General features: G+C 41.1%; 3 protein-coding genes across 9 annotated transcripts; 2 read left to right on the top strand and 1 right to left on the bottom strand.

Moving 5' to 3' along the window:
- Positions 1–24,567: 24,567 nt before the first annotated feature.
- CUNH2orf72 (chromosome unknown C2orf72 homolog) lies at positions 24,568–32,480 on the top strand. 2 transcript variants are annotated; one of them, XM_073877402.1, is made up of 3 exons: positions 24,568–25,193; positions 26,239–26,349; positions 29,636–32,480. In XM_073877402.1, the coding sequence occupies exons 1-3, from the start codon at positions 24,602–24,604 to the stop codon at positions 29,773–29,775; spliced, it is 843 nt and encodes a 280-aa protein (XP_073733503.1). In that variant the 5' UTR covers positions 24,568–24,601; the 3' UTR covers positions 29,776–32,480. The 2 variants fall into 2 exon arrangements, with proteins under 2 accessions (XP_073733503.1, XP_025742544.1); XM_025886759.2 differs by having other exon boundaries at positions 26,236–26,349.
- Positions 32,481–40,154: 7,674 nt separating this feature from the next.
- Positions 40,155–129,239, top strand: PSMD1 (proteasome 26S subunit, non-ATPase 1). Of its 2 annotated transcripts, XM_025889791.2 has the most exons (25): positions 40,158–40,328; positions 44,930–44,973; positions 45,600–45,673; positions 45,851–46,020; positions 49,449–49,654; positions 51,981–52,124; positions 54,118–54,344; positions 59,020–59,080; positions 59,993–60,121; positions 61,238–61,326; positions 62,004–62,082; positions 62,573–62,746; positions 64,560–64,671; positions 65,207–65,403; positions 66,489–66,584; positions 67,687–67,751; positions 105,559–105,673; positions 108,129–108,245; positions 114,869–114,971; positions 118,682–118,851; positions 120,579–120,671; positions 122,471–122,557; positions 123,093–123,239; positions 126,980–127,135; positions 129,024–129,239. In XM_025889791.2, the coding sequence occupies exons 1-24, from the start codon at positions 40,313–40,315 to the stop codon at positions 127,124–127,126; spliced, it is 2,862 nt and encodes a 953-aa protein (XP_025745576.1). In that variant the 5' UTR covers positions 40,158–40,312; the 3' UTR covers positions 127,127–127,135; positions 129,024–129,239. The 2 variants fall into 2 exon arrangements, with proteins under 2 accessions (XP_073733492.1, XP_025745576.1); XM_073877391.1 differs by lacking the exons at positions 126,980–127,135; positions 129,024–129,239 and adding an exon at positions 126,542–126,923 and having other exon boundaries at positions 40,155–40,328.
- On the bottom strand, positions 73,532–91,679 carry HTR2B (5-hydroxytryptamine receptor 2B). Of its 5 annotated transcripts, XM_073877373.1 has the most exons (5): positions 91,238–91,285; positions 89,481–89,544; positions 83,963–84,097; positions 79,598–79,798; positions 73,532–75,312 (listed from the first exon to the last, which is right to left on the bottom strand). In XM_073877373.1, exons 3-5 carry the CDS (start codon positions 84,036–84,038, stop codon positions 74,420–74,422), a joined length of 1,170 nt encoding a protein of 389 aa, XP_073733474.1. In that variant the 5' UTR covers positions 84,039–84,097; positions 89,481–89,544; positions 91,238–91,285; the 3' UTR covers positions 73,532–74,419. The 5 variants fall into 5 exon arrangements, with proteins under 5 accessions (XP_073733474.1, XP_073733482.1, XP_073733471.1 ...); XM_073877381.1 differs by lacking the exon at positions 83,963–84,097 and having other exon boundaries at positions 89,485–89,544; positions 91,234–91,679; XM_073877370.1 differs by lacking the exon at positions 83,963–84,097 and having other exon boundaries at positions 89,485–89,544; positions 91,238–91,679.
- Positions 129,240–142,093: the final 12,854 nt, after the last annotated feature.

Genomic DNA, 142,093 nt, shown 5'->3' with positions numbered 1-142,093 from the left:
GGAAACAGACCATCTAACCCAGAGTGATTCTGGCAGAGGTGGGAAAGCTGGATGTTTATATACCCACCCTGTTGGTCCTCAGTTAAGGGCTGCCTGAAGGGAGGTGGTTAATTCCACCTCCCCACCCCCACCCACCCCCCTTCCGGGACTTCTGTCCACTCCAGAGATGACGCTCCCGGGCCAAGAAATGTAGATAGCTATGATTGGGAGTCCAGAATGCACTGAAGCCCTCCGTCATGGCCAGGGGATCCGGTTCATGGGGGCGGTTAATGGGGAGGAGGACAGTTCTGAACTCAAGCGAGTGCACAGAGCCATGCCCAAGGGATCTGCTGCCCTTCTAAGAGCTGTTCAGGCTGGGAGCCATCAGGACAGCCCTTGGAGAGGCAGGGAGCTGGCCTGCCTACAATGGCGTAGGTGGAATAGCGCAAGGTGGGCTAGGCCAGTTCCCAGGAAGCCCGCAGCCCACTCACCACCTCCCAATCCCAGGATTTCCTTTCCTCAGCAGGCACTGGTAGGTGGGGAGAGGGTACCCCAAGCTGAAAAACACACCTCTCCTGGGAAGCAGCCTCCCCAGGAAGAATGCAGACTTCTGGGATGGGGGAGGGTCATGTTGCCGTCCTTTCCTGCGGGTCAGGACGAGAGGGGCCAGAGACAGGGTGGAGAGGCCTGGGGCCCATGGCTTCTGCCTCTGCTCAGCCTGGCTACTCCGACTGAAGATACTTAACTCCTTTCCCTGGCCTCATCATTGGTCCCTTTTCGTAAATGTCAGACAACCTAACCCAAACTGGCCTGAACAAAATGGGGTTGTATTGACTCCTATAAAAGTTGAGAGAGAATTCCAGCTCAGATGCGGCTTGTTCCAGGGGGCTCAGGTCAGGCCCCCAAACCCGTTTCTATCGGCTTTTGCAGGGACTCAGAGGTCTTGAGGCACCTCCATCCTCAGGCAGGCTCTTCCCACAAGGGGGCCAAATGACCACAGCAGCAACAACAACCCCCGCCCCGGTCTCTGAAGGTCAAATCTGGCAGAGAAGGTGGTCTGCTTCCCAGCAGCAAAGGGCTCTGATCAACCTCTCACTGGGTCCTGTGTCCCTCCTGGAACCCATGTTCTACCCAGGGGAACGCTGGCTAGGCTAGAGCCACCTTTGGAATTGAGGGTCAACTACACGGACAGTCTGAGGACTGGGAGCAGAGAAGAGGCCAAACGGTGCTTTTGATAACCCTGTTACCGAACGAAATAGGAAGAGATGCAAAGCAGCTAAAAACCACAGATATGCACTCCAGGTGGGTTTGGGCTTGCAACAAGAGCCCTGGTGCTGCCCTCTACTCCTGCCCCTTTCCCCCCCACCCCCCTCCCCCATTTCACCAGAATGAATGATTGAGTAGCTAGGAGCCAAGAATTCACAGTTGCCTTGATCCACAGACCCGTGGTGTTTAGATTCCCGAGGGCAGTGGTGACCTGGGCAGTCTGACCCTCCCACCCCTGGGACCTGGGACCGGTAGTCACAGTGACTGGGAGATACTATGGGCTGTCAGTGATGAAAGCTGAGAATGCAAAGCACCGGACAGTCCCACACAACAGTTATCCCACCCAAAATGCCAACAGCATTCCCATTGGCCATCACTGCCACTGGGGCTCATCTGCAGATGCTCTCCTACACTGCCCTTGCATTGGGCCTCATAGTACTTGTCATGGACCGTCGGCATCACTCTTGAAGAGTGGAAGCCATGTGTGACAAATGGTCGCATGCCAAGCATCTCCCGTTACTCTTCATCCTACCGCTCTGTTGGCATGTCCATCTCTTTGCTCTGTGGTTAGGTCCTGGAGGCAGATACTAGGTGTTTTTCCTCTCTTGAATCCCTCCTGGTACATCAGAGTAGAGTGAATGAATAAGGCTGCCCTGACCCGGACCACTTTTTGATAAGCTGAGATTTAGGTTAGACCACTGTATTCAGAGTGGTCTATAAATGTGATCACTGGATTGAAATATTTCCATTACTACCGATGTCAAGCAATAGCCCCAAAGGGTGCTTTGGAGAGGGAAGCTTAGAGCCAGAAAGAAGTGTGACCAAGTATATTTCTGAACACAGCATAATAACTAAGGCTACCGTGGCTGTGAGTTTGGGGTCAGCCTGGCTGAGACTAGGCCTGTGGGTCTAGCATCTTCCACAGGCCAGATTCAGACCTGGGCTCTGAATGTCTCTAGACCACAGACTGGCTGTTCATGAGAAAGTCAGGTCTGTCCCACTGGAGCCGTCCTTCCAAGGGTGCGAAGAGGGCACAAGAGGCAAAAGCAGAGCCAACTCCAGGATGCCCTATCCTCCTGCAGTTGCCCATCTGCCCACCCAGCTCATTGGTGCCTGGTGCTAGGACCAGTTGAAAGGCCCTGAGCTTCTTCAGATACTACTCTGGTCTTCATCCTTCCCACCCTACTCCCTCCAGAGAACCACTACTCTCCCACTGGCCATGAAGCCTGGTAGGTTACAGGTAGAATGAGTAACCAGGATCCAAGGACCTAAACTGGCAAATCCAATCATAAAACTAAGGTGGAACACCTAAGGGCTGCCTCTTCCGTCTCCTCTGAGGTCCCAGGCTCAGTGCCATGTTTGGCAGGGCACTAAATCAGGCCTGTAGCTACTGCAAGTTTTGGCTTCACTGGGAGACTCTGGAAGACCTTCTCTCCCCAGGCACCTGCTCCCCAGTGTATGCAGGGACAGCATATACCTTAATAATAGGCAGATACTATACATATATCACATAGCCAGTCATGGAGACTCGGAGCAGGAATTTGAACTGGCAAAGTGCCCTTGGGAACAATTCATGATACATTCCTGGCCAAAGCCAGGAACCAAGCCGTGAGCTGGCAAAAAGACTAGGGCTCGGAAATCTTGAGGCACCTCCTTGCTAGGAGCGTAGACTCGCTGCCTGCCAAGGAGGGAAGTATCCAAAGAAGAGGGCCGGTTGGTCTCAGCAGCAGGGCCGAAGCAAGGGATCCAGGCCCAGACTCTTCTAGGAGGCTGAGAGCTAACAAGTTCTGTTCAAGTCTGGGGTGACTGATCCCCGTTAAGAAGTTCATAAAATAGGGGCGCCTGGGTGGCTCAGTTGTTAAGCGGCTGCCTTCGGCTCAGGTCATGGTCCTGGGGTCCTGGGATCGAGCCCTGCATCGGGCTCCCTGCTCAGCAGGGAGCCTGCTTCCCCTCTCCCTCTGCTGCTCCCCCTGCTTGTGCTCTCTCTGTGTCTGTCTGTCTGTCTCTCTCTGTCAAATAAATAAATAAAAATCTTAAAAAAAAAAGAAGTTCCTAAAATAGATGAATGGGAAAGTCCGTTTGTCTTCCATTAGTCTTAGGAGGAAGGGTCTGGGTGGGCCAACTCCATGAAGATGCTGAACCCCTAGAATTTTATTCTCCTTTACACTTTTCTCCTCCTCCCCCTTCCACTTTTTCTGCCTTTCTCTTGGCTGCCCACCTCCAGTGGTCAGGGGGGAACTGCTGGTACCACGTTCTGGGAAATCTGATTATACCTGAGACACTGCTGTTTGGACTGCAGTCTGCCGTGGAATGGCCCTGGGATTGAGTCTCATCTGCTGGTGCTGTATTCTGCAGGTGGGGTAGGAGGTGCTTTTCATGAGCTGATAAGGCATCTTCAAGGAGGCCCTGTGCGTGGAAGAATAACCACAGACAGAGTTGCTCAAAAAGCCCAGCAGGTCCCTGGGTGAGCCCCTGGAGTTGGATAGAGCTGACTAGAAGAACTGGGACAGAGGATCATTTGGGGTCTACTTTGCACTTTTGGTGATTTGTGTTTCATACATATTTGGGGATGTTGCTTTCTCTGTAGGAAGCAAAAGGAAAGTCCTTTTGTTCTGGTGGGATTAGGAATTGATTGGCCCATCTCCCTTCATCTTACTCACTTAGCAAAACCAGGTACCTGGTTCAATCCAGTCCTCTGTCTCCTGTGCACATCCAACGGAACTTGGGTAACCACAACTATGCTGCTGGCATTACTCTAAATTCATGATGTAGTGCTGGTGGGGATTGAATCACCTCATATTTCCCTGATACTCTTCTGTCATCTAACCACACCACCAAGTCTCCCCGCCTACCAGCCCTTCTCTAGTCAATATCTGTGCCCCTTTCACCCAAGACAACCACTGGTTTGACTTCCGTCACCATAGACAGATAGATGTGTAGTTTCGCCTGCTCTGGAAACTCATGTAAGTGGAATCAACCAGCATGCACTCTTGTATCTGGCTTCTTTTGTTCAATAATTTTTTCTAAGATTTTATTTATTTGAGAGAGAGAGAGAGAGAGAGAGAGAGAGAGAGGGAGAGCATGAGTGGGGGGAAGGGCAGAGGGAGAGGGAAAGTAGACCTCTCGCTGAGCAGGGAGCCCGGACAAGGGGCTCGATCCCAGGACCCCGAGATCATGACCTGAGCTGAAGGCAGATGCTTAACCGACCGAGCCACCCAGGCGCCCCTCAACAATGTTTTGAACCTGATTTATTCTCTCATATATATCAATAATTCATTCCTTTTTCTTTCTGAGTATTTCCATGTGTGACCATACCACCATGTGTTTATCTCCTTGCCTATTAATAGACATTCAGGTTGTTGCCCATTTGGAATTTTAAAATAAAGTTGCTATGAATATGTTTGTATGATTCTTTTGGTGGACTAAAGTTTTCATTTCTCTTTGGGAAGTACCTAGGAATGCATTTCTGGGTCCGAAGGTTGGCATGTGTTTAACCTGACGAGAAACTGCCACACTTCCAAACTGGCTCCACCATCTGACCCTCCTGTGCGAGAATGTGAGGATTCTGGGTGCACCATACAATCTGACCATTTAAAGAAGCAAATCAAAGCATGTTATTCCTCTGCAAAACACTCTCGAATGACCTAATGACAGGATATTTAATTATAATAAGGAATTATTATAAATTTTTAGGTGTGAAAATGACTTTATGTTCAGCTTAAGAGAAGTCCTCATCAGAGATACACACAGAGATACTAATGGATGAAATGATGTGATGTCAAAGAGATGGGCAACGGGGAACAGGTGACAGAAGGTGGCCACGAGTGGGTCATTGTGGAACCTGTGTGATTGGGGCACGCTGAGGGCATCACACTCTTCTCTCTACTTTTGTGATGAAAGATGACCAGAGCCAGGCAGAAGTTAAAGCAGGGAAGGCATATTTTATTCTGGAAATATTGCAATGGGGGGAAGAGGGACCTCAGCATAGAACTGAGCTCCATTCTGAATCCAAGGACAAGTGGAGATTTATAGTCAAAGAGCAGGGTGGGGTCGGTGGACGGGAAGTTACTAAGAGGTAAGAGGGAACATAGGGGAAAGGGGAAATTCTGGCTGAACCGACTGGATAAGATTCTTGCTGAAGGCAGGCCAGGGTGAAAGATGTTGAGAGGGATGGATGAGGAATTTGATCAGATATCAAGGGTGGTCAGATACCAAAGGTAGAGGATTCTGTAAACTGACCCTGCAGGATTCCCACTAAAACCGGACTGAGCAGGCCAAGGACTGGGCCAGAGAAGCCTGGCTCTAATTAGGTCAAGACAAGAGTCTTTGCCAGTGTATTCTTGACATTTTATTTTTTGTAAGATTTTATTTATTTATTTGAGAGAGAGAGAGAGAGAGCAGAGAGAGAGAGAGAGAGAGAGAGAGACAGAACATGAGTGGGGGGAGGGGCAGAGGGAGAGGGACAAGCAGACTCCCCACTGAGCAGGGATCCCGACTCAGGTCTCCATCCCAGGACCCCGAGATCATGACCTGAGCTGAAGGCAGACGTTTCACCAGCTGAGCCACCCAGGCGCCCCTATTTTTGACATTTTAATTTTTTAATTTATTCTTTAAATTTTAAGTGTTTTAAAAATCCTCCAGTGGCTGGGGGTCTTACAAGACCCCTCCTCTTTGATTGCATCTCCTGCTGGGCCCCACCTACTGCGCTCCAGCTGTGGAGGCCTCCCTGCTATTTCTCGCCAGTGCCAGGCACCCTCCACACTAGGCCTTTGTGCTGGCTGGTGCACACTCTTCCCCATAGCCCATGGCTGTCTTGAGCTGAAGGAATTTGAAAAACAGCAGGTATGGGAAGGACTCCGTGACCTTCCCCTGAAGCAGGTCATAGACCCTCAGGTGAGAGGTGGTCTCTCTATACCTATGGGAAATGAGCATCCTTATCTCCAAGACACAGATGTCCAATCACATTTTCCTACAACTGTTCATTCTTCCTCAAACTTAGCATTGAAAGGCTCAGGTTTAACTGCCTCTTCAAGTCTATATTTCCTGATAAAGGCTCCCATGTCACATAAAACTTATATTAAATAAGTCTCATGCTTTTCTGTCATTAATCTGTTTTTTGTTACAGAGGCCCCAGTCAAGAACTTAGAAGGATAGAAGGAAAGATATTTTTTCACCTCTACATTTGCCTTCAAGTCTTTGCTTTAACGTCATTTTCCCAATGAGGTCCGCCCTGACCACCTGCTTAGAACTACAAACCCCCATTTACTTCTACTCCCACAGCCCTCGGTACTCTCTAAAATGCTGTAAAATTTACTTATTGCTTATGGTGATTATTGATTGCCTGTCTCCTTCCTCCAGCCTGTAAGAGCTACCAGCCAGGGATCTCTTTATTTTGTTGTTCACAAATATATTGCCAGCTCCTATAACAATGGCTGGCATATAGAAAGAGTCAGTAATATTTTGTTTGAATTGAAAGACAGGGAGAGACAGAAACAGAGAGGGAGAGAGGGAAGGGATGCGGAGGAAGAAGAAAGAGTGGAGTATAGGGTAACATTTTTTTGGGGGAAGGGGGCTGCATCTAGAAGCACTTTTGTTCGACTAGTTTGTTGAACATTTTAAGACCTTGTTTGGTTAATATCAGAAATAAAAGCAAGAGCAATTTCTTGGTCTAGTGTATAGGCTGGTCTTAGGATAAGCTCACCTGAAATGATGCCTCATGCATGTCAGTCACTTCAAAGGGCTTCAAAGTTACACATCTGGACCCTCTCAGCTCTTTGACCCCAAGCACTCTAAGGCCCCGCCGTTAAGAATTGGGCCAGCAACCTCACACTGTCCGGGGGTCCCTCTGGTGCTCTGCTGGTCTGTGTCCTTCCAAGAGGACACACCCAACAGGCTGACCACAGGCCACAGGGGAAGGACCCCTGCGGGGAGGAGGGTTGGCAAACACCCCTTCTTTGTCACTGTCACCTCTAGGGGGAGCTTCCCGGAGTCAGCCAAGGACCCAGGATGGGCTCCTATACTGGGGCAGGAAGGCTTTGGCTAACTATTGGGGGGTGGGGCTTTAAAGTTACCTTCCTTCCCTAGACTTTCTTTCTCAGCTTCTTTAAGAGAGTGAAGACAAACCCCTTTCTCTCTCAGCTTCGTCACAGAATGAAGATGAACAAGGGGTGGGGTGGAAGGGATCATTAGTGAACCACACAGTGAGGCCCTCTGATGGCCACAGCAGCCACTTGTCCCAAATGAAGGGAGAAGGAATGGAAAAGGAGCCCATCTGAGTTTGGGGCTGAATTCTACATAAGCAACCAAGCAGCCAGGCTCTGCCCCAACACCCCCTCCCCCACCCCCTGGGCTACCCTCCCCCTCCTCACCAGGCCATATCCTTGTGGCAAGGGGAAGCTGCAGAGCAAGAAACAGTGGCCCTTGGAATTGGGAATCGGGTCGCAAGTTTACCTCCTGCAAACCAGCTCCCTGGAAACCTGCAGGGAAGAGATGACTCAACACACGCATCCCAGAATCCTCACTGGCTCTTGGCCAAGGCGCCTTCCCCCACCCCCTCAGCCGCAGCTGCTGGGGGGAATGCAATGTGCCTCCTTTCTCTTATTCCTCCTGTACTGTTTCACATGGAGCAGCAAACACAGAAAGACCTTATTCACAGGCTCCATCGCTTGGCCCTCTATTGAAAGCTTTCTGAAAATGCAAATTCCTCCGAAGTGGATTCTTTTCAAACTCTTTTAAAGTTGCATATTTCCACTGAGAGCAGTTAGGCAGACCAAGGCTTCCCTGGGCTGGAGGCTCCTTAAAAATAATATTTATGGTTAAAGGAGGAATGTCTGAAACAGCCAGAAAGCAGAACTTCCAGCTGTGAAGTCAGGCTAGACAACAAAAGGCGGTTTCTGTGGGCCTCCCCTCATTGGGGGTGCACAGGTGCGAAGCCCCCTACTTTTGCTGTCTGTGCCCCTCACCCACCCCAAGGCAGGCCTTGCCTCCTTCATTCAGCACTGCCTTGTGCCAGTGCCCATGTTAGTCCTGGGTGACTGGGGCCCAACAACAAGACAGACTTTTTGCCCACCAGAAGCTGAAATCCAGTGAGCTAGACGAGCCTCTAAGGGAGCAAACTTTCCCCTCTCCTGGGGCCCTGAGCCTGCCTGCTCCTTTCACTCCTAGAACCCAGAGGTTCTGGGCTCAGCCCCTCCCCAGAGGAGCAGATCCCTGGTCGGATGACTGCTGTGTCAGTAAGATTGGATATTTTAAGTCTTGTATTTGTAGATGAGGCCCCTTCTCCAGTGCTTCGGGCTCAATCTCCTGCCAGGTCTCGTGGGGTGCCCCTCCCTCCCACAGAGGCTGTCCCTGGAGGAGGGGGTGCCCTCGCCTTCCTCAGGCATCAGACAGGATTCAAGCAGAGGTAACTGAGGAACACAGGATTCCCTCTCTCCCCCTCCCCCACTACTTCTCCTACCCCCCTACCAAGAGATCTCTTGGTTAAAATGGACATTTTGTTCCCTGATTATATAGGATTTCATACCATATATGTGTGAACCCTTCTTTTCATTTCTCATGGAAATCTTTCCAATAGCTCATTTTCAGCAGCTGCATGATGTCCCAACACATGACTGTTTCATAATTGATCAAATGAGGCTCTGAAGTGTGGCAGGTTATGCCACCCCAAAACATGCCACTTTGGCCTAAGGATTACTTTGAGCTAAAGGCACTTAAAGAAGAGCAGCTCCAGGAAGGGCATTCTGATCTCCCCTTTTCTCTCTGAAAGCAGATTAAAAACTCACATGTGACAGATTCCCGCCCTCTCCACCGGAGGGAAAGTAACTTTCTTATCATCAAGGACAAGAAGTTGAGACCTAGAGAATTCTATACACACAGCCCCCGTCTAGATACTTCTTATCTTCCTTTAGCCTCCCCACGAAGTTTAATAATTTTCCAACAGTTGTTTCTCTTTGTTCAACCTGATGGAAAAATAAGTCCTTTCCACCATTTCTCTGGGTCTCCACTTCCTTTTAAGAGTCCCCATGTCATATAAAATTTGTATAAATTTGTATGCCTTTCACAGGCTAACCTGCCCTATGTGTCTAATTCTCAGTCTCAGACCAAAAAAACCTTAAGAAGGTAGAGAAGAAATGTTGCCTCGCCTACAGTAGCCATGCCTAATGGCCGCCATCCGAACAGAGTGCCCACCAGCCCGTCCCATTCCCAGCATTCCAAGCGAGAGTCCTATGATTCACTCTAATTGGACCACCTTGGGTCACAAGACCACTGGTGATGTGGCCCAGAGGAGTGCGCCGATTGGCTTAGGCCACCCAGGTACGGGCTACGGGGTGGATCGAGGTTAACTTCCCCTGAGTAGGCTTACCCCAGAAAAGCAGATTATCTGAATGAAAATTAGGTTATTTTAATTAAGGAAGCCGGGAATGCTGGGAAGGCGATGGATGCGTGTTGGTTCTCAATTGGTTTTTCCTTTTTTTAACAGTTCACCTGCTGAAGGATATTCACTTTTATACACAGTATTACAACGAACATCGCTAAAGATAACCCACTTTTTGCATAAGATTCCTTCTCAATGCCATTCTCATCTGATTACCAGACCCCTCCCCCGCATACCCTCTTCAGACTTGCCCTATCCCTCTCTCTCTCTCTGAGTCTGTGGCCCCAAAATCAAACTTCATTATTATGATTTCCATAGCCTGAGTAATGAATACAGAAATGAGTCAGGGTGGCCTTCTAGGGTTGGGACATGTGATGTCCAATTCTCACTCCACAGCAGCCAGTTAAGGCGGGAAAGTACTCCCCTCGGGACAGAAATCCAGGAAAGATACCCTCATGGGCCCACCTGCCATGTCTTTTTGACTAATTCATTCCTCTTCCTTTAAGCCAGGCACATCCTGCCACAGGTTGACCTGGCATCAAATAAAGTATCTGTAGCCCCTTTCTTCTCTCCCACCAATGGGAAAATAGTGGAAGTCGATAGAAATCTGACTGTAATGAATGCGGTACTGTGCTACCGGATCAAGGCACTCATTCCCTTAGATGCCAGAAGTGTTGGCCCCTGAGTGCTCACAGCTGTGCCCGTCTCTGGGAATTGCCCTTGGCTAAAAAAAAGATATTGCTTCACCCAAGATCATGCCGCCTCCCAAGAAGCAAGATGAACCTAATGAGAGGTCTGCAGAGGCAGAAAAATGTTCCTCCCTTCCCTTCTAGTTTCTTTGGCTGGTCTAATAATTAAATTGGCATAAGGTAGATTAACAGGAGAAAACAAATTTAATTACATAGATATGGGAATCCCATTAAAATGTGAGACTCAAAGGCAATCAGGCAATTGAGGCTTCGTGAGGGAAGGCGAGGGATGGGAGCCTGGGGCTTCAAAGGGGAGAAAGGAAATTCACAGGAAGATGAGAAGAGTAGATGTTTAGTAATCAAATGTCCTGCCATGCAGATGTCTTTCCCATAAAAAGAAGTTATCGCTGATAATAGCTCTCTCTCTGGGCTGGGCCCCCTGTGTCAATTATTTTAGGCTGTTAAGGGAGAGGTTAAAAAAAAAAAAAAGCTTTTCCTAAATCTGCTGGGACTTGATTGCCTTCAGCTCAAAATAATCCACAACCCAAAGGGGCATGTTTGGGGTGGCATATTCTGCTCACCTTCAGGTCCATGTGGGGCTAAAAAGGCCTGGACTCATGTCTCATTTTGAGACAACTCTGAAAGGCCATCCCAGCTGCAGAGCTCCCTACTTGTCCCTGTTGTCTACCACCACACAACAAACAGCCCCAAAATTTAGTGGCATAAAACAATGATTTGTTATTTCCCATGTTTTTCTGGGTTGATGGGGCTCAACGAGGTGGTTGGTGGTGTAGCCGAGGTCACTCATACAGCTGCCTCGAGCTGGCAGCCTGGGGGAAGCCGGAACACCCATGTTCGTCTCTCATCCTGCAGGGTCCTCTCCCCGTTAAGTAGCCTACCATGGGCTTCTTAACACATAGCGGCAGAACTCCAAGGAGTGTTCCAAGAGGACAAGCCCCACTGTGCAGGCCCTGAACAAGTCTCTACTTGCATCACTCTTGCTAATGTCGCATTAGCCAAGCCTGAGTCAATATGGAACTATATGAGGATGGGAATGCCAGAAGGTTTGGTTGACTGGGGGCCACCAATGTCACAATCGACCCCAGTCTGCCCTCCAACTCCTAATGATTCATAGCCACTTGTGAAATAGAGTCACCCTTCAAAACAAAACAGAAACGTCCAAAGTAATTTTCCATACCAGCACCACACTCAGGCCTGAGGTCGAGGATCTTGCCATGAAACTGAGGTCCAGGTGGGGATGATACTTTGGTGGTGTGGTTCCTCAAGTGTATGTAGCTCCTCACATTTGGTTTCTTAGGTGCAGAGGCCTATGAACTACAAAGACCAGTTATCTCCCCAACACACACCTGACAACTATTAATGAGACAGAGGAAAATATAATAGATACTCTCTCATTCAAAAGTTGAGGGGAAGGGGAGACACATAATAATGATGAGCCTATAGCTATAACAAAAAATCTTTCCACCTACACATTTAGTTGCATTTTACAAACTTTGGTGTTTTATTTTCGCTTTAATTCAAGTAAAATTATTTCCTAATTTCACATGTGATGTTTTCAGATGTTACATAGGGTTGTGTTGTTTAATTCCCATATAGTTGAGAACTTTCTAGATATTGTATTGTTATTGATTATTAATTTAAATACCTCTGTGATTGATGACTAATTTAATACCTCAGATAATGTACTCTGCACGTTTTCAATCCTTTGAAATTTATCGAGACTTGTTTTATGGCCCAGCATATGGTCTATCTTGGTGAATGTTTGCTTTTTAGCCAAGCTTCTTGGTGTTGTTTCTAGCTGGGTTGTTTGTTTGTTTTTTTTTCTAGAAACTGAAACATGCATCTTTAACTTATCTATGGTGTTGAATTTAAGCCTGCCTGCCACCCCCACATGTCACTTCCTCGCTGTGGACTGCTTGTCTTTCACCCACACCGTTTCTGTGGTCCTGGAATCTGTTTATTCGGGCATTCATCTATCAGGTACACACTTAATGAGCACCAGGCTAGGGAGGGAGAGGGTGCCAGGTCTCAAACAAGGCATGCATAGAAAGGGAGTTGGCTCCTTCCACCACCCTAGAAATCACAAGGCAATGCAATCATTAAGGCCAACATGAGATGATGCTGTCACCGTAGAAAGGCGGGCGGTCCTTATAAGGATGAAGCCAGATACTTTCTTCAGTCATCTCCCAAGCAGTTCTGGTCAGCTAGATCTGAGCAAGTCAAGTTTCATGTACAACAGTTACAGCCTTTTGTCACTGAGTCATTGAGCTAGAAAAGCCAGAAGATTACCAGTGCTGTGGGGACAATTTTCCACATTGGTGCATCTGAGGATGACTTAAGAGCATCTTGAAAGCATCAGTGCACAGGTTCAGTGTAAGGTTGTGGACGGAAGTACTTTTTATAATTGCATAAAAGTTTGCAACATGGGGCGCCTGGGTGGGTTCAGTTGGTTAAGCATCTGCCTTCAGCTCAGGTCATGATCCCAGGGTTTGAGCCACATGTCGAGCTCCCTGCTCAGCGAGGAGCCTGCTTCTCCTTCTCCTCCCCACTCGTGCTCTCTCTCTCTGTCTCTGTCACTATCTCTGTCTCTCTCTCTCTCTCTCTCTCAAATAAATAAATAAATAAAATCTTTAAAAGAAAAAAGTTTGCAACATGAGGGCACTAATTAAAATAAAGTATGGTTAATCACATACATAATACTATTTGGCCTTTTGAAATGATGATGTTAGTCTATAGATGTTGACATGGAGAGATAATCCAAAATATATGGTCCAGTGAGAGAAACAGGTATCAGGACACTATGCACTGTGTGATACCATTTGCACAAATGTGTTATGGGCTGTGAGATGAAGAGTAGGAAGCACAGAGTAGGGGCTGTGTATAGTTTTGAAAATGCTATGTTCCAGAGCATAACACAGTGATTTATACGTAGTAGGCTCTCAATAAATACTTGTTGAATATGACAAACACTTTGTTTAAAATTTGGAAAGCTAATCCCCTACTTGCTAATAGTAAGAAACTGGACAATATTTTTTTCTTTTTTATTGTCCTTATTTTCTGCTTTTTTTTTCTACAAGAAACATGCTGCGTAGAGGATTATAACCGCGACCTCAGAATTATCCCAGGATGAATCCATAAATTCTTCTATACGCACTATTTTTTTCTTTTATCTGTATTTACTTTTTTAGAGGAGGGAGGGGCAGAGGGAGAGAGACTGTCAAGGAGGATCCACCCTGAGCCTAACATGGGACTCAGTCTCACAGCCCTGAGCTCATGACCTGAGCTGAAACCAAGAGTCAGACACTTAACGGACTGAGCCACCCAAGTGCCCCTCAAAAACACTGTTTTTAGGTTTCTGTTGTATATGTTGGTGGCTGAGGAAGATCGCCCTTCCTTGACTACAGACCGGTCTTCTCAAGTTTGCCTCTAACACAAACCAGTGACTTTTGGATGTTGATTTATCCAAGATACATAGCAAAGAGAGGGAAAAAAAAGTGTAAAAACTCAAAATGCTTGGAATTCTTGTTAGAGAATTATAAAACTGAAGGAGGCCATGAGTTTCCAAATCCCATTCCACTACCTGGAGAATAAAGATAAGTCCATAACAATTGTGTCAGGTATTAAGTAAACATCAAGTGGAAGAAAAGGAGTTTCAAAAGAACGCAAATGCGTGATCACAGGAGTGGTGACAAATAATTATTCTCAAAGACCAAAATGAAAACTGCAAACCCAGTAAAATCCCTGATCTCCCCAGGTTAGAGAATAACACAGAGTTCAGTACAAGGGTCCAAGTGAAAATAAAACATTTTAAATATTTCATGTGTATCTTTGTTTTTATCTTTCCCTGACTAAAAAATAAAGAAAAAGCATTTAAGCTTGCTTACAAAATAGACCAATAAAATACTTTTTTAAAAAGTCACAGAAAATGGGCGCCTGGGTGGCTCAGTAGGTTAAGCATCTGCCTTTAGCTCAGGTCATGATCTGGGGGTCCTGGGATGGAGCCTCACCTGCAAAGGGTTTCCTGCTTCTCTCTCTCTCCCTCCACCCCCCAACCCCATTCATGCACACGTAGGCATGCACAAGCACCCGTGTGTGCACACGCACTCTCTCTCTCTCAAATAAATAAATAAATCTTTTTTTTTTAAGTCACAGGAAACATTAGGAAGATGGGAAAGTTAGGTTATTAGAAATAATGTGAAGCCAGAGATAAGATTAATACACAAAATGCTTACCATGAAAATCCTCTACACTTACTAGATATGGGCCACAATTTGACTCTGAGCTTCCTACCAGTCCATACAAAGAAAGAAACAAGGCCAGCCATACATACAACGTTCATTAGATATAAACAAATCAGGTGCTTAATTCCAAGACCAGAAAGGAATGTCTTCCATATGCTTTCATACAAAGAAGGGCCTATGTAATATAGTGAGAAAGGCCCTAAAAACATCCTTAATTGTAAATAAAACAATGAATGCCATGGGGTTGGTGTCAACAGTCGCCCTTTTTTAAGTCGCTGGCATGACTCCATGTGGGTTCAAACAAAATAATCCTAGGCACCTAAGGGCAGAGGGCATGTGATCATCTGAGATGTAGTATTTAATCCCAAAGTAAATGCTAACAAGGGCTAGAGTCCTCATGCATGACTGAATGTGTAACTGCCATTCAGACAAGTCTTCCTAAATGTTGTTTAATTCAACCAAATGTTTGCTAAGTATCAAACAAGAGTGAGTTTGAGGTTGTGGCTCTGATCTGACAAGGACTCAATATTCTATGTTGCCGGTTAAGTGCGGACCTCAATGTTTAAACAGGTAGCTGAGCTGGGGGCAGGGTTAACAACCCCTTCTGAAAGTCAAGGAGTCTGAACAGAAGTCTCCAGATGTCCCCCCACAGAGGGGGGCCAGGCAGGACCAGGCAGGGCCACTTCGGTTTCACAGTCATACACAAATGACTGACACCTCGAATTCTTAGGCTAGTATTCCTAACCTTTTCAGGTCCAAGAACCATTTTTAATCCACCCTTCCCCTGGAACATGTATAATAATTATAACTTTGGAACTGGCTGATTGAAGAATATATAAAATAACAGACTCCTTCTTAAAAATTATGCATGTAATAAATTGTAGAAAAAATTGTAACTATGTGTGGTAACTGATGTTAAATAGAATTATTAGGATTATTTTGAAATATAAACAAATATTGAATCATTATATTGTATACCTGAAACTAATGTTACATGTCAACTGTACCTCAATAAAGAAGAAAGAAAGAAAGAAAGAAAGAAAGAAAGAAAGAAAGAAAGAAAGAAAGAAAGAAAGGAAGGAAGACCTAACTATATAGATAAGCAATAAGTAAAGATAAAAATCACCAATATTTTGGCTGCCCAGCCTCTATTTCTCTATGGAAGCCAAAGGTGAATCAAATAGTCTCTCATTCAGCTTCTTTATAACTAGTACATCATCATGTAACCTAAACTTAGCCAATCAGGTGCTCCTGCCAAGGACTTTGAATTGTGAAGGAGTGATGCAAAGGCCCTGTGGTCAATCAGATAATATTCACAGAGGCTACAGCAGAGTTAAGAGTTTAACAGCATAATCCTGAGGGGCCAGCAGCAATAATGCCAGGGCCAGCTTCCCAGGCAGTCTGTTAATTGGGAGAACACTGCCATCAAAATGGTCTCTGTGGTTTCAGCAGAAGGCCCCAGAGTGGCAGAGTGGCTTCTGTGACGTATCAGTTCACAGCCCCTTGAACTGAATGGAGACTGGGCCCCCTTGGGAAAACAAAACAAAACAAAAATCGATGTGATAACATCAAAAATGTATTCTGCCTGTCTTACTCATGCTTTCCCTGCAGGGGATTTGGTCACATATCAGAGAAACTGTGCCCTGGGGAAAGGAATGAATCAGAACTTTCAGGGTATTTGGGATACCGCTCAAACCAACAGTAATCCTAGGGGGACCAGAACACCACCAGGCTGAGTGATAAATGGAGCTGTGGCTGGAGTCCTGGTCATAGTAGGACTGTTGGAATCCTGAACCCATTACTTCTCCAGTGCCTCAGTGTGGGGTCGGAATAGATATCCTAAACCTCAGGCAGAATCCACACATTGATTCTATTACCCAAAAGTAAGGGCTATCATGATGGGAAGAGCAAAGGAGAAGACCCTGGAACCCCCCTCCCCAACAAACAGCAAATCTGAAGGAAAATCAAAGCCCAGAGGGTGCATCGCTATTAGTATCTCTGCAAATGAGTTGAAGGGGTGTGTGTGTGTGTGTGTGTGTGTGTATGTGTGTGTGTGTGTGTGTGTGTGTTGGGGCGATGATTCCTCTTACAGTCCTACATAACTCTCCCATCCGACTAGTGCAGAAGAAGCGTAGGGAGGGAGTGGACACAGCAAGTCTCCTCCATTTTGCTTCTAGACTTTGGGCTGGATGGGCCTTGTCCATCTCACTGCCCTATGGGACATCATGCTGGCTCACTGCATTGATGATATTGTGCTTAGACTTAGTGAGGTGCCTTAGATGCTCTCACAGAACATGGGTTCACTGAGTTTCCCCCAAATATTATCAACAATTCATAGAAAGATACTGATTGTCCTGGCTTTTCCCTCACAATGACAAGATGGCTGCCACAGGTCCAAATATCAAATTCACACAAGAGTGTCCCAAACAAGAACGAAGATGATGGGCTAAAGAGGACTATTCACTTTCCCTATTCAGGAAAGAAAATCTTTCCCAGAAGTCTCTCCAGAGGACATCCCCTTGTGTTGGATTGGCTAGAATTGAGTCACATACTCACCCCAAGACCAATCACTGACAAAGAGGAACAGGAATGTCTTAGGTGGCTTCATCTATTAGTGATTCAACCCCTGGCCCTTCGTAACAAAATCAGGGCTCAGTGAGCATGGAGTGGCAGTGAGTAGGGAACCAGCCAGGTCTGTCACAGCCAATACCCTTGTCCTGTCACTGTCTAGCTGATAAACCAATCTAAACTAAATTGTCAGTGAAGCCGCAGAAATCATCCTTGTAAGAGAATGATGGCATAACATCTCGATCTGTGCTGCCCAATATGATAGCCACTAACTACCCATGGCCATTTAAATTTAACTTAAAATTAATTAAAATTAAATAAAAATTTAAAAACAGTGTCTCGGTCACACTAGCCACATTTTCAAGTGCTCAATCACCATCTATGGCTCATGGCTACCGTACTGGACAGCACAGACATAAAATATTTTCATCATCATAAAAAGTTCTATTGGCAAGCACTGCTTTTGCTGCCAGTGATAAGGGATAAGGGGCGTCTTCTAGAGCTCTGAGGTAAGGGTTTCACTGTCCCCCATCCCCAGTGTCATGCCACTCTCAAGTCATTGGCAATACCCCCTTGCCTTTGCCCAGCACAGCCTGAGAATGGGGAGCTGAGCAGTCTCAAAGCCAGTAATCACAGAAGCTTCCTGACCCGTGGAGCCACATCTAACATACAGATCTGGCAATGAAACCCGAGTTTTGGGGCACTCACCAGGATCCTCACTGAATCCTCCATTCATCTCTCTGGGCCAGAGAGGTGCTGGCCAGGAGCTGATCTGAACAAATAATCTTATCAGAAGCTTAATATTTAATGGTTGCCTTGTCCTACGCCAGGCCCCCTGTAAAGAGCGATCATGAAGTCACCCACTGTAAACATCCCCAAAACACACATTCTTTCTAGATCTCATCAGCTGGGGACGAAGGGGCGGCAGCAGTTGTGCAGAATGAGATACACAGGTACCCAGGCAGGGAGTCCATGGTGAGCGCTGACCCTCAGGCCCACCCCATGGACGCAGCTGATGTTCTACTGGACTGTCTATATAGGGGTGTGCGTGCTGAGCCCTGGCTGAGGAAGGGGGATGCCTCCTATGATAACCCCCCTCTGATCCACTTAAACCTCTGGAGGCCTGACAATTAAGGGGCCAGCTTGAGCGAGGTTGGTACATTCGCATCCTTGGGGAGATAAAGGCCCCATTCAGCTCTTAGAGACCCCAGCCACTTCCTGGCCATTCTGGGCCAGTGCCATCCTCCTGCAAGGCTGGATCTTGGGAGACTCATGCTCAAACTCTAACTCGACCTGGCCAGGGTGGGGTGTAAGGGAGGACCAAGTTGAGTGGCTTCGAGATCACCCTGTGCCACTGCAGCCCAGGTCAGCTGCTGCTCCCCTCCCTGCTGTTTCAGAGGCTCTGACACCAGTGGATCCTCGCAAAGTCACCTTGAGGCCAAGGCCAGGGCAGCAGGTGCATGCTGAAGCTGCATTTGCCCAACGTTGCACCCAGCGGAAGCTGCAGATGTGCTGGCAATGCTCAGGCGAGCTTGTCACCTGCTCCCGGATGCCAGGCAGAGCTGGCTGGCGTCCCCGCTTTTGCATGGATGCTCTTTCAGCCCTTACTCCCAGGTCTCCCACGTGCACCCCTCATTGCGGGGGGTTGGATGCTCAAGCACAGGCTGAGTGCGCGTTTCTGCAGATGGAGGATTGCCTTCCTGCCTCCCAACTCCCTTAGTCTGTGCAGGTGTACCTGGGGTGGGGAGGGGGCTGCCCACCTCTGCTCCTGACACCACTGATCCATCCTGGGCCCAGCAAGAGTGCAGTAGGGATTAGAGCTAGGGCCTTTCTCCCAGCCATCTTAACAGACCTTCATTAGGCCTTCATTTACCTAAATTTCAGGTAAAACTGAGCTGTTTGACCCTCCTATGAACACCAGCTATCACAGACATCTGCATTCCCAGTACCCCGACAGGAACCATCGGCTGGGTAGGTGATGAAGGGGAGCAGAAGACATCACCCCAAAATGTGTCACTTTGGCATGTGGAGTATTTGAGCTGAAGGCAATCAAGGCCCAAAAGACTCAGGAAAAGCTTTTTACTTCTCCTTTAACTGCCCAGAAGAATTTAGATAGGGGGCCTGGCCCAGAAAAAGAGCTATTACCAGAGCTTAATTTTTTCTTTTTCTTTTTTTTTTTTTTTTAATCAGAGAGACTTACCTGCGTGGCAGGGCCAACACCCGATTACCAAACATCTGCTCTTCTCGTCTTCCTGTGAATTGTCCTCCTTCCCTTTGGAGCCCCAGGCCCCTGTCCTGTTCTTTGGCTCAGGACGGCATGTGAGCCTCGATTGCCCCACTGCCTTTGAGTCTTATGTCCTTGGAGGTGGGGGGAAGGGCAGTATGGATGTCATTAAATTTATTTTGTTCCTGTTAATCTGTCTTATGTTAATTTAATTATTAGACCAGCCATAGAATCTAGAAGGGAAGAAAGGATAATGTTTCACCCTTGGGGCGCCTGGGTGGCTCAGTCTGTTAAGCGTCTGCCTTCGGCTCAGGTCATGATCCCAGGGTCCCATGTCAGGCTCCTTGCTCAGCGGGGAGCCTGCTTCTCCCTCTCCCTATGCCTGCCCTGCCAATCCCCCTGCTTATGCGCTCTCGCGCTCTCTCTCTCTCTCTCTCTCTCTCTCTCTGTCAAATAAATAAATAAGATCTTAAAAAAAAAAAAAAAGAAAAGAAAATGTTCCACCCTGACAACAAAGAAATGAAGTCCGGTCACAGCGGTGCCCTTGGGGTCATCCTGCAGCCAGGACACAGCACAGGAGACAGGAGCTGCCCACAGGGCCCTGTCAGACCCAGTCTGGAAACCTCCCGCCCCAGCCTCCCTCCTCTCTAGGTTCTGGGGACTCCCCCCAGCTTCCTTCCCCTTCATGGTTTCCTCACATTTAAGATCTTTCCCTGCATATAGGGATTCCCCCAGAGCCCACACACTCTCCCCAGGTCCCACCTTCCTCAAAGCTCAAAAACAATTGTTTAGGGGAGAAGGATGAGGACGGAAAGAAGTGGAAGAAGGGGGACAGCAAAGGGAAAAAGGTGAAGGGAGAAGGGGAGGGGAGGGGAGGGGAGGGGAGGGGGGAGGGGGGAGGGGAAAGAGGGAGGAAGGAAGGGTAGCGTGAAAGACCAGGAGAAAAGAGAACAAAGGATGTTCCCCAAACCAGACCAAGATCACTCCTTCTTTTCCAAATCAGTATGTTTCTGTCACTCTTCCCACCAAGTTCTGCTTGAGGGACCACAGAGAAGCAAATTGTTTCAGAAATCCCAGTTTCACTTTACATCTTCATCGAAAACCAGAGAAATCAGAAAAAGCCTATTTGTTTTATGATGATATTTTCAAGGGCGTGGACACAGAGGAGGAAAAAATCATCTTGTCCTCCTGTCTCTCTCTCTCTCTCTCTTTTTTTTTTTTAAGGTCTTTGTAGTTTCCTGTTAATTTAATACCTGACCGTTTGCCATGTAAATAACACAGGTAAAGATAAACTGCACCAGCCCTGGACTCCGACCTTTGTTTAACACCCACCCCCTTTCTGACTCATCCTCCGTCCCATCACTGGAAGGTTTGGAATTGTTACCTGGAAATTTAAAGCCAGAGAATAAATAGCTTGGGGCAGAGCGTGTTGGTTTTCTTTTATTTGTTTTTATTATTATTTTATTTTAATCACAGAGAGAGAGAGAGAGAGAGAGCACAAGCAGGGGCAGCTGCAGGCAGAGGGAGAAGCAGGCTCTCTGCAGAGCAAGGAGCCCGACTCGGGACTCGATCCCCGGACGTTAGGATCATGACCTGAGCCAAAGGCAGACCAACTGAGCCATCCCGTGTGTTGGTTTTAGACAAGCCTTGCGAGACAGTCCAAAACTCAGAGCAGTTCTCTGGCCAGCTGCTGTGTCTTCCCCTCTGCCTCAAAGAGGTGACCTGGATGGGGTCAGTTCCCTTTCCATTCACTCGGGAGGACTCCTCCTGGCTCTGTCACCTCTGCAGCCTATATGTACCCAGGCTGTGCTCTGCTGACTCCGCACTGCACCCTTTTGTGAACAACAGTGATTTAAACAAGCGACTGAATCCCTCTTACTCTTGTTGGGCACACCTGTATTTAGTTCTTTTCTTGCTGGAGTGTTTCCTCTAACGGTGTTCTCAAAGAGGGGCTCTATGTGAGACACCTTCTGATCCTTTAAACACCTGATAATTTTTAAAAAATAAAATAAAATAAATAAATACCTGATAATTTAGCCAGAAATCAAAATCTTGGTTCAAAATTCTTTCTCTGCACTACTTTAAAAATAGTATTCAACTATCGTCTTAAATCCAGTGTTGCTGTTAAGAAATCTGAAGGCAGGGCGCCTGGGTGGCTCAGTCGGTTAAGCGACTGCCTTCGGCTCAGGTCATGATCCTGGAGTCCCGGAATCGAGTCCCGCATCGGGCTCCCTGCTCAGCAGGGAGTCTGCTTCTCCCTCTGACCCTCCCCCCTCTCATGTGCTCTCTCTCTCTCTCTCATTCTCGCTCTCTCAAATAAATAAATAAAATCTTTTAAAAATAAATAAATAAAAAATAAATAAAAAGAATCCTCTTAGATGTTCATTAAATACAATAACTTCTTAAAAAAAAAAAAGAAATCTGAAGGCAATCTGATTTTTGTTCCTTCCTCAGCCCTCTGCTACCCAGGTGCCTGGAATACAGATGTGACAGCTGGCGCTTTCACTGCCAGCTTGGATTATGAAGATGAGATGGGGGAATAGTGGTCTGGATTGAAACCTGAGCCCTCAAAGAACTGGTAATACAAAGTTACTCTATCAGCCATGAACCGTCCACCTCCACACTTCTACAAAAGGGAAAAATAAACTTTCGTTGTGTTTGGAGTCTGTGTTATTACTAGCTGTTATTTGGAGTCTGTGTTATTAGTATCTGAAATGAATCTTAATTCAGGTATTACAAATCTGCTGTCTTAAACTTTCCAGATTTCTCATTACTTTTCTGAGTGATTGATGGTCTCCTGGATATCAGCTACCTTGGCTACCTTAAAAGAGGCTCAAGCCTAAATTCTACCTTGTTTCCTCCTGGGGAGCTCAAAGAAGGGGGGTGTGAGGACGGGGTAATTGCCTCTGGCATTACAATGTAAATTTGGTTACCCCCCAGGTGCCTCTGACCCCCCAAAACTTACCAGACACCTTTCTCAGGGAACTTCTGGGCACTCTCCCCGGCCACTACTCTTTTCATGAGCTAGGTCATGTGGTTGGAATGCCCTGACCCAGGCAGAGGCGAAGAAGGGCCAGGACTGCTAGGAGTTGCCAGGTCTGGTCGTTGTTCTATGCTTCTAACCCCAGCGTGATATTACCATTCCTGGCTAGCGCAACTATTTTCTGCCTCAGAGCACCATGGCAGTGACGGCCATAAGGCTGGGGCTGGGGGGCGGGGGCTGGGGCTGGGCAATGATCTATCCAAGCCAATGTAGGCAGAGAAAAGTACACATTCCTTACAAGACATTCACTCAACCTATCCCCTTCTCTAGCACCCAGCCCTCAGGTGCAGGGACTACTCTTTTCTTCCCACACTCCATGAGCCAACCCCCTGCTGCCTCCAAGGAGGTAGGATTGGGGGGTAAGGGGCAGGTTCTCATGGTTTTTACATTCCTTTCTTAATCCTCATCAACGTCCCTCTTGCTTCTGTGGCATCTTCAGGATTGTACCCACAGAGAGTTGTCAGCATCTCCAACACGTGACCATTTTGTCAGCCATGCATCACTTTTCTCATAGTACTGATTACCAACTGAAGCAGTTATTTATGTGTTTCTTTCTCTCTCTCTCTCTCTCTCTCTCTCTCTCTCTCTCTCTCTCCCAGCGCTCCCTAGAACAGCCCCTCCATGAAGGCAGGAATTTGGCCTGTTCCCAGCTGTCTCCTCAGCACTGGGCACGGTACATGGCAGAGATGTTCAATAAATACAAGATGAGAGCTGGTGTTAGAACCCAACTCTGATTCTGGCTCAGGGCTTCTTGCTCCAAATCTGGGGCTTTTACCACCCAAGCCCCTGGATCTCTGCCCTGAGCAAAGATGGTACACAGAGGGAAGAGGTTTATATTAACTAGACTCAAAACAAAGATACAGGGTCCTTACTCCAAACATTGGCTAAAACAACTGCTGGATAATTAGTCTTAAAGCAGAGCTGCCTCTACATCTTCCAATCCCCACTGCTTGCACCCAGTGGGTGCTCAAAAAAGGTGTGTTTTATTGAATGGACATACAAATTCTCCAAGAGGAGACATTTCAGCATAATTATAGGGGACAGGGAATAGGGTAACTGAAGAGCGGATTAGGGGTTACATGGAGAAGGAGACAGCTGAGCATGAACATGCTCTGGACCCAAAGGGATCTTTGGTCTATACAGTGTACAACAGAGTGGAAGTAACGAGCTTTGACCAGCTCGGTCCAATGCTGCAGGCATGAACCGCATGCAGTTATTTATGTTTAGTTAACATGAAATCACATGTAAAATTCAGCTCCTCAGTTGCACTAGCCAGATTTCAAGTAATAATAGTCACATGTGGCTTGTGGCTACCGCATTGGACAGTATAGATAATATAAAACATTGTCGTCATCAAAGAATGTTCCATTGGAGGAAGCTGACCTAGACCCTTAGAATTAAAGGAAATGCATCTCTGCTTCTAACCTGGCCTACTGACATCCTCTTGTCACCCCTACACCACCACTCACCACCCGCACCCCAGATCCGAGCACCAGCAGTGCCCACATCCGCCTTCCTAAGTTTTCTGCTCTACAGGGAGTAATGCTGTCTTCTTGGTTTTCACCCCCCAGTGCCCAGGGTAATAAGTATTTGCGGAAATAATGAGCCCTCGATTAGCCTTTGTTAAATGCTGGAAGCCCAAAAGGTGAATTAAGTGACAGAAGTAAGAGAAGAAATCCCTGCTTCCCCTTTTTTCTCACTTTCCTACCCCCTTCTCTGCATTTCCTTTTCTGGTGCCTCCCACCAACACTCCAAAGCAGCACAGTTAGAGGCAGCCCCCCCCCAAGAAGTTCCGGTCCCCGAACTACACGGACTCCCCAGAAGTATCTGCTCCGGGTCTCAAACCGACCTAACTTGTTCACATGATAAGTTTCTGTCTTCCTTCACCTTTGGCTGCCCTGCACCTAGTAGGTGCTCAACAAGTGTTTGTTGAATGGATGACGGAACCGGCGCATGGACGGATGGATAGATGGATGGACGAACAGATGGACGGCCGGTGTCCCCGCGTCTGCCACAGGTACTGCGGGAGGAGCCACCCTCAGGGCGCTGGCGGGGAAAGCCCCAGGCCCCCGCCCAGCTGAGCCCGGCCCGCGGGCCGGGAGTCGGGCGGGGCTTGGCCCTCGGGGGCGTGTCCTCCGGGCCCCAGCGCCAGCGCCGCAGGGCCGGGGCGGCCGCAGAGGACGCGCGGCGACGAGCATGGAGCGCGAGCTGGAGGAACTGGCGGCGCGGCCCGCGCGCCCGGCACAGCCGCCCTTCCAGGCGCTGGTGGAGGCGGCGGGCGGCCGCGGGCAGGTGCTCCTGGTGGGCGAGCTGTGGGAGCGCGAGCAGAGCCGCGCGCTGCTGCGGGACTTCGCCCGGGCCGTGTTCCCTCCCGAGCAAGCCGCGGGCAAGCCGGGCGGCGCGGGGGCCGGGGCGCCGGGGGCGCAGAGGGCGCCCGGGACGGCGGGGGCGCGCGCCATCCGCTCGCCGCTCGTCTTCGTGCTGTGCCGCGCGTCCTCGCTGACCGCCCGCGAGCCGCGGCGCCGCTTGCGGGAGATGCTGCGGGACGTGCGCGGCCGCCGGCGGGCCGGGGCGGCGCTGGTCGGGGTGCTGGTGGCCGACGCCGGGCCCGAGGACGCGGCGGCGACGGGGTTGCGGCTCCTGGAGGCGCTGCTGCGCGCAGTGTTCGGCCGCCAGGCGGGGGGCCCGGTGCAGGCGGCCGCCTACTGTCCCGGCCACCCGGCCTCCAGCCTGGCCGTCCAGGCGGCCGCCTGCAGGGCGCTCCAAGCCGCCGGGCCCGCGCGACCAGGTGAGACTACGAGGCCCGGGAGGGCACGGGCGGTGGGCCGCTGGGGTGGGCCGGAGGGCCCCAAGGTGGAACTCTTTAGGTCAGCTTCACTCCTTGTGCACCACGGTAAACTGAGGCCCAGAGAGGGGAGGTGCCTAGCACTAGGCCTTCCCAGCTAGCGTGGAGCGGGCCCTGGGCACGGGGTCCAGTCTGTTCCGGAAGGATCCAGAGAGCATAAGAGACGCAGGGGCTTGGGAAAGCCGAGCCGGCCGACCAGCTCAAGGCAGGCAAGTTGGTGGAGAGAAGGTTGGACTCGGCTGGGAGCTAGGAGGGAGGGAGAGGAGGTGAGAAAGCCTCAGGAGGCCCAAGTTTCAAGGTGGAAAGGGGAACAGAACTGGGACCAGGGGTTTGGCGGTGCCAGGAGCTTCTAGGACCCTGTGCAGCTAGGGATGCGCCACGGAGTCGTAGGAATAGATGCCAAGACTCCGAGTGTGGGGAAAGGGTGTGGGGACTGAAGGCCCAGAATTTTCTAATCCTTCTTGGCTACCCACTCTGGTTGTGCACCCACTGCTGCGTTTCTCTACACGTTCTCCTGAAGCGTAGGAAGGGGAGTGAGGGTCTTTTCCCAGCCTGGGTGACTACTGCCATCAGCACCTGGTACGGAAGGTTTCACAAGAGCTTTTCAGGGTCTCAGGATTAAAATACTGGCACTGCGTACAGCTGGATCCCGCAGAGCTGAGGGATGCAGGATTGTTCTTTGCACACTCCCAGATCCCTTCCTGCCCCAGCCTTCCCAGCACCTCCTGTCCTCCAAGCCCTCCAGCCTTCCCTTCTTGCTACAGAGTTGGGGCTCGATCCCAGGACCCTGAAACCGTGACCTGAGCCGAAGGCAGACACTTAACCAGCTGAGCCACCCAGGCGCCGCCAGAATCTTTGTTTTTTTTAATCAAACGGTTGAACTAGGGCAGTTGATAATTGAGGCTCCTGGTTTGCTGAACAGAAAATCTCTCAGTCCTGTCAAACATGCTCACCTGCGGCATCTGGGACTTTGTGTTCTTTCTAGCAGCAGGACCCTGGGAGAGACCGGGCCTCCCAGCACTGCTGGCGTGCTTTTCCTGGGGTCCCTGGAGCCGGGGGAAGGATCCAGATGCCACCTCCCCCAGTGACCCAGCTCAGGGTGAGTGTGCTGCCTTCCTGGCCTTCTGAGGGCCAGGTGCTTGGGATTATGGGGTTGGTCCTGTGCACACAGGGACCTAAGGGATAGAGTTGACCAATATCCATAGAGCATTTGCCATGTGCAGAGCATGGAGGTGAGTGATGTGAGGTGCTCCTGCCACCGGGCAACAGGCACACGGGCCCCCCAGTAGGGCCCTAGCCCCATGAGCCTCTCACTAATGAATGCAGTTGGTGGGGGCAGGGCTGGAAGGCAGGTGTCCGCCATATGCATGGTGGGGTGCTTGGAGCCAGATGCATTCCATCTTCCCCCGAGGATCCAGAGAGCATCAGGAACACGTGACATTGGAGCTAAGGGTTAGAGATTGTCCTAGGCAGAAATGGGAAGCCTTGGAGAGGAAGCAGTATGAACGAAGGCTTGAGGGCATGATGTCATGCTCGGAAAAGGAGCCCCTGTCAGGAGTGCCGGTGGGGGGCAGAGAGTACAGGAGACTGGGAGGGCTGAGGCTAAGGAGGAGAGCTGGGACCAAATTGGGACCCTAGACCCAAGTCTCTCAGAAATAGTGAGCTGTGGACCATTTCTGAGCAGGGGTGTCCAGATTAGGGGCGTTCTGGAGAGGTGACAACACTGTGGAGCAGGGAGACACTAGAGGCAGAGCCAGTTAGGAGGGGACTGTCTGGTCCCAGGAGGGACAATGGGCAGCCTGGACCCAACACTGACAGTTTGGGAATGAAGAGGAAGGAACTGAGCCAGAAGCCTTTTCTAGGGTAGGATCCTCAGGCCGCTAAAGGGAGAAGGGGGGGGAGACACAGTTCTTCGAAGTCCACAGGAGCAGCTGTTGAGGCTGTTGTGAGAGAGCTAGAAAGTGCTGGGGGAATAAGTTGTAACCAGCTAAATGTATGTGTCCCACAGCCCCAACGTGCACCGAACAGCACTGCTCTGTTACAGAAAAAAACAATGGGCAGTGTTTTAAAACACACTTTTCTTGTGTCCCTTATGTTTGAAAAAATCATTAGGCGAGGTGTCAGCCTTCCCTCGGCATGTAAGAAGTTACCACAAACTCAATGGCTTAAAACAACACGCATTAATTCTTCACGATTTCTGTGGGTCAGGAGTCCAGGCAGGGCCTCACTAAGCCGCATCAGAGGGTCAGCCGGGCTGCATTCCTTTCTGGAACCTAAGTCCTTCACGCTCACGTGGTTGGTTGTGGGCAGAATTCACTTCTCTGCTGCCTTCTTGGTGGCCGTCAGCTGGGGCTGTTCTCAGCTCTGACAGCCATCCCTCTACACGTCTCTCCAACAGCAGCTGCTTCTTCAAGTAGCAGGAGACTTTTCTGGTCTCCGATTATGTCACTCAATCACAGAAGGAATTCACACTGTTGTCCTCTATGGTGCCCTGATCAAGGGAGCGACCATCCCATCCTATTCACAGATTCTACCTGCACTGAAAGGAGGTGATTATATAGGATGAGTACACTGAGGGGTGGAAATCTTAAAGGTCGTCTTAGAATTCTGCCTATCACGGGTGAAAACTCAAAATATTTGAGAAAGGAAAACAAGTATGACAATCATTTGCTTACTCCCATCCCTCAAAAGTAATTATCATCTGTATTTTGGCATAGACCATTCTGTGCATCTGTCTGTCTACCTAGCTATATATCTCCTTGTGCTATTTAAATTGTAATAAATACGCTTCTATATAATACATGAATCATCTGCCAAATACATCAGGTATTTAAAGCATTCCATTGTAAAAATGTTAACTTCGGTCTCTCCAACATCATTTTGGATATTTCTGGAAACCAAAGGGAAAAAATAAGCAAAGGAATCATAAACAATTTTACATAAATCTTGGATAACTCCCCTCTCTGTAGCATATAACAATTTTTTTAAAGTTTTATTTATTTAATCTCTGCGCCCCACGTGGGGCTCAAACTCACGACCCCGAGATCAAGAGTTGCATGCTCAGGACGCCTGGGTGGCTCAGTCGGTTAAGCATCTGCCTTCGCCTCAGGTCACAATCCCAGGGTCCTGCGATCAAATCCAGCATCGATCAAGTCCAGCATTGAGGTTCTTGCTCAGCAGGGAGCCTGCCTCTCCCTCTGCCCACCACTTCCCCTGCTTCTGCCCCCACCCCGACAAATAAATAAAATCTTAAAAAAAAAAAAGGTGGAATGCTTTTTGGACTGAGCCAGCCAGGCATCCCTGTAGCATATAACAAATTATTTAATCTCAAGTAGAAATGAATGTATTAAAATTGCGTTCATGGACTATGCATTTGCATTTATACATAATAAATATGTGATTATACAGACACATTTATACGTACTGTTTTGGAATCTGCTTCCTTCACAATAACATTGTGAGTATGCAACATTCCATGGCAGTAATTACATATCAATAACCTCTTTTCTCTTCCAGGGGAATGGTAAGTAATTGTAGATTCACATGCAGTTGTAAGAAATCGTACAGAGAGATCCTGTGTACGCTTGGCCCAGTTTCTCCCACTGGTAGCATCTTGCAAAACTATAGGATAATATCACACCTGGAATATTGACATTGAAACAATCCACAGATCTTACTAAGATTCCCCCAGTTTCACTTGTATTTGTGTGTGTGTCTGTGTGTTTGTGTGTGTTTAGTTCTATGGAATTTTATGCATCTTTTTTTTAAGATTTTATTTATTTATTTCAGCAAGAGACTGCATGAGCAGGAGCTAGGAGCAGAGGGAGGGGAAGAAGCAGACTCCCTGCTCAGCAGGGATTATGCATCATTTTTAATGCCTGAATCGCATCATGTGGGTGAGCCATAGTTAACTCAACCAGTCTCTTCTGTGGACATCAAATAGCTTAGGATGCTTTCAGCTGCAGGTAGAGAAACCATGACTCAAGCTGACATAGATAACAGCAAGAGCATTCAGTATCTCACCTAAAAGATAGTCTGCAGGTAGAGTCAGCTTTAGAGCTGATTGATTCCGGGGCCCAGTGACCCCATTGAGGACCCAGGTTCATTCCTTCTCTCCGCTGGGCCACCCTCCGTGTCATTTCATCCTTGGGCTGGTAGCAAGATGGCAGTTCTGCTAATTATTCCTAATTATTTCCTTAGGATAAAATCCTAGAAGTGGAATTGCTGGGTGAAAGGGTATATACATTTTTAAGGTTCTCGATATGTATTTTACTGTGGTTTTTAGGTAGATATTTAGTGGGGCCAACTTCCTCCCCTTTCATTCCTAGCTTACTTACTCTTAAACTTGACCTTCTGGTTGGGTGATTCCTTCTCTTGTGTTCCAGATCACCTCCAGGACCCTGAGGAGAAGCTGGTACTGACAGCCATATGTCCCAACGGAGACTGTGAGGACCCCGGGAAGGGGCCAAGAGCCTGTGATGGACTGGTCCATACTCCTGCTGATCCCGCTGGAGATTCAAGATGAAGGCTGGACCGCTGGGCTACCCACGCTCTAACCTGCACACTGGGGACTGGCTCCTTCTCACTGAGCCCCCTTGCCTCCATGTTGACCTTGGAATGGTGGTAGCTTCAAAGGCCCCACCTGTAAGGGGACTGCTGCAGTGAACCAGCTAGGAAAATGTATTTTCCTGGAACCTGCCCCCCACCTCACATTTGCTCACTCTCTGATCACAGTGAGGTTATCTGGTCTTTCTGTACTTCCGTTTTTCTATGCTTTGGGACAGATGGCTGTCTTCTTTGAGGCTCTGTGGTGCTGTGGCAGCCCATGGTGTGTTTGCATGAGCATCTGTCATTTCAAGTGCATCTGGAAAGGACTCTGGACCAGAAGTCATCAGATCGGGGAGGGGGGGTGGCCTTGGACATGTCATTGAACTTTTAGGGGCTTCTGTGTCTCAAACACAAGCCCCGGGGCTCTCAACCAAGAGCCAGGCTGCCGTTCCAGGCGGAATTGGAAACCTGTGTGGGTGAGTGTGAGAGTGTGTTGTGGGGGGGGCGGGGTACTGTGACTATGAGGTGCCTCTGGCATTTAGTGGGTTTCTCACAACATACGGGACAATCTCCAACAGCAAAGACTTGTTCCACCCAAATTGCCCATCATGGCTCCTTCGAGAAACTAGATAAGCCAATCCCTTCTCCCTGTGAAATTCTAGGAAGTGTGTGCGCCCCACCCCCACCCCCAGCAGAGAGGGTTAGGCTTCCTGAGACCTTGGCTCCCAGAGCAAGCCAGCAAAAAGACTATAGTGCTGCCCTGGGGGCCTATTGGGTCAGAGCCAAGACAGCCACCTGCTTTGCGTGTCCCCTTTCTTCATGTTGACATTGACTTTCTATGCCAAATCCTTTGAGAATAAGGATGCTGGGAAGTGCCCATGGCACCAAACAAGAAAGGTAGGAGTATGGATTACAAGGACATGGGACTTTCTCTCGCTCTCAGGCCTTTGTCCAAGGTCAAAGCAGAACCAGCCCAGAGGTGCCAAGTTCCTGAATCCTTTTTCCTCTGTTTATGAGTCAGACAGTGTTGATGATGTTCCCTTAAAAGCCAGGAGAGCCATCTGTTCACTCGTAGAAGGAACTCTGCATTAACTCCCTTGCCTTCCTCGCCTGCCCCTGGAGAAGTGAAGTCTTTGGAATGGTAAGAGCAACTCCTGATTTTCCCTGGTAGGAAGCACTATCTAAGGGAAGTAGCTAAATTCATTCATTCGTGCACGATTTGCTCGGCAGACGTGCAGTTGGGCTCCTGTCTGCCCAGGGTTCTACAAGGTGCTGCATACCTTCCAGTAGTTACTTCGGCTTTCATCTCTGGTACCAAAATGTGGAATTGGAAATCTGTGGCTGAGGGGCTGTGTGATATCAAGGAGGGTCCCTCCTGGCTCTATGCCTCAATTTATTCTTCATAATAAGCAGCTTAATTCTGTCCCTTCTCTGCCTCATGGGGATAGTGTGAGGGCAGGCAGGGTGACATTGTATTTGGGGTTGGGTAGCAGCAGGTGTCATTTTAATAATGCAAAGCTGTCTCGCCAATAGGTAGACCCAGCTGACCTCCTACATGAGAGTGAATTCAATGAATTACCATTGATTTTGTTTTAAAGTGGGGAGACTGGTATTTTTGAAGCTGCTATATTTTTCTACTTCTCTTAATTTCTTTGTAATAATTCGGTCGGAGTTGTATTATTTGGTGGTGGGGGGAGCTTTTATTAAGGTAGGAAATTCTCTAAGGCAGAAGTTACAAGGCACAGCCTCTACTGTGTTTAAAAACCTTTTGTATTTGTTGCCAATATTTGAAACTTGAGAGATTGCACATAAAAAAGCTAGCTGGGTGGAGGATGGGGCATGCCATCATGTCCAGTTTGCTGCAACCCCCTCCCCTGATTGGAGCCCCCTTCCCACCCATCTAATCCACCTCTCTACTTTACTTCACTCATACATGCCACCTGCCTGGTCCCAGTGGACATTCGAGTTTGCAAGCCTGTGGGGTAAAGAGTGGATTACATATAACTTTTTCATTATTTTCAGTATCTCTGGTGACTAGCTGAAGAGAGAAGGTCTTTTCCTGAGATTTGTGTTCTGCTTCCCAACCGGGAAACAGGACTGAGACCCTTTGGGGCCCGGTTGGCTTTCTTGACACATGGCTATGTGTGATCTTTTTAGGAATAATCTAGTTGGTATTTTCTAGCAGACACAAGAGTTAGGTGCCGGAAGTGATGACCTTGGTGGTAGATCTCGTCCCCAGGGACTCCTATAAGGCATGAAGATTGCGGTGGGCCTGTCTGCGAATAGAGGCCCTGGATTAGGTCAGTGATACCAGGAGCCATTGGTGAGGGCCTCCAGTCAAGTCACAGTCTGGGCTGGTGGGTATTAATCCTTCTAATACGGCAGTAGTTGTGCTGCTTCTGACTTGACTCAATAATTCCTTATATCTAATAAAACCGAACAGTACCTCATTGCTGTCTATCGAAACCAGAATGGATCTTTCCCTTTATTCTCAAAGCGTTCCTCACAGGGGCCCTTGGGAGCAGGGCGTCTGGGCAAAAGGTAGGAACCTCTGGAATAGTTTGGCCTGAAAGCCTTCCAGCCCTTGGGTAACATCTCCACAGCCCTATCAGCTGGGATTGGAAAACATGTAGCTGGAAAATAAATGTTTGAAAAGAGATTTTTTCAAAGATAGCATTTGGCTCGGTCTTCAACAGGATGTGTGCGGTCGTGTGCAGATATGAGCGTGTTTAACAAGACAAAATGGCCTTGCCTAAGTCAGCCCTTTCTAATACTTGTATCTTGGTTTCTCTCCTCTCAAAGTATTTGTCTCCAAGACTTACCATGCAAGAGGAGTCCTTCAGTCATCAAACCAGAACAGGGCAAACCTGCAAAGGGACCAAGGGCCAAGGCCCCCAAACCAATGTGCTCTCAATAAGCCCCTCTTATCCCCAGCAGAGAATCCAGGACCCAAGCTCATGGGAAAAGTCGATGACAGCCGTGTTAACCTGATAGCAGACTAAACTTCAAAGGGTAGCAGCAGCACGCTGCGGGGCTGGTTCCCCGTGGTCATGAGACTTGCACTTTGTCCTGTTTGGATGGCAAACGTAACCAGTGCAGTGGAGAGAGCCATTTGTTTTGTACCCATGGACTGCACAACCCCCTTCTGACCTGGTCTTGTGTGTTAGTGGATCGAGGATTGAGACAGACCATGGCTTGTGTAATCTTAGAGTTAGGAAACAAGGTACAAGGCAGGGTGGATGACCAGGATCCTGCATGAATTCTCCAGATGCTTTTGGCCCCCTGAGCCAGAGTCCTCAGGTTGCATTATATTTAGGGCTGCCTAACTGGGAGCAGAATCAGAGGCTACCTACTGGATCATGCCGTGGTACACAGAGATTCCAAAGGGACCAGGGTGTAGAATCGCTCAGGTCCAAAGTTGGCCTGGGGAATGGGGCCACTGTGGGTCCAGGGCTTTGGCAAGGGCGAGAGCCCTGTCTGGCTTCCTCCCTGAGCTCCCTGACCAGGACTCCTGCTGCAAGGGCAGGAATTTTTGCCTTTCACCTGACTGGTGAAATTCAGAGACCCTCAGGTAGGAGTTCAGATGTTAAGTCTCAATTCAGGCTTGTTGCTGTCCTGTTCTGCACTTATTTGGAGCAGTTAGGCACTTAGTCCTTGTGACCAAGCCCTCATTCTGAGTCCTGGTTATGAACACTGGGTCTCTTGTCTTTCTGCCCTGCATTTCTTCTTTTCCTCGCTGGTTAATGAGGACTTCTCAGCTCATTGCCCCAACTCTTGACTACCCTAACCACCTGCCATCCCAGGGATATTGCCCATTCCAGAACCCCTAGCTGCCAGGGCAGCCACTCTGAGCCCCTTGCTCCCTGGCAGGAGGGGGTCTCAGCTTTAGCCTCCGCCCCTCAGTCTGGGCTGGTCAGGCCTGTGCCAGCACCAGAGAGCAGGGCCAGGCCTGGATGGGAGGTCAGAGGGAAGAAGACCTCTGGGTAGGTCTACACCAGCCCCGCCCACCTAAGAGAACTCTAACACCAGGCACATATGTAGGTTTAGATTTTCTAGTAGCCACATTAGGAAAAAAATAAAACAGATGGAATTAATTTTAATAATATATTTTATTTAGCCCAGTGTGTCCAAAATAGTATTATTTCCACTTAAATATAAAACGTTTGTAATGAGACAGTTTGCATCTTTGAAATCCTGTGAGACTTTTACACTAACAGCCTGATTTAGACACTAAATTTTTATCCAAAATATTTGATCTGTATTTAGCTTTCATGAAATTCATAGTTGAAAAAGGAGATTCACATCTGAAATTGTTCCAGATGTACTTAAAAGTTTCCCAGTAACTAAATTGGGCGTCAGTCTTTAAATTTTAATGAAATAAAACTGAATTTAAAAATCAGTTCCAGGATTTGCAATAGCCGCATTTCCAGTGCTCAGTAGCACCTGTTGCCAGGGGCTACGCGATGTGAAAGCAAGAGTCTAGAATACTGGAAACGTGCAGGAGACCTGTCTTGGGGGTTTGGTGTGGCTCTTCCCGCCCCACCCCCACCCCCGATTCCCAGCCAGGGACCGGCAGTGGCTTCCAGCATCAGCTTGTCTGTTGCCCAGGATGGGAGCTGTCCTCCTGGACACTGTCCCTAGGGGGAAGACAGTCCAGCATCTCAGATGGCTTTGCGGGTCTTTTTGTGCCTCAGTCCACCCAGGGCGATTCTGGCCCCATCCAGGCGTTTCCCTCCCACCAAGCACCCGCCCACCGGAGGCCTGTGTCACCCGCTGCGCTTAAGGTTCTGCTCCCATGCACGAATATTTTGATAGCATGTGGCATGCGTGGTGTACGTGAAGCATCCACTAGCCTCGGGGCCAGGCCCTGTGCCATAAGATCTGAGGTTTATTGAGTGCTGTTCTATGCCAAACCCTGACTAGAGCACCTCCCCTCACTAAAGGCCCTGCCAGGCAGGTGGGCGGCTCCCCTCCGCGCCTGGGGTTGGGTGACCACACGGCCACAGCGCCGCCAAGTGGCAAAGCAGGGATTTGCTCCCGTGTTTCCTGGCTCCGGCGATGCCTGCACTTAACTCAGAACGCTGCAGCTCAAAAAGCAGTCAAGCCCGACTCTTGGCAGGAGCGAGCCCTCCTAAGACCCAAGATTCAAATGCCGGGAGGCTGGGCATGGCGGGGTGGGGTGGGGTGGAGGGCGGGATGTGGGTGGTCGCAGGGCGCTTTCGCAGTTCTCCGCCTTCCGGTGAGCATTGTGGCCACTAGAGGGCGCCGCGCGGGCCAGGGAGATGCTCCGGGCAGAGCTTAGCCCTGAGCCCTATTAAATGTGGGCACCCAGGCAAGGAAAGCGCCGGTTCTGGTTTCCTCCCTTCACTCCGACAGACGCCCGGCCCGGCCAATACCTGTGTGAGCCCGCAGATGACCTTGTTTGGGCTTTGAGATTTTTTTGTGTCACTCCTAAATTTGGAGACAGATAGGTGTTTATGAACAGAGCCCTCGGTGGGAAGTCTTTCTGTGATTTTGGTATGTCCTCAAGCTTCTTTGAAGATAAATACATCTCATTATATAAAATCTTGGAGAGGGCTAAGGCTTCAGAGACGTAGGTGTGAGTTCCAGCATTGTGCCAATAACTGGCTGGCCCTGCATTCATCCATTCATCCAACAAACATTTATTGAGCACCTACTGTGTGCCTAACACTGTGCTAGTTACTATAGGGGACGCTGAGATGAATATGTGGCTCGCGCCCTTGAGAAGTTCCTAGTCCAGCTGGGACCTGGGCAAGGAGACAGGACAATAGCTGTGTGGGGTAAGGGCTGTAAGGGGATGCACAGTGGGGTGGTCAAGAAAGGCCTACCTGGAGGAGCTGCTTGGTAGCTAGGGGGAGAGGGAAGAGCAAGTACCAAGGTCAGAGACAAGGTACATGCTGCAAGGCCACTCTGGGAGCCGCGGCAGTTCCAGATGGCTGGAACGCGGCCTGCCAGGACAGAGGGCTGGGACATAAAGATTGAGGGTAAGCAGGGTTGGGCAAAAGTCTTGGAGGAGACAGTCATTGTCTTCCTTGTTTTTGATTGTGCTTCTGGCGGGCTGTGAGGGACGGACTGGAGAATCCTGAGATGGTGAGCAGGAAGTCAAAGCTGTTGGAAGCTGTTGCAGCCAGGAAGGAAGAGGGGGAGCTGAGACTGCCAGGGAATGGGAGCTGGGCTGCTGGGGGAGACATTAGGTCGACCAGAGCTGTCCAGACCAGGTGAGCGGGAGGGAACAGTCAAGCGCGCCCCCCCCCACCCGGGGCCCTGCTTCACTAGCAGTGGGTGCCCTTCACCACACCCAGATCAAGGCAGAAGACATGCATGGAGCTTTGAGGTTGTTGAGTTAAGGAGTATCAAGCAGAGATGTATGGTACCTGTGTGAGTCTGGGGCTCCAGAGAGAGGGCGGGGCTACAGGATACATTTTAGGAGCCACCATTTTGTCCATAATAATGGAAGCATTGATCTCTCACAGGGAGAATGGGGAGCGAGACAAAGGCTTTGGACAGAAACTCAGAGGAACGAAGCATAAGAATAGAGCTCAGAATGAGGGAGGCAGTGGTCAGAGTTGAGTTTTGAAAAGATCGCTATGACTAAAGAGTACACGATTAAATGAAGAGGAAGAAGCCTCAGACCTGGAACAGCCATCCAGGTGGAAGAGCAGAATCCACAAGAAGAGAGGGGCCCCCCCATAGCGTTCCCACGGGGCTTTGTGGAAGTTAAAAGCACAGTATCCAAACCAGAGACATGATCGTCCTCCCATAGAGAATGTCTTCTCTTTGAAGAGCAGACATGACAACTGGACTTCTCTTGTTTTAAAACATTTTGAATTAAGTGCCAAAGCTTATTTATTTATTTTAGAGAGAGATTGAGAGTGCGTGAAGCAGGGGGAGGGGCAGGGAGAGAGGAAGAGAGAGAATCTTTTTTTTTTGAAGATTTTATTTATTTATTTGAGAGAGAGAGGGAGCATGAGAGGGGGGAGGGTCAGAGGGAGAAGCAGACTCCACTGAGCAGGGAGCCCGATGCAGGACTCGATCCCGGGACTCCAGGATCATGAACTGAGCCGAAGGCAGTCACTTAACCAACTGAGCCACCCAGGCGCCCCAAAGAGAGAGAATCTTAAGCAGGCTCTACGCCCAGTGCAAAGCCTGCCACAGGACTCGGTCCCCTAACATTCATTTTTATATACATACTTTGTGTTGGTTTTAGGTGTACAACACAGTGACTTGGTGTATATATATATATATATTGGAAAATGATTACCACAATAAGTTTAGTTAACATCCATCACTGACTGAATCACTACAATTTTTTTTCTTGTGATCAGAACTTTTAAGACTTGGGGCACCTGGGTGGCTCAGTTGGTTAAGCAGCAGACTTTTTTTTTTAAAAGATTTTATTTATTTGACAGAGAGAGCGAGAGAGGGAATGCAAGCAGGGGGAGTGGGAGAGGGAGAAGCAGGCTTCCTGCGGAGCATGGAGCCCTATGTGGGGCTCGATCCCAGGACCCTGGGATCATGACCTGAGTCTAAGGCAGACGCTTAACGACTGAGCCACCCAGGCGCCCCTAAGCAGCAGACTCTTGATTTGAGCTCAGGTCATGATCTTGGGATCATGGGATTGAGCCCCAAGGAGGGTCAGCTCTGCGCTCAGTGGGGAGTCTGCTTGAGATTCTCTCTCCCTCTCCCTCTGCCCCTCCCCCCACCCTTTCATGTGCTCATGCGCTCTCTCTCTCTAAAATAAATTTTAAAATCTTTTAAAAAAAGATCTTTTAAGGGGCGCCTGGGTGGCTCAGTCGTTAAGCGTCTGCCTTCGGCTCAGGTCATGATCCCAGGGTCCTGGGATCGAGCCCCGCTGCTTCTCCCTCTCCCACTCCCCCCTGCTTGTGTTCCTGCTCTCCCTATCTCTCTGTCAAATAAATAAATAAAAAAGAATAAAAAAAGAACTTTTAAGACTTTCTCTCTTAGCAACTTTCATATATAAAAACGATATTAACTGTAGTCACCTTGCAGTACATTACATCCCCAGGACTTTTTTTTTTTTAATTGGAGTATAGTTAACACCCAATTATACATTAGCTTCAGATGAACAGACCTATTTATCTTATAACTGGAAGTTTATACCTTTTGACCACCTTTACCCTTTTCACCCAAGTTACCATCATTTAAAATTCAGAAGATTCCACATGAAATTCTGATTTCTGACTTTTCTTGGAAAAAATCATAAGCTTTCACAACAGTAATCCTGCTACTTATTTATTTATTTTTTTAGAGCCAGCTGGTGGGGGGAGGGGCAAAGGGAGAGGGAGAATCTCAAGCAACCTGACACAGGGCTCTATCTCACAATCCTGACGTCATGACCTGAGCCAAAATCAAGAGTCAGATGCTTAACTGACTGAGCCACCCAGGCACCCCGGTCGTCCTACAGTTTTGCCCAGCAACACGGCAAGAGAAGAAGTAGCCACTGCTCTCTTTCAGTGGGGCCCTCATTCTTCATTTTGGCACTGTCACCACCATCCCCTCCTGCCTCCCTGACACTTAGTCGCCACTCACTATCCTGCTGATCTAGTGTTTCCTTACACTCTGCCTGCTCCACTCATTTCCATCACCTGTTATCACGTGCGAATTCTCTAGAAGTTTCAGGCATACAGGCCTCTTCATATGAGGGATTGGCCAAAGTGTCCCTATGAAATGATACTCCCACGTATCTGTTTATTTTTTTGTGCACATCTCCCAGGGCAGTGCCTTTCAGTCTGAGCTATAGGTTCTTCAGTAGTGTTTAATAATTATATTTGATATATTTTAACAACCGTAGCTTTAGAATATAATTTAAAAAATTCACACATTCACTCCAATGTGTTATCAACCAAATTTTAATTCAACCACAAAATATTGCTTGCGCCAGTAGGTTGCATTGTTTTGATAAGGCCTCAGAAATAATCTTTATTTATCTTTTCAGAAATAATCTTTAGTAATTGCTATCCAACCGATGAATAGCTTGATGGTGCAAGGCTAGTGGCTTAAAAACACCACCATCTGTCTCTAATCTTCCTCAAGTCTTGTCTATGGCCATACCAGCCTGAAGGCAGCCCATCTCGTCTGGTCTCTGAAGCTAATCTTCATCAAGACTTTCTCAGTATTGTCTATTGAAGTAAACAGGCTATTGAAGCTGGTGTACCACTGCAAATGGCCATCACAACTGCCATTTCAAATTAGACATATCAAAAACCAAGAGGGGATGCCTGGGTGGCTCAGTCGGGTGGGCATCTGCCTTCAGCTCAGGTCACAATTCTGGGGTCGTGGGATCAAGCCCTATATAGGGCTCCCCACTGAGTGGGGAGCCTGTTTCTCCCTCTCCCTCTGTCCTTCCCTCCCACTCGTGCTCACTCTCTCTAGTGTTGTCTCTCTCTCTCAGATAAATACATAAAATCTCTAGGAGAAAAAAAAAAAAGGAAAACCAAGAACCTGTTGCTGTGGGGGGGAAGGAGAACTAGACCAGTGGAAGGCAAGAATTGGAAGCTCTTTTTTCCTATGAAACACTTTCACTGTCTATCATTTTTAAAAAAGATTTTATTTGTTTGTTGTTTGTTTGTTTGTTTGAGAGAGAGAAAGGGAGAACACAAGCCAGGGAGAGAAGCAGAGGGAGAGGGAGAAGCCAACTCCCCGCTGAGCAGGGAGTGGTGGGGCTGATCGCTGGACGCTGGGATCATGACCTGAGCCGCAGATGCATAACCGATTGAGCCACCCAGGCGCCCCTCACTGTATATCTTTTTGCACTTCTTTTAAACAACATACAGCATTAATTATTACAAATGTAAAACAAAAATTCTCATTGTTCAATTTTATTATAAACCAGTGATTACTTAGGGATTCCTTATGACAATAAAACATTTCTGTGAGGATTTCTTCTGAGATGGGTTCTGCTTTTTTAAAAACTTTGAAACTTACTTTTCTAAGAAAACGCTCTTTGCCTTACCCCTACCCCCGAAGGTTTGGCTGGCGGGCGCGCGGGGAATGGTACAGAGAGACCGCCGAAGCAGCAGGTGGCGCTGCGAGCACCACGAGCACCTGCCCGCAACACCCTTTCTCTGAGCAATGGCGGGTGATAATGGGGGCCTCCCTCTGGGGGTGGCTATTCTGAAGCCTGATCGCAGGTGCCCAGTAGGGTCCGCATCCCAGCGGGAACGCTGAACCTCGAGGAGGGTCAGAGAAAACATGGGCCGTGCACCCTTCCGCGGGGGCCAGGGTGCCGGTGGCGGCGCAGAAAGCCGCAGGCCGTGGGGCGAATTCGCGCCGAGCGGCAGGCGGGGCGGCGGGCAGCCCCGGGGCGGGCGGGGTCCTGGAAGAGGAGCGAGCCGGCGGCCTGAGGAGGCTACTGACTGAGCACCGCACCGGGGGAGCGAGGAGGCGCGGCGGAGCGGACGGGCCCGGAGGTGACAGATACACGGCGCGGCCGGGACGGCGAGCGAGCGGGCGGGCGCGTGCGGGACGCAGCCATGATCACTTCAGCTGGTGAGTGCGATCGCTGCCGGCGCCTAAAGGGAGGAGCCGCCACGCCGGCTTTTAGCTGAGTCAGGGCCGGTGACTGGGCACCTCCCGGCGGAGCGCCGGCCTGCGCGGCCCCTCGCTGCCCACGGCCCACCCCCGGCCCGGGGACTGGCAGTGTGGTCCGGCCTCTCTGAGGGCCCGGCGAAGACCTCGGGCTCGGGGGAATCGCGCCGGGTCGACCGCCTGGGCATCCCTCGCAGTCACACCCCCGTGCCCGGACCCGAGGGGCTTCTTGGGGCTTCCTCAGTCTGTGCCTCCAGAAGTTGGCCCTGTGGGACCGTCTGACCCCAGCGCTTCCTCGCAGGTGGTTAGGAGGGGATGGAGCCCCTGTGCGGTCGGCCGGTAAGGCAGCCTAACTACTGCAGAAGTGCTCTGGACCTGGCCCCAGCTCCATTCCCCTTGGAGTCAAATCTGAAATTACATTAGAGGCGGGTTGTTTCCGGGGCTCTTCCAAGAGTATTCAGTGCAAGCGCCCAGAGAACGTTTGTGTTCGGTGAAGACAGCCCCCGGAGACTGCACTACACTGATGATCTGTCTGTGGTTTGGAGGCTGGGTGCTCCGTACATACTCTGCCTTGAAGAGTATGCGGTGTGCGGAGCGGGTTTCATACACGTACCCACTGCGTATGTGGATTCGGGGAATGACATTTGAAACGGGCTAAGCGGTAAAGATCCAGTGGAGATTTTTTAAGCCCCCCCCAATCCCCCGCTGCAGATTGATTTGCATATAGCTGTCCACAGCCTTGGTGTTTTTTGCTTGCCCGCGCACACACCCTTTTCTCGTCCTGTTTTATCTACGTTTGTCCCACAAGTATTTTGTTGTAAACAGACTGGTGCTCACACTAACTTGTAAGGAGCTCAGACCCATACATTTGTGAGGATTGCTGCGAGGAAGTGAGGGAGACCGTAGAGACATAAACGCTGTTTTCAAAGACTTCAAGAGCTGTCACCTGTACCTGGAATTAGACTTTTGTCCCCAAGGGATACAAATGAGATGAATTTTAGCTCAAATAGGAAAGAGTTTTTCCAGTCACAGCTCTCTAAAGGTAAAATAAGCATGAAGTTTCTTGCCAGGTGTAAATGTAGGCCTCATTCCGTTTCACATCCCTTCATTGCCTCAGCTTATTAGCCCAGACCACCTTTATCTTTTGCCTGGGTTTCTGTAACAGCCTTAAGGTTTTGTTTTTTCCAGTGTTATCTTCATACAGTCCGTTTTTCTTGTAGTCGGAGTAATTTTTTTCAAACTTTAATGCCTTTTTTGTTGTTGTTGTTGTTGTTGTTGTTGTTGTTGTTGCTTAAAATCTCTTGGGATTTCCATTGTGTTTGGAATAAAATCCAGACTTTTAACCGAAGACTTACATGATTGGATTTGTCTTATACTACTCTCTTCCTCACTCATTACATCCTATTCATACTGGCCTTCTTTTTGTTCCTTGAATATGTCAGTTTCTCTCCTAACCTCAGGACCCTTGCACATTTTGTTCTCTCTTTCTAGACTCTTTTTCCTCAAGTTTTCCCTTAGCTTCTCAATCTTTAGTCCCAGTTCCAATGTTAGTCTTTCCTGATCATTCTTTTAAAATAATGCTGCCTGCCTCTCTTGCCCTTAGCTGTCCCCTCCCTTCATCACAGTCCTGTGATTACTTTGTTTACTTACCTGATTACTGTCTTTCTGGTACAATTTTGGGTGGCCGACTTGTTGTTTTCATAATTCTTAGAGCACTGTCAAGCAGATAGCAGTTCAGAAGTATATTTAGAACGAGGGAATCAACTAATGAAATAATTTAATCCCTAGAGTATTTTAAGGAGAGGCTGAAAAAGCACTTAGTGGGAATATAATAGAATTTAAACCTATTGAGAGTGGCAAAAGTAATGATTTTTGAGGTCCTATTCTGAGACTCTGTGGTGATTTAGTATATTTGTGGTGAGTGTGTATTTGCTACATTTACTGGATTACTTTCCAGCCTTTGCTCAGAAACTTTTGTCACCTTGTTTCCTGTCCTGTGGCTCACAGTGGCTTAGGATCTGTCCCAGGTGCTAAACAGGCTAGCTTCACAGTTTTGGTGTGGATTCATCAGTTAATTCATTCATTTATTCTTTAGTCACTTGCTAGGCATTAAGAACACAGTGGTGAATAAGAGGTGAACACGTACGAACACGTACTGTTAAGTTTTTCAAAAGACTTGTCAGCAAAAGGGAGTGGAGAGAGAGAGATAGGTGGTTGCAGGAGAGAGATGTGAGATTGAGTGGGGTTTTGTGTTTTTGTGTTGTTTTTTTTTTAACGTAATATAGGCAAATGAAGGGAAATTATGCTAAAAAGCTTTAAAGTTGTAACCCCCCTACTCCTCTTTCTTCTTCCTCATCCCTGGAGACAGCCATTTTCAATTTTTAAGCTGTTTCTTCTGGCACATACTTCTGTATTTATAAATAACATCCAAATATTACTATAAACTGATTGAACAAGTTTAGATAATGTCCACTTCCTTTTTTTTATGACAGAAGAGATTTTTCTAGCATCCTAGACTTTTCACATTCCTTATATACTTCCCTCTCCCCCCATCCGAAGGAAAGTTCTGTTTTGTTTTTAAGATGGGAAATAATTGTGTATGGAGTGTAGAGTATTTGATTTAGTTGTGTTCCATGAACAAAGGCTGCATTTCTAAGCCAGGACAACCAGGTAACAAATTAGTCATAAGTGGTAACAAATTAGTCATAAGTAATAACCAAACAGGGGAGTGTAAAAAATTCATCACCTCTTTTGGTAAAAGTAGTTCAGATACACCATTGATTGATGATAGGCAATAGGTAGCATTTTTAGTTAATGTTGATGAAGTGTTCTGCTGTTTATGATCTGTTCCACATTTAAAGCATTCTTGTCTATCAGCTATTCCCTGTTACTAGTTTACCAACCCCCCATTACATTTTTTCATCTGTCTTCTCTGCATTCTGTCAGTTTAGCCTCTCTGTTCTGGACTTGTCATACCAAACTAGAGTACCAAGAAGTTCTTTCTGTCTGCTTTTATGCTTTTAGAATAGTAGTATCTCCTAGCCAACACCATGGTGTAGTTTAGTTGGCTAAATGTTGTATCCTTTCCTGTATGGCTCTTTCTAAAGACTGCTGGAGCTACTTGGCAAACCTACACTTACCAATTAAAAATGGCTACATCTCCCAAGTAAAGTTGTCTTGACACTTTTGAATCAATTCACAGTTTCTTGTTTCTTGTTTCTTTTTTTTAAAAGATTTTATTTATTTATTTGACACAGAGAGAGAGCTCAAGCAGGGGAAGCAGTAGGCAGAGGGAGAGGGAGAAGCAGGCTCCTGCCAAGCAAGGAGCCCAGTGCGGGACTTGATCCCAGGACGGTGGGATCATCACCTGAGCTGAAGGCTGACGCTTAACAGACTGAGCCATGCAGGCGCCCCTCAACTGACAGTGTGAATTCAGTGTTCCAGAATGACTTTTAAGATCTATATGGAAAACATATATATATATATATATATATATATATATATATATATATATATATATGAGACAGTTTAGTTTTCTTTTTTTGTTTGTTTTGTTTCTTTGTGGTCTAAGGACAGTGATTTCCCATATATTTTTTCTAAAAATCCCTTTGGTATATGACTATATTTCAAGGTGTATTCTTTTGGAGAGGATAGTTTCCTTCACTTTCCAGTGTGTGCTAACGCCTCACGGTCATGTGGGAAACACTGTGCTTGGGTTGGTGGAAGTCAGAACAAGTAAGATCGCTCTCATTTAACATACCTTTTAGGTTACTTGTGATATAAAGGAGGTGCCTTAATATAGGCATCTTTTTTTTTTTTTTAAAGATTTTATTTATTTGACAGAGAGAGACACAGCGAGAGAGGGAACACAAGCAGGGGGAGTGGGAGAGGGAGAAGCAGGCTTCCCACGGAGCAGGGAGCCCGATGCGGGGCTCGATCTCAGGACGCCGGGATCATGACCTGAGCTGAAGGCAGACGCTCAACGACTGAGCCACCCAGGCGCCCCTTAATATAGGCATCTTGAAATAATTGATATATTTTACTCTATTGAGTTGATGACTACACCTTTTTTTGTAAGTAATTTTATAACTCTTGGCTTATTTTGTGTGAATAAATTTTTTCTAAAATTGGGAAAATTTTGATCAGTAAACTAGGCCAAAGATTCTCAAACTGTAGTATCAGTATCACAAGGAAAACTTGTGGCCCCATAACTGGACCCCATCCCCACAGTTTCTAATTCAGTAGCTCTACTATGGGGCCAAAAATTTGCATTTTTAACAAGTTCCCAAGTAATGCTAATTCTAAGGGTTCAAGGACTGCACTTTGAAAACCAGTGAATTTGGCAAATGTGATTTTGTGGTGGCATGAGGGTTTGATAACACAACTCTTAAACTTTGAAATATAAACATTTACAATTTTAAAGAATAATCATTCTTCTAGTAAAGTCACTCCTCAAAAAAAATACTTATTTTTTCCAATTGTGATATATTTTGACTAAGCAGTATCTTCTCTCTTAGCAGAAGATTATGGTTCATAATCATGATATACCTTTTGTCTTATAGCTGGAATTATTTCTCTTCTGGATGAGGAAGAACCACAGCTTAAGGTATGAGTTGAAGAAAAATTAACTGGGGTTAATATGCGTGCTGTGAAACTCTGAATTTAGTCACATTTGTGTATTTTCCGTCATTTAAAATAGCCATCTTACCCAGTCTGTACCCATTCAAATATAGCCCCCCCCCCGAAACCGTTTTGGCAATAGCAGGTGGTTTTCCCTACAGCTTAACAAAGCTAAGGTAAATAATTCTCAGTATGGCACCAGAACACTCCCCGCCCACCCTTGTCTCTTTATCAAAGGAAAGCACAAAAAATTGTTTCTTCTGTGTCACATATTTTTAAATTATTTGTATTTGACTAAAATTTGGAACATACCTAAAGTGGCTCTACATACCTGAATTCATTTATATCCGGTAATTAATTGTGTATATACAGAGAAGATGCTCATTATGAGAAGGAGTGAACTATGGTTAGTCTGATGTTTTATGATTAAAAACAGAAAGGAAATCTGTAAACCCAAGAGAAAACATGTCAGTAAATTTTTGTATTTGTCGCAGATTAAAAATTTTAGTAAATATGATTGAGAATTTGGCCATTGATTTGTCAGAAACTTTTTTTTTTTTGTAAAATTTGTAATGGTAAGTCAAAATCAAATTTTATTTTTATCTTCTACAGGAATTTGCACTACACAAGTTGAATGCAGTTGTCAATGACTTCTGGGCAGAAATTTCTGAGTCTGTAGATAAAATGTAAGAAATTATTTTATTTCTATAAATTGTATTAAAGTAGATCAACTAATTCTCTGTGGATGTGGGTCATGTGGCTTTTAATTCAAATAGGAATTTGCTGCTACTAAACATATATAGATTTGGGATTTTTAAGGAAAACCAGTTTGAGCTAGGCTTATACTTCCTAATTTCTTTTAGAGAAGTTTTGTATGAAGATGAAGGTTTCCGGAGTCGGCAGTTTGCGGCCTTAGTGGCATCTAAAGTATTTTATCACCTTGGGGCTTTTGAGGAATCTCTGAATTATGCACTTGGAGCTGGTGACCTCTTCAATGTCAATGACAACTCTGAATACGTGGAGACTATTATAGGTAAGTATTTTCCATCGGTAAAGCTTTATCTTGGCATCTTTCTTGCTGTAGTGCATATGACATTTTTTTTTCTGAATTACTTCTTGCTGTTGCCAAATTTAATTTTAATTGGAAGTTCACAATCCTATAATCGTATGCAAGCTGAGTTTTTAGATCTGCCTTCCAGTTTTGGGATTTATTATTTTTTGACATAATGAACAGTAACATTAGTAACAGTAACAGTGAAGACACTCACCTCACAAAACATTTTATGAATGAATCTAAAAAATTATTCAGAAACAGCCTAATCAACACAAAGGTAGTTATCTTAGGTTATGGTTATTGTTACTCCGATAAGCGTTCTGTTCTATGAAAAAATTAATTATTATGAGTAACGAACTAAATGACAGTAATTTATCGATTTGTTTCTAATACCAGAAACCATTATTGACTATCTCCATTTTGCTAGGCACTGTGTTACTCATTCTTGATGGCGTGGTTTATTCCACAGCTGCTCCATGAGGAAGGTGCTATCCCTGTTTTATGAATGAAAAAACCTCGGGTTTTGAGATGATAGAGACACATGACTATTAAATAGGGTCAGAATTTAAAACTCAGGCTTACTTCAAAATCCATATTGTTTCTACTGGCAACTGTCAATTTTTTATTTATTTTTAAAGTGGGGGATAGCATACTGGCGAAACTTTGGGCTCTCCATCTTGTAAATTAAACTATAACTATGTAAGGTTTTGTTCAAAGATTTGTAGCTTTAAAAAATGTTTGAAAACTCCTCATCTAGTAGATGAAAGAATGGACACAAACCCTCAGACAAGTCTGCAGGAATGTAGTTACAGAGAGCACAAGGGTGTATTCTGTTATAAGGAATTATTTTCCATCTGGTAAAGCTTTTAAGAATGAATCTAAGAAATTATACAGAAACAGCCTAATCAACACAAAGGTAGTTATCTTAGGTTATGGTTATTGTTATTCCGATGAGCATTCTGTTCTCAGTGGTGTGCAATATAGATATTTTTTTAAATTGCTGATTAAGAAGAGGTCTGCATTATTCACCTGAACCCTTAAAAGGAGAACTTTGGTATTCTCTTTCAGAAATTGGGAAGTGCTGCACAAGGTGGTCCAAAGGGATACTTTCAAATATCTCTGATATTCCAACTAGAATTCTGCATTCATGGTTTTAAAGTTTTTGCCATGGAGGTGTGAAAATGGTGCAAGTAACTTACTGCTGTTGGGGGCTCATTGAATTGGAGTTTTCATCTATACATCCTATGGAAAGAACAAGTGGTTTTAAAGAATAGGCCATAACATTTGAAACATGGAACACTTTCTCTATATTGAGTTAGAAATGGGGAGTTAAATACACTTAACCTCTTTTCTCTTATTTCAGGGATTTTTTTTGACAAATACTGATAATTTTTTCAACAATGATGTGCAAGTGCTTGCATTGCTACTATTTTCCAAATCATGTTTTAAACAGAACTGTTGGTCTATAAGGGGCTATGAGATGGTAGATATCTCTCTAAATGCTATGTACCATCTTAGCTTGTAGAAGGCAATTGTTGATAAATAGACCAATTCCGTTTGCTTTTCTTTGTGTGGCAGTGGGGTTCACCCTTCTAGTTTTGTAGGGACTTTTAGGATGGATTGTTTTGGGGGCGCCTGGCTGGTGCAGTCGGTTGAGTGTCCAACTCTTGGTTTTGGCTCAGGTCTTGATCTCAGGGTTGCGGGATCAAGCTGAAGCGCAGAGCCTGCTTGAGAATCTTTCTCCCTCTCCCCCTCCTCCCCCTTCACCTGTGCACGCACTTGCGCACACGCTCTCTCCCAAATAAATAAATAAAATCTTTAAAAAAGAACGGATTGTTTTGAACATCAGTGAAATTTGTGAGGGGATACACAAAATAGAATTTGAGAAGGGCTTCCTAGGATATTAATATTATACATCCAGAAAATTCAAGACTGGTAAATTTTTTCTCTGTTCTAAAAAGACTTCAGCTGGGAATGAGACTAGATTCTGGGACATAGTTATGATATAAACCTGGTAAGTGAAAGCATGAACCTCATTTGAAACCTGGAAGCAAATTTTTTCCCCTTTGGTTACAATTTAAGGAAAATTCCCCAATTGTTACAATTCTGAGGTTCCTTTCTGATAGGGTAGGTGTAATGTTTCCTCACTTAACTACATTTGGTTTAAAAAGCTCATATTAGGGCCTGGTAAAGATTTTCTGCAACCAGAATTGTTTAAGGTCTGCTTTGTGACTGCCACTTTATCCTTATTAACTATATGTAAACTTGCGTAGTTCTTGTGTGAATTTGATATATTCCAATTTATAAAAGGACTGTTTCCCCCAAAATACAGATCCATTTAACTTGAGCCATCCATTGGGCCAGTAATTCTTTATGCTAATTCAAATCATTTGTTTCCCAGGGCTGTAGTTTGCAACTAATTAATCTTGTTCATGTACCCTTTCTTCTCTTTGAGAGGGAGAGTGACAAGTCAGTGAGTTATAGAGAGTATAACTATTTTATGTCATTCACTTGGGTAGCTATTTATCTTCCTTATGAAGGTGGAAGAAGGCTTAGGGAAACTCCCTTTATTGGTTATTTCTGATAAGTTTAAAGTGTGATTGTAAAGTAGTGTGAGTTATAAACAAGCTTAAATATTTCTCAGCAAGTATACTACTGGCCCCCTTAGTATGTTGCCCTGTCCGCCCCATTCAACCAAATCATTGTGTAATGTGAAAGCCAAATCCTGCATGTATATACCACTGCGAGAATTTTAAGGCGGCAGTGGCAGTGGGAGTAGGGAGCTGGGACTGGGGATTGCTTAGATTTCACCCACCTTACTTTGCAACAGCATTTTAGCAGATTTGCTACAGTTGCTGGAAAGGTTTTTGGAAATCTTCTTTAGAATTGCCTTTAGAACCTGTGGCACATTTCAGGCTATTCATCAGTATTTTATGAGGATGATTTAGACATGGCCTCTACTGTCAATGAGCTAATAGTTTCACTAATTTGAAGAAGTCTAATAATTTATTGCTATGTGATAATTTTTACAATAGGTCTTTTTAAATATCCTCAGTAATGGCAAGTATTTGTTTTTGAAAGTGAAACAGTAGCTATTTGTAGCCAACTCTGTCTAATAAGCAATATAGTTGAGTAATATAATTTTGGTCAAAATATAATACAAAGATAGAAAAGTTTTGAATACCGTCAGCCTCATTGGAATTAGTATGTAAGCCCTCCAGTATAACTGTTATGAAGGGAATAGTATTAATTTGAATGTATAACTTCTGGAATTTAAAAGTTTTGAAATTTGCTTCTTACTCTATAGTTATTCCATAAATTTTTTTGATTAAAAAATGTAGGCATTTGTCTTTTCTAGTAGTTTAGCCCTATTTATAAGGTGATTCGTTATTTTATTTTTCTCACAGCAAAATGCATTGATCACTACACCAAACAATGTGTGGAAAATGCAGATTTGCCGGAAGGAGAAAAAAAACCAATTGACCAGAGATTGGAAGGCATTGTAAATAAAATGTTCCAGCGATGTCTAGACGATCACAAGTATAAGCAGGCTATTGGTATTTCTTTGGAGACCCGAAGACTGGATATTTTTGAGAAGACTATACTGGAGTCGGTAGGTAGATGATGTGATTTTAGAGGTGGTTATTGATGCGGAATTGTCAAGGCAGGTCATTAAAACTAAAAACTCTGAGTACTGAAGAGAAAACCTGATTTAGAAATGATAAGGTGCTCTTTTGCCAGATGTTTTATTTTCCTGTTTATATATGAACCTTGGCTGTGTTTTGTGGTCATCAAATACCTGCTTTTATCTTACCACATTCATTCCTTTGAAGTCTTGCATGGGGAAGTTGTTTTAATTATCCTGCCCTTTTTAAGAAGCCTATACTGATAAACTATCTTAATGCATTTAGTATGGCTAAAACTACAGACTAAATTCTTGTTTTTGCGGTGTTTTGCAATAATTATGACAGTTGTAGTAAGCCGGTGTAAGAAAGTGGTCAGGAAGGTGCATGACTGAGTTAAATGGACATTTGACCTTCACGCCCACTTTGCCTGCCTCACCACCTGTCTCCATGAGCTGGCTGTCTGTACTGCAGCCTTGCCTCAGTTCCTAGATGTACCGTGCTCCATTCCCCTTACCAGAAGTATTGCCTCTGCCAAAAATACTCTTTCCTGGGGCACCTGGGTGGCTCAGTCATTAAGCGTCTGCCTTCAGCTCAGGTCATGATCCCGGGGTCCTGGGATCGAGCCCCTAGTTGGGCTTCCTGCTCCATGGGAAGCCTGCTTCTCCCTCTCCCAATCCCCCTGCTTGTGTTCCTGCTCTCGCTATCTCTATGTCAAATAAATAAATAAAATCTTTTAAAAAAAATGCTCTTTCCTTTCTTTACCTGCTTTATTCCTGTTCAAGATTGAGAGTTCAGCTCATCACTTGTTTACAGATACATCGATTTCCAGCCCCATACCCTCCTCTACCCCTACTGCAAAGACTAGGTCCAAATCTTCCGTTACTCTCTCAGAGCCTTATATTTTTTCATAAGGTTTACCACTATAGTAATTAATTGTGTTATTTGGTAGTTAACATCTGTGTTTAGCAGCAGTGATAAGATTTAAATGAATAAATGAATGAGAGACCTAATGTGATAGAATTGAACCTAGTTTTACTTGGTTTCATTTCTGGGCTATTGTAGCCTCTCCTTGTCTTCATGAGAATAGAATTAAAATACTTGCTTTCGGGGCGCCTGGGTGGCTCAGTCGTTAAGCGTCTGCCTTCGGCTCAGGTCATGATCCCAGTGTCCTGGGATCAAGCCCTGCATCAGGCTCCCTGCTCGGTGGGAAGCCTTCTTCTCCCTCTCCCACTCCCCCTGCTTGTGTTCCCTCTCTCGCTGTGTCTCCTTTTGTCAAATAAATAAATAAAATATTAAAAATAAATAAATAAAATACTTGTTTTCATTCACTCAACAAATATTTTTTGAGTGGCTACTCTATGTCAGACATTGTTCTAGGCATTGGAGATGTCGTGGCAAATGACACCAACAAAGCTTCTTCCCAGGTAGAACAATCGCTGGAGGAATAGGCAGTTGAGCAAATAAAAATATAAAGTAAATGGGTGACAAATGTTCAAAAAAAGAACAAAGCAGAGTAAGAAATGCATCTTAGTTTTCATCCCAGAGCATGTGGATATAACTTAAGTTTTATGAAACAGTACCTACTTTTGCTACTTCTGATGTAACTGATATTTTAAAATTATATTTCATCAGAAATGCTGGTCCCATAAAGTTGATTTCACTAATAGGTCACAACTTGTTTTTTGAGAAATACTCCCGTAGCTCTTCAATATGCTTATTTATGTTGAAGGACTTTTATAGGTTGGTATCTCAGATATTGAATACACTTTGGAGAACTGCAAGATATACATAGTCTGGAGTCAAAATTTCCTCAGGAAGAACACCAGCTAGATGTGACAGCGCGCAAAGCTTGAGTCACTCAGAGCTGGAGAAATAGTTCTATCATACTGTGTTCCTGGCTATCAAGTATAGGCAGGACTAGCAAGATTGGAGACAGAAGGATGAAGGACTGCAGTAGTCAGTTTTCAGTTTTATGAAGAACATAGCCATTTGGTATATGGACATTTGCATATATCTTTTTTTAATAATTAACAGCACCATTCTTTTATGGTATTCTGTGTTCACATAGGATTCAGGATGATCATTGAATATTATTTTCAACCCATTTTTTCATGAAAACAGGGAAATAGGTAATTTTCTTTAAGATTTTTATCTAAAATGTTGATTTTTAAGTTCTGTTGTTGAAGTTGCAGATAAATCTTTGGCTGCTTAAAATACCTAAAGAACATAGATTAAAATAATTTGATTTCTAAATAAACGCAGTGCTTCGGTAACCGGATAGGTAATGATGTATCTTGAAATTATCTCTTTCAGAATGATGTCCCAGGAATGCTAGCTTATAGCCTCAAGCTCTGCATGTCTTTAATGCAGAATAAACAGTTTCGGAATAAGGTGCTAAGGGTTCTAGTTAAAATCTACATGAATTTGGAGAAACCCGATTTCATCAATGTTTGTCAGGTACTTATATTACATTGTTATCTTAACGTTACATCACACTACTTTATGCTGCACTGCTGGGCCACGCATTATATTACATTACATTATTGTTACTCTAATGGTTTCATACATGTATCTCAGTTGATCTTCACAACAGCCTGTGTCGATTAAGGTATACGCTTACCTTCTTTTTTACTGGTAAGAAACAATCTTATAAACCTAAAAAACTTTTGTTATAATGCATCCTGTGTATTCTTTCTACATTTTGAAAGTATTCCAAACATTTAAAGAAATTTTGGAAACTAGGTTAAAAAAAAAAAATAAAAGGTAGAAGAAGAGATAAAAAACAGTACATATGTTGTGTCGTTCTAAAAAGAATTTCAGGTGTAAAAATGATCTTTGGTTTTATTACCCAAACAGAACCAAAACATTTGGGTATATTTTATCTCTTTTCATGTGTGAATTTGCTTGCACATTTTAAAAAAATTAAGATGGTCCAGAAAACGCAAAGTGTATCTTTCCCTTTCCCCAGGTCTTTTCTCAAAGATAATGCATAGGTGTTCTTTTTCATTTATTAGCAGGTCTTTTTAATGGCTACATTGTATTTCATTGACTGGAAGTGTATAAGTTTGCTTTTTAACAATTATCATACTGTATAAATTTTTGTATTCTGCTTAGAGCATAGCATTGTATCTCAGGTTTTACTTTTTTCACTGTAATGCGTTCTCATGTATTTTCATCTTCTACACATTTTTAAAATTAAAATTTAGAGTAATGCATCCTTTTTTTAAATGCTTTTTGAAGCAAGTTTGGAACATAGAAAAGGCTGGAAGAAAAATCATTTATATCCCCCAAAGTCAACATTTTAGTTTATTTCTTTTCACTTTTCTCTGTATAGCTTTTTGGAGTTTTGTTTGCTTCTAAATAGTTTTTAATAGGTTTTTTTTTAATTGTTGTGTTTTAAAACTTATATGAAAAACAGTAGTCCTCTGCTCACCTGTGTATTTCAGTTTTATTCCTCAGAGGCAATTTTATTTCTTTTTAGCTGTTTTATTTCTTGTCCCTTCAAAACTTTTTAAAACTTTTACATTTTAAAATATATATTTTATTGAACAGGTAATAGTACATTCTTGTGATTCAAAATTTAAAAAGAACCAAAGGGTATACAGTGAAAAAATTCTTTCCACTCCTTTCCTTTGACTCCTAAGTTCCTTTCTCTGGAGGCAAACAGTATCAGTTATATACGTCCTTCCAATTTTAGCATTTTTCCATGTTCTAAGTCTTCACAAACTCTTGTTCCAACTCTTTCTTAATTGTACGGTAGTCATTTAGTAGATGTACTTTGCCTTACTTAACAATTCCCCTGTTATTGGTCATTTATTTTGTTTTCATTATTTTCTATTCTTAATGTGTAATAATTTTGATTAATGTGTTCATTTTGAAATTAGCTATTTGCTACTTCAAGGAAACAAAATTTAAATTGAATTCTTAAAAAATAAAAATCCTAAATTTATTGGATAGTTTTGTTAAAACATGACAGATCGTAAGAGTGATAAGAGAAATACGTCAAAATGGTCATTTTAGTGCCTTTTATCCTGGCCCAGCATGATACAATGTGTGTTAAATGAATGAATGACTCCTACAATTTATGGTTAAGCAGAAAATTCAAATTAAGGAGGACTTGATAATAAAATACAGATAAGATTTGAAGAAGCCAAGAGTCACTCACCTACCGTTATTGAGTACTAGTAATTGCCAGGCACAATCAAATGCCATTTTCAGGAAAACTTTGTCTAGTGCCAGGATCAGAAATGGAGTGCTAGAACTGGAATTAAAATTTTAAATTAATTTTTTTTTAAAAGAAAGAAATGGAGTGCTAGAACAGTTCATCTGCCCCAGTTTGCCTGTGCTTATATTTTAAGATTTCCTACCTATATTATTAACTGTTTATCGCTAAGTATTTTATAGACACAGTTTTCAATTATTATGTAATTGTTCTTTATCTGCATTTCAGTGCTTAATTTTCTTAGATGATCCTCAGGCTGTGAGTGATATCTTAGAAAAACTGGTAAAGGAAGACAACCTCCTGATGGCTTATCAGATTTGTTTTGATTTGTATGAAAGTGCTAGCCAGCAGTTTTTGTCATCTGTAATCCAGAATCTTCGAACTGTTGGCACCCCTATTGCTTCTGTGCCTGGATCCACCAATACGGGTACTGTTCCAGGATCAGAGAAAGACAGGTATAAGTATCTTTTTCTGCATCAGAACTAATTGAACAATCTTTATTTCATTTTGCAAATAGGTGGAATATTCTCATGGATCACATAGTCTAAGAATTAATTTCATAATTAGCTTTCTCAGTTGTAAAGTCTTAACTAAGGCTATTGCTCTGCTGTTTTGCACTTTGCTGGGCACATTAAAGAATACCAAAGACAGGGACCTTTCTAGAAAGAAATGGAAGTGATTGATAGGGAGGGCCAATTGCATATATGCTGTCTAACCAAGTAAATTAAAATTTTCAGATGGGTGGGGCACCTTGGTGGCTTATTTGGTTAAGCATCTGATTCCTGAACTCAGCTTAGGTCTTGATCTCAGGGTCATGAGTTCAAGCCCCACACTGGGCTCCACACCCAGCGTGGAGCCTCCTTTAAAAAAAAAAAATCTCAGATGGGTTAGGGGGGCTAGATTTTAGATATTTGGAAAGTAAAAAACATTTCTAGCTTTTTGTACTTTTATTAAAACTAAATATATATTTATTTTAGGCTAATACAGTATTAGTTTTTATTTTCCTGGTTTTTCTTAACATATTTAGGCCACTTATTAAAAATATTTAAATGTGTCTTTGTTATGGGGCACCTGGGTGACTCAGTTAAGTGTCCAACTCTTCACTTCAGTTCAGGTCATGATCTCAGAGTCGTGAGATTGAGCCCCTTGTTGGGTTCCATGCTGGGTGTGGAGCCTGCTTAAGATTCTCTCTCTCTCAAAAAAAAAAAAAAAAGTGTTATGCCACCTTTTTCCTTTTAAAGTTGTTTACACAGCAGTGAGAGTTATTTTTCTGAAACCTAAATGTCACCACCCTCTCAGCCTCCAGCACTTTACAAACACATTTCATATAAAATTCTAAGTCTCGAGCATAGCCTGCAAGGTCATACATGATCTGTCCCCTCCATACCCCTCAACTCATCTCTTGCTACTGTCTTCTTTACTTACTGCTTTCAGATTTCACCGACCTTCTAACTTGTCCTAAAAACACCAGAAATAGTCGTGCCTCAGTAAGGTTTTCTTGAATTTTAGTTTTTGTTTTCTTCCCTTTATTTTTCTTTTTGGGGGCCTGTTGTTATATGTAAGTTAGATTTTCTTTGCCCGTCTTCTGTTCTTCTGTATTTCTCACTTTTAATCCTTTTCAGCTCTTCAGTTCTTTCTTTTAATGGAATAATAACGAAAATATTATAAAATGCACATATCGTGATGATACAGTTCAATGAGTTCTGACCAAATAAACACCCATATAACCATCACCTCTGTTATTATCCCAGCAACTTCCTCTCTGCCCTTCGAGGTCAACCCCTTGCCCCTGAGGCAACCACTGGTTTGATTTCTATCAACAGAGATTAGTTTTGCCAGTTCCTGAACTTCATAAAAATGTATCATATAGGGTGTCTGGGTGGCTTAGTTGGTTAAGCGACTGCCTTTGGCTCAGGTCATGATCCTGGAGTCCCAGGATCGAGTCCTGCATCGGGCTCCCTGCTCAGCAGGGAGTCTGCCTCTCCCTCTGACCTCCTTCCCTCTCACGCTCTCTCTCTCTACCATTCTCTCTCTCTCTCTAATAAATAAATTAAAAATCTTTAAAAAAATGTATCATATAGTGTGTATTCTTTTGCTTCTGCTTCTTTTGCTCAACATGTTTGTGATGTATATCGGTTTTTTTGGGTGAATCAGTAACTTACTCCTTTTCATTATTGAGCAGCATTTCATTGTATGAATATACTAGTTTGTTTATTCATTCTTATATTGATGGACATTTGGGTTGTTTCAGAACAGGACTATTAGGAACATTCCTGTACAAGTCTTTTTGTGAACAGATGTTTTCATTTCTCTTGGGTAAATACATAGGATTAGAATAGCTAGGTCACAGAGTATATATGTTTAATTTGGTAGGAATCTGCCAGACTATTTTCCAGTGGTTTACCCTCCCAGCAGAAACGTGTTAGCATTCCATTTGTTTGTTTGCCAACATTAGATGTTATCAGTTTCTTTAATATTACTCATTCTAGTGGTAAAATGTTTTGTTACAATTTTTTTTAAAGATTTATTTGAGAGAGAGAGTATAAGCCAGAGGGAGAAGCGGGCTCCCTGCGAGAAAGAGCACAAGCCAGAGGAAGAAGCAGACTCCCTGCTGAGCGGGGAGCCCTATGTAGGGCTCCATCCAAGAACCCTGAGGTCATGACCTGAACTGAAGAGTTGGACACTTAACTGACTGAGCCACCCAGGCACCCCATAACAAAGACATATTTAAATATTTTTAATAAGTGGTATAAATATGTAAGAAAAAAACAGGAAAATAAAAACTAATACTGTATTAGCCTAAAATAAATGTATATTTAGTTTTAATAGAAGTACAAAAAACTGGAAATGTTTTAAGGCAGACGCTTAACCGACTGAGCCACCCAGGCGCCCATGTTATAAATTTAATAAAGGAATTTGTCAGATATATTGTTAATATTTTCTCCCAGTCTTTGGCTTATCTTTTCATTTTATTGGTGGTATTTTTTGATGAATGAAAGTTTTTATTTTTGATAATCCAGTTTTCCATTATGTATTCCAATCTAAGAAATTCTTTGCCAACCTCATGGTTGTAAAGATATTCTGCCACACTTTTTTCTAGAAGCTATATAGTTTTAGGTTTTATGTTTAGGTATGTGGTATAGCTCAGCTTAACCCTTTGTATGTGGTGTGAAGTAGGAGTAGAGTTTATTTAAATACATGCATGTTTAGTAGTTCCATTACCATTTGTTTAAAAGACTGTCCTTTCCCTATTGAATTGCCTTGGGGCCTTTGACAAGTGATATGTTGATAGATTTCTCTGTTCTTTTCTATTTAACTATTTGTCTTTCCTTATACCAGAACCACAATATCTTTATTACTGAAGTTTATAGTCTTGAAATTAAGTCAATGGAAGACCTAAAGTTTTGACCTCCCTCCTCTCCTCCTCTCCCTCTCACTGCCAAGATTGTTTTGGGTCTCTTGCGTTTCTGTAAATCTGGGAGGATTCTGATTGGGATTGTGTTGAATCTCTTCAGTTTGGAACAAGTTGAAACCCTTAACAATATTGGTTTTATAATCCATAAGCATAGTATTGTTCTTCATTTATTTAGATTTTCTTTAATTTTTCTCAGCAGTATTTTATAGATCAGAGATTTTGTACATTTTTTTCTTAAATTCATTCCTAGGTGTATTTTTTGATGTAAGTGCTATGTTAAATTTCAATTTCTAATTGTTGCTAATATGTAGAAATACAATTGATTTTTTTTATATTAATGTTGAATCCCACAACCTTGCTTAAATCACTTATTAGGTCTAGTAAGTTTTTTTTTATAGATCCTTCTATAGAATTTTCTACATAGGAATCACATCATCTGAATAGAAACAATTTTACTTCTTCCTTTATAACTTTCATGCCTTTTCCCCCCTTTGTTTTTCTGCATTGGCTAGGATTTCCAGTGTTATTCAGTAGACCTTAGAGTGAACACCCTTCATTCCTGATCTTGGGGAATAATTTGGTTTATTTCTTAATTTAAAATTTTTCTTTCTTGTCCTTTATTCATGTTGTGTTTATTTGCCCCTCTGAGTTAATCTTCTGAAATTATTATTTTTCTTCATTTCTAATTTTTCCTTAGTTTGATTATTTCATTTCTGAGTTTCCTAATTCTGATATGTTTTATTCTTTTATATCTTATGTCATTTTCTTAATGTTTTTTACCTCTTTTGAAATAATCTTGCTTTTTTTTTTTTTTTTTTTTTTAGAGCGAGAACATCAGCAGGGTAGTGGGGGTGGGGAGGGGCAGAGGGAGAGGGAAAGAGAGAATCCTAAGCAGGCTCCACACTCAGCACAGAGCCTGACATGGGGCTTGATCTCACAACCCTGAGGTCATGACCTGAGCCAAAAATCAAGAGTTGGACGCTTAACTGACTAAGCCACTCAGGCGCCCCATAATTTTCTTTTCTATTATCGTATGGAATTTTACTTTGATCCTTGTCTTTGCTTATGTTTACTGAAATTAGTTTTCCTAAATTTTTGCAAGGAAGCTTATTTAGGATAGTTTTTCTGATTTCACTGCTCTCTATATCTTCCTCTTCTGTTGTGTTAATAGAGTTTGAAACAAAATGGTGGCTTATGATCTGAGACCTCCTAACTTGGTTTACTTTCTCACTTTTATTTGGGCTTTCTTTTTGCTTTGTTTCTACCATATTAATTTGGATTCTGTGCCAGCATTTTCTCCTCAGTGAAGTGCTTTGACGAGAAGGGAGTGTTGGTTTTAAGAGCTGTTGGGGCCCCAACTGCTTCACTTCAAACTGGTGTAGCTGGTGACGGTGTATCTCTACCTGACTGTGTTTTGGGAGTTTGGGGGATGCTTTCTCAACTGGTTTTGTTGTATTTGTTGTCCATGCTAACCTGGTTAGTTGCTTTGTGTGGTTTTATGAATTTATTTGGAAGAAATTAAATCATGGGCTGCCTCCATCTTAATAGAATCTTGTGTGTTTCTTAAGGGAAATACTTAAGTAATTAAGTATTTTTTCCTTGCAAAACATTTAATTTGAACATGATTCAGGCCTTCATTTTGATAACAAGTCACCCATACATACTATTCAGAAAAGATTTATCAGATTAGTAACTGTTGGTTCTCTTCATTTCAGTGAGTCAATGGAAACAGAAGAAAAGACAGGTAGTGTGCTTGTAGGAAAGACGCCAGAAGTGGTAAGTGTGTTTTTTGAAGTTGAGGTTATCATTAAACATATATTCCCACAGTATATTGTAAGTTAATTTATAGTGTTATATATTTGCCTTTATAGAGGTTTAATATTAGGTTTAATACCAGAGTCATTTTATAAAAATAGATCTTCTGTAAAAAAGTAAAATTTTAAGGACTGACCCTAGAAAGCATTTAACTTAGAAGAAATCAAATCTTTAGATGCTTATAAAAGATTGAACTCTTATCTAGAATAACTGAATTACTTGTCACAGGGTGAGAAGAAAGTATGGCCTCTAACAAATAAAATGGCAACTTATCGTGGGGGGGGCACTTTAGTTTGTTGTTTTTAATATTCATGGTGAGTGGAAGAATGGGGTAAGTATTAGAACAGTACTCTGTTGCATATAAATGTTTCCTCCTGCAAGACTTTTGATACTCAGGTCTGTAAACTTCAACTGTTCTTTACTTGGATGGCTTGTTAGTTCATGAGATCATATATATGTGTTGATTAAATGTGCTTTTGATTTTCTAGTTTGGAGTAGGGAGTTTCTCACCTTAACTATGATTGGTTCTGTATAAAAGAGTTTTCCTTGCATATCATCAGTAATCAGTTATTTTACATTTTGGGTTTTTTTTTTTAATATTAAAATGTTTTACATTGGAAGCTTGTTCAGAATGAATTGCATTCTTCCATCAAACTGGTATCATTATCTCAATGGTAGCTATTAAAGAAATAAATCATTCTTTCTCTCAAATAAATGATACATGAGTTTTCTAGATCCTACTATTAAAATACAAGTTTTGCTTTGTGTATGGACTGTGAATTTCACTGGTCTAGGGCTGTTAAAATACAGTTGGCTTAGTGGATTTCAGTAATATATGAATTTTCATTCTTGTTTGTTTATTTATTTTGGCAGAGTCCAGAGCCCAAGGACCAGACTTTGAAAATGATTAAAATTTTAAGTGGTGAAATGGCTATTGAGTTACATCTACAGTTTTTAATACGAAACAATAACACAGATCTCATGATTCTAAAAAACACAAAGGTAGGAAATTCATTTATAAGGGAGGCTTTCTTTTTGTATTTATTTCTTTGTTGAATATTAATATAAATACTTATTTCTTATTGAATACTTTGTTGCATTTTATTTTGATCAAGAAAATAACTTTTTAAAAAAATAACAAAGGACGAACTTGTTGAGAAGAAAGGGAATTAATATTGATTGAGCTCCTGTTTTTGTGTTCACCTTCATTGGGAAGTTTAGTGGTGTTTTGTTTTATTTTCATTTTTTTAGTTACCTTTTTATTTATATATATATCTATGTGTGTGTGTAGCACTTGGACAAATGACATGATCAGAACATTAATATAGTTTATATGTCTTTTTTCCCCATTGAACTGCAAATTCCTTGAGTGCAGAGGTTCTTATGTTGATATTGTATAACCTTTGCTGAGATATCAATCCTAACAATTACTAGTATTAATGTTAATCTCTAACCAAGTAATATATTTATCTGGTTCAAAAAATGTTTTAATATGAAAAGATTTATAGTATGAAAAATCTTCATTTTCCTGCCTCAACTACCCAGTACCCTTTGATGGTCATTTATTCTTTTATAGCTATGTATTATTTCATTAGTACATCGCTGATTGACTGAAACATGTAATCGTACTTCTCAAACTTCTAATAATTACAAATGGCAGATGGACACAGAATTACACAATGTGTATTTATAACAATTATTTGAAGCTAATCTTTATAATACAGTTTCATTAAAATTAAAATCACTTTGGTGACTGTCAGAGGTGCAGAGCGAGAAGAGGCAGGACTGCTCTTCAGGTTACTCTAATACCTTGGAGGCCGTAGACGAGATACTGAAGAGAAATGGCAAATTAAACTATTCAGAAATAGAAAATCTACTACCTGAACTTCTGCCTAAAATCTGCTGATCTCAAGACCACAGATAAGACTCTGACTTGATTGTTTTTATAAACTACCTATTTAATCTTTATAAAGAAATATCCAAGATCCATGGTTTAAATATCATCAGTTCAGTTTATTAATACTTTCTTTACAAACCAGGGCCTCTGATTGTATGTCTGCATGCAGCCTTGCATATGCATAAATACTTTGTCATGATAAAAATTATTTGTTTTTGTAGGATGCAGTACGGAATTCTGTATGTCATACAGCAACCGTTATAGCAAACTCTTTTATGCATTGTGGGACTACCAGTGACCAGTTTCTTAGGTAAATATACTTGAAGGTTTCCACTTTGGTTTAAAATCATCTTTAATAGGGACTCTGTTGACATTGTTACATGGATGTGGAGAGTTTCCTTTGCCTGCCTGTCCTGAATTTTAAATTTTGTTTTCGTTATTTTATACATTTTTTTTCCAAAGATGCATTTACTTATTATTTTAGAGAGAGCGCGCGTGCATGCGGGCACAAGTGGGGGGAGGGACAAAGTGGGGAGAGAGGGAATCCCAGACAGACTCTCTGCTGAGCACAGAGCCCAACTCGGGGCTCAGTCCCACAACCCTGAGGTCATGACCTGAGCTGAAATCAAGAGTCAGACACTCAACTGACTGAGCCACCTAGGTGCCCCTATACATTTTTTATTGCATATGTCTGCTTGTTTTAAGGTAAAATTAATTCCTTTTATTAGTTGACTTGAATATATGCTTTTGCATGAAACACATTAATATAATTCTGCTTTTGTTCATAATGAATTGACATGCATTTTTTTAAAGTCTTCAGAAGACTAAGAACTTCAGAGGTAAACTAGAATCAGCAGTAACTTGAGCTCCATAAAGTAAAATGATTTGCAATAGTTCAAGGTAAAATTTTAATGCTTTGACTTTAGTGTTATAAAAAGCTTTATGGAATTCATTTCAATAGTATTGCTGAATTTTCTTTTCTTACAGAGATAACTTGGAATGGTTGGCTAGGGCCACTAACTGGGCAAAATTTACAGCTACAGCCAGTCTGGGTGTAATCCATAAGGTAATATATACTGGTCAGTATGAACAGAAGCAATTTTTTTTGGAGTTAAAAGAATAAGAGTTTATGAAATTCCTTCACAGGGACATTTTGGTAAATCAGATCAGTCCTCTTATAGGAAAGAATAAAGTAAATAAGAAATTAAAATACCTATGTGTTTGGTTTTAATAAAAGGTGGAAATTCTTTTCCTGTGAAGACTAAGACATTTCTCAAAGGATGAATTGAAATAAGTTATTTGCATAGTCTAAGATGAATTTGGAGAAATGTTGTAAAACGAGGGAAAAAATTGAAGCATTTGTTTCTAACAAGGATGTGATTGGATCTTTTAAAATTCTCCTCTCATTTGAGTTACAAAGTTGTCTAGGGGAGAGAAGAGATCCACTTCCTCCTCTTTTAGAAAGTGAATTTTCTGGAGAGAAGACAGTAGTCATAGAAAATATATATTTTTTCTCTCACTTTCTCTTACACCTCTGTTGTGGTTCAAATTTATAGGGTCATGAGAAGGAAGCGTTACAGTTAATGGCAACATATCTTCCCAAGGACACCTCTCCTGGATCAGCCTATCAGGAAGGTGGAGGTCTCTATGCCCTAGGTCTCATTCATGCCAATCATGGTGGAGATATAATTGACTATCTACTTAACCAGCTTAAGAATGCCAGCAATGATGTAAGTATTTGAATGAAAAACTAATTTCTGTTACTTAAGAGTCCAGGAAAACACTATGTTTGCTAAATTATTTTAGTGAATAGAAATTTTGTAGGATTTTGAAACTCCAAAAATAGAACTATTTTTAAAGAATTATTTTTTAAGATAATTTTCTTTCCTTCTCTATAAACTAAAATTGTGCTGGGCGCCTGGGTGGCTCAGTTGGTTAGGCGACTGCCTCCGGCTCAGGTCATGATCCTGGAGTCCCGGGATCGAGTCCCACATCGGCTCCCTGCTCAGCGGGGAGTCTGCTTCTCCCTCTGACCCTGTTCCCTCTCGTGCTCTCTGTCTCTCATTCTCTCTCTCTCAAATAAATAAAATCTTTAAAAAAAAAAAAAATTGTGCTTCTCAGTCCTTTAAACCTTGTATGTGACAAGCAAAATAAAGTACCATATATTTGTAAAATATGTATTGTATTTCCACACTTAGGAGTCTTGGAATGTTATAACTATAAGTGATCTTAGTGATCATTTAGTCTAATTTTGTTATTTTATAGGAAACTAAGTCCCAAAGAAATGCATAACTCTAAGGAACCAGAATTCTTGGTTATTTGCTATTTTATAATTTTTAAATGTAATTCTTTTGGAAAAACTTATTAAGCAGATTGCTTTTACTTTACGGAACCTTGAAATAGGATTTTAGACTTTAGCTTTTATGTTAGACTCTTTTTTAGAAGGCTATTAGGAGAGTGGCTAAGTAAGCCAGACATTGTCCTTCTATTTCAGTGAAAAGACTGAGGCCAGTAGGATCATCTGTCTTAGCTAATGAGCTCCTCATCCACAGATACTATGTACATTTATTTATATCTTTGGCTCATTTCCTCTGGTCTCAGGTAAAAATTTTCTTACCGGACAAAGGTCTTTGGTTGCCAGCGATAGAAACTTCCACTGATTGACTTAACACAAGGAGTTTATCGGAAGTAGCTTATATAATGAAAGGAAAAGAGGATAAACGAATTCTCGTAAAAGTTAAGAGCCAGGGCAGTTCTAGGGATCTAGATAACAGGAACTAATGGTATTGTCTGTCTAGGCCCTGCTGTCAGGATGAATGAACTTGAAATGCTTTTGGGTCATTTCACTGTAAAAAGATTATAATTTCAGAGAAAGAGCATCCAAGTGGTCTGTTTTGGGTCACAGTCCACTTTGGGTAGGGGAAGGTGGGTGCTTATTAAATGGCAGTCTCACCAAGATTAGCCAATGGGAGAGGAGTATTTTCCAAGCAAGATTGGGGTGCTGTCACCTATAAAAGGAGACTGCACTCAAAAATGACACATGACTACTAAAGTGCCCCTCTTTTGAAATAAAGACCAACTTTTGCCCTTGACCCCATTTTTTCCCCCACTTCTTTATAACCGTGTTCTATTAGATACCCTTTTCTCCTCTCTTCAGGCTCCTTCCCCTCAGCCTATAAGCATATTCAGGTCTCACCTATCCTAAAAAAAATCTTTCTTTGACCCTTGTTTCTCCCTCTTGGTTACCGTATTCCTCCACTTCTCATGTAAACTTACTGAAAGAGAGCTGTACCCTCTCCCTCCATTTTCTTATCTTTCATTCACTTCTCAACTTGCTATTATTTTGCATCAGCAAGCACCATTCTTTTGAAATTGAAATTGCTGAGGTTACCACTGACTCTCTGGTTCTCAAATACTTTGATCATTCTCACTAGGTCAACTGCTCTACATATTTAATATCACAATATATTTTTAAATCAGAATAAAAACTTGGATTTTTAAGTACAGTGTTCCAAATCAGCAGAGCCCATGCTTTTTCCCTAGATTGTTCGACATGGTGGCAGTCTTGGCCTTGGTTTGGCTGCCATGGGGACTGCGCGCCAAGATGTGTATGATTTGCTAAAAACAAACCTTTATCAGGATGATGCTGTGACAGGTAAGAGATTCTTTCCAGAGACAACAATCTTTAGGATTAACTAATGTAACTAATATTTATTTTCTATTTATATTTTATAGCCTCTTAAAAATCTAATAGATTACTTGTAGAAGGGAGTGGATTTTGCCCTATTTGTCAAATTCATAGAAATAGGGTTTGTGATATATAGGTTTTAAAAAATGATATATCCTGTATATCTGTCTGTATAACAGTTTTGCAAATAGAAATTTATTAGTCACCTGTTTGAATCTCAGAGCTATCTATACTGCTTGGTGATAGCATAGAATAATGTAATGTCATTATGTCTCCTTTGAAATCATTGTAGGATTCGATGATGCATTCTGTCAAGATTTAAAAGGAAAATAGCTATAAATATATGGATGTGCTTTTTATCAGATGGTTTGAAAAAAATGCTACCAGAAGCTAATTGTTGTTTTGATAGTTGATGATAATAAGTACCACTTCCGATAAGACATGTGTTATTGATTTTCACACATAATTATTATTTTTTAATGTTTTCCTTTTTACTCACTAGGTGAAGCAGCTGGCCTGGCCCTAGGTTTGGTTATGTTGGGCTCTAAAAATGCCCAGGCTATTGAGGACATGGTCGGCTATGCACAGGAAACTCAACATGAGAAGATTCTGCGTGGTCTTGCAGTTGGCATAGCATTAGTAATGTATGGGAGGATGGAGGAGGCTGATGCTCTCATTGAATCTCTGTGCCGTGATAAGGTGAGATGATACATTATTTATCCTTTTCTCCCTGCACTTCATCACACCCCGTTTATCGCCAGCATTTAGAGAAACACTTTCATTAGAAATTATCTCTGTTCCCATCAGAACACCTAGCTACACTTGTTGATGAAACTCCTTGCAAGAGCTATAAAGCTTAGCAGAATGTAGGAAAGGAGAGCACTGATTAGAACAGGTGAACAGGACTAATTTGAGAATTTTAACCATCTGAGTCACCCAGGCGCCCGAGAATTTTAAATTAAGACTTCAGATCAATAATTTTCAGATAAGCAGATCCAGAAAAGTTCTTTAGAAATTGATTTCTTTTGGAAATTAATATTTTTGGAATCACTTCATAATCATTTAATGAGATAAAAAGTTTACCTCATTGTTTTTTCTTGATTTCTTTTGGAAATAATATATTTGGAATCACTTCATAATCATTTAATAAGATAAAAAGCTTACCTCATTGTTTTTTCATCAAAAACCAGTGCCAGTCTCTCTGCTTATTTATCTGGGTGAATTTTTTTCATTGCCTTTTGTTTTGTTTTATTTTATTTTGACCGTGGTATTTTGTGTGGTGGGTAGTCAGTGGTAGCTAATGCTGTCCTCTGTAGTATGATAAAAAGAACCACTGTTAATAGTTAAGTGATAAAACTGCTCATTATTTTGCTCAGCTCTCAGAAGCCATATCTGTTCCACTCAGTGCTCAAGAATTAAGTAAGCGAGTTACAATGTAGAATTAGAAGCGAGCTTCTTTGTTATTTGTTTAACAAATGGAAGCTGAGTATCAGAGAGTAGTTAGTGTTGGTATTGGACTTGAGTTGATACTTCCTAGTCAGTGTACGGCAATGCAGGCACGTTGCATAGAGCATTGGGAATTAAAAGGAGTTAATTCCTCCTGTATTAGAGTCTGTATTTCCACATTCGTTTAGAAAATTACCAACCACAAAATCATTCTCCTTAAGTGTCTAATTTCTTACCTAAAACCAACTTTCCTGGTGGTTGTAGCTGTGCCAGTTAGACTGTAAGAAGTCACTGTTTGAAATGATAACTTGTCGACTGATGTAGATTATTCTTCTTAGGACCCAATTCTTCGACGGTCTGGAATGTACACTGTAGCCATGGCTTATTGTGGCTCGGGTAACAACAAAGCTATTCGACGCCTGCTACACGTTGCTGTAAGTACTCTTCCTTATGTCATTATGTCTCCTTTGAAATCATTGTAGGATTCGATGATGCATTCTGTCAAGATTTAAAAGGAAAGGGTAGAGGTGGAAAGAAAAGTTTGCAGATGGACACCAAATGTCTAGGCTGCGCAGCACCTACACTGCACGACCACCATGAGTGATCTCAGGTTCAGATTCTCACTCACTGGACACAATCAGCTATAACCTAAGTACCAGGAATAGAACAGGATAATAGTATGTCAGTACAAATAGAGGTCCTTAAAATCATTCAAGGGCAACTTTTGAAAACCAACTCCAAAGGGCACCCTCATTTGTAAGGGACAAGACCACGTGAGTATGTGCAGTTACCCCGGGATAGAGAAATCTAGTGAACAATAAAAACCACTTCTTTTTACAGCCTGTGAACTTAGCTTCCAGGTACCCCTAGGGAACATGCTCTATTACAAGAGATACCTTGCACCCGAAAGGCAGTGCCCATGTTTTCCAATAGGCTTTTCCCATTCCTAGTCTTCCCAATCCAGACAGAGTTTATGAACAATAATGTTGCCTGGTAACACAATGGACGTTGCACATATGTCTTAACTTAGTAGGTTTCTAACATCTTGGTTCCAGGAGAAGGTAAACCTCAGGTCATCTTCCCATGCAGAAAAGGTTTAGAACCATTATTATCTTCTTCCCAGAGATACTCACATCGCATAGTATTTATTACTAATTTATCTTTTATCAGTGCAGCCTGTGGTATGTTGTAAATTGTAAATGTTTGTATTTTGCTTGAATTTAGAACATACTTTTTTGAAAACAACATTGAAGGAATGGTTAGATTTTCAGTGTAGCTCACAAAAGCCATAGTGCAACTGAAATAAACTTTAGAAGTAGCCCTGATTCTTAAACTTCACCAAGCTTAAAAGGCTTCTAAGACCTGAAATAGAGTATTTCAGATGAGTTTTTCCAAATTGAGGGATGATATTCTAATTAAAGAGTGATATATTAATGAGGTCTGATTTATATTTGAATGATGTGAGCCTCTCATATCAGTTAATTCTAGTAATAGAATTCATGGTATAATGTAATCATCCTTTAAAATTTTTCCTAGGTAAGTGATGTCAATGATGATGTCCGGAGGGCAGCAGTAGAATCACTTGGGTTCATTCTATTCAGGTAATAATTTCTAATTTCTGGTTCTCTTTGTAGTCCCTTTTTTTTTTTTTTTTTTTTACAGTCAGTAACTAAACAGAAACTAAATGTCTGAGGGATATATCTAGGTTCAGAGTGAAGACCATTCTTCTGGTCTTCACTACCATAAGGTTAGTACTGTTGATCTGAAAAAGAAGCAAGTGTGTCTTGAGAGACCAAGAACCTATTTGAAAAGTACTAAAACAACTTTATTGTTTTTTTCATAACGTTCTGTGTATTTGCTTAAATTTTTAAATCCAAATAACATGTTTAGTACTGCTCTTTCCATACACATTGGTAATTCAAATGGGATGCTGTTTCTTACATAGGGTTGTAGAGTTCTTGAAGCTCTTGAATGAGAATAAAAGAGGATAGCCTTTGTTTCAATGCAGAAGGGTGAAAAATCTGCAGATTTAAGAAAATTATTTTGGACTTGAGATTATTTAAGAAAATTATTTTGGACTATTCTATGCGCTTGGCATAGGATAGTTGTGATTAAGAGGAGACACTCTGAAACCTATCTGCTGGCATCGAATCCTGGCTCTGCCACTTCAAGCGGAGTGACTTTGGGCTTGTTAGCCTTTTTGAGCCTCCAATTTCTCAACTGTAAAATGGGTGTAACAATAGTACCTATTTTAAGAAGTGTGTTTTGGGGGTGCCTGGGTGGTTCAGTTAGTTAAATGGCAGACTCTTGATTTCAGCTCCGGTCATGATACTAGGGTCCTGGGATTGAGTCCTGAGTAGGGCTCCCTGCTCAGCCGGGAGTCTGCTTCTCCCTCTCCTTCTGCCCTTTCCCCTGCTTGTGCTATTTCTCTCTCTCTCAAATAAACAAATAAATCTTGGGGTAAAAAAAAAAGTGTGTTTTTGGATGAGTAACTGAATTAAGAAGATCTAAAGCCCTTAGAACAGCGTCTGGCACTACTAAGTGTTATTTAAGCATATGATAGTAGTGATCATTCTAACAGTGGTAGCAGATGCAGTAGTACTTCTTGGAGTTCTTACTGTTTATCTCCAATCTCAAGTACCACTGTTTCTTTTAGCTAAGATACTATAAAAATCCAGCAAAGGCAAATTAAAAGTACTTCTTTTAGCTCTATTTGGACACTGATTATTGTAGCTCATTTGTGATGGAATTATACAAAAAAATAAGTTCCCAAGGTACATGTTAGATGAGTCAGTAAGATGAGTCTCACTCATGTCCTTTTAATCTCTGGGGTAGATTTTCTCCCAGGTTCCTGGGAGTGAACCTTTGTTGTAAAGGTCACAATATAATTCAACAAATATTGAATATCCATTGTGAACTGGTTACAGGAACTTCTTCATAACATCTTAGATAGGAAGGTATTCCATTTATCGAGAAGTTATCCAGATAGGCTGTAAAATATTTTACTCCTCTGTGGGTAAAAATGTTGAATAAAACAGCAAAGTACAGACCCATATGACATAGTAATCAGGTTGCTCCTTACACCAGTCAGTTTTGTTGAATAAGGTTGTTCAACCACACGCTAACCTCCTTCATTGTGTTGTCCTCTAACCCTCATTTGTTCAGCTTGTTCACAAAGACACTAGAGAGCCTTCACTAAATCTGAAGACAGTATTTACGCAGATCTACTCGTCTAATACCTCCAGAATAGGGTATGTGATTATTATTGTGTTTAGTAATCCATAGAAGTGTCAGATATTCATGGATTCTTTTTCTAAGGTATGACAAAACCTATGTGCATTAAGCTATTCTACATTTTTTTAAAAAGATCTGCAATTGACTCCACACTTAGTTTCTTGAGTCCTCTTTCTCTTTTTGAACATAGAATATTTAGCCACTTATAGTCTTTTTGTACCTTTGCCATTTTCTTTTTTTTTTTTTTTTTCAAATTTGTCAGCAGTGGTTCCATAATTACAAGCACAAGTTCTCTTTCAGGGAGGTGATTCATTTAGCTTACAGGGTTGAACTCATTTAAGACAGCCAGTCTTTGCACCTGTTTTGCATTTTTTTTGTAATTTTATTTATTTATTTGAGAGAGAAAGCACAAGTGGGAGGGGCAGAGTGAGAGAGAATCTGAAGCAGACTCCCTGCAGAGTGGGGAGCCCAATGCAGGGCTTGATCTCATGATCCTGAGATCACATGAGCCAAAACCAAGAGTCGGCAGCTTAACCAACTGTGCCCCCTGGGTGCCCCTCACCTGTTTTACATTTTGATCAATCTTTACAACATTACTTTTTATCTTTCTGGTCCAAAAATCACTCTCCTGAGTTGGGGAAAAATGGAAGTAAAAATAGACATTGGATAGTTCTATGTTCTCCCTGTCCATTTTTGGTGTATTATTTTAGCCAAGCTGTGACCCTAACCTTTCACTGGTTTTGCTCTAGAGTTTAGATGGGAGGGGGAGGGTGTTGGGGGGGTGTATTATTGCCATCCAGAGAGGGTTTTTTGTTTTGTTTTAATTCTTATCAGAGGGCTAGATAATTTTGATTTGGAAAGTATATTTTTCTAGGGGTCCCTTTAGTAACGGTTGGTTTGTATAAACAATCCTACTCATGATGGTCTCTTCCTTTGTTTTGTTTCCTTGTTGTCATTTATTAATTCTTCTTGATTTTATATTTCGTATCTTATAAATCAGCGGCCTGTTGTGTATATTCTGCACATAGGAAGTTGAGCTTCGGAAAAACTGTTTTTCTTCCCTTTTTAACCTGACAGCGCTTTGCTCTCCAATTAACATTCATTTCTGCCTCTGCATTTCCTGTAGCTCACACATGCTAAATTCCCAGTTTCAGCAGCAGATGTCTCCCATGAGCTGCTTTTAGGCTTTGCTAAGTTTTTTGTTTTTTGTTTTTTGTTTTTTTTTACTGCCTAGGATAGTCAGATCCAGCTAATGAGTGGTTCTATGTGCTTGTTATTTTCTAAGGGACCATTCTGAGTTTTGTTTTTATAATATGACTCTTTATAAGTAGAGAAACTGGAAAAGACTTTAGAGGTGATTTTGTGTGAAAGTTACTTTAGAGATGAAGAAAATTAAATGTAATCAACTTGTCTAAGGAATTGCAATTGAAACCAGATTCTCAAAATTTTAGATTAGTGCCATTTCCCTAGAGTGAGAATTTTTAAAGGTGAAAGAAACTTAGAAATATTTTTTTTAAAAAAGGAAATTGAATTCCAAAATAGTTAATAAAATTTCTCATTGTCATAGAACTAAATGGTAGAATGAAATTCAAAACAGATCTCATTATAGACCAATGCTTTCTACAACATGCCTTTCCATCAGAGCACTGTTTTCCTAAGTGACTCTCAGAACATTTTTATTCTCAAATTTCCTCATTACCTTTAATATTTAGAAAGTTTCTGTTCTGTCTCTTAAGAATAGTAAATGTTTTCTGATGCACCATCATTTGCTTTCTTAGAATGTGCTCCATTTTATCATTTCTTCCCTTTTAGATGTTACATACTACTTTTAAAATAACTGCAGACATTTGACCTTCTTGGACCATATTTTAAGAATTTATTTCTTCTTAATTTTTTTAATCTTTTTAAGTGTACTTGCTGGACATGAATATTGAAAACATGTGGGTAAACATGTATTTGTACTTCAACATAGATGAAATTGTCTTGTGGGAAACTAAAAATTCTCAATGTGTATGATTCTAGTACATTTTTTGTGTAATACATAGGTGATTATTAGGACCATTGTTAATCTGTCCAAGCAGATTTTATTATAACTATAGTTATAACTATTATAACTCTTTGTACAGTACTATGCTTGCCATTGACTGAAACTCAGTTGGAACGGAACATAATTTGAACTATTTTAACTTGACATTGGAAAGGAAAGTGAAGAAATTGGTCTTTACATACTTGTTGAGATTAAGTTGCTATAATGATCTGATACAGACTTTTTTTTTTAAGATTTTATTTATTTATTTATTTTAGAAAGAGAGCATGGGAGCACAAGCAGGATGAGGGGCAGAGGGAAAAGGAGATAGAATCTCAAGCAGATGAGTGCAGAGCCCAATGTGGGGCTTGATCTCATCCTGAGATCACGACCTGAGCCAAAGTCAAGAGTCAGACTCTTAACCAACTGAGCCACCCAGGTGCCCCTGATATAGACCTTTCTTAAAATTAGACAATCCTGGTCATCTTTGCTATAACTTAAGGTGTTACAATATAAAACTGGATATTTCTCAGTGTAAACGTTAATATGCTTTCAGATGTGGATGGATCTTGCTAGATGTGAGGGAGATTCCTGGTGCAGACATTTTTTAAGACCATAAAAAAATGGGTTCCTTGAATATAAAAATGTTGCACCATCATAGATCCTTAGAATTTGAAGGAACCCCAGCCATTAGTTACCACCAAATGCATGTAAAGATGTTTACAGTATCTCCACTCACAATTTTGTATCAATTCAGTACATACTCTCTGTATTCTGCCTCAGTGTCTTTGTGTTTATGTTCTTGATGCTATAACTTCCTTACTTTAATTTTGTCTTTTTCACTCTTTTTCTATACCTTTGTTTTCCCCCTTCATTAATTAACAATAAATATGAAAGCGAATGAAAGTTTTTTTTAATTATTTTTCTAAAGAGATACAGTCTACTCTTTCTCTTTGAAGTTAAAACTGTAGTCTTTTTGTTGCCGTTGGTGTGGTTAACTTCTGAGATTTGCTTTAAAATTATAGATTTCTTTAAAGTATTCTGAAATAGAAGAATCAGTTGTATATCAAAGTGGTAAAAGTTTGTACTGTGTTGTACTTTTTCAAAAATAGTTTATATTGGAATTGTATTTCATTTTCTAGAAGTATTAGAATATTTCTCATTAACTAGAGAAAGATCTCTCAGCTGACTATAAGCAAAGAATTTTTTTCCCCGGGAATTGACACTGACTAGTTTAAGGGTCATATAGTTAATTTTGTAGGTATGTGTATGTTTAAGCACATATATCAATTTGGAGGCAGTATAGAGCATGTGAGAAGGTAGTCTGTTTACTCTAGTTTATCTCGGGGTAGAGTTTGATAGTGTGCGTGCCATCTCTAGTATTTAGACTTCTGAAACAATTATATATGCCTTCAGATATATAAGATGCAGTTTGGAATACTATTAAAGTGACATCAGAAAACTTAATCTTATGTGACTTGGCAAGAATATAAGTCTTAATATATGTCAAACCCATCATCATATTAGAGACTAGAACCAAAATGGATAAATTTTTTTTTCAGGAATGTAAATTATTTTGCTTATATGAACTGGGCCACCCGTCATGCTCCTGAAAAATCTTAGACTGGTGGGGGAAAGTGCCTAAAGCTTTGAGATTTAGGGATTAAATTTGTTGGATATACTCTTTCTGGCAGGTGACATAGAATCCATAAGGTCTGTGTTCTAACTATGTTCTAGGAAAGGCTTCTGCCATTTGGAGAATACATATCTGGTTAACTTATGCTGAGCTCCATAGCCAACACATTTCTTGAAATAATTTTCTTTAAACTTAATCACCTGGAGAGGGACAGCACTAGAGCAATAGGTTAAAACATAAGAATGGGTCAGCCTGAAAAGGAAAAGCTAAGATATGGGCTGTCTTCACTGCAGACCCACTCAGCCTAAATTTGTTCACTATCTATGGCAGTAGCATAACAATAAAATATCAGATGTAAATAGAATTGGCTACCAGTACAGACTGGCCACATGTACTCATCCTCATAAGAACCCTATGTAGATGAGAAAACTGAGGCCCAGAGAAATTAAGTATCTTTCATAAATGTAGTCAGTTAGCTGGTGGACACAGTTTGGATTTATTCCCAGATCTAGCAGTACAAAGTGAAATAAGGAAAGAATGAATAAAAAATGTTGTGCCAGAAGTTCAGTCAAGTTTTTGGGTCATTAGGGGTCATTAAAGTTTAGGTTCCTGGATCGAGATCCTGTGGCTCCAGTTTGCACTTGTTCTTTAAGGAACAAAATTAATTTCAGGTACCCAGAAGTGATTTCATTTGCTTCCTCTTCTTTTCTAAGTTAGACCCACGTCTGGTGAGTAAATACCTGGTATCAGCCATTTAACAAACAGCTCTGGTTCCGAGATCCTGTTACTTTGTGTGATATCCAACTACTATTCTCCCTACCCCTTCCATCAAGACAAGTTTCTTGATCAAAGAAAAATCTTGACTACATTTAACTGAGCCAGACCGTAATGACAGTCTTAGCTTACCTCCAGATGCGATCATTTTATGCACTTATTTTTAGTCTTCTGTTCCTGTCACTGTTTTCTGTGTTATGCCTTATGTTTTTAAGGCTTTGAAGAGGTTAATGCTTTTTTGTCTTGTTTTATTTCATTCGAAGCACAGCTTTGCATACAGTTAGGAACTAAACAAATTCTTACAATGACTGTTTAAGACTGAAACTTATTGATTTACTTAATTTTATTTCATTTGAATACCTTAACATTTAGCCAGACTGCTGGATTATTTTTGTTTGCAGCCGTACAAAATGATTTTTTTCATGGAGTAGTTTTGTCCAAATAAAGAAAGTTATATAATCTTAAAAGATAACTCTTATTTTAAAGAGATGATTTGATACATGACATAAAGTTCTCCTTTACATAATTCTTGGTACATTTATATCTGCTTAATTACCTCACTCATCGTTATATTATTTAGATGAAAACTGACATTCCTTCTATACATAACTGACTTGCTCTTCAGTTTTGTCACCTTCATTCTCTGTGAGGAGAAGTGTATCTAGTAGAATGATTGAGGAAGCCTGAATGTTTGAACTGTGGAGCCTCATTGGGCTCTGGTACATGGCAGGATTAATCCCATTTCGCATTCCATGTTTCATGAAAAACTTAGAGTTCTCTGCCATTGGATTTCGGAAGTAGATATTGCTGGAGCATTTTCTGATAGTTTTTACTGATCTCGTGGCCCGGTAATTGCAGGTGATGTATCGGCCAAATGCGTTCCGAAATGTCTTATTGAAGAGGGTGTAGACCAAAGGATTCACCCCTGAGGAAACGTAGCCTATCCACACAAATACTTCTAGGAGCATTTTGAGAGTAGTCTGGTTGCAGGAATCACATAAAACTAAAGTTATATTTGTAATAAAAAAGGGGCACCACATAAGCAAAAAGAGAAAAAAAACAATCCCTAGAACCTTGGAGGCTCTCTGTTCATTGGAAATGGTCTGCGTGGACTTTCTTCCAACTGTGGACATTATTCGCCTAAGTATGTCATCACTTGAGTTGGGCAGAGTTTTGTCCTTGTGGGAACCATGCAGCATTGCCACCTTTTCAGGTGATGAGCAAGGTGTTCCATCCCTTTGGAAAACTGTAGACACAGCCAGCCACGTTAGGCGTTGAGGTGGCTTGGTTTTGACCAAGTAAGCTTTCTTCTGTAAAGCATGGATAGTGAGAAAGTAGGTGACAATCATGATTGCCAGAGGTGTGAAGAAGGCAGCCAGCGAGCCAAAGAGCATGAAGTTGCCGAAACGATCCTTTGTCAGCACACAGGTGATGTTGCTTGGGTTCCCCACATCAGTTTCTATCCCTCTAATAGGTACTGGAATGGCAATGCCTAAGCAAACAAGATAAATTGAGTTAATTTTATGACCTTGGACTCTTAGGTTAGGACCTTTTAGAGTTTATCTTAAGTGACTTTATGTGGTTAGTGGTTAGTGTATTGTCATTCCTAGTACACACAGTGCAGAACCTGTCAATGCGTGTAATTAAAGGTAGATTTAACAAATAGAACCCAAGTGAGCAAACCTGATGTTTTTAACAGATAGATTAGTGATTTCAAGTTTATAATTTAAGCTTCCCTAAAGCTGTAGTGTATCCACGAAATAGGAGAGAACGTCTTCATTTATTCTCCATTTCTCATCATCTCTGTTTGTTGATCTATCCCAGGTTAAGGAAAAGGAGTTCAGAAGAGAATTTGCTTTAACTTTATATGCAGTGTAGTTGATTTAAAGCAACTTCAGAGTACTTTCATGCAGTGTCTTAATTCTAGATAGATACCTATTATCTTTGAGGCTACACAGTTTCATTTAACAAACATTTTCATTTTTTGAAATTTATGAATGTCTTAATCTTTTCCTCTGACAACTTAGGGAAAGCTAAGGGGAGTTGTTTTTTAAAAAATGCTACTTAAATATTTGAGATCATATGATTCATAAAATTTATTTTCAAGTTGAGAGTTCTTCTAGCAGATGTGAAAGAAATGTATCTCATGCTAATTTTCTAATATTTTAAATACCATGAAGTGGGTATTTAAATATGATCTTGCCTCGTGAAGGAGCTTATTAGAAAGACAAGTACACAAGTGTTATCCTGAATCCTTTCCCTTTGAAACGGCAGATTCGTAAAAAGAAGTTTGAATTAACTGATCTTTAGAAACCTCTAGAATCCTTGTGTTTTTTATGAATCTGAAAGTACTTCATCATGTACACCATGTACACAGCCTTTTTATGGAAACTGAAGAGCCCTTGACAAAAATATTTTCCTCAAATCCTTTCTAACAGGGAGGCTACTGCTTTTTCTACTTTTCCTCAACTACACCACCAGAAAGTGGATTCTGTATACTTAACTATTCTACACTAGGGGTCAGCACACCACAGCTTGAGGGCCGCATCTGGCCTGCATTCTGTTTTTGTAAATAAGATTTTATTGGAACACAGCCATCCCCATTTGTTAACAAATTGTCTGTGACTGCTTTTACTTTCCTGCTGCAGAGTTGAGTAGTTGTGACAGAAACCATTAGAGCCTGCAAGCCCAAAATATTTACTATCTTGCCCTTTACAGGAAGAGTTGGCCGACCCCTGCTGTTCCCTGTTATTTCTAAGTGATTGTTCCACTGTTCTTTCTCCCCAAAACCCTTCCCTTTTGAAGTCTATTTATAATCTGCTTACAGCACTCTGTTCTCCATGCAGTCATCTACCAACCTCTGGGACATCTGTCCATCTTCCTCAGTAGATTGAGCACCTTGCTAAAGCCTTCCTTTCCACTGCTCCATTGCTCTTACCCTCCATGATTTGATCTCATTGATGACCCTTCTGACACCTTCATTTTGTATCTGTTGAACTCCACTCTAATTTCTTTTATTATTTTTAAAATTTTATTTCAATTCCAGTGTAGTTAACATACAGCGTTATATTAGTTTCAAGTGTATCAACCCTCATTATTCTTACTTGCACTCCTGAAGGCATCCATAAACCCTCTTAAAGCTGTCCCGTATCTAAAACCATGAACTTTGTGTGATATTTCCCTTTCTTGTCCTGCTACTCTTCATTACTGTGGGACTTCTTTTTACAGTTATCTTGACCTCTAGTCCATTCGTCCTCTATTTTCACATTCCATTAACCTCTTTCAAGGCTCACATTACCTTCTCAACCAGCTTGGTGGTCAATAACATAAGTTTTCACTAGTGCTTTTTATACCCTTATCCCCTTATTTTTTCATACCTTACTATTTGCCAGGTCTTACCTAGGATAACTAAGTCCAGAAGAAAGTGAGCTCTTTTCAGCATTTTGCAGAATTTAAAAACTGAACTAACCCTATCATCTGCTTTTTCTTCTGCAAAGTTACTGAATTGTCACTGGTCTGACAAAACAAAGTGTGATGAAATGAACACAGCATTGATCTTGGCCTTGGTGCTGAAAAGCTGTTAACAGTCTTTAAGCCAACTATTTAAAACCTCTAGGTTTCGGGGTGCCTGGGTGGCTCAGTCGGTTGAGCTTCTACCTTCGGCTCAGGTCATGATCCCAGGGTCCTGGGATTGAGCCCCACATCAGGCTCCCTGCTCAGTGGGGAGCCTCCTCTCCCTCTCCCTCTGCTCTTCCCCTCCTGCTCATGCACTCATTCTCTCTCTCTCTCTCTCTCTCTCTCTCTCTCTCTCTCTCTCAAATAAATAAATAAAATATTTTAAAAAATTTTAGGGTGTCTGGGTGGCTCAGTTGGTTAAGCGACTGCCTTCAGCTCAGGTCATGATCCTGGAGTCCCTGGATCAAGTCCCACATCCGGCTCCCTGCTCAGCAGGGAGTCTGCTTCGCCCTGTGACCCTCCCCACTCTCATGTGCTCTCTCTCTCTCTCTCTCATTCTCTCTCTGTCAAATAAATAAAATCTTTTAAAAAATTAAAAAAAAAATAAACCTAGGTTTATTTTCTCTAGGTTTCTTTTTTCATCTATAAAAGGAAAATGAATTTATAAGATCCCTTCCAAAGCTACAAATCTGGAGTCTTCTTTTTATTCTTTTCCACCTGCATACTTAACACTTTGTATTAGTCTAATTTCTTTATTATCTGCCTTCCTTGAATATAAAAGCTCTTTTTTATTAATCTTTGTATTCTTGATATCTAGTATATCATAGGTACTCAACAGAGATTTGATCTGTTTATGGATTCATGTGAACCAGTCTTAATTGGGGTATCACTTCTAACAGTAGACTGTTTATTGGCTTGATCATATTTCATGGTTTCAGATGTTTTAATTCTTCTTAAGGATCATTTCTCCTATTTTCTCCCTGCCTTTGCCCCATTTCCTCCACCTTACCCCAACACACAGGTACCTCACACTATCCCCCCCCATCCTCTCCCTTACTGCAGTGAGTTTACTAAAAAGATGTGGGACTTCTGGCATGAGCTACTATAGTTTCCCTCCTTTCCACTTTAAATTTTGGTGACTGTTACCCATTATCTCCCATGCACTTTCTCTAGCTTCTTTTGGGGGACCTTTTCTGCTCTGTCAATCAGCATCTGTCCCCAAAACTAGCCTATCTCACTGCTTTCAAACCTGTCCATTCTGAATAGACTTTTCCTTGATCCTAATTTCTTCACAAGCCACAGTAGTAACACTCCTTACTTTTACCTCCAAACTTTTCAAAAGAGGTTTGGCCCTGGTATTATTTCAGGAACATAAAGGTCATTTTCATTATCTTGCTTTCTTGCTTTTTTGCCCAGTTTTTCTTATTCTGATTGGAGAGAGACCATGTCTTTTTCTTGTTTTCCTTTTAGCATTCCAGATCTCTCCTGATTTTTTTTCTTCTTTGATTTTTTCTTTTTGCTAGGAGGAAGTGAATCTGCTAGTCAGACTACTGATGATCATAGTAATTGTTGTGAATCTGTTTTTCTGATATTAACTTATAAGAGGTCTGAAAAATTTATGCTGTACTTCATGCTAGGATACTCTATTATGGAAGCTATTTTTGAGTATTAAAGATGGGCACAAGGGCATAAGGCAGTTTAGAAGAAATATTCCTTTCCTGTAAATCATTTCTGAATATCACTAGCGTCTCTCTTAAAACCTCTGAATAAACATATATCCAAAACATTTACGTAGACACTTATTGCCTTTATTCTGTACACATACTGTCTTCCAAGATGAATTTATGGTCTTTAATACCTGCATACAGAATATTTGGGTTTTTTTTCTTTTTTCTCTTTTCCTGTTTATCTTCTTGAGTATGACTGAAGATGCATTTTATTTTTTTTGTTACTTTAATATTAATTTTGAGATTCTGCATGCTGCCTAGACCTTAATGATCTGTTGACAAAAACAAAAACTGTTTTCAGACTTAGTCTTCCTGTACATCAAAATCAAAGCAGGAAGATATCTCAGTAAACATCATGAAGATAGTTCTTTCTGAGAACATGAACTTTTTGCTTTTTCACACGTGTTGTTGATAGTGTGGTTTTATATGATGACATGACAAAGAGCTTGTGTTGGTATATCAGTAGTCTATCAGTAGTCTGCCTTGGGCTCTCTTGCTAAGTTTCACAGCCTACCAGGCCTGGTATATTTCTTACCCAAAAAAACCAAAAGCTACTTATTTATACCACCCCAAACCCTGACATTCCCCACATACCTATTGAAATTAACCATACCACTGTAATCTTGATGAATGCTGCGGCTCGTGAGTTATATTGATTGGCCTGGATTGGCTTTTTGATGGCTACATAGCGATCCACGGAAATGGCACAGAGATGCATGATGGATGCAGTAGAAAAAAGAACGTCAAGAAATAACCAGGCAGGACATAGAACAAGTGGGAGGGGCCACATAGTCTCTGAAAAAGCAAACAAAAACATATTCTCTTACAAAATGGCAATATTCCATTTGCAGTTTCTTTTTTTTTTTTTTTTAAAGATTTTATTTATTTGACAGAGAGTGAGACAGTGAGAGAGGGAACACAAGGAAGGGGAGTGGGAGAGGGAGAAGCAGGCTTCCCGCTGAGCAGGGAGCCCGATGCGGGGCTGGATCCCACAACCCTGGGATCATGACCTGAGCCGAAGGCATGCACCTAACAACTGAGCCACCCAGGCGCCCCAATTTGCAGTTTCTTTTTAAAGTGATACATATTTTTTAACTTTTTGCTATTCATCTGAAATTTTATGAGTTAACCTCCACAAGATGTCTAACTTAAGATAATGGAGTCAATAACATTAAATATATTTCTGTAAATGGTACCTTTTAAATACATTGTTTTGTATAATAATCACAACACCCTTTTTGAAAATCAGCAGCTTAGCATTTTTAGCATTCATTTGACTGCAGTTGCTCTTTTGTCTGTTTCTTTTGTGATCTTTTAAAAATTTCCACAGTGTTGCAAGTAGAACTTAACCTTGCTAGTCAAATAAAATTAATTTTTAAGCTGCTTTTGTATACAGAGAATATATTTTACCATATAGAGGAAGCAATATAATGTGGCAAAAGAGTATTAGAATGGGAGTCTCAGTGAAGCCTAGGCTTTGGTTCATTTCTAGCAATAACTAGCAGCATGATCTTTGTTTATAGCAAACTCTCATTTGGTGAAATAATTAAGTGAAATGAGTTGCGTTTTCTTTTTGACAGAAGTAGTTCTTGAATAAAGTTTGCAGAAGGAATGGTTTCAGATTATTCTGAAGAAAAATGGATTGTTATCCTTCCATGTTCCATCATTCACTCCAGGCACTGGGACTTAATGTTTTAAAAAGAAACTGTCAAGATTAAACATAGTACTTAATTTATATAACAAACTCTTATAAAAAGCATTTACGCGGGCGCCTGGGTGACTCAGTTGGTTAAGCGACTGTCTTCAGCTCAGGTCATGATCCTGGAGGCCCGGGATCGAGTCCCACATCGGGCTCCCTGCTGAGCAGGGAGTCTGCTTCTCCCTCTGACCCTCTTCCCTCTCGTGCTCTCTATCTCTCATTCTCTCTCTCTCAAATAAATAAATGAAATCTTTAAAAAAAAAAAGCATTTACGCTATACCTCATAAACTCTTAAGCGCTGGAGAAATACTGACTTTGAAAGATTTCAGGTTTTGGATATGATACTGAATATCCTACATAGCTTTCCAATAAATTTACTTAGACAAGGATCTATACACATATGGTTTGTACATTATATATTATACATAGACCCAGTATATATATATTTGTAGTTCCAAAGCACCTAAAATTTATTTTAGGGTCTGCCCTAGAATATTTCAGTTAGAATCCACTTTTTTTTTATTTTATTTTATTTATTTATTTGAGAGAAAGAATGAGAAGAGAGAGAGCATGAGAGGGGAGAGGGTCAGAGAAAGAAGCAGACTCTCCGCTGAGCAGGGAGCCAAACAGGACTCAATCCCGGGACTCCAGGATCATGACCTGAGCCGAAGACCGTCACTTAACCAACCAAGCCACCCAAGTGCCCAGAACCCACTTTTCTAACACACACACACACACACACACACACACACACACACAGATTTTAGACCTTGCTATAAAAAAGCAAATTACTTCTATGTAGAACAAATGTCATATATATGAGATTGTCTGAATCCTTTTTACAGTTTAGTTGTTGTATGTCCGCTGACAAAATATAAACTACTTTTCCTAGTTTTTGCATGATTATCTGACTTTGACAGATAATTGGGGTAATTGGTCTTGGAAGACCAAGATACCATTTTAGGATTTGGGAGCACTAAGAAACTCTTCAGTTGTGAACCATTTAAATTCAAGAAGCCTGGGGATGGAGAGAGGTTAGCATCCCACACCAAAAAAATAAATAAATAAAAGACTGTCATTTAGGGAAGGAGTTTTGAGATAGACTTGAATATGTTTTTTTCAAAAGTGTACAAATTAATGTTTGAGGAGCAGTGTTTTAAAAGACTGGGAAACATTGTGTCTTGGGTCTTAAAAGATGTACCTACATTTGTTCGCTGGTGTACGATAGGCACTCAGAATGCCTCATAGGAAGGAATTTATGGGAGACCTCTCAAAATAAGCAAATCAAGCATGGCAGAGAAATCTGTCTTGAGAGAGAACCTAATCAATTAGATTTTTCTCCCTCTTAGTCAGTTTTCAGATTCTCTGTTAATAAATAGAAAAGGACTTTGGACAGTGAAAGGCAGCAATGGACCTCAGCTAAGTAAACTGACAGTTCAAGTAGAGTGAAAATAATCACGTGATTGAGTTTTGCAGTGGAAACTACTTGAAATGATGCTACATTCTGATCTGTCTTGACGTTCTACATTTAAGACTGAGTAGAAGATAGAAAAATACTCAAATCTAGAGCTACAACAAGAGATATTGATCATAGTTTTAAACTTGCCTGTTTAGCTTTTCTAATTATGGGTTGTATGTTTTTAAATTAAGATCTGGAAAATTCTAGTCATAAATCTAGTAGCCATGAGCAGGAAGCCACAATAGCATGTAAAAAGTACAAGTCTTTGGAAATTAGACGATTTGACTCACATATTCCTAATTGTGGGCTAAAAGAGAAAGCTCTTTAGTGCTCCAATGAAGTCTTGTTAGGCTCACTTTCCAACAGAATGAATTTATTTTATAAACTCCAATTTTGGGGGGTGCGTGGGTGGCTTAGTCGGTTAAGTGTCTGCCTTTGTCTCAGGTCATGATCCTGGGATTCTGGGTTTGAGCCCTGCGTTGGGCTCCTCGCTCAGCGGGAGCCTGCTTCTCCCTCTCCCCACCCCTCACCCCCGCTTATGCTCTCTCTCACTACTTCTCTCTCTCTCGAATAAATAAAATCTTTAAAAAATTAAAATAAACTCCAATTTTGGTACATAAAGTGGATATTAAAATTAATGCAGATTGCTAGAATTTTATTATTTCAGTCAGTACTTAATTGCTAACATTAGTAATACTGAGGCATGGTAGAGAATTTTCTTTAAGGACACTGTGATAGGAGGTTTAGGATTAAGAGAGATGGATCTTTATTATTAACCTTTATAATTGAAACTTTCATGAAGGTACTAGTCCATAGGCTTTTTATGAAATGAACATGAAAGTAATATGACTGCATTAAATTAATAGAAATCTTTTATATAAAGCAAAAAGAAAAAAAGTCTTGTCTGCCTAAATAGATTCAGGTAATCTAAGAATTTATACAAATTAAAAACAGTTCTAGACATTCTCAGGTTATAAAGGGATTTTCCCTAGTCCAGATACTTTCATTTCTAAAATTGTCTTTTCAGTTAGTATTAATATGATAGGCTCAAGGTCAGAAAATTTCTTACTATTTAGAATAACTAAAAAAGGTTAAGTTGGTTTGGTGTGGGGTAGATTATTCCAAAACATTATATGTTATTTTTATTAGGAGTTTTAGTTCGTTTTAAGGATTTATAATTTAATTTGTTGTAATGTATTATGTCCAGCTCATTTCTTTCTTTTTTTTTTTTTTTTTAAAGATTTATTTATTTGAGAGAGTGAGAATGAGAGAGAGAGAGTACATGAGAGGGGGGAGGGTGACAGGGAGAAGCAGGCTCCCCGCCGAGCAGGGAGCCCGATGCGGGACTCGATCCCGGGACTCCAGGACCATGACCCGAGCCGAAGGCAGTCGCCTAACCAACCGAGCCACCCAGGCGCCCCTCCAGCTCATTTCCATAAGAACTTACTATACTATTTCAAATGGAGCAGTTATAGATTTATATAAAAAGAAAAGTATATGAGTCAATATAAGGGAAATAAGTTATCAGGTACTTGAACTAAATTAATTACTGGTATTCTGGGGCTCTAAACTTGTCTTTTTCATAAAAGCTAAGACAGAAGAAGGAAAAATTTTAAATTGTGTAGTATTTGTTATCTCACAAAAAGTGCACAAAATTTCTTGAAAAACCTACCTCTTCCCCCACCTGCTCCCAAATTAATCTTAAAGAGGAATTTAATTTCAATAAGGTTTGAATAATAGCACTTCTGTGGTTGCCTGAAATAATTACAGATTGGTAATTATAAGAGCAAAACAGGGACACCTGGGTGGCTCAGTCGGCTAAGCGTCTGCCTTCGGCTCAGGTCATGATCCCGGGGTCCTGGGATCGAGTCCCGCATCGGGCTCCTTGCTCAGCAGGGAGCCTGCTTCTCCCTCTGCTTGTGCTCTCTCTCTCTCTCTGACAAATGAATAAATAAAAAATCTTTAAAAAAAAAAAGAGCAAAACAAATCTTATGAGTTGTGGATTATAGATAGTTCATTATTTATCTAAAAATATTAATAGCAGAAATATTTTGTTGCTTAAAATGAAGACTTGCATGCTTCAAATACCACCGTACATAAGGGGTGGTAGAATTGCCATTCAGTTACATCAGTTTCTATTTGTCTCCAGACAAAGGTCAACAACTTCATAGGCATGGGCCTGCCTAGGTCTAATATCTTCCTCAGAAGAGATCTGGCGATCATCTCAAAGATTCGTACAAGTATTTTTTAAGACCCAAGTATTCTGTATCATTTAATATGAAATATAACTTTTAAAAAAATATTGGGTTCTGCCTTGTCCCTAGAGAAAACTCTGTGACTGTCTTGTTACGTAGAGTTATTTAAGATGTAAATGTTGGCTGTTTGTCAAATATGACGGTTTTGGTTGACATAATTTCTCATTTCATTTGAGAAAGCAGTGTGAAAGAGTAAGTTAAGACTGTGAATTCTGGAGTCTGTTCTCTGGGGTTCAAATCATGTCTCTGCCATTTATTTATTCCTCTGTCCTCTCCTGTAAAATGGGGATAATGATGATGATACCAATTTTACAGGATTGCTTTGAAGATTAAATGCAGTAATACATGTCAAGTGTTTAGAACAATGACTGGCATAGAGAAAGCACTCAGTAAATGTTAGTTCTTATCACTATTACTGTTTGACAGAAACTAGCCAACTAGCCTACCCGTTAAAACACTCCTACTTAGAAATGTTAAGTCATATCATCACTGTAAAATCAATGTTTGTCCTCTTGCCTGCTGTAGCAAGAGTGCATGTATCCAGTTGAACTTAAAGCTTTTTTTTAAAAGGCATGAGAATGTATTAAAATTTGTCATGAAAGTGTGCCTTTTACTCTCTCTATATATTTATAGGCATATATATATATATATATATATGAATAACAAACATAAATAACCTATATGCATTGCCATGCTTGGCTGTTTATTTATTTATTTTGCTTTCTTTTTAACCGGTATAAAAACCTGAGTTTTTTCACCAGAAACTCCATTTCTTGGTGAGATGGACTCATTTGATCTGAAACCTGCTTACTCTTTCGGAAAGTTTTTAGTTTGGAAAGCTGAGTTATATGATTAATTCAGAAAAATAATTAAAATTAATCTATAGATCTGAGATATAAGATATTTGCCTTTTGAGGATTTTAAATGACTGTTTTTAAAAGCTATCCCTAGAGGACTGTGCCTGAAGAGTTTACCAAGGTAAATAGTTCATGAGTATATTGGAATAGGACAGATCCTAAATAGCATAATATCCAAAAAGGACATGGTTCTCAAAGTACCCATATTTTATTCTCAGAAATTCTTATGTTTCTGTCTTTATCTTTCAGAAAAGAAAGACATAGATCAGTGCTTCAATTTTTATTATGAAGCTTCTCTTTTGTTTTTGTTGCCATTTTCCCACTACATTTGAACATATAAAATATTCTGGGATTAGATGTCTAATATGATAGTGTTTTAAATGTTTCAAGTGATTTAATAATTACAAAATTTTTTTCTTGGTTTTTTAAATTTCCGCTTTCCAAAAAGAAATGCCTTTAATTGCTTTTCTCCCTCATTTAAGAATTGGGTAGAGCAGCATTTCACTGCATAAATAACTGATTTTCTTTTTCTTTTACTGCTATATATCTGTTTCATCTCTGGTCAGACTCACATCTAAACTAAATCACATATTTAAGTATATAAACTCTTCTCATGCTCTGCTAATACTTGCCCGTTATTGGTGCTTGTAATGTGCTGGGCCCTACTTGACCATTTCACAAGATACCTGCAATGTAAGATTTAGCATATCCGTTTTACAGACTAGGTGATTGAACTGATGCGGTAAGTGACTTGCCTAAACCAACACAGGAGAACCAGGGTTCAGTGCCTGGGGTGTCTTGCTTCAGACCCCTCTCTTTCAGCCATTTCATGTTATACACCCTCTTCCGGCTGTATCACAGATACTGTTTCAACTTTAATTGTGAGACATGGATTAAAACTTAAGTTATAAATAAAACAATAATGACCAATGAATGACGAAACACTGTATTTTCTCCTTTACATTTTTAATCACTTATTGAGAAAAAGTTCAGAGAAGTTCTTTAAGTGTGAACATCCTTTCTTTTTTATATTGGCATATGATGTTCTATTTTCCTTTGCATCCTACTCAAGTATTTCTAAATGCCTTCTTAGTAGGCATTTTCAAGCCTTATGTTATAAGCTAACAACTTACGATCATGGATTTTGAGAGACTTACACACAAAACAGTCAAAACTAGACCCACAGAGCAAAGGTTAAGTCTAGTGCCCCCAGAGTGGAAGAAGTGGCAGAAAAATTGACATAGGCATCACAGTTCATTTGAGAGACCACGTTAGGCCAATCATCATAATCTTGATAAAATAGAAATTCTGTTAAAAAAAGGCAAACAATATTATATAATCAGATATTATATAAATCATTGGTTGAATAACATACTCCTCAGCATAAGTCAGTTTTAAAGTTTCACTGCTCTCCTTTTTTCAAAACTTAATTTTATTAGAACATTAACTAATGTAGTTTCTTTTGTTACTTTGATTAAATTTCCCTGAGATACTCATACCACTGAGTGGTAGTTAATTTTTTATGTTTACAGAATCAGGGACACTTTTGTTTGTACAGACTTCCGAAGTTTGGAAGATTATTCCTATAAAGAGAGAAAAATACACAAAATCTCCTGCCTTTAAAGTTATCAGAAATTCTTATAAATGCATTAATTTAGAAAGTCTTTGTATTTGTTAACATGTGAAGGGCTATAAAAAATCTTAGTATTTGAAGTCAGGTCCCAGTTTACAATATGTGCAGTTTCCAATTTATGAATGCATCTTTTTGAAGCTTTTTAGAGGGCAGAGCATGCATTTTCTCATACACTTTCTCAGAAATAGAATGATGTTTTTAATAATGAATTTAAAGCAATAAATTAAATAGTCTTTAAGTTCCCAGTTTAGTTTATTTTTTAAAAATTTAACCCTGCTGTAGAGCTTAATTACTAATAGTAAAAGTGTTTGGGACTATGAAAGATTTTATTTTATAATTAAAAATTAACAAGCATCTGAAAGAATGAAATGTAGTTAAAACATACATCATAATTATTTAGGACATAAATTGGAAGACATTCCATGTATTTTATGTTAAAATATGTTGGGTTTTCTGCTAACATTTATTGCCAAGAATATCTTGGGCCCCAAAAATTTAAATATAAGCTTGGTTGTCAGCTGCAGATATTACTAGTTTCCTGTGAACTACATGGAATTATCTCTTTTATCTGTTTTTGTGTTTTATCAGGTCACTTTAATACTGTGGAACTTAGCTTTTAAAGATTCTGTAAATATTTAGCTGATAATTTGAGTATCTACCACAGTAATTTGCATATAAGTAGATGTTTGATATGGACTCAGTTCTGTGTAACTCATTCAGTCTCATTTATTCAAAATAATGTATCAGTTAAATTTTATGGTAGTATAAGATGAACATTGTAACATTTTCTGTATGTCTATCAAAAGCATAATTTAAAGAGTAATTTTAGGGGCGCCTGGGTGGCTCAGTCATTAAGTGTCTGCCTTCGGCTCAGGTCATGATCCCAGGGTCCTGGGATTGAACCCCGCATCGGGCTCCCTGCTCAGCGGGAAGCCTGCTTCTCCCTCTCCCACTCCCTCTGCTTGTGTTCCCTCTCTTGCTGTGTCTCTCTGTCAAATAAATAAAATCTTTAAAAAAAAATAGTGATTTTACAGTTAAATTACTACTGTAATTACTACTAAATTACTACTGTGTGTGGAGATAAGAGCCTTGAATCAAATATCTGTAGTCTTTACCAAATATACATAAATGTTTCTACATGATCCTCATTTACTTGATTTCTTTTAAACTGTATTTGGAATTAAGATCCTTTAGGTTCTCCTTTAGACTAAGATTCCTTAATTACTTTCCAGGGTTACATGTTGTACTAAAATACTCAAAAGGTTACCAATTTCTAAAAGAAGGGGATAGATAGATATTATTGATTAGAGAGTCCATTAAAGCAGTAGAACTTTATTACTGCTTGCCCTGCATAGAATTTAAAGCCTCGGTTAGATATTAATTTAGAATGGAAAGTTTCAGCCTGTCACCATCTGATATTTGGGGGATCAAATACTTAATATTAGCTATCTTTCTATAATTACTTAAAAATGTAACATTTAAACCTAAACATAATAGTTTAAATTGGAGTTTTTATCCCCCTTCTAATACATATTCTAGTTAAACTTTACTTCTATAACCTAAAATATTTTTATCCTCACCATATAAACATAATATCAAGAAGCCCTATCTGCTGCAAATAATCATTTTTCTTAAGCAGTTAATGAGTGGAATATCAATTTATGCCAAGCACTGAATAAAGTAAGTATCCTCTTAATGCTGATTCTTAGAAGCCCTAATAACTTATCAGCAGAATTATTTGTATTTACCCAAATTCTGTAACTAGAGATGATACACACAAATGAAAACTATTTCATTTTGATATTATCTTTTTTATTATAACAAACTAATATTTTAATATCAAGCTACATTATTATTATCAGGTTTTGGTCACCTGTTTTAATAGTTTATTTTTAATAAATTTTTAATATTTAATTTTATTTTAAGTCAGATTTTTCTTACATGTATCAAGGACATGGATGGTTAGAAATCATAAAAATTAAACAGATGAATCATTTCTTAGGACACTGTGAGCCAGACCATTTCCTTTGGCAACTAAATATAGTATTTTCTTAACATTACACATGTGTAAGAATTATGTTTAAGGCTAAAGTACACAAAGGATAAAGAAATATAACAAGAATTTTTAGAACAATTCCAATTTTAAATTGGTGTTTAGTGATTCAAATTGGAATTGAGTGATTCGAAGATTTTATCATTAATAAATAACCCAGCACATAACTGTCACAGAAGTATCCTAGCTGTTGCTTTGTCAAGGGAAAAAAGTGTTTAGAATGGGAAAGTTAAAGTATAGGTCTGTTCTTCACTATAATTTTTAGGTGATAAATGCAGAATCTATGAATATTGCTAACTTGGATGGCTTTTATTAGATGGCTGGGGAAGGAGTAGAATTGTTTCTAAGAAATTATTTTTTGCTCTTTAAGACTTTATCAACCGTAGAAAATGATGGAAATGAGGGACTGTTTACTCACTGTATCTTTAAATGGTCCAAGTCCATCTTTAAAGACTGAATATCCATTTCTCTAATAGTATATCATAGTTCTGTGGTTTGATGCCAGGAACAAAGTGAAATACTTACCAAACATTATTGTCAAGAGGGCAGTCGGCATCACAAACAATCCAACCAGCAAATCAGCCACTGCCAGAGACATGAGAAAATAATTGGTAGCATACTGCAGCTTTTTCTCCAGTGAAACAGCCAGAATAACCAGGATGTTCCCACCAATTGTGGGTATTATCACCATGAGTATCAGAAGAGCTGCCCAGCGTGGTTTATTTCCCTGTTGCTCACCAATCTGTTTCATTTCCTCTGGTATCGATTCTGTCTGTAATCCAGACCAGTTAGCAAAGATTAAGTGATGAAAGGAGTTCTGCAAAATGTGCTCAGGAATTGTGCTCTGTTCTGATATTTTATAAGAGAAAGCCATTCGCTATTTTTGTGTAATGTGATCCAGTTCTGGACAATGGTCAGCATGGTCAGTAGCTAAGCTGGTCATCTGCTTTTTAAAGGCATTGTACCCAGGCCAAACACTCAAAGCCAAAGTTGACTCCTTCCTTTAAAAAAATTTTTCGGGTTCTCGAAAATGAGAGTGTACAAGCTTCTGTCCATTTCTGAAGGTAACGCCCAAGGGTTTAGTCTTCTGCAGAGGCTCGGGTTTTGGAAGGCTTAGTGAAAGAAACTGATAGCTGTGAAAGAAAAACTGTTCATTAGTTTCTCTCTCCTTCTCTCTCTCTGCTGTAGCAGTAGACTCGTGTTTGAATTTGAATGCCAGTGAGTTCCAGAGAGTTCCTCCTAGATATAAAATATGTAGATTGCATTATTTTGTTATTTTCAAAAAGAAAAAACTCTTAAACTTTGTAGCCCTTCCCATCTCAGTAGGTCTCTTACGCATTTGTGACAATGCAGCCTATTTCCACAATCATGTTCCTTATATGCTTCAGGTTACGAAACAGGAGATACATTAATTTTTTCAGTGGTTATTTAAAAAAAAAAAGGTAGATGTTTCCTGACCCTTGAATGTCTTTTTACCTTTACCTTAGAATATGTACAGAAGAATAGAAACATCTCAAAGCACTAAGTAGTTCTGAATAGAACTTTTTGGTACACACTGGTTACCCACCTAGAAATTCTTCAAGCCCACCTAAGGTCCAAATAAATGATTTACCAGCTAGGAATCCTTATTTGTAATTGGGTTTTATCTGATCAGGTTTATCTTAATACTGATATAATTGCCGTTTTTATGCAACATTTTAAAACTCCTTTAGTTTGAGAGAAGGAAAAAATAGGTATTAGTAGGATCCAAATAATTGTTTTTAATAATGTCATCTTCCACAGGAAGCCTATTACTGCCACAAATATTTTCCAAATTTATCACTTTATGCCAAATTTGAAACAGTTCTTTTTTTGTTTTAAGTAGTCATTTTTTTTTCCTTAATCTCCCGTTTCCTCGGGAAGGAGGATAAGCTAAGAGGAAGGTTAAACCATTTATTCATAAAATCTGTAAATCCCAGGGCACCTGGGTGGCTCAGTCGGTTAAGCGTCTGCCTTCGGTTCAGGTCATGATGCCAGGGTCCTGGGATTGAGCCCTGAGTCAGGGCCGCCTGCTCAGCAGGGAGCCTGCTTCTCCCTCTTCTCCCCACTTGTGCTCTTTCTCTCTTCCTTTCAAAAAAATAAATAAAATTTATAAATCCTATATTAAATACCTCTCCTGTAATGGTAAAATTTTCATTTTGGTTTTTAAGCCACTGAATAGAAATGAAAGATATGGTAGCAGTTTTTTTGAAGAAAGGAAAAACATCTTTAATTCTATATTTATTTGTAAAATACTTACCTTTTCTTGTTAATCTCCCAAGCATGTCATCTGATCTGCTCAGTAGACCTGCTTGCTGCTCTGACTGAAGTCCTCCCATTGACTTACTCAGAGCCTCCGGCACTGGCGCTTGAAAGCAGTGGAACAAATGTGTTGTATAGCTGTAAGCATGCCAAGGAGGTTATTTCCTCTTTGATACATTCATTTTTAGAAAGTAGCAGCATTCATTATAATTCATAAAACTACCAGTTAAGTATGTTGAACCAGTTCATGACCCTATTCATGTTGTATTCTGAAGAGCTCTCTTTGATATTTGAGGGACTGAAATAAACTGTCATTTTAGCTTAAGATAGTTTTGTTTTGGATTAACACTGAGCTGTTTTTCCCATTAAAAAAAAAAATAAGATCTGGTCTAGAGATTCTAGAGCTTTCATTCTGTGAAGAGTGTGCCCTGTGAGCCTTACAGTGGATTTCCAGAGTTCTAGTTTCAGAACAAGATTCTTACTCAGCTTTTACATGTTTGCTGTGGAAGACAATTAATTCTCTCTGATTGCAACCTTATATAGAAGAGCACAGAAAGGTCTGAATTCTAATGTGTATGCACAGGTTTTAGCAGAAACTTTCATTGCTCGTTTTTAAACAGGTGGCTTTGGGGGGATTGGTTCATTGGCAGTTTTTTTTTTTTTTCACAGATATATTGGAGAAAGTATACAGTATGTAATGAAAATATATTTCTGCCTTATTTCAGAAAATTGGTGTAAAAAATTTAACAGCTCTGCTATCTAAGTTTTTTCTAGACTGTAAGACTAGCTTAGCATTAGAACTTCAGCATTCTCAAAGTTTCCTTTTTAAAAGATCATCATAGATCACTCATTTTTAAAGTATTTAATTCTAGGTCAGCAATAACATTTGTGCCCTTTTTCTGTTTCAAATTTATATTCCTTAGCTTATGTGAAAGTTACTGGAAAATATTTGGTTCATTTCAGTTCTATTGAGCACTTCAGATATCATTCAGTATTTGCTGCTTTTTTTTTTAACTCAGAATTCAGTATTTTAGAAAAAATATTTGCTGTAAATTTTGGATGAAAACATAATACTCAAGAGCGATCAGATGGATTTTAATGTGCCAGGATTCTCTTCAGGAATATGGAAATATTCTGAAATACTGCTTTGTTGTGAATCACAATTTAGCACCTGTACTTATGCAGGTAGATAGGAGTCTGCAAAACAAATGTCAGATTGAAAGTAGTACCAGTATATTCAATAAATATATGGATTTGTGTTTATAGATTTAAAAAAATTTAAATATTCATGGAATATATTATAAAAATGCCAGCCATTATTACTATTATAAACTTTGCCAATACTGACCCTCTCTGCCACATTCACTTTTCTTTTTTTAAGATTTTATTTATTTATTTGAGAGAGAGAGGGAGCAAGCACGAGAAGGGGGAGGGACAGAGGGAGAGTGAGAAGCAGGCTCCCACTGACAAGGAGCCCAATGCGGGGCTCCATCCCAGGACCTCAAGATCATGACCTGAGCCGAAGGCAGACATTTAACTGACTGAGCCACCCAGGCGCCCCTCACTTACTTTTTTCTGTAGTTAAAATTGGTGGTTGGATTATTTTTGTTTTTCTATTTTTAAATTAGTTTAATGGTTAAGGAACACATCTAGTTAAAACTACTTATTTGGCAACTTTGTGCTGTGACTGGGTGGTAGACATTGGGGAGGGTATGTGCTATGGTAAGCACTGTGTATTGTATAAGACTGATGAATCACAGACCTGTACCCCTGAAACAGATAACACATTATATGTTAATTTTTAAAAAAAAATTTAAAAAGCATAGCTGAGAATCAAAAAGAAAGCAAAATAATAATAAATATATGTAAGAGTAGACAAATCTTTCAGTTGGCAAATAACTAAACTATGCTCTGAAAACCTCATGCACGTTAGATGGAAGGCAGCCTGTAAGTCCCCACTCCAAATCTCTTTACGCTCACTCATAGAAACATGTCTTTCTCCCCTCTTTAATAAAAATACCATTTGCACATGGTGGTAAATCTAAATCGTACAAAAGAATGTTTAGTGATAAATTCACTTTGAGACGATTTTAACAAACACATTTCCCTGTTCACTTCAGAGCAGATAACAAATTAACAGGTGGACAAGCACTTTGATAATAGCAAACAGGGTGCACAGAAGAAACGGGAGGTAAAAAGTATAGACATGTAGGTTTACTCAGAATAGAGGCTTGTAGCTCTCCTATAACCCAGGCCTTCACGATTTTATGTGGTATAATAATTGATACCAGAGTGATGACTTCCACATATTTAAGAAAAGAGTAAATAATTTTTATTCGGCTCTGTTTTGGATGGCAGGAATGCATGAAATGCATTTTTAAAAAGATTGCCATCCAAAATGATAAATATATAAAAATATGATTCTTAATAGTAGAATTAAATTTCAAATATCTGGAAACTTCATTTGTGTGAAATACCTCATTTACCAAGAACTCCAGATAAATTCTTACTAAAGTAGCTTAAAGTTCAGACTCAGACTCTAATCTGACCATAACCAAAAAACTTAATTCATGCATTTTTCCCAAAATAATGAATTTTGTCCCTGATGCCTTTTTAATTTATTAGACAGATTCTATCTTTGACTTAAAAGGGCAGTCTAATTTATAGGTCTAAGAAGACAAATATCAGCCAAGAACATTTTTTACCTCTCAGTCATAATTATCTATCAAACACTAGCCATTAAGGAATTTTTGGCAATATAGGGATTGTGTCCAGTACACATTCATTTGTGAAGTATTCATTGAGTTCATTTGCTTGTGGCAATATAGGGATGAACAAGATAAACATTTTCTGCCCTTGTGTAATTTATCTCATGGGTGGATACAAGCAAGTATATTGATCATTATAATACAGACATGGTAGCTAAAACTAGCTCACTTTAACAGGTCCCACAGCTCAACTCAAATATTTTTTGGCTTTTTTTTTTTCTTTCATTCCTTTCTTACTCATTTTCTTTGACGATATCAGTGAAAGAGCTAAAATTCTAAAAATAGCTCTTCCAGATTTAATCTGTTCTTAGACTCTACTCACTCTCCCCTGATGACTGATTTTACCTCTATTTTAATGAAAGATTTAAACCAATCTGAAAGTGCTGTCACCTTTTATCTTCTCAAAATGTCTTTCTTTTCATCCATCCTATCCTTTGGGATCACGTTGACATCACTCTTTTCCACAACTTCTAGTTCTTGATCCCAACTCTTTATTCTTGATCCCAACTCTTTATTACATTCTTTGCAATTTTGCTGAATAAGGTATCTTTTTCACACATAGAATCCATGCCTTGAATATTCAGTTCCTCAGTTCTAACTTTTTTTTTTTAAGATTTTATTTATTTATTTGACAGAGAGAGACACAGTGAGAGAGGGAACACAAGCAGGGGGAGAGGGAGAAGCAGGCTTCCCACAGAGCAGGGAGCCCGATGCGGGGCTCGATCCCAGGACCCTGGTCTCGTGACCTGAGCCCAAGGCAGACACTCAATGACTGAGCCACCCAGGCACCCCAGTTCTAACTTCTTTCTTGCAGACATGCTCAGGTTTCTAGTTAATGAAAACTAAACATTTCGTTATCCCTTGAGTCTCTTTCCTTCATCATCAAACTTCTTTAAGGAATTGCCTGTTTCTCTTCTCATTATAATCCTTATAATCAGATTTTTATCTCCAACATTCTACTAAAACAACTCTTAGAAAGTCCGTTTAAAACCAGTTACAGTTTGTGTGTAATATTCAGCACTGTTGGCTAAACACTTCTTTTTAAAGCTTGTATCTTTTCCTTCCTTCAGAGACATCCCATCCTGGTTCTTTGTCTTTCTTAAAGAATCTTTTCTAACTCTTGTTCTGCCCGCTTAATATGCAGATACCTCCCAGGTTCCTGTCCTCTATTGACTTCATCTCCCTCTTCATTGTCTTCCTCCATTCACCCATGGTTTCCATTAACTTGTTGAAGAAAGCCCCCTAAAACTAAAACTCTCTTTCCAGCCTAATGGCTATGATTCGTGGTCACGAGAGTAGACAGGCAGAATACCGAAGGGTTAGGAGACCTTTCTATGAGCTTTGATTTCTGCATTTGTAATAAGGTGACATAACCTGCTCTGCCTATTTCACAGCAACAATTGACCCAGCTGATCATTTCCCTTTCCATAAAATAACTTCTTCACTTGGCTTTCACTAGATCACACTAATGGATGCTCTCCAGCCTCACTGACTATTCCTTTTTAGTCTCCTTGTTCTGTTTCATCTCCTCAACCTCTTAATCTTCAACCTTCTTGGGGGTTCATTTCTGGATCTCTTTTCTCTCCTGTCTGTACTTGGTGTCTTATATACATTTATGGCTTTAAATACCATCTATATCCTGAAACTCTCTAGCCTAGATTTCTCCTTCAGACTCCAGACTCACGTTCGATCACCTACTCAATATTTCCCTTAGATGTCTAAAAAACATCTCAAACTCAGATTGTCGAAAACTGAGTTTATGCTCTTTCCCTGCAGATCTGCTCTATGTATTGGTTTCTTTATCTCAGATACAGGCAGTTGCATCTTTCCAGTCTCTTTATCTCACATTCTACATTTTATCCATCAGGAAATCTTGTTGGTTTTACCTTCAGTATATATACTAAATGCATATAAACCAAATTTCCCCCACATCTCCTGCTACCATCTTACCTAAGTCACCATCTTATCTTAACTGGATTTCTAGGTAGCCTCTTAACCAGTCTTCTTTCTACCTTTGCCCTCTGTTCTCAATAAAGCAGCCAAAATGACCTTTTTTAAACAAGGCAGATCATATCATTGCTTTGCTCAGAATCCTCTGGTGGCCCCTTATTTCACTCATAGTAAAAGCCAAAGTTCCAGTAATCGCCTGGCCTATAAAGTTCCTATAAAGCTTTTATGATCTGGCTGGCCATAGCTTCAACTGTTCTTCTCCTTCTTCACTGCACTCAAACCACTGGCCTTTGCTGCCCCTCAAATGTGTTTGGTGTTGTTTTATCACAGGGCTCTTGCACGAGCTGTTTCCTCCACCTAATACATAATATGCTCTTCCCCTGCCTAGCCACTTGACTTGCTTCCTTACGGCCTTCCTGTCTGTGCTTAAATAGCATGATATCATTGAAGCCTGCCCTGACTACCCTAGTTAGTACTGTTAAACCTTCCTCTCCTGTCTCTTCCAATACCCCTTAACTTGATTTACTTTTCTTGTTCTCCTTAGTACTTCACCTTTTTACTTAGTTTATCATTTATTTTTGATTGTATGCCTCCTACTAGAATGTAGTCTTTGTCTTCTTTGTTCACCAGTCTCTGAGTTTATCCTGCTTAGAATTTGTTGAGTTTCTAGTCTTTTATCAAAATTTGGGAAGTTTTGGCCATTCTTTCTTCAAATGTTCTTTCTACCCCTCTCTCCCTCTCATCTCCCTCTAGGACTCCCATTATGCATATGTTAGTATGCTTGATGGTGTTCCACCAGTTTTTAAGGCTCTGTTCATTTCTTAATATTTTCTCTTTTTGCTCCTCAGATTAGATAATCTCAATCCACCAACATGATTCTCAATTAATCTAATTTAATATTGTCAGTTTACCTAACTTGATTCTTCTGCCTGCCCAGTTCTGCTGTTGAACCCTCTTCTAGTGAATTTTTCATTTCACTTAAACTTTTCAGTTCCAGAATTTGTTTGATTTTGTATATATATACAATTTCTACTTGTTGATTTTCTTGAGTTGATGAGGCATTGTTCTCCTGTTTTCTTTAGTTATTGGCCTTTTTTTTCTCTTTGAACTTTCTTAAATATGAAAGTTTAAGTCCTGGGCTTACTCAGGAACTGATTCTGTTCATTTCTTTTTTTCCTGTGAATGGGCTGTATGTACTTTCTTATTTCTTTGCATGACTCTTAATTTTTTGTTGCAAACTGGATGTTTTTAATATTACAGTGTGGCAACAAAGGAAATCAGATTCTCCCGCCCACCCCACCCCCCAGGGGTTTATTATTGCTGCTTGTTGTGGATTGTTTGGTGACTTTTTTAAAGTAGTTTTATAAAGCCTGTATGCTTTCTCATGAATGGCCACTGAAGTCTGTGTTACATTAGCCTAGTGATCAGCTAGTGTTTTTTGACAGTTTCCTTAAATGCCTGGAGCCAAGGAAAGGAAAAAAAGAAAGGGAAAAAGAAAAAGACTCTCCAAGTCTTTGCAAATTAGCTCTGTGTCGGGACACTCCTTTAGCACTTTGCCAAATTGCTCTGCCTTAGTCTTTGCTTCCTGCTTATGTGGAACCTGAAGTGAAAGTGTAGAGTCTTCTCAGGCCTTTCCTGAGCATGCGTCTAACCGTGAGTATGCATGTGGTATTCTCAATTCCCCCGGTATATGCAGCAGTTTTTAAGGCCCTTATTAACCCCCAGCCTCTTTCTTTCCACGCTCTTTATTGCCTAGCTGGACTATTAACCCTGGCCCCAGGCTCCCATGGCCAGTACTTTTGCCTTTAAGTGTTTTCAACAAATGTCACCTGGCAAGTTGCTCCAGGCCTGGGAGTACTTAAGTTTGCTGAAACAAAGGCAGGCTATTGCTCTGGTGCTTCAAGGAGCCACCAGACAGGTCGAAACACAACTTATTCTCAATTCTGTGAGAATAGTCTATCTTGCTCCCTCTCGTTAACAGCTGTACTAGGACACAGGCTGCCCTCTCCACTGACACCACCAGTCTCGGGAGTGGGGTGGTAGATGGGCAGTTTAGAATATCACAGCAATCTCTTACAGCAATGCTTCATTAAGCTGACCCCTGGTTGGTGTAAGTTTTTGACTAGATTGCAGAGTTCTATAAAAGTTCATTCTGACGGTTTTTGCCAGGTTATTGCCAGAGAGCTGCTTATGACCATATCCACTTTTGTCAAGAACAAAAGAATAAGATATTTTTTTAAATATTAGTGAAACTGTATAGTACAACTTGATGTCATGAAGTGACAGTGTCCTTTAATCAAAAGAATTCTTATATCTAGAATTATAGTTGATGATCATAAAAGACCCAAATATTTGATGTATATTTGCTTAGCTCTGCAAGTCTTCAGTAATCACTGTAATCAGCTATTAGAAGTAGACTTTTATCATCAGGACACTTATTTCAATACCAGAAATGAATTAAACTTTCTGAGAATTGAAGTATATTTGTGTTCATTTTTATAAAATCAAGGAGATATTAATACTTTAATAATCTACACTATATATGCATCTCACTCATACCATAAGACTTCCTTTGGTTTGTTCATTTTAAGGGGTGGTAGGAATGTGCTAATAATACTGTAACTTTTTTAGTATTATAGATTTGAATATTGCAGATTCCTGTAGGTCCAGGAATGCGATTTGATATTTTTAAGAGCCATGTTTCTTATTATGGTGAAGTAGAATTCTTTGTATAAATCTTACGAATTTACTTTCTTCTCATCTTTTGAGATATTTTTGCCCTATTTTGGTAGCACCTGAAAGAAATAATCTGTTTGGAAATAAAGCAAAAGCTTATCTAAAACTATAGCTATTTTTAATTATCTGAAGTCTAGTAAAATGATTTAAAAATATATATATTAAAGGTAGGACTGAATTTGTATGATTTAGGGCAGGATCTGGGTAACTTTGTTTTCTTTATGATACTTAACATGTAGGAGATATATCTAAACTGATAAAGTGAGAATCCACAAATAGCAGCTTCGGATACAGAGGTTCATGGGATAAAAGTATGCTGGGGAAACAAAACTGCTTTCTTCTTTCTCAGTTATTTTCCTGATAATGAATATCTGATGCATCTCTTTTACATTGTAATGAAAATAAAATTCAAAAAATATATCTCTGCCCGCCTTTTTTTTTTTTAAGATTTAATTTATCCATTTGGCAGAGAGGGCGCGTGCACGCACAAGCAGGAGGAAGCTGCAGAGGGAGAGGGAGAAGCAAGCTCCCTGCTGAGCAGGGAGCCTGATTGGGGGGCAGGGGGGCTCAATCCCAGGACCCTGGGAACACCACCTGAGCCGAAGGCAGATGCTTAACCAGCTGAGCTATCCAGGCACCCCTCTCCCCATTTTTTAACCAAATGATAATCACTTTTTTATTTTTATAAACTAGCCAAAAACTAAAGAACAAGAAAAATTGCTACAATTCCCACATGTAGCTCCATTGTTAAAAACAGATGCAGCTAACACATTTATAATTGTCCGAGTAAATGTACTTTTATTTTATTTTTTTAAGATTTTATTTATCTATTTATTTGAGAGAGCGAGAGAGCACATGAGAGGGGAGAGGGTCAGAGGGAGAAGCAGATTCCCCGCTGAGCAGGGAGCCTGATGCGGGACTCGATCCCGTCACTCCAGGATCATGACCTGAGCTGAAGGCAGTCGCCTAACCAACTGAGCCACCCAGGCGCCCTGTCTGAGTAAATGTACTTTTAAGTTTAACATAGCAAAACATAAATATGTGAAAAAGCTATCATACATTATACATTTTATGCTAATACAGTGGTTTCCAAACTATTGAATTACTTGCTCTCTACCTCCTCCTACTCAATAAAACAAAATCCACTATTTTCTTGTGACTTGATAATTTCTAGACAGTTATTTTTCTAAATATGTTCATGGAGGGGTACCTGGGCGGCTCGGCTCAGTAGGTTGAGTGTTGAAGTCTTGGTTTTGGCTCCACTCATGATCTGTGGTCGTCGGCAGTTGAGCTCACGCTGTGAGCTCTATGCGCAGCGGGAGAGTCAGCTTGTCCCTCTCCTTGCCCCTCCCCTTGCTCACACACGCCCCTCCCAATCAATCAATCAAATCTATTTAAAAATAAATAAATATGTTCATGGAGACACAGAGATAAGTTTTTATTGCTAATCAGGGATCAGTCATTTAAATACTTTGTTGCAAATGATTAAGGGAATTTTATCAAACGACAGGAATTACTTTGTGATGTTATCTAAGAGATAAATGTTTGTATAGAAAGGCTAAGATTCAAGTGGTGTTAGAATTATCTGAAATAAGTGAAAGAAAGCCCTATGGACTATTATCAAAGATTTGGTGTATTTTCTTTGAATCTCTTGCCATCTCTTGCCTTTCCTCCCCTCTCTCTTTTTTCCACCTTGCAGCTTATTGAAGAAACCAGGTTATTATTACCATCAAGGTTGCACAGTATGGATTTTGCTAATTGCATCCTGCATCCCTGTGTGTAATAGAATGTGTTTTTTGGTCTTCTGTATTTCCTGTAAATTGATAGTTGGACCTTGAGGCTTGGTCACATTGAGGTTCAATTTCTCTCTCTCTTTCTCTGTCTCTCTTTTTTGGAGGGGAAGGGCTGGGAGTGCACATTAGGTCGACTTGTTTCTATTTTTATGATGTTAGCAGTCATTGATAATTATGCTGAGGTCCATTAATTCATTCCAAGCCTCAAAGTGATGGTGATAATTGTTTTATCATTTATTTATTCATTTATTAACTGTGACTTTATAATTTTTAGATTTATGCATATATTTTATGTGTGTTATATGTGTAGACAAAGATTAAGGTGCTCAAGTTTTGCTTTAAGCAAATATTTACGTTCCAATCATTGCTTAGAAGGATTCTTTTGTCCTTTTACAGCTACTTGCTAAAAATTAAAGTAAACAGAATATTCTGCTTTTATTGTACTCTTGAAGGGACTGATGTCTAAGCTAATTTATTAAAGAATGTATTGTTTCTTGTCTTAACATTTTACTGAAGAATGTGTCAGCATTAGGACTGTTACAGGCTGAGAAACTTAACAAGAATTTTTTTTATGTTCTTTGAGTTTATAACCCTCACAACCTATTTTAGTCTTTATGGTAATCAACTAGGTAAAGCTCTGAGTTAAGCTCCCAGTATTTATGTTCACTGGCAAAATTTTCTCTGAAACTAATGAAACTGTTAATATCCTATTCTAAGTATAATACTTTTTCAACAGTTGAGCATCATAAAATAAATGAAGTTAAGATGCATTTAGAATAAGTTCTTTGGTGTGAGTCAGTTTTCCCTGGAATGTCCTGCCCTTGCTGCAGCTGAGGGACAAGTGGGTAAGTGTTCTGTGTGCCATTAGCTCCTTAAAAAGTTGGTGAGGAGATGTGGAGGTCAGGATTTTGAATACAACCAGCTTTCTAGGTTTAATATCCAACTCACTTTATATTATTTTGAATGAATGTTTGGGCATGAGTTACCTTCCCTTTTTTACAAATAAGAACCCAAACTACAGCTAGGGTAGCCAGATTCCTGGTTCTGCTCCAAAGGCAATTTCTGGTAATGCATTTAGATTTCAGTGATTGTAGTATAATATTCTACTCTACCATACCACCAACTTTCCCCAGCATGAATAAGATGGAACAGATACCATTTTATGGGTAATGCAGTTAAAGGTCAGAGAGATTTAGTGATTGCCACTCTACTAATAAATGGCTGCACTGGAATTGGAATTCAAGTCTTTCTGATTCCAAGCCCATGTTATTCTCACTACCACAGCCAAATGAAGACAAGAGGAGAAGAAGGCAGAGCGATTATTTAAGGAGTCACTATTATTTCCAGTGAGAGGTGATTGGGGCCTGAAGCAGGCAATGGAAACAAATAAAATTTAAGGGTTTCACTTGCTTTGGTGGCAGATAAGATGTGGGGGTTGAGGGAATAGAATGAATAAAGAAAGATGTGAGTTTCCTGGGTATGTAAATGAACTGTCGTGGTGGGAGAAGTAGTATAGGGGAGGGGTGCCCCTTTATTCCTCTTTCTTTGTGGACTGCTATATGTTGATTGAGGTGTTTGTGGTATATTTGTGGTATACCACATCGAAGACATTCAACAGGTACTCGGAAATTCAGGATACTACTCAGATTATTTAATCTTTTGGTAGGGGATACAAGGAAGCTCAGCAGAGGGTATATTCTTAATTCCTTTGTCATATGTTAATCCTATGCCATTTACCTAGTGAGAATTGTAAATTCACAGTTCTACCAGGGGGACTACCCTGTGGTTTATGGCCTCACCAAATTCCCTCTGTGTTGGACCCCATGTGCCTAGAATAGTGTTTCTGCCTATATACATATATTCCTGTACTTTCTTTTCTAGTGAAGATAAATTAGAAAAAAGACACCAGATGAAAGCATCTGATTTATTAATAGGATTTAATGTTGAGGTTACACAAAATATTTAGTAAAGAAACAGTAGTTAATAGCCAGTATGTTGAAAGAAAGGAGTTCATATATGCAGTTTATGGTCAGATGATATGGCAGTGACTTGTGCATATATCCTTGCACAGTTCCTGCTCTGTGGAAAGTTTGTACAAATAGTAAAGTTGGCAAGTTGACTCTTAGCTACAAGCCAAGAAATTTTACTGAAACAACAAATTAGAATTAGGTACCTATTTTGTGGGTATTTCAGGCCTCACCTATGTGATCTCCCTACTGAGAACTTCAAAGCACATAAAATTAAAAGACACTCTCGATTAGCCCTTATGAAGCAACACAGGTACTTGCTAACTTTCCCTTTTTTTTTCCTTGATGGTGCAGCTAAATTATAAACTTAAGTGGGCAGGGGAACAGGGAAGGGCTTGATTTCCCCCCAACCCCCACCCCCCAGAGGTTACCCATTAGGCCCTGAACCTAGTAGAAAATACTTATTGGTTAAGTCTCTAAATATAAATTTAGTTTGGCTCCCTTTGTCATTTACCAAGTAATAAAAATTATTTTATCTTTAGCATCTAGCCCTGTGCTAATAATTTATGGAAAATTAAAAATAGAGAAAACACAGCCTTGGCCCTTGGGATGTGTGCACTCTTGAGTTGGTTTTATTTGTAATTAATTTGGTGACAAAATGCTTGAGTTTGTCAGAGGATTTGAGTATCAAGTTATGGACAGAGCTTTAAGTTCTTTGCCTAATAGGAGCACAAAATAAAAGTTAAATGATGGTACGGTCAACTACAAGTTGCAGAATGACTCTCCAGCAGCTTCTTCGATGTAATATCACTTTAAATTCCATAGGAATATTTCTTATCAAGGAAATGTCCTGTAACAATGAACATTGATTTAAAACCTTTGATGGTTGTTTTGTTTTGTTTTTTAGATTTATTTACTTACTTGAGAATGCACATGAGCCGGGGAAGCGGGAGAGAGGGAGAATCTCGAGCAGACTCCTTGCTGAGCACAGAGCCTGACACATGTCTTGATCTTACAACCCTGAGATCATGACCTGAGCCAAAATCAAGAATGGGATGCTTAACTGACTGAGCCACCCAGGCACCCTGGTTGGTTCATTTTTAAAAGCCATAGAATTGGGGACATCTGGGTGGCTCAGTCAGTTAAGTGTCTGCCTCGGCTCAGGTCATGATCCCAGCATGAGGCTCCTTGCTCAGGGAGGAGCCTGCTTCCCCCTCTACCTGCCACTCCCCCTGCTTGTGCTCTCTGTCTCTCTGTCTCTCTGTCTCTCTCTCTCTCTCTCTCTCTCTGACAAATAAGTAAAATCTTTAAAAAAAAAAAAAAAAGCCATAGAATTATAAAGTAGGAAAGACATAGAACTTCTAGTCCCATTCCTTCTTTTTTCGTACATAGAAAGGGATCCCAGAGTGTTTGTTTCATTGAACTTTGTCTAAATTATCCCAGATATTTAGAGACAAAGCAGGAACTGGAACATGGGTTTTTGACTTCATGGCTTCCTCTTATATAATGTATTGTTATTTATGTCTTTGTGCATTAACTGAAGGTATATATATTATTACCATATTTTCTGTTATTTACTCATTTTGTTTTTTTTATATTATTCCAACAAAAGAAAAGTTATCTCTAATTACAAAAAAAAAGAAAGTGACTTACCTAATATCACATACTAAGAAATTAGCAAAACTAGAACTAGAACCCAGATCTTCTGTTTCCTAGTACATTGAATCTTTCACAATACCAAGCTTTTTCTCCATATTGTTGCCATTAGTCTTATTTACAAATTATTCCTATTAGGAAGCTTAGTCAAACTGAGAACATTTTCAAGAAAGAGTGATGGACTTCGTTGTAAGGAGGAAATCCAGCCTTCTCTTGTAGCATAATTTCAGTTTTCTGGATGGTTTTCATAAATTTGGCTCTATTCCATTTGAAATTTGAATTTACCACGTGCTAGAGTTTGAGGCTATAGGACAATCCAACGAAGTTATGGATTTGAATTGGTCTATAAGTAGTAACTGCTTTCATTCACAACAAGATAGTGTTTAAAAACTTTAAAAAACTATTAAATGTAGTTATATGTATAACCTTTTTAAGTTTTTGTTGAAGTGTAATATACATCTAAAAACATGCATATAGTCTACAGTTTGATGAATTTTCACACCTGAACACACACTGTAACCAGCATCCAGTTTGAGATCGTTATCAGCTGCCCAGATGCTCTCCTTACATTCTCCTCTAGCTACTACCCCCATCCTGCTGCCCCTAAAGAGTAACCACTATAAAGGTGAGGTCAAGTATTTCATTAGTCAGGGTTGCCCTATTTTTTTTGTCTTTGCTGAAATATGAAGAGGTTGCGAAAAGAACAATTTCTGGGGTCGGGGTGGCTCAGTCAGTTGAGCGTCCAACTCTTGATTTCAACTCGGATCATGGTCTCAGGGTCATGGGATCAAGCCCCATGTTGGGCTCTATGCTCAGCATGGAGTCTGCTTCTCCCACTTCCTCTGCTCCTCCCCACACTTGCGTACTCTCTCTTTCTCAAATAAATAAATAAATAAAATCTTTTTTTTTTTTTTAAGAACAAGTTCTGTCCTTATCAACAACAATAATTGCTAAAGAAAAAAAAACAGAATTTTTTCATTATCAAGGCATATTTACCAATTTGGTATTCAATCAGAGTTATACTGGGCAATTCAGATCTTTCGTGCAGCTTTGGAAACATCCCAGAGTCTCTATAACAGCTTTTGTCTTCTGATACAAAACACAAAATAAGCAAGAAAGATAAGAATTGATGTAGGGCATTGTGTGCCCCCCATACCCTCATGGTTATTACTCACTATGGAGGAAGCATGAAGGAATGACTGTAATGCTCTAATGCAGAGCTGTGGTTGAGGAATCATGATATGTTCTATTTTCTTTGTGTATAGGCTCTGAATACTGAAGATTAATATCAATAATTAGAATTCCATGCGCAATTTTTAATTCTCCAACTTCCATGTGAAATATAACTGCTGTTTCCCATAAGTTAAAAAGAATTGGTTGAAATTCTTCCATCTTGATTTAAAATCTTTTACCTATAACACTGTCTTCACTTCCTCTATTTCTTATCAGGACCCCTGAACAGTGCCCCAGTGTTGTTTCATTGCTATCAGAGAGTTACAATCCTCACGTGCGTTATGGAGCTGCTATGGCCCTGGGCATCTGCTGTGCCGGTACAGGAAACAAGGTAAAGCCCAAAGCCACTGGGGGCAGTTCTTGCCTGGCACCAGACTTGTTCTCCCTAGCAGAAAAGTTGGTATAACCACTGTAAAAATGCAAGTGTGGTGTGATCTATAAGAGTTAACTTGTCTCGCACAGCTTCCCAGAACTTCCTTCCTCACTTTACCATGCCGGGTTGCTCAAAGCCAGTTAAGAACAAACCACCACATTGCATAGGTGACCAAACAATGCTGTTGAATTTCTTTTTGAAAGCATTGATTTCTTTAAAAAAAAAAAAAAAAAAAACTTTAAAGAATTACTCTGGTCACTTTACATGGTAATTTATATGTTTAATTGGCATGATTAGAAATCAAGGTTCTTGTATGAGACCACCAAAATCAGCTAACTTTGATTCTTTTTGTTTGTTTGTTTTTGTTTTAAGCAAATCACTTAACTGCTATTTGCCTGATTCTCCTCACAAATCTAATAGGTAACGTGATATTTGTTAAATCCTAAAAAGTGACAAAGTAAAGAGTTGGGTTAGGCAAGCAAATGACTGTAAAATACAATTCATCGTGAGATTCATAAAGAAATGCGTTGTTGCTTAAACAAGTATTCTTCATTCACAGCAATGGCATAATCATCACATTTTTGCCTTTCATAGCACAAACGTACACACCTTCGCCACCCCCGAAACATGAACTTTTCTTTTAATGGAGTCCATGTGTGCATGGGTGTGTGTGTATGTGAGAGAGAGAGAGAGAGAGAACACAAACATAATGGGAATAGTGAGAACATAAAGAAAAAGGGTATAGCCAGGTTATGCTTCCAATGTCTGTATCAGAGGAGGAGCCATTTTTTTATCCACTCTTGTCCACAATAAAAGAAAATAAAACATTATTTATTGATTGAGTCCAGGAATTAAATTTTAATTCGTTTCACTTTTTCTCTAATAAAGAGTATTAATATTGGATACAAATAACTTTTTCTAGTCTCATAAAACATTACTGAAACTAGAAATTAAAATGGGCATTTTCACTATATGTGAAAAAAATTGCATAAGAAGTTATAGAGAGACATCCCCTTCCAGTATTCTGATTCATCTCCTCACCCTGCTTTATTTTTTCTTCATAGGACTTATCACCGCCTGACATCTTTTTACACCTATTTATTTATTGTATGTCTCCTCTGCCCTGAAATGTAAGGTCCCTAAGAACAGAATGTTCACTGCTAGAACCTAAAGTCAGACCAGGCACATAGTAGGTGTTCAGTAAATATTAGTCAAATCAGTGATGGAGGGGAAGATCCTTTAAGGATATGGTGGTGAACAAGTTGAGCATAGTCTCTGTCCTCACAGGGATTTGTTTTTAAGTGTTTTCTTTTGTGGGAGAATTTCTTACATGAGAATGTATCTTCAGTTTTATTAGAAATATCATTGGGTTTATAAAATACAGTTCATAGAAATTGGCCTTCATTTTTTTTCTGGAACACATCTGGGAACAAAGGAAAATTATAGTTGGATGTTTTATGAAGTATTTTCCCCCTCAGGTCTTCAGTAGACATTTATGTCAAGCCTCGTAAGTTAAATGTATATTAGATTTTTTTTTCTTTCCGGATTACTGTAAACTTAATATGATATGTAGGAGCAAGTGTTCTTTGAGACACAGCATCTGACAAGTTAATTCAATGAAAAATTTTTATTACTCATACTAAGCAAGTCTGCTTTATTTCTAGATAGTTTGTGTGATCTACATAACAATACCTATCTGACCAAGGTTTGGTGCTTTATTTTTATTTCTTAAAAACTCAAGACACTTTTTGATTCTAAAATGTATCTTTGAGGTTATATCACATACCTCAAAGACCAAGTTAGTGTCTTTTAACTTATAAGTTGGAAATTTGGTTATATTTTTATCATGACTACCTCTAAACAGTATTGGCAATACTATGAGTAGTGTCACATTTTTCAGTGAAATGGAAAGAAAATACATTTATCTGGTATGTATATTATCTGTTAACAGCTCTGATTTTTAAAATAAATGAATCCACATGTAAAGAAATCGGAAGTTGTTTTCTTAAAAGAAAAAGAATTCAACTTATTTTTCTTTCCTTGGCCTTGAAACAAAGGAAGTGGCATACTGTGTTAAGAAATAAATTTGATAATTTTAAACCCATTGCTTTGTTCCTCCGGATTTATACCTATAAAGACCTTATAAGGAATGTTAGAAAGGGGCACTTAACATTAATCTCATTTTCTGTTACCTTCTTTTTTACTTCTTTTACCTCAAGACAGGAACACGCATTCTACAAGCTTCCTTCTCACTTACCATCAATTATATTGAAACTAAAAGCATTCTCAGTTGCAAGTAGTCTTTAATGAACTCACTACAATGTCAGATGAAAATACTGACTTAGAATAACAGTAACTAATTTGAAAATTCAGCTATACCCGCTTAATTTAAAGTTTTTTCTAATGCTTTCAGGAAGCAATTAATTTGTTAGAACCGATGACAAATGACCCTGTGAACTATGTGAGGCAAGGAGCTCTGATAGCCTCAGCTCTCATCATGATCCAGCAGACTGAAATCACTTGTCCAAAGGTGAGCAAACAAAAAAATTCTCCAGAAGAGAGCTGGTTCAGGCTTTTCTTTAGTAACTTATCTTCTTTTAAGGACATTTTTACCTCAAATGTAGTGGACACTAGACTCAAAGGAAGTAAAAAAGGTGGGTAAAAGAGGTAACTTTATATAATACTCTTTAAATGCATTTTTTACAGATTTGTAGTCACTTTGTTAATTCAACTATTTAGCCATACTTAAAAAATTAGAACTTACATATTGATGAAATCATAAGAACTTTAATTTTTGCCTCCTACTGTCCTTTTAAAATGTGTTTAGCAGGATAACTTGTTCCTCTGATACAGGATGCAAACTCAGGCAGTCCATGACTTTTTGATTCATCTTTTTGAGGTAATAAAAAATCCTACATTCACTTTATATGGTATATACAATCTCAGTTTAGAAATGAGTATATCCAGATTCTCTGTTAGAATGTCATTGCCCCCCTGGGAGTGGGGCAGGGTTTCACATGCCTCCAGGATGGCTTTCTTTCCTTCCTCACCCACATCCGTTCACAGAACCAGTCCTGCATATTTTGCCCTTGTAGCTAGGAGTATAATACATGGTTCTCAGTGTAGCTTTGCCTGCGCTGTCCCTCTCCTTCTTCCTCTCTGCCTATCTCCTCCATGTCCCTCACCCTCTCTGCTAGTTACCTCAGTGGACAGCTAATGCCTCTTAACTTTTTGTGTCAGACGTCAGTGCACAGGAACCACCGATCTTATTAAGCTCTCCACGTGGTTCCTCTGAAGCCCATCTTTAGGCTTGGAGTGAGGGGGAAAGACCCACAGCTCAGCTTTCCCCACAGAAATCCCCCTCACACATCCTCCTGCAGTTCACTTCTCATAGATACCCTGTGGCTGGCTCCCAGCAAAGATTTTGAGACATCTATTTTAAAATTTCCTCATGACAGTCTCCCAGACATCATGTTAGAGTATGATATCTAATGTATCTTGGCACCTCAGCCAAAATTTCTCATTTTGTTGAGAAAATGCACAGATCTTATTCACATGTACTAAAAATTATCATTTTTGATGTATTAAATAGGTGTGTATAGCCCATGCAATAATTTCAGAACTTTTGATTCTTAACTTGAAATTAGGGCATTTAATAGTTTTGTATTAATTTTGCTTCTATTTGAGAAAAAGTCGAAAAATTGACAACTAGAAAAACCATTGGCATACTGTCTTCTGCCTCATCAAGCAAATGTAAAAAATCCTCATTTTCAGCAAAGTAGATTGATGAGGGGAGGGAGGGTAGAGAAGAGAAAAATTTCCAGAACTCATTGATTATTCATTCTCATTTTATGGAACTTTGTTTAATAGATTCCCATTAAATTTTTATTTTATTTCATTTTTATTTGTATCATTTTTGTCATTTATCCAGTGCTGCTCTCTCTGTCAAAATCATTTGTAAGACTTCCAAGAATTGGATTATTGCAAAAATAGAATCCCAACTTCTCATTCTGTTTTAATAGTATATTACTTCATATATCTGCCAGAACATAAACATCTTTTCAGAGAGTCCACATTTCTTTTTGGCTTTTGTTTTTAAATATAGCAGTTATAATATGAATAGCTTTTTATTTCTGCTTTTGATCTTCTGAGCTTTATCAGCTGGGGGTTATCCAACTGAGTAATGTTGTTCAAGTAGGACGTTTAGGCCATGGAATGCACTTCCCCTAACAGTAATGTATCGATATTTACTCACTTTGACCTCACATGTTGCTTTCATGTTATTTGTATTGTGAACAAGACAAATGGTTTACTATCTTTTCATCCTCTGCTGTAGGATTTTGTTGATTTTTCAACCATAAACTCTGCACCAACACTGGCAGTGTCTTTTGGAATGGGGATAGGCTAGGGTAGGATGTGTAGTTTGAAAAAGCATTCAACTATTTATTCTAATAAATAAAACTTTTTCACATTTAGAAAAAGTGAAAAAATACAGAATTTAAATAATCAGTATTTTTTAATCATTCCATAAAATGCCGTTGAACCAAGTCTTAGCTGATGTGAATACATAAGGAGCCCTTCCATCTTCAGGTTTTATCAGAATCTTGAGTATTAATTAAGAATGTCAAAATGCAATTATAGCTGCTAGCTATTGCCATTAATGTAAGCTCCGTGGGGAAAGTTAAATCTGTACCTTACCGACTCTGAAAGCAAAGCTGTGTATGCCAGTGTAAAGCTCCAGTATTTTTCAGGGAACACTGTTCCTTAGAGGGAAATTGTTAACTCAGCTCATGAAGTCTTAAAGTTGGAGTTCTGTTTTCATTGTTTTCTGCTATTAAGCATGCAATAAAGACTTCTGTGGACTGTCAAGTTTATATAATCTCTCTTTTATCTGATAATTGCTAACAAGACAACTTGATATTCTTTTGGAATGGTATGTGACATTTTGCTGAAAAGAAAAAGCTGTTAACAAGCTTGAAGAGGGGCGCCTGGGTGGCTCAGTCCGTTAAGCGTCTGACTCTTGGTTTCGGCTCAGGTCCTGATCTCACAGTCATGGGATTGAGCCCCTCGTGTCAGGCTCTGTGCTCAGCACAGAGTTGGCTTCAAATTCTCTCTCCCTCTTCCTCTCCCTCCCCCTCTACCCCTCAATGCACACACTCACTTCTCTGTCTCTCTTAAATAAATAAATAAGTAAAATCTAAAAAAAAAAAACAAGCTTAAGGAGAAGTTCTCAAGACTACAGAGTCTTAGTAACAAGGTTGCAAACTGGTGCACGAAATCAAGTGGAAGTAAAATGGAGATGAAGTCTTAATTTCATCAAGACTTATATAACCACTCCTCGGAGGAATCCAAAAGGGACATTTCTCAGATAGTTTGTGAAATTCACAGTGGAAAGTTCCAAAGGAAGTATTTTATGTAACATGACATACATCACATCCTTTTGCAGAATGCTGTCTTAATGCTTAGTTCTATACACTGTGGTCTCAGTTTAAGTAATTCCAGTGCATCTTTGCTTTCTTCTTCTGCCAGTTTTTTTGCTCACTCACTCTCAACAACATAGACCCAGGAACGTGTATACACCCCTGGGTGATTACAAACCCAATTTAGAAAGCCCTTAGACCAGAGATTCAAAACCATTTAACTAGAATAATGTGCTTTTTATAGGTCCTTGGAACTATTTTCACTCAAGAACCCAACTCTACTCTTTAATGAAGGATCTTTCGTTTTCCTTGTTAAATGAAATCTACCTTTAGCATTTTTGAACATGTACATTATTATCATGTATAGAATCAGATAAAAATATTACAGTGTAAAAATAAAATCTCTGGTGCTCCTCCTTGCCTAATATCTTCTGGCCTAAGGTTACCTGCTGTGGGTAAGTAACCACAACTGACAGGTACTCTTTTGGCAGTAGGATCATGTTTGGCCAAGCTTGATAAGCTTTTGCATTTCTAAAATCACAGTGTGAGTAGAGTAGGCTTTTGTGAGCCATCATGGTGACCTAGAAGTGTTTCTATGGAGAAATCTTTGAACTTCTATAAGATGAAATTATAAGAATGAAATTTTGTATTATAAGCATAGCATAACACATTTATAAATGGTAACCTATATTACCATACTATTGCCTTAAGGTAGAAACTTGGATTCTAACAATGTCAGTGATGATATAAAAAAGGGCTACAAGCAACTACCATAAACAAAATAATACTCATAAAACTGAGAAGGGAGCTAAAAACATCATTTGGTATATTGATAATGGGGAAATCATGATAACATTGACAATATCTTAAAAGAAGAATAAAGAGAATTTTTGTTTTAGGCATGTTGAGTTGGAGATGATAGCAAGTCAGCTGGAGATAAGATGAGAGCAAAGGAGAAAAGTCAGAACTGAAGGTAGAGATTTGGGAACTAACCACAAAGAAATTATATAAGTCCATAGCCCTTTATCTGCAGTTCTAAAATCCAAAACGCTCTGAAGAGAGGTTTGTTTATTTTTAAGGACTCATTTGGCTGTAAAACTTGAACTAGTATGAACTCATTAATAGCCTTTATCCCATTTAGTGTTAATATTCTGTCATTTAGCTGCTTTTTGAAATATGGATTTGATTATAGGTTATTTTCCCCATGCTCCATTGAGAGTATTGCATAATGTATAGTATATAGACCATGTTATCTTTGTAAATTCTGAATTCCAAAATTTATCTGGCCTCAAGGATTTCATGGAAGAAGTTACAGACCTATAGTTGAAGTCATAAGAGCAGATGTAATGTCAGAGAAAGAGAAAAGAAAGACAACTTCAAAACTGATCCTTGATGTGCTGCTTTATTTCTATATGCAGGAAAATAGAAAATTGAAAGGAAACATACCCAGTTGATAAGTACCAACAGAAATGACCCCAAAGAACTTTATTTCCTTCTCCCCATTTTTTTTCTGAAAGTGGTTTTTTCTCCCCCAGCAGTATAAGGTATAGAATTTAAAAATATGAATGTTAAAAATGCATGAATTTGGAGAAGGTAGATTTTTAGATAATCATGTATAGCAGAATGTATGCATGGATCACAGAATTGCCTAGAATTTGTCTTTTCTGTGAGACTATCGTAATATAAAATGAGAAATAAATGTTTTTCTCCCACAAATTGTATGGGGTCACCATACTGTTCATAACAGTGAAATTGAACCAGGAAATCATGATCCTCACCATGATTGCAGTTAGTTGCTTGATCACAAACAAGCCAGTCATTTCACCTATTTTACTTCAGTTTCCCATCCGTAAGTACAGGGAGTACATGATTTCAAACTTGCCTTCAAATTTAAGATACTATCCTAACCTACTAAAATAATAATTCTTTACGAAGAATCATAAACATGAGAATTGTTACTGCTCCATAAGTAGTAAAATGTGAGGAAAAGAATTTTTAAATGATAAACAAGAAATAGCTCTTTGAAGTAGTCTACTTAATGGGATAATACTATTACATATTTGTATTGATTTTTTTTTTAATCCATCTTTCAGTTTCACTGAATGTTTGATTTCCTTTTGTTTTGGGTACGATTTTATATTTAAATTCTTCCTCATAATGTACATACAGTGCTTTGTCCAATGTTACTTTTTATAAGTTCATGACATATTTCATAAACCTTTAAGCACATAAAATTTCCATCCTATATAAGGTAATGTAAGTGTTCATCTAAAATAATTTCAGAATCAAAGGAATTTGACCTGTTGAACCAGAGTAAAAGCATCAGACCTTAGGATTTTTAAAACTAGAAGGGAATTCTATGATGATCTAGTCATGCTGGTTTTATAGTTAAAGAAAGTAAGACCTAGAGAAGTAAATGGCTCACTAATGGTTATGTGCTAGGTAATGGCAGGGTGAGTTCATTGTTTTCCCATCACATTTTATAGCAGTATTATGTTGCAGAGAGAATAGTCAAGGGGGACTGGTAGGGTTCTGCCATGGTATGGTAGGATAGCCGTGCTTACTGAACTATAAAACGCTGTTTACACATGACATTACATATATATTGCATCATGTCATCCTTCCAGCAGCTGTGTAAGATAGGTCCTACAATCCCTATAGGGAGGAAGAGACCGAAGCGCATAAAAGCTAAAAACTTCCCTAAACGGCTCATTGAAGCAGAGATATTTATAAGCCAGGGTTGTCTGGTTCTTACCCTGTGCAGCATGGCCTCCAAGACCAAGACAAGTGAAGAGGGGAAGAGATTCTGAAAGAATATGTCATGCAAGTAAGGTCATTATATTAGGAAACTCAAAAATTCAATATTTTCTGCTTGGGCAGATTTGGGGAGCTCCATGATTATGTGCTTCTTGAACAAGCAGACTTCTTCCTGGGTGCCTACCACTTGAAAAGCACTGGTGGGAAAACAGAGAAGTGTAAGACATGGAGGAAGCATAAAACAGTTCCCTTATTGTCACTCAAACAGTTTTAAAGCAATCACAAATATATTGATAACATGTATTTTATAAATTTTATTTTCTAATTGTAAAAGTAATATATATTAGTTTTAGGAATGCAGAAAGGAATAAAGAAAAATTACTAATAATCCCACCATAAGTGAGTTAGCACATGTTCCATTTTGGTGTGTTTTTTTGACAAGAGTAATTACTGTGACATGTTCTCAAAAAATTAATACCTGTGTGTAATGAAAATCTTGATGTGAATATACACTAAATCCAAAATATGCCTCACACGTCTTCAGTAAAGGGTAGTTTACTTGAAGATAGAATTGAAGGATTATGCCTGCTAGGAAATCTATAAGAGTGATGGTAAGCAAAGTAGCTGTTATTCACAGTACAACGAAAGCCTCAGTGTTTATAACTGTTTAAGCCTACTGACTAACAGTGGTGCGATACGAAATCACATTCAACATTCCCATGAGTCTGAATCATCCACTGTGGAATGAGGATTGAAAACAGAACTGGTGCTCCCACACCAGAAAAGTCATAACACCCATGATTTCAACCATGGAACTTTTCTGCCTTGAAGTCTGGTTTGTATCTCTCTCTTTTTGAATGTTGTGAATTTCAGAGCTCAAGTTTCATTATAATTTGAACAATCTATTTTCCCTGGTCTGAAATGACACCACAAATGAATATTGATATGACTATAATTCTTTTGCGTGTTCCTTCAGGTGAATCAGTTCAGACAGCTGTATTCCAAAGTCATCAATGATAAACATGATGATGTTATGGCTAAGTTTGGCGCTATTTTGGCGCAGGGCATACTGGATGCAGGTAAATGTTAAATCTTCCAGATGTATTTATCTATTTAAACTAAATCTGATGAAGTAACTATCTGCTCTAACTATATGACATAGTAGAAATTGGGGAAATTATTTAGGGAATTATTGGGGAAATTTTCTGGGGGAAAATTATTCCTGGAGAAAATGTGGAGCCTATAGTTCATAGAACTTGACACTGAATTAGCTGGGTTTCATCAGTCCCTAGTTTACATTCAAGTCCATTTTCTATGGGTTTTGACAAATGCATAAATATATATCCACCATTACATCATAGGCAATAGTTTCACTGCCCTAGAAATCATCTGTGTTCCACCTTTTCATCTCTCCCTCCTTCCGCACAACCCCCTGGCAACCACTGATCTTTTTATTGTCTCTAACTTTAGTTTTCCCCTTTCCAGAGTATTATACAGCTGGAATCATACAGTATGTAGCCATCTGAGATTGGCTACTTTGGGTAATTGGTTTTTAAAAAGGACTTAGGAGTGACATTTTACTACTCCATAATCTATTTATTTCTTTTAGCTGCCAGTTTTTGAAGTTTGTAGTTTTATATACAACCCTTTACTTGTTCATTCAGTACAACTACAGTTTTTTGCTGGTTTCTGCTATGTTATTTGTGAAGAATTAGGGGAGGATACTTCTCTGTTTCAGCGTTATTCTACCATCTTTACTAGAAGTCCATTCTCTCCCTCCCTTCCTTCCTCTTTCAGCCCCTCTCTCCCTTCACTGCCTTTTGTATCTCTGAATTGTCGTAGACCAGTGAAGTTTTGATGCTTCTTTCCGTTTCTCTTTTTGTTTATTATGTTTGTTGCCTTACTTATTTTAGTGTTATTTAGTACATAAAAGTTCTGTACTCTTGTCTTCACTATTACAAGCAAAATTATTCTCACCCCTTTTCACTTTGTCAGTATCCTGTCCTCCTACAAACTGTGCTGCAACTGCATTAGAAAAAACATGTAGTACTGCAGTCTGGCTCGCAGAAGTTAGTGTTAATGGAGGAACTCTGGAGGGCAACTTCAAAGGAATGAGTGAAGTTGAAGTTTATGAGAATTCACTTGATGATTTGGTCTCTTCAGGGAGAAGAGCCAGAGATTAAGGTTTATGATTGAAGTTTGTAAAACTGTGTAAACATTACCAACAGGATAAACTCTTTCTTGTTTTGTATTAAATCTCAGACTGTTAGAACAAAAGGCTAGTTTAGTTTCTAAGTCGGAAGAAAATGGGTTTCATTGAAATAAAGGGAATTCAGCTTCAAAACTTAAAATAAGTATCTCTGTTCTCTGAGCAGCCTTCCCCTCTCCTCTGCCCTACCCAGCCTTCACCCTGGGTTAGGTGCCGTGCTTAGGTGTATGTCCTCACTAGTGCCCAGGTTTCGATCGCATAATGCTTGTATACCCTAGTTTAATTATCTAGTTATTTGTCGTCTCCACTAGGCTAGAGGCTCCTTGGGATCTCTTTTCAGTATTTTGTTCAAAATTCTCAATATATAGTAATCATTTGGTGAATGTGGAGGTTAAGAGCAACAAGCAGACAATAAATGCATATAACTCATCTCTGCTGGAAAAACAAAACTAAAGGATACCTGATTTTTTCCAAATAAAATCTAGATTATTTGATTCTTACAAAAAATTAAAGTGCTTTTTTAGTTTAGTAAAAGTAGTACTCACTTCCTGACTGATGTAGCAGCATCTGGGAAAGACTGAGGTTAAAAGAAGTGAAATGTGAGCAATAGGGATCCAGAATTGGAATTCAAATTAGGAGGGTGACTAGGTGCAGACAAGCTCCATTTTTATAGGGTATCTTTTTTTTTTTTTTAAGATTTTATTTATTTGAGGGGCGCCTGGGTGGCTCGGTCGCTATTAAGCATCTGCCTTGGGCTTAGGTCATGATCCCTGGACCCTGGGATCAAGCCGCACGTCAGGCTCCCTGCTCGGCGGGAAGCCTGCTTCTCCCTCTCCCACTCCCACTGCTTGTGTTCCCTCTCTCGCTGTGTTTCTCTGTCAAATAAATAAAATCTTAAAAAAAAAGATTTTATTTATTTGAGATCACAAGTGGGCCGGGGGGGGGGGCGGTGGGACAGAGGGAGAAGCAGACTCCCTGCTGAGCAGGGAGCCTGATGCAGGACTCGATCCCGGGACCCTGGGATCATGACCTGAGCCAGAGGCAGACACTTAACTGACTGAGCCACCCAGGTACCCTTTATAGGGTATCTTATATAAACTAAAAGACTGGTGTCTCAGAGTTCTGGGGTCCAATACTAACACTGTTATAGAGACCAAACATATTAACATGTTTGCCTGCCTAACAAAATTTTGGACAAAATCCAGATTACAGTCTACTTTTAAAAACAGAATTACCTGGTAACTCTGGACCTACACCCTTAGTAACATGTCCTCTTTAAATACGACATGAACTTTCCAGTTGGTTCAGTTCCCCACTGCTTCCAGTCAGGTTTTCTCATTCGTTTGCCTGACTGGTTCCTAAAGGCATTCAAATTTGCAACCCCAAATAGCCTCCTAGAATCTCAGCCTTTCTAGGGCCCAGTAAAGATCCAGTTGTCTAACTGATGCTTGCATCTTAGTTCTTATTCACTAGTTTTCAGACTGTGTTTCTCTGTACTCCGTCAAGGGATAGTCTAGGGGATGTGGCAAGAAGTGGATGAACAAGACAGGCTGAGCCATTCAGCCTCTCAGCAGCCCAACTTCTGATTAAATGGAATTAACTTTGATTTCATTGTTTCACATACTGTGCTTCCTCAAAAAAAAATTTCAGTTGAATCAAAGATTGGAGATATTAAAGGTTTTCTTTTGTTATAGTGGTAGAGCTCTAGTTCAAGTGCTCAAGTCCAAACCCTCATTTTGCCAATGGGAAAAGAGACTTTTAGAGGTAAAGTGATTTGTCCAAGGTCACAAGGCTAGTTAATGTCGGAGCTGCCTACATTCAGATAACTAAAGCAGAAAGAGTAAAACTAAGCAAATAATATCTACCTCTTGCCTCTTTGCTATTGTTTGCAAATATGTTGTGTACTGAAATTTTATTTTTTGTTAGCACATTAAAAACCCCAGTGTATAATATAGATTAATATTTAATTTAGCATTCAGTTTTGATATCCTTTAGGCTTTTTTGGAAAATTCCTACTTATATAGAAAAAAAGTCTAGATTACCCTGATTCCAATTAAAATACATCACTTCCTGTACCTCTGAAACAAACAATACATTATATGTTAAAAAAAGAAGAAGAAGAAGAAGATAGTAGGAAGGGGAAAATGAAGGGGAGGAAATCAGAGGGGGAGACGAACCATGAGAGACTGTCGACTCTGAGAAACAAACTGAGGGTTTTGGGGGGAAGGGGGGTAGGGGGCTGGGTTAGCCTGGTGATGGGTTTTAAAGAGGGCATGTACTGAATGGAGTACTGGGTGTTATACGCAAACAATGAATCATGGAACACTACATCAAAAACTAATGATGTAATGTATGGTGATTAACATAACATAATAAAATAAAATTTAAAAAAGAAATACAGCGCTTCCAGTTTTGGAGACCCTAGATAGTTCACTGGCTAACAGATTCCAGCTACTCCGTATCAGGTTTTATGAACTGTATTCTTAAAATAATCACCAAATGCTTCCCTAGTGCAATACTTAAAAATCTTTATTATTACCCTACTGGATTCATGTTCATGGTTTCTCCCTTTTTCTACAGGTGGTCATAATGTCACAATCTCCTTGCAGTCCAGGACTGGGCACACCCATATGCCTTCTGTAGTTGGCGTCCTTGTCTTTACCCAGTTCTGGTTCTGGTTTCCTCTTTCACACTTTCTGTCATTGGCTTATACCCCTACCTGTGTCATTGGCCTTAACAAGGACTTAAAGGTATGTTCGTGAGACCTTAGTTTTAAGTGTATCTTCTTCACTCTATCCTAACCACCCACTCACAAGAGTTTTCGTGAAATTTTAAAGATGAGTTGTCATCTCACCAATATTGTATTTCCCCTTTAAATTGAGTCATGACCTTGTTGAGTGGAGTGTGTCAGTGGAAGTTTTGAAAATCAAATCACCTTACTAACTGTAACCTTGGATGAATCAGTTGAGAGGGAATGGTAAGAGAGGGGGCAAATACAAAAATATGAAAAAGCTTTATAGATCACTCTTTATCAATTTTATTTAATACTGAAATTCTTTGGAGCTTTTGAGGGATTTCATGCAGATAAATGACATGATGAGATTTGCATTCTAGAAACAACATTCTGGTACCATTGGAAATCCATTACAGTGAATGCTATTGCAGTAAGCTGGGCAAGGAAAAAAGGTGACCTGAACTAAATCTTAGGAGGGAGTGAAGGTTTGAGACAGGGCCATGTTTCAGTTTTGTGATGCTAGAGCATTTGATGGAAGAAAGGATTACTGCTAAAGGGAAAAGCAAAATGGGAGGATGTCTCTCTGGTAGTGGCAGAAAACGAGGCCAACATTGAGGAGCCAAGGAATCTGACAGAAACTGGTCACATGACTCAAGGACTGAAGGTGATACATCCCCTGTCATCACACCATCCTTTTTTTTTTTAAATGGGGTTTGTGCTTAGGTCTTTCTCAGTCCTGTGGCCTGATGATTCAGCTGTTCTTCTGTCTTCTCAGAGGCCTTTTGACCTTCAACAACTCTTAGATCTGGTCATCACTTCTGTTAAAATGTCCTATTAAATTTCAAAGTGGAAAAATTGGGGGCCAGAAAATGGCTGATAAAGACTGAGTATTTCGTCCAGTTGACTTTTTTTTTCCAGTGTAGCTATACAGCCATTTATCCCGAAGTGTTTCAGTATAAAACTACTCACATTTATAAATATTGAGCAGTTTTATCTTTCAAAATAAGAATCTTTAGGTTTTCCAATCCCTAACCTTTAACACTGTGGTTAAACATCCTATATAATCTCTAGGGACTTTTTCCTCTAACACACAATTTTCTGATCTGTTTCCATTCTTTACAAGGAAAGTGGGATGAAAAAGACAAGATTCCTTATCCTAGTGAATATGATGCCTATTACCATTCTCTATCAGTGTAAATTGGGGAAATAGAGAAAAATTCAGACTAGTGAAGTTAACACCTAGTCAATAAGTAACGTGAAGCTGACTTTTTCCATTAGGCTCGTGTTAGACTCTTGTTAGGGATTATGTGGTATAGAAACTGTACAGACTTGTATATATTGTTGGAGTGGTATAAGGAGGGTACGTGGAAGTTAGGTATGCAGGTTAAGTAGCCAAATAACACTTTACAGAGGAGGTAACAGTTGATCTGAGGCTTACACCATGAGTGGGACTTAACCCACTGAAACAGGGTACACGTCCAGTAAAGATGAGATCAAGGGGTGCCTGTGAACAGGCACAGAGCTTCAGGAAAGTATGGAACTGCAGGTAGTTCTGTAAAGCACTTCAAAACAAGTTCAGTGTAAGAAGACGGATGCCTATAAGGGAGTACTGTAAGAGAACATTTAGCCTGGATTGAAACTTCTGACATTCCTTTGTATTGTATGCTTGATAAGAGCATAGAATTCTTAAATCTTGATTTGGGTTTTTTTAACGTAAGGGGGAAAATTCTTTTATTTCTTCAGATGCCGAAAGTTCAGTATAAATCAAACTGTAAACCATCCACATTTGCATATCCTGCCCCTCTGGAAGTACCAAAAGAAAAAGAAAAGGAAAAGGTAGGTTCTTCGTTCCCTTGAGCAGCACTTATACTTATATATAGAAGCTACTTAGTGTTTTACTTGGGTTTGTTTTAAGTATTTTTATGTTTTAGGGGCCCTGGGTGGCTCAGTCGTTAAGCGTCTGCCTTCAGCTCGGGTCATGATCCCATGATCCTGGGATCGAGCCCCGCATCAGGCTCCCTGCTCCGCGGGAAACCTGCTTCTTCTCCCTCTCCCACTCCCCCTGCTTGTGTTCCCTCTCTCACTGTCTCTCTTTGTCAAATAAATAAATAAAATCTTTTAACAAAAAAATAAATAAATATTTTTGTGTTTTAAATTAGATATTTTCCCAAAGTAGTACTCTTATGGTAAAATCTAACATTACACAAGAATGTAAAGTAAAAGCGCTTTTGCTTTCCTGGTCATCCAAGTCCCATGTGGCAGGAATCATAATTTGAACCCCTCCAAATGTTTTCTCCACACATATCAATACTTTTTACACCATAGATAGAATTATTTTTGACACAGTGTTCTGCAGCTTACCGTTTTTACTTTTAACAATTAATCTTTAAGGGGCGTCTGGCTGATTCAGTCAGTAGGGTGTGCAACTCTTGATCTCAGGGTCCTGAGTTCAAGCCCCACATTGAGCATGGAGCCTACCTAAAATTAAACAAAAAATAATAATCTTTAAAAATTTCAATGTATATGGATCTCATATTTGCCCCAGGCAATCCTTTTATGTATATATAACATTATTTGTCTTCTTGGTTCCTCATCTGATGGACATTTTAAGGTGATTTCTAATTAATCACTGTTACAAATGAGATTAGAGTCTTTATACACGTATATTTATGAACTTGTACAAGTGTATCTGTAGGTTAGGATATTAGATGTGATTGATTAAAAGTAATGTACATTATTTATTTTCATAGGTATTAACTAAATTTACTTTCAAAATGAGTATAACCAACTTATATTCCTCCGTCAGCCGTGTATGAGAACACTCACGTGCGCTACATCAAACTATAGTGAATCAGGGAGCTGCACTTACTCTGCACGTTTTCTCAGTAAAATTATCCTTTCTGATACCTTATATTTAAGAAAATGCTTTTTTTCCTCTCAAGGTAGTGTTCCATATTAGCCAGTTGTTGATTATTTGCTATAAACTTTGTGTGTAAGTGGGGATATTTATGTAATTGAGCAAATTTGAGGGTGGTGGTTGATGATTATCCTCTGGCAACATCTCGTCTCATTTCATCAGCTCTGTTTCAAACCCCCAGCTTTTGGGTCAGAAACAAAATCAGCTTTATACCAATACTACCAGCCTTTCAAAGTCTTTTTCATCCTCGATTTCAGTGAGACCCATCAGGAAGGGTAGTTCTAGGCCAACCACTTACCCACTGTGTATTACAATTGTAGGACATCAAATTCAGTAAGAATATCTTTATGACCAGGTTTGGAGGAAATTTTTATGTTTTCTAGTGCTTTCCCTATAAAGTAAAAAAGGGTGTAGCACCAAATATCCCAGAATCTCATGATAGTGAATCCACATTTAAGGTAGGCTAAGATTAAAAAAAAAGAAAAATTAGAATATTATTGGATACAGCCTCCAGGAACTAAAGAGTCACCTGAGGACCATAGTAGTAAATAATGTGAATAAATGTGCTGCTTGCTTTTCCCATTTATTCCCTAATGATTTGATTTTTTATGATATTTACTGCCTGGAAACAAAGTAGTATTGTAGAACCAAGTTCTCTTTGGGCTTGTACCTTTGTATGTAAGTAAGAGATTATAATTACCCTGTTCACTTCTTCTAGGTTTCCACTGCTGTGTTATCTATTACCGCCAAGGCTAAAAAGAAGGAGAAAGAAAAGGAGAAAAAAGAGGAGGAGAAAATGGAAGTGGTAGGTATAATTTGGTGGTCATGTGGGTTGATATATCTATCTCTGTCATGGTCCAGATTCTTCCTTAAGTGAACATTACCATACCTTGCTCTTGGCTTCCCTTAAATAAGTATCCTGTTCCAAGCAGAGACTCCTGTAGTTTTAATTGGAAGGTACTTGAGTTCTTGGAGAAAATGACAACTAAAATGGGTTTTGAAGGGCGGTATAGAATTTTCAGACAATGAGATGATGGTGGGAGAAAAAAAGGCCCTTTCAAGCAAAGAGAATATCATTTATTTAAATAGACCCTCTTTTTCTGGTCTCTCTTGGTAGAAAAACCTCATCCTTTTAAAACCAAGTTACATAGCATTCTCACCCCTAAGCACAGTTACTCTCTCCATCCTCTTGAGTCTAGTATGACTTTGGTTGTACTTTAATTATATCTAATCCTAGCTAACTTTTGTACCTAAGAGTTGCTCAGTAAACTTATCAAACATTATTCAGTGATATAGAAGAGAAGTGAACCTTTGTTGGGCTATTTTTTAATATTTTCCAGGATGAAGCAGAAAAAAAGGAAGAAAAAGAGAAGAAAAAAGAACCTGAGCCAAACTTCCAGTTATTGGATAACCCAGCCCGAGTTATGCCTGCCCAGCTTAAGGTCCTGACCATGCCAGAGACCTGTAGATACCAGCCTTTCAAACCAGTAAGTTATCGATGGCCCTTAGCTATATACCAGTGGGATATTAATTCATGGGACAGTGGTATATTGACAGAGGAGGATAAATCTCCAGAGCGTTGGAGAAAGCTCTCTAGTACAAATAAATCTCTATATGAAGAATAGTATAAATGTATTTTTGTTTGTAACTGTTCTGTCTGGTTTAAAAGGTAAGTGCATAAAGCAATCATAAGTTGATGTACACACACTGTATAAGAGTGTAAAGTTAAAATATGCATTAAATATGTCAAGGTTCTGGCTGCTATAGCAGATTGCCACCTACCATTAAAACTGAATGGCTTAAACAACAAACATTTCTCACAGTTCTAGGGGCTAGAAGTCCAAGATTAGGGTACCAGCATAATTGGGTTCTTAGTAAAGGCCCTCATCCTACATCTTCTCATTGTATCTTCATATGACAGAGAGAAAGGAAACTAGCTCTCTTCGTGCCTCTCCTTATAAGGGCACTGATTTCATTACTAATGAGGTCTTCACCGTGGTGATTTAATTGCTTCCTAAAGGCCCACATCCTAATACTATCACGGAGTTAGGATTTCAACATATGAATGGCAGGGTGGAGAGACAAAAACGTTCAGTCCAATAACACAAAGGAGTAGGGAAATACCGGTATATTGAAGTGTAGTTTTTGTATACTATTGAAATTCATTTACTCTTTTTCAGTGAGATTAAGCTGTTAATTGCAACCCCAAATGGAACCACCCAACAAAATAACTCAAAAAGTGACTTAAACAAGAAAATTAAACTCAGTACACTAGAAAATATCTGTTTAATACCAAAGAAGCCAGCAGTGGAAGAATTGAGGAACAAAAATATATAAGACATACAAAAAACAGCAAAATGGCCGGAGCAAATCCTAGTAATCACATGAGATGTCTTTTTTTTTTTTTTTTTTTTTAAGTGTCCACTAGGGCCAATGTGGGCCTAGAACTCATGACCCCAAGATCAAGAGTCTCATGCTCTACCAACTGAGCCAGCCAGGGGCCCCTAATCACATAAGATGTAAATGGACTAACCGTACCAGTTAAAGGGCAGAGATCAGCCAAATGGATAAAAAAGAAAATGATCCAACTATATGTTCTCTACCAGAGACACACTTTATGTGACACCTGGCTGGCTCAGTCCGTAGAGCATGCAACTGCTGATCTCAAGGTTGTAAGTCCAAGCCCCACCTTGGGTGTAGAGATTACTTAGAAAGTAAAATCTTAGGGATGCCTGGGTGGCTCAGTCAGTTAAGCATCTGGCTTCAGCTCAGGTCATAATCCCAGGGTCCTAGGATCCAGTCCCACATCGGGCTCCTTGCTCAGCAGGGAGCCTGCTTCTCCCTCTGCCTACAGCTCTCCCTGCTTGTGCATTCTCTCTGGCATATAAAGAAATAAAAAATCTTTTAAAAAAATAAAATCTTAAAATACACACACACTTTAGATTCAAGGATTGAAGTAGATTAAAAGCAAAAGGTTGGGAAGATATCCCACGTAAACAAGTAACTAAAAAAAAGCTGGAGCAGCTATACCAACATCAGACAAAATATACATTAAAAGAAGAATTTGGGGGGCACCTGGATGGCTCAGTCCTTTAAGCATCTGCCTTCGGCTCAGGTCATGATCCCGGGGTCCTGGGATTGAGCCCCACATTGGGCTCCCTGCTCAGCAGGGAGCCTGCTTCTCCCTCTCCCTCTGCCTGCAGCTCCCCCTGCTTGTGCTCTCTCTGTCTGTCAAATAAATAAAATCTTAGAAAGAAAGAGAGAGAAAGAGAAAGAAAAGAAAAATTGTTGCTGGAGACAACATTTTACAGTGGTAAAAAGGTCATGAGCGCCTGGCTGGCTCAGTCAGTAGATCGCGCAACTCTGGATCTCAGGGTTGTAGGTTCAAGCCCCACGTTGAGTATAGAGATTACTTTTAAAAAATAAAATAAAGGGCGCCTGGGTGGCTCAGTTGTTAAGCGTCTGCCTTCGGCTCAGGTCATGATCCCAGGGTCCTGGGATCCGAGCCCCACATTGGGCTCCCCACTCAGCGGGAAGCCTGCTTCTCCCTCTCCCACTCACCCTGCTTGTGTTCCCTCTCTTGCTATGTCTCTCTCTGTCAGGTAAATAAATAAAATCTTTTAAAAAAATAATAAAAAACCTAAACCATGTTGCTATAAGGCTCTTCCTTTATGTTGTATATATTGCAGGATTTGTGTTGGATTATTTCATTCCAGTTGAGCATGAAATAGTACAGTTATAACCTAGAGCCATCTGTTTCCAAAATACAGGAAGTCCTTATTGTGAACATAAGTATTTTCTTGTTTGGTAGACGATTCATCTTTATTTGGTCCTTTAGAAGGCTCAGGTAAACTTTTAGACCATGGAGGATTAGGACAGTGGCCTTGTACTATGATTGTTCTTGGGTGCATATTGGTAGTAAAGGCAGGGTCCATTCATAAAATGGCTCTCTTCAAGGAAAGCAGACTTTTTAAGGGGAAGAGTTAGAAAATAATGTGTATGAGTATGTATGTCGAGAGAAGGGAAATAGTGCAGAAATTCATGAAGGCACACCAGTTTTATAGCATGGCAGGGCAAAGTTCCAATGAATAAAAATCAGATTAGGTTGAACTGCAGAGCTATTTTGTATATATATGAATCCTCTTACTAATGTGGTTGTGCTTCTTTTCCTTCCCAGTAATTTGCTTTGGTAGAAATAATGTTTTTCCAGATGTGCCCTGTCACTTGACTGATTTAATTACAGAGAGTAGCTTTCCATTTCCTTTGACACAGGCAAGCAAATAGAGTAAGATTAGCACACAGAGATGGGTGAATAGTTTGGTGTGTGAATTTACGTCTGCTGATATGTTTGGGAGAGGGCTAATAAAATGCTCCTACACTCTACTTTTTTGTTTCCCATCTACTACGTCCTCGTCTTGTATTGCAAGGATTTGTAGATTAAAGTGAAAAACATTCAGTGTATCTGTGATATATGTTGTTCACTCTGTCATTCTGAAATCGCTGGAAAGAAATTGGCTTTTCATTTGTAGATTGTCTTTTGTATCCAAAATGATAGTTTTCTCACAAGTACTAAAGTATCTATTAGAGTAGTGTGCTTCTCAAACTTTAATGTGCATACATATCACCTGTGGGTCTTGTTAAAATGCAGATTCTGTAGATCTAGGTTGGGCTATGTTTTCTGCATTTCTAACAAACCTCCAGGTGATAATGATGCAGCTGGTCCAGGAGCACGTGTTGAGTAGCAAGGCATTAGAATGCCGTATTTGGACAGTAAACTTTCTCTCTACAGTCATACCGCGGCAGTGCTGGAAATACTGCTCTTCAGCTGGGACACATCGTCTAAAAAGAAGAGTACCATATGTTCTGCCACTGGGCTAAGTTTTTAAATACTCCATATAGATTACAATTTTCTGTATCCTTTGTAATGTACGTTGATTGTTGCTTTCCTCGTTTAGTTCTCACACTAACTGAAGGAATGGAAGAGGAAGATCTTATTAGCCGCTTCTTGCAGCTGAACAGTTTGTCAGGGTGTAGCATCACACAGGCGCACATGCATGGGTTTCCTGGCTCTTGTCTGGTGAAGTGAGGTTCTATTCGAGTTCTTTACTTCCAGATCATTTAAGTAGTCTTAAGGTACCATTTAACAAATACGCCCTCTAGACCCTGGAGCAGTCTGAAAAATATGAGTGGAATTTGTGCTTCTTCATTCCTTGCTCTGTGTTCACAGCTCTCCATTGGAGGCATAATCATCCTGAAGGATACCAGTGAAGACATTGAAGAACTGGTAGAACCTGTGGCAGCCCATGGCCCAAAAATTGAGGAAGAAGAACAAGAGCCAGAACCTCCAGAACCATTTGAATATATTGATGATTAAGGACCAGAGGTATGTGTAGAATAAAATTGTGTATCAAGGGAAATCTGTTTGTCAATACATCTTAAATGTTTCCGACAGAGACATCGTGTCACTTTTTCCATTCCTTTTGTGCTTAATCCCTATTTACCTACATGGTATTAAAATTTCCCCTCTTTTTGACTTCTTCAGCATACATAACCTCCAATTCCTTTTTCTTTCTCCTTTGACTCTCTCTCTACACTCTAGTGTTTGACCAGTGCTGTTCAGAATGGCCAAAAACTATTCTCATAGGTCCACGAGGAGGTAGGGAGCTTGCTCCAAAATGTCAATCTGTTCAACGCTTCTTTCATTGAAAAAGCTTTGATTACCCCCTCACCCCAAAAAGAGTCAACTGAACTGACCGTTTGCTCATGATAGAGTTGATTTACACTTTGATGTGAGCCCCTTATTACAGATCAGTTACAGTTTACGGCCAGCACTGGTTCATGGATCACTGATTCATCTCTCTCTCTCTCTTTCTCTCTCTCTCTCTCTCTTTCTCTCTCTCCCTCCCCCTTTCCTTTGGTGATACTTTTGGCACTAAAAGCTTTAATATTCATTTACTCACTGAAGTTATCAAACATCTAATGTGTGTAAGACACAGTGCTTAAAGGTACTTCGGAGTCAGTTTAGACTATATAACACAAAGCTTTGTCCAGTTGAAAGAGATCATGATGCCAGTATTCTAACAGTGTTGAAGTAGGTCTTTAGATGCAAAAAATTGGAATAATCTAATGTCATGAAATTTTCGTTCTTATTTTCCCCCATTTTTTTGAATCACTTATTTGAAGATGCATATAAACTATATAATGAAGGTTTTCTCATTCTACCCTAGTACAAATACATTGTCGGACAAATAAGAATTTAGTCTTTTCTTCTACTCTTTAAAGAAAATAAGAAGAGTATCATTTATTACATTATGACAAAAGAAAAATACATTTAAATGCCAGGCTGTAAATCTAGCACCATGAGTGTTACACACTGACTAGCAATTAATGAAAGCTTTTACAGAAATCTCAGATAAATATTAAGACAGAGGCCCTACCATTAGTAGGAAAATATATTCAAGCTCCCAAAAGTGTTTGGACCTTTGATTGAGAGAGGGAGATTTATACTAACTTCCTGTCTATGTAAAATTGCTTTAAAAATTATCTTTGGGCCTTTGATGGTTTCCTAAGCTTTACCCAACCAGCACATGGAGGTATTAATACCATAAGCACTCAGTCTCTCTGTGGAACGAACAGGCTCACATTAGCCCCCTCAAGCCTTTCACCACCCTTACCTTACTGAAAAATCTCCTGATTAATAAGTCTTTCGAGGCAATCAACTACAAGATGGCTTAGAAGTTTTTAGTTAGAAATTGGATTTATTTTTTTTTAAAGATTTTATTTATTTATTTGACAGAGTGAGACACAGCAAGAGAGGGAACACAAGCAGGGGGAGTGGGAAAGGGAGAAGCAGGCTTCCCGCGGAGCAGGGAGCCCGATGTGGGGCTCGATCCCAGGACCCTGGGACCATGACCCGAGCCAAACGCAGATGCCTAGCGACCGAGCCACCCAGGCGCCCCAGAAATCGGATTTTTTTTTAAGCAAACTCTAAACCCAATGGGGCTCAAAACTCCTGAGATCCAGTCACATGCTCTACCAACTGAGCCAGCCAAGCACCCCAGAAATTGGATTCTTACATTTTTCAAAAGGATAAAATATTCAGTCTAGAAGGAGTGTAAGAACTGTAGTCTGTCCTATTGAACACTGGCATATTAGGACTGCATAGGCAGGGTTAGGGGCTAGTTTTAGACTTCAACAGCTAGTGGTAAAAAAAATTTTTTTTCTTTTAAACAAAGAATGACCCTAGCTTTTCCCCCGCCCCCCTTCCTTAGGCTCTCATTGCTCATCTGAAGAAGATTGTCCAGGCCCATATTGGAGATGCTTGTGAAGAAATCCATGCTGAGACCTGCTACTCACTGCATGTACCATTGCCTCCGCGCTGACCCGAAGAACCTTGTCTCCAAGTCTTTGGTGAAGAGAAGATATATGACTATTTAGTGTGCTCTTTCACAGAACTTGGTTTTCAAATAAATATATTAAAATCTCCAGATGGACGAGGACTTTTTAATTTGTTTTTCAGCCTCAATTTTAAATAAATGGACCTAATACCCTCCCCCTCCACCATGAATTGCCTAAACCCAGAGAGCTAAATCCTTGATTGCCAGGATGAGTATGCATGATTTTCATATTGATGAAAAAGTTAAACTAGTTTATAGATTATTTGAAAAATAATGGGAAAAAATAAGAAAGAAAAATCAACCTTGTTCTTCACTCCAAGAATCCTCTGCAGTTTTTTTAAATCGGGTTGAGGGTATGAGGTACCATCATTTACTGAAGAAGTCCCTTTAGTGGTCCAAGGGAAATGTCTGTTTAGGCAGCTCAGAAGCATTATTTAAAAGTAAGCTTTGCCTATTGTTTCTTGCTTTTGACCCTGTTGAGGACAACAGGTACAAAATCATTTAGCCACAGGATTTAATAATGAACTCTTTTTTTTCCTTTTTCTACCCTTTTTTGCCATGTGCTTCTTAATTTGAGGTATAATTTAAATATAATGCAGAAATTTGAAGTGTATACAGTTTGATGAGTTTTGATAAGTACAATTTTGATTTCTGTATTATCAGGCCTTAGATGTTGGGCTCTTGAAGTAAGCAGACAGGGTCATTATTTTGACAACCACCCCTTCTCATGTTCTTGGCATGGGGACCTCTCATACACTAGGACATCGCAATAAGAGCTAGATTTGGAGGGTTTGGTGGGGTGTTTTGTGTTTTGGTCTTCAATCATGTAAAATAAAAGTAGGTTATTTCCAGCATTTATATATGAATGGTTCTTTATTCCAGCCTTGATCCTTATACTTTTTAATTTAGGGTATAGCCTTCTGATTCTGTGGGGGGGGAAACTATCATTAGAGGAAACCAGCACCCAGATAGATAAGCCCTATTACAATCATCCACCACAGCTTGGTTGCCAGGTCCAGGTCTAAAGGTTACTAATCCCAAAGGATGGCTCCATTCATTGGTTAATTTCATTGTATCCTCTCCTTTGTAAATTTCTGTTTCCTCAATATCAGATGATTCTATAAAAGAGATTTTCTCATTTCCTAACCCCTCATTAGCTATGTCCTTCCTGTTCAAGCTCTTAACATTGCTTGCATTTCAGACAGAGTTATCTCTAACATTTCCCTTAATATATGAAATGTTTATAAAACAGAAGTCTCTCAATGATGTCACTCTCCAAAATTGAGTTGTCTGGGAGAGGTGGTACATTCACTGACTGGCCTCTGGCCAAAGTCATTAAATTCCTTCCAAACTAATAGATTGAACTTCAGGGAGCAGTCAACACTGGTTCCTGGTAAGCAGTGCAATTTAGGATTTGTAACTTGTTCTTAAATATTGAGGTTATAGCTATAAAGTAAAATGGCCATTTGGATCAGGTTATGATGAGACTGTATCTATTTTCCTAGTGGCTTTTGTTACCCTAGAAGATTTCCTAGATATGCATAGCACTGAGAGATAACCAAGGAGCAAAGCAATCTAAGGTGAAAATGAAGAAGGCAAAATAAAGTCATGTGTGAAGACAGGATAGGAGCTAGGATTGGCATGTTTGCCACAAGAACAGAAGGGAAAGTGGCAGCCGTTACTCCCAGGTGATGTCATTGTGACACACCTTCACACTTGAAGGCAGGTGGGATGCACAGCCAGGAAACCAAATGGTAGGAAATTGATTTCTGAGACTGGGCTTAATACTGGAATCCCGTCTTTCTCCTACCCCTCTGCAGTTAAATGACTGCTGTGTCTGGCTTCCTCTCTTTGGCATCAATAGCAAGTCTTCCTCCTGTCTCAGACCGATCTCTTCATTTAACATAAATTGAAAAAAATAGTTAATTTGAGCATTTCTTTGTGCAGGGATTCTTGGGCTCTTTGGCAGGTCCCACTCACTCCCTCTGACTGCTTTTGAGCTCCAGCCTTCCTCTGAATTGGGTCTTCGGTCTTCTCAGTTGGCCCACTCTCTAAGCAACCCCATCTATCGCACACCTTCATCCACTGTCTTTGTGCAGATGACCTGCCCCATCCACATCCCTCCCACCCCTTCCATCTTAGCTCCTGGCATGCACATCCAGCCATTCACTGGACATCCCCATTCAGGAGCCTCACAGGCTCTGGAAACAGTATATCCAAAGCTCATTCAGCCGCCTCTACTTGGAGCTAATGACAACCCCTCCATCTGGTAGTTCACACCAGAAACTCATGCTTCACCCTTGACTCAACGTTTAGCCTCAAGTATCTGTCCAGTTCATCCACCCTCCTTCCCCACTAGTCACTACCCCTGGTTCAAGCACTTAACTCTATCAGCCTCTAGACCTAGTTCACTCGAATCCATTCTCCAAATTGATCTTTCTACAATGCAAATCATACTCGTCTCCTGCTTAAAATTTCTCAGTAGTTCTGTTGAAGAATGCCCAAATTCTTTAGTCGGTGTACAAAGCTATACAAGGCTTTAGCTGCGGCTCACCTCTCCAGCCTCTCATCTCTTGACTCCTCCCACCTCGTGCTCAGAACCACTTCCTTTCTCTCCAAAGATCCAGGCTTTCTGTCACTTCGATTTTGCACATATCAGCCCCTCTTCCTGAAATACCCTTCTCTCTTCACCCCCACCTCTCCCTCTAGGTCCAGTGAATCTACTCCTTAGTTCTTTAGGTCCTGATTTATAGAGACTTGCTTCAAGAAACCCATCCCAATTTCCCTCACCAGAGTGGGACTAGGTTCTTCGTTCTGTTTCCCCAGCGCCCAGTGTTGCCCCCTGTTGTCCTTATCACACCATCATTCATTGCCTAGTTGACTTGTTTATTTCCCCCCTCATTTGCCTTGCTTACCTTTATAATATACCTTAGCACATAGAGCATGATCATATATTCATCGACTACCTGAATTGAGAACGGTAAGAGCCACAACTGAGCACTAACAGAACAATTGGGACAGAGTCTGTGAGCACCTAAGAGGTGATTAATTCATTGGAGTGATGGGTGATTAATTCATCTGTCTTGGAGCTGCCGTCTCCAGGGATCTACAACTGTCTCTTCTCATTCCTCTCCTGCAGTGATTAAACGTTCCTGCTAGGGACTGTTTTTCAATTGTTTTATTCTTGGAAAACCCAGGCTTTTCTTTGTGTGTGTAGGGAAGATGGTGTCTCTGAAATCTATCATTGCCATGAGATGAGAAGAAATGAGCCTGGACAAAGAAGCTTTTGTGGCTTTGTCCCAAAGCACTCCCCAACCTCCTTACTTTCATCATAAATGAGACAACACTTCTACTTTCCACAGAAAATCCCTTAGAAGGTGCTTAGCTTGATTGTTTCTAAAGTTTGAACTCATTTTCTACCCTCTCCTTTGTTACGATTAAAAGACGTAAGGGCCCTTCCACGCCAGACTGCATAATGGGAAGATCGTGGACTCAGGCCTCAGACTGGTTCATATCCTAATCTTGTCCCTTAGTGGTTTCCTTATTTGTACAGAAGAAATAATGTTCACCTCAAGGTTGTTCCAGGCATTAAATGATAATGGCTAATTATTACCTCCTTACTATGCACCAGACACTGCTAAGAATCTGCTCATTCCTCACAACCACCCTAGGAGATAGATGCTGTTACTTTGAGATCTTCTATACTAAAGAGCCTAGCACTTAAGGAGGCCTTCACTAAATTTTAGTTGAATCAGAACAGTATGGCCTAACCCTTCATTTTACACATGAGGACACTCATAACAGTGACGTGACCCGTTCAACACCAAGAGCCATTTGTATAGTCATGTCTCCAGTTCACCTTTTCCATTAAGCTGGTCTCTGGCCTATTCATTTTCTGGCTTTATTTGATCCAAAGGGGCATCCAACAAATGGCAAATAGCCATTTCTTTGCCTATCCTATATCCAGACTCTGCTCCCAATTTGTGTCCTCCTCCATACTCTTAAGCCACTACACTTTTGCAGAAAGGGATTGTCAACAAAAGCAGTATTTTGTTTTTTAAGTTATTTAAATAACAGTTAACATAGAGTGTAATATTAGTTTTACATGTATAATATAGTGATTCAACATTTCCATATAATACCCGGTGATCATTACAAGATCATCCTTAATCCCCATTACTTATTCCACCCCCCACTTTCCTCACCCAACTCCCTTCTGGTAACCAACAGATTGTTCTCTATAATTAAGAATCTGTTTATTGGTTTGCCTCTCTCTCTCTTTTTTCTCCCTTTGTTCATTTGTTTTATTTTTTAAATTCCACATATGAGTGAGATCATATGATAATTGTCTTTTTCTGACTTACTTCACTTAGCATAATACCCTCCAGCTCCATCCATGTCGTTGCAAATGGCAAGATTTCATTCTTTTTTATAGCTAATATTCCATTGTAAATATACACCACATCTTCTTTGTCCATTCATCAATTGATGGACACTTGGGCTATTTCCATAACTTGGCTATTGTAGATAATGCTGCTATAAACATCAGGGTGCATGTATTCCTTTGAATTAGTATTTTTGTTTCTTCGGTCAAATACCTAATAGTGCAATTGCTGGCTCATAGGGTAGTTCTATTTTTAACTTTTTGAGGACCTTCCATACTGTTTTCCAGAGTGGCTGTACCAGCTTGCATTCCCACCAACAGTGTAAGAGGGTTCCCCTTTCTCCGCATCCTCCCTCACCAACATCTGTTGTTTCCTGTGTTGTTAATTTTAGCCATTCTGATAAGTGGAAGGTGATTATCTCATTGTAGTTTTGATTTGTTTTTCCCTGATGATGAGTGATGTTGAGCACTTTTTCATGTGTCTGTTGGCTATCTGGATGTCTTCCAAAAGTAGTATTTTCTAATACCCAGAGCCTCTACGACACAGCCCACTCTTGATGGGCACTTCGCATCTGTTTGCTGGAATCTGGGCAGCTCCTTTGGTGCATGCACTCAATGTTTTGCAAATCAATGGGTTATTTATTGACAATAAAATTGCATCTGAGAGATAATTACCTTCAAGCATCTTGGGCATTACATAGAGCTGGGACAGAGATGAAGAGTTTCCCATCAAGTCATATTCCCATGACCTGGTGTGAGCAGCCTCTGACTCTTGTGCCATGATCTCTTGGAAGCCCTGGTTCATGTTCTAAAGATTTAAGAGGTTTACAAGCATCAAAGGCTTTCTGCTTATGATGGGTATAAATTAGCCTGTCCAGAATAAGGGCTGGTGGTGGGTCCCTAAGCAAATTCCTTTCTTCGTTCTTAGATTAGAAGCCTGTGGGGTTGGAAGAGGGGTTATTCACTTACACCTCACTGCCAGCCCCAGTAATCAGTCTCTCCTCCCAGCAGCTCTCAGGCATGTCCGCCACAATAGGTTAGCAAGGTGATTCGTTGTTCTCCAGTGGTTTCCTGTGTTTGTAGGATGTTTGTTTCCCAGCCAGTCTATATATAAGCTCCTTAATGGCAAGCATCAAAGTATCTCCCAAAGTCCCTGTCACAGTGTTTGCTAAATAAAGCCTATTGGTTTCCAATTGAATACTTCTTTAATTATGACTGCTTTAGCTTGGGGAGTCTGAAGATTCTAATTTTTCTCCATGGCCCTTACACATGATTAGCATGTAAACCTCATGAGGACAAGGGACTTGTTTTTGATGATTGCTGTATTCTTGGTGCCTAGAGCAGTTCCTGGTTCACCGCAGGCACTCCCTAAGTATTAGATGGATGGGTGGATAGACAGATGGACAGGTGGTGGCAAACGTGTATTTTGCTCCTGTGTGCTAGGCACTATATTTAGCACTTTATTCACATTGCCATTTTTTAATCCTCACAATTCTATTGTGAGGTAAATATATTACTAGCCCCAGGAAATGGGGCTTAAAGGGGATCAGGGTACATCATAAGTTAAGAGACTAGAACTCAAACACAAATCTGTGAGACTACAAATTCTGTGTCTTTTGTTGTTCTTTGGCTTTTGCTTATATTTTAGTCACTATGGCAGTGACTCAGCAGCTCTGGAGTCCAGCTCAGAATCCAGCAAGTTTAGCTCAGACTCAGATGATTGTGATACTAATAGACCTGGGACCATACTGAGAAACACTGTCCTATACCAAGCTGCCTCCAGAAGACCGGCGTCCCATTGCTGTTTCAATGGGGTGTGGCTACGGGGACCCCTCCCAACAGCATAGCCATCAGCAAAAGCCTTCCTGAGGAAACGGATGTCTCCAGGGGTAATGCAGGACCTCGTTACTGAGAGAGTGTGAACATACTACCTAGAGACAGAATGTTCTCCCCGAAGGAAAGGTCCTCAGAAACCAAACCAATGGCCCAAGTGGCAGAAAGTAGGAGTACTGTCCTGCAGTGGTCCCTGGGATGGGTCTCTCTTTGTAGTACAAGTGCTATATGGCCCCAGGCCCCCTGGCTTCCCTGTCTCCAGCCTCTTCCATACACACCATTGCCATTGCTATGCACCATCAGAAAGGACTTGAGATTTGTCAAACTCTGGCAGCAGCCCATTTCATGAGATGCTTCTTGCTCTCTTTCCTAGAGCCTTTTGAGATGGGCATCTTGAGGAGCCGAGAGGCCACGATGTACCACTTACCTTGGGCAGTACCACACTGCGGCCCCCAGCCTGAGACTGCAGCTTGTGGTGACGTCGCATGACCTAACGGTGCCTGTGAGTAGATGCCATCCAGGCGGTCCTGGCCCTGGATTCTCCAGGCCGCAGGTCGGCCTGAACACAGGTACCCCAACCTCTCCTCTCTCGAGTGCTCTCAGGGGCAGTGCGGTCAGTCAGTGCACTAACACCTCAGCCAGCAGTCAGGGCAAAGCAAGAGGAGCCCCAGGGTCAGGGAAAGACAGCCCCAGGTTTCCCATCACGTGCTGGAGCCGGCCTATCCGGGGCCCGGGACAAAATCATTCCATTTTTCTTAAAATAATTTGATCAACGTGCAGTTGAAATAGTCTTTATGGAAAAAATTAATAAATTGTTAGTCTTCCTTCCATTTATTTTGTGGCTTAGAAATGTTTTTATTTTTAATGGGGGCAAGGAAGGGGGTGAGTGGAAGCACCGTGATCTTTTTAGTGCTTGGAGTCTGTAAAGGTCTAATCCAGGCCCAAATGGGGACATGTAGTCTGTGCTCGGTCCCTTCACATTCTCAAGCCTCTGCTTCAAAACAGTCATGCTCTGGTGGTGGAGCTGATACAAATAAGGAATATGGAAAAGCACTACACTGGAGAGGAAACCAGGGTGCCCAAACCAAACTGTGGAAATTCAATCTGTAAATGACCGGATTTGATTCCACGTTAGAGAAAAGCAGAGAAGCTCATTCCCTCATTTATTGCCCATCCTCTAGAGAACTTCTTTAAGCTTTGCAGCCCAGCCACCATTTGCATTCCTTCTAGTAACTGATGCCTGTATCTTCATTTCTCCTTGATGTTAGGGCTCAGCCCAGACACAGAGTCAGCACCCTCTATCCACAGGCCACGGTGATTGAGTCAGGGAAGAAGCCATGACTCACGTCAGGCCAATCCCAGCCAGTAAGACCCAATTCTGTTCCAGAATTGGGAACCACTCTCTCTTCCACTTCTGATGTGGCCTGAATATGGTGCCCACCCAGAGGAAGCCGAGCTGAGAGGCGGCTCCAGGCAGCATTGGGTGATTCCTGAATCCAGCCGAGCCTCTCCTTCCAGACTTTGAAGTTCCATGAGCAACAAGGTCTCTTCTTGTGCGTAAGCAAAAAGCAAGCCACTTGGAGTTGAATTTGGGGCACTTGATACCAAAAGAGTACTTCAAGAGGGGCTATGTTCTTGCCACACCAGGTTTTAGCTCCTGGGACTGGACTTGGTCAATTCACATTCCTATGCCATCCATTCCCATGGCCTAGAGCACTGGGTTTCAGAGTAGGGGCCCAACTGCCCCGAGGAGGGAGGCGTTTCACATTGGTGGGGGCATTTTTGGTTTCCACAATGAGTAGGGAACGCAAGAGGCATTCCCGGTGGGAGCCTGCCACACCGGATGTCCTGCAGTGTGTGGTGGGGATAAGACTGGTCTTGGTCCAGCTCAGAACTTTACCAAGAGCTCTTCTTCATTTTGCAAACTCACGTCAAAGATGGCCACACCGGCAGGGATACCAAGTTGCACACCTGGACCCGTCGTGTGACAGTGGCCACCTTCAGGCCACGTGCTTCAGACTTCCTTTAATGTCTCCTGGTGTAGCCAGGCCAAGTGCTTACATATGGAAATAGATTTATTTTTTATAAAGGGCTTTCCTTTGATTTCTTCTTTTTATTACAGTTAGGGCAAGATAATGATTATTTTGAAATCATGTGGGTAAGTAGGTTATATTATCTGGAAATTTCATTTTAGGACAGGAAGGAGGATATTACAAAACATGTGAGTCAAGAGAGAGTCTGGGAAGATGGAGACTCACCACCTAGGGCAGCTGGGCATCCTCAGCAGGGAGCCCCTCTGAGGCCTCCTGTCTGTTCCTCCCGGCAGCCTGGCCTCCGCTGGCTGCATCGTCCACAGCCTCTACTCTATAAGGACATGTGAGGGCTGAGCAGGCAGAGAAAATGAATGGGCTCTTCTGGCTGGCGTCTGCGGCTCTCCCGGCTTCCCGGAGCCAGTGAGTGGGGGCTATGGAGGGCTGGGGGCCAAGCAGCCTCCCAGGAGAGGGCTCCTCCCAGAGCTTGGGCTCCACTGTACCCCTGGCCCTGGGAGCCCCTGGTTAGATGATCCAGAGCCAGCCAGACTTCCAAGTGCAAGTAAAGAACACTGGCTGTCTACAACCCCTGTTACTTACCTCCAGACGGGTACACACACATTTGCATGCCACAGATGGTTCTAGAAAATGTGAGTCAGAACAGACCAGAGTCCCGAGGGTTCTTGGGGCCAAGATGGTGGGGTGGGGGGCGGGGTAGGGGCAAGGAGGGAAAACTGACCCTGTCTTGGCTCCTTCCCCAGACCTGTGCTCTGGGTCTGGGTGCTATGAGTGGATGTGGCAAGAGGCCTGCTTAGGAAGTTGTGAAGACACAGCTGGCCTGGCCTGAGACCTGGCCTTCCAAAGACCTGGACAGCTTAGACTCGGGGGCCTTTGGGATCCACAGCAAGGCACACTTCAGGGCTGGGCCGCCCTGGTGCACCAGCAGCCCGGAGTACCCCTGGATTCAGTGGTGGGTCAGCCGGCACCCCACCTTCCCAGAGGGAGGGCCACTCCTCAGACCCCAGCACTCCATCGGCACTTCTGGGCTAGCTCCAGGGAGAAGGCTGAGAAGAAGCTACCCCTGCACCTCCTTCCCCAGCTGTTCTTGGAAGCAAAAATGCTGATTTCCCTGCCTTTTGGTTGTTCCTCCCGGGAGGATCTTCACCGGCAGGCCGAAGGGGGAAATGGAGGCACAGAACAGGATGGCGGTTCATCGCAGGTCAACCTGCGCCTCCTTGCCCAGCCCTACGGCGTGTGGAAGCCCGGGTCTCGATCACGTCAAGGTGAGCCTCAGTTCCAGCAGTCGGCTAGGCCACCCTCCCCCTCTGCCAGCTGTGTGGGAAGCTGGTCTGTGTGACTGCGCGGGCCGGGCACACACTGCGGACCCCTGGCTCCCTGAGAGCCTGGGATGAGGACAGGGGCCTGGAATCTGGGTCTCCCCCAGCATCATGCATAGAGGAGGTCAAAGAACAGCGTGAGACCATGTGGACTGGGGGGGGCAGCAGAGACAGAGCTAAGAGACCCCAGACCTCCCCCACCTCCAGGGCAGCCAGGTTCTTGAGCAGTGCCAGCCTCCTGATGCTCCCAGCTGCCAGGACACCCCCTCCCCGGACACCACCCCTTGGGCCCAGCCCTGGACGCTGGACTCCTTCGCCCATCCTCCCACAGCAGAGCACCCGGCGTGGGAGGCGCTGCTCTGCAGACGCGGCACCCAGGGGCATGTCAACGGCTCTGGCCCCTGGAAGCTCTGGGTTTTTCGACCGGCGCCCAACTCTGAAGAGAGCTCAGCTTCCCTTCAAGTGCCCCACGCTTGAATCCCCCACAGAGAAATGTGCAGATGGCACGCGGGGGTCTGAGGCACTCTATGAGATTTGACCGCAGATCTCGGAACAATCAAGGCGACAGTTGCTTCAACAGGAGAGACGCCCGTTTCCCTCTGCTCATCGCGTCTGTAGGTAGTTAGTGCAGGGCTGGCCTGGGGCACCTCAGTGTCAAGGCCCCGTCGTCCTTCTCTCTCGTTGTGCTGTGTACTGGGCTGAGTAGTGTCCCCCACAAAACTCATATCCCCCCAGAACCTCAGAATGTAATCTTATTTGGGAATAGGATCCTTGCAGAAGTAACTAGTAAAGATGAGGTGAGACTGGAGTAGGGGGAGGCCTTCAACCCAATGGCATCCTTACCAGGAAAGAGGGCACACAGAGACACAGACTCGGAGGGAGGGAAAAGCACGTGATGACGGAGGCAGAGACGGAGTGAGGGATGCCCCTCCAAGCTGAGCAACACCAAGGATGGCCAGCAACCACCAGAAGCTAGGAAAAAGTTTCCAGAAGGAACCAACCCTGCCAACACCTTGAGTTCAGACTTCTGGCTTCCTAAACTGTGAGAGAATACACTTCAGAGAGAGAGAATATGTTTCTGTTGTTTTCAGCTGCCCAGTTTGTGACAATTTGTTATGGTGGCCCCACCAAACCAATATGGCTACGATGCATGGATTCCTTTCCCAGGGTCACCTCTAGGTCCCACGTGAATGCCGGCACATCAAACAATCCATCTGCATTCCAGCCATTGGGAAGGAGAAAGGAAGAAGGAAACAAAGAAGACACTATTTTCCCTGACTGACACATCCCAGATGTTGGACGCCATCATTTCTGCCCTCATCCTGTTGGCCGTAGTTGAAACACCTAGTAGCACAGCTAAAAATGCTTGCTTTTATCACTGTGGAAAAAGGGGAGAAGGGTCATGGGGCACAATATTGCTCATTGCACCACAAACAACCTAACTCCATTTGCCTCCATTAGATGTTTCTGGCCCCCAAATGCCCTGCTGATGGAGCCAGCACCACTGTCCTTTCCCAGAGCGGCACCCCACGCTGCTGGCTCCCTTCCTGCCCAGCTCCAAATCCCCTTCTCTCCCAGGGTACTTGAGGTTAGCCGCAGCTCCCCCTTGAACAGCACAGCCCACACCCACCTCAGTGCTCAGAGGCAAAGGCCCTGGGGCCAGCACACAGATTCCCAGGAAGGCAGAACCCTGAGGGGCTCCTGTCTGCTCCTCACCCCAAGGGCACCCTGAAGGGCTTATCCAAGTATTTCTTCCAAACGAATCCAGTGTTCAGCCTACCAGAAAATCTGGAGAAAGAAATTTCCTTCATCTCCATACAAATGGGACCATGTCATCTGTCCAGCCTGGCTGTGGTTGGGTGGGTGTCACTACTCACAGTTCAGTCACGAAACCTCCAAATTCAGAGCCTCTCCCCATCCCTGCCACCAGCCAATAGGCCCAGGGTAAGGGAGCAGCTGGATCCAAGTGACTCATGCTTCCCCAACACACCCGGGGGGTTCAGAGGGGGTGCATCCCTTGACAGCAGGAGGTCCCCCTCCCATTGATTTCTCTCACTCTGCCTGTGTGTTTCATGTGGTCCCGTTGACTCCAGAGCCCCTGCTCCGCAGTCCCAGAGAGGTCTGGCTCCAAGACTCTGGGCCTCTGCTGTTAGAAGCGTCTCTCAGAGCCAGGGCCTGATGTACCCTGTAGCTGGCGGGACTGGAAGGTGGCTGCCAAGTGTCACCTGCAAAGTGGACAGCACAAACTTGAAGTATTAGTCTCGACTGCTGGGATGCTGAGGGGCCCAGAGAGCAGCTGTCCAGGCCCCAGGCTGTTGCAGTATTTGTTTGCACCCCATGCTCTGGGGTCAGCTTCCTGGAGCTACCTCTTCAGCTCTGCCCTGTGCCCTTGGGTGGGCCATATTTGCCTGAGCCCAAGGGATGGACAAGGTTCATATCATTTTCCTGGGCAGCTTATTGGCCCCTAGGGGCTGCAAATACTCAGGGGAAGGGGTGAGTTAACTCTCTTTACCAGAAACTTCTGAGCCCAGATGAGATGCTGCTACACTGTACAATATTCCAAATCTCTGCCTACTTTGACACCCACCCCCCACCCCCCGCCTGGGATCTTGGCACGCCCTCCCGGACCTGGTCCAGGCCTAGAGTCAGAGAACCAGGCCACTCGCCTGACTTGCAGTAAGAAGGAGGAGAGGGTCCCAGAGCTGGAAGCTGGGCCATGCGTCTGTGCCCCTTCACTTCTCCTCCTTGCTGGAGAGTTCCCCCTCCTGGGCAGGTCCCAGAGGGCTGGGATTGATCCACCACTGCCCAGGAAGCCTGTGTGAGCCCAGACTCTCTTTGCAAGTAAAGTGATCAAAGTGAACATGCTCAGCAAACAAGGAGCCTTTACCCTATACATGCAGAGGTATTTTAGAAAGCCAAAGGCAGCGTGAGCCACGCTGGGACGAGTGGAATGGGAGAGAGGAATGGGAGGAGAGGGAATGGCAGGGAGAACCCTGCCCCTGGGGTCTATCTCTATGCAGGCCACCGTTTCAGGCCTAGCCACAGAGAGAACTGACTTCCAGGGCCTCCCACACAGAGCCAAAGGCAGAGCCCAGGGAGGAGCGACAAGGGCAGAGCTCAAGGTATTCCTTGCTGGAGTCCTCCTTCCAGCCTCCCGCGAGGCCGGCTCCTCCCCTGACCTACCCGTTATGCGAGCCAACAGAGGCCCTTTGGCTTAAGCTGTTGGTTTTAATATTTTACTTATTTACTTTTTTTTTTTTTTTTTAAGTTAGCTCAACACCCAACCTGGGGCTCAAACTCAGGACCCAAGAGTCGCATGCTTTACCGAGTGAGCCAGCCAGGCGCCCCTTCCCTAAGCTG

Source organism: Callorhinus ursinus, unplaced genomic scaffold (genome assembly GCF_003265705.2).
Source record: "Callorhinus ursinus isolate GAN/ISIS: 27379988/994484 unplaced genomic scaffold, GSC_fseal_2.0 scaffold2, whole genome shotgun sequence".
NCBI lineage: Eukaryota > Metazoa > Chordata > Mammalia > Carnivora > Otariidae > Callorhinus > Callorhinus ursinus.
This window is presented reverse-complemented; position numbering and strand designations above follow the sequence as displayed.

Excerpts from the sequence above, each read along its gene's own strand:
- PSMD1 (XM_025889791.2), top strand. Across the intron at positions 62,083-62,572 it reads GTCTGGGTGTAATCCATAAG|GGTCATGAGAAGGAAGCGTT; the intron begins GTAATATATACT and ends TCAAATTTATAG. Across the intron at positions 105,674-108,128 it reads GTGCCGGTACAGGAAACAAG|GAAGCAATTAATTTGTTAGA; the intron begins GTAAAGCCCAAA and ends TAATGCTTTCAG.
- CUNH2orf72 (XM_025886759.2), top strand. The coding sequence starts at position 24,602 with ATGGAGCGCGAGCTGGAGGAACTGGCGGCGCGGCCCGCGCGCCCGGCA. Across the intron at positions 25,194-26,235 it reads CGCCGGGCCCGCGCGACCAG|CAGCAGGACCCTGGGAGAGA; the intron begins GTGAGACTACGA and ends TGTTCTTTCTAG. Across the intron at positions 26,350-29,635 it reads CCCCAGTGACCCAGCTCAGG|ATCACCTCCAGGACCCTGAG; the intron begins GTGAGTGTGCTG and ends CTTGTGTTCCAG.
- HTR2B (XM_025889802.2), bottom strand. The coding sequence starts at position 89,833 with ATGGCTTTCTCTTATAAAATATCAGAACAGAGCACAATTCCTGAGCAC. Across the intron at positions 79,799-89,484 it reads CCTCTTGACAATAATGTTTG|AGACTATGTGGCCCCTCCCA; the intron begins GTAAGTATTTCA and ends TTGCTTTTTCAG. Across the intron at positions 75,313-79,597 it reads GGTATGGTTAATTTCAATAG|GCATTGCCATTCCAGTACCT; the intron begins GTATGTGGGGAA and ends TTGTTTGCTTAG.